The sequence below is a fragment of the Accipiter gentilis genome, chromosome 2 (assembly GCF_929443795.1).
Source record: "Accipiter gentilis chromosome 2, bAccGen1.1, whole genome shotgun sequence".
Taxonomy (NCBI): domain Eukaryota; kingdom Metazoa; phylum Chordata; class Aves; order Accipitriformes; family Accipitridae; genus Astur; species Astur gentilis.
In genome coordinates, this window is record NC_064881.1 from 6,895,843 (window position 1) to 7,023,815 (window position 127,973).

Sequence of the window (127,973 nt, forward strand, 5' to 3'; positions counted from 1 at the left end):
CACAATTCCTTTGCATATATAAATAGAAACAATCTGGTCCCACTCTTTCTACTGCAATTAGGAAAAAAGCAATCAGAGTTTGTTAAACAGACTTCAGAGAGAGTAGAGTCTTACGTCTTAGAAGACAGATGTTTTCTGATTAAGCTTTCTATTGCAGTCTCATTTAGAAATTGCAGAAGTCACAGATAACTTTAGCAAAGGTTACAGTTGGTGCAATTCCACTGCTTTGTTCAGTTCTCAATACCAGCTTTAGTTTGTGAGACAGTGTTTAAATAGTTTGAACCTTCTTAAGAGCTGAAGGAATGCTACTGTCCTCAGAAAAACTCTTTGGTGTACTGCAAACCTAAATAATAAGAGTCTAAATTTTTCCTAAATTGTCATCTTGCTGCTTTTCTGATTATGCTATGCAAAAAGGGAGTGCTAAAAGTGAATAAATGTATTTTCATGAATACAATCTCATTTACACAGAGGGTCATGTACTGACAGTTGTGTAGAGATGGTGATGCTGACCATAATTGTTGTTGCTTATACTTACCACTACAAAATCTCCATTTATTTGCTTATGATTTAAGTAACCATTAATTTGTTAAGATAAAAAAATTCTGTGAAACATGTATTTTCCTAGGTTGAACTTTTCCCAAACCTAGGAAAAAATTCTCTATGTATAAGAAAAAGAAAGCAAAAATCCTCCAAGCTCTTCACCTCTCTTGCTCCTCAAGAGAAAAACAGCAAGACCATTTGGTCATAATTTAAATTATCTATATTTTGAAAGAGAAATAGTGGCCTTTTACACCATCTGTTTGCTCAGTCATGGGCATGAACATCTTCCCAAATGTTGCTAAATAGTAAGCATTTGAAAAAATGCAGCTGATTTCTTAGAACAAGTGAAATTCTAAAGATTCTGTCCCCACTGAGCATGTGCCAACCTCTCAGAGTTTCAAGAACTGACAATAAAAGTATGTTTGCCAAAAAGATTAAAGAATATAATGGTATTGCAGTTCCTCTTTGGTGAAGTGAGACATTCTGGGAGGAAATGATACTATATATACTATACCTGATACAACAAACACCCAGTCTTTGAAGTTGTAGAAATAGTTACGAATTCCAGTGAATGTTCCAGACCCTATAAGAGTACCAAACTGGAAGGTTTGGTTTTTAAAAAAATCATATTTAGGTCTAGATTTAAAATAGATTTTGAATCACAATTCTAGCTTACCTTTGTTAGAGTTAGCTAAAACTCCTTACTTCTGTGAGTAAATTTCCTTGCAGTGTATTTCTGTGTCTGACTGCTTATAGGTTAGTGGTTATCATCTGCTGCATCATGCCACAAGACCTCCTTTCCACTCTCCAGGCCATAGCATCAGTCACAAGAAATAAGGCTAAAAAAGGCTAAAATAGCCTTTGGCATAACCTACAGGAACTTGAGACCTGATCTAGGACTGTACTACTATCTGAGGGCCTCCAAAGCTCACTACAGTTTTGGGTTTTTTTCTGCTAGTGATACACTTCCTATCCCAAAGTTAACAAAGGACAAGTATCCTACACAACTCTAAGGCAGTTCTAGGATAGCCATCTATTCCCGTTATTTATTATTGGTAAAGTAATGGTGCCTAAAAGTCCCAGTCACGAAGAGAACCCTAGGTTTGTCCTATGGTCTGTGTAAATGAAAAAATGAAAATAAACCCTACATCAGGAATTTATGTCTCTCCTACATTCAGCATCTGGTGCTTCCATTATAGGTATTTATACACACACACAGACACACACACAAATGTCTACAGCTTGCAAAAATATAAATCTTTTCATCTACTTCTCAAAGCTGGTAATTTATCTTGATCTGAAACACAATGGCAAAAATTAAGTTCATGGAGATCCGTATGCTTAGTAAGAACAACCAAAACCTGCTATGGATATCAGTCTGCAAAAAACTGATTAGATACAGTAATTGTGTATCATTGCTCAAGAGAGTTTTTCACAAGGGAAAACTTGGTAAGATTAATTTTTCCAAGTTCCCATGGCAAAAGCAGTAAGAAATACTAAATTCTTAAGAGCTGTGGTTATGAAATTATTTTTTGTGTTCTCAAATATAAACAACAATCAGGTCTTACATATATTTAAGTTTATTTAGGAATAAAGATTTTTTAAAAAACTAAAGGAAGAACAGCATCTTAGAGAAATTCTTGAATCTGAACATTTTCTGACCATCTACTTTTTTCCCCAAGGTCTTGTGGTAGAATGACATTGCAAGCATTTAAATACAAACTGGTAAGAAGAGAAAATGAAAGGATAAAAAGGAAATAGGTTCTGCATTTCAGAACACTTTTGGAGAGAATCAAACAGACCAAAAAATGGGTATGAAATTATATTTAAATTGAGGATTAGTGACATGGCACTAAATGCACATGCAATCAGATACAGGCAATCTGGAAAATGTTTTGTGATAGGGGGAGAAGGTCTTTTCATTCATAATACCTTCCACATAGGAATGTAAATGTTCTCTCTAGTTTACTTAACATCTATTTTCCATGGGTAACACTCCTCTTGGAAGAGAATTCTGAGGTGTAGTGATGGTAGGGAATAGGACTTGACAGCTTAGGAAGGCAGAGATTACCTAATTGTTACTGTGTACTATATTGAAAGACTAACATCCTTCTGTTCTGCTTTTTTTTCTATTAGACTTAGGATAATCTTTATTTGATTTATTTTTGAGTTAGCATGTTCTTTGTTTGTCATGAGGTTTTCTGCAGCTACCTGTTTCATATCACTGGGTACCTTCCCCACAGTTTTCAGCTGATTGCCTAAATAAAAGGTTCCAATTCAATTCTCCCAAGGGAAAAAAATGCAACTTTTGTGGAAAGCAAACAAAAAGTCACAGGAAAAACTTTACAGTGCAGCAACTATGCACAGAGCAACCAATAAATACTGACACAGTTACTCAACATCTACGTGGTCTTGTGGTCTGTTCAAGTTTCTACTTATTTCTTTTCCTTTTTTTTTTTTTTTTGTCCTAGTTTTGTTACTTAGGTGTTTTTCAGTGCACTTGCTGTGACATTTGTGCTTTCACTGATTGTTTTTTAATTGCCTTCCTTTCTTCTATGATCTGTTTGTGTTCTTCGTTTCTTGTTTCTTTTTCCTGTATTGTCTTCTCAGTAAATACAGAAGTTTGTTAATAAATATGTGAACAAAAGAAGCATTTGAAAATAAATAGCCCTGTAACACAAAATAAAATTAGTAATTTATAGTATTTGTGGTTCAACAGAAAATACTTTCTAGCTTTAATTTCCTGAAAATCATGTGTTCATTTTAGTTATTCCTGTATTTGGTGTGGCTTAGTTCAAAATCCTTAGCTGATGATTTTAGAGCTCCTTATGTTCAGCTAAGTCTAGAAAGAGTTTAAATGACCCAGATGCCCTAAGAGGTAACACTAAACTATCAAATTTCCAGGGCTGTTCTCATTATCCTAGATGCATAGGGGATTTGCAGAAAGGTGGAAATTAAAATATCCAGAAAATATGCTGTTTCAGTCCTGCAGGGAACTTTGTGATGTTTGTGTCCACACAGGTTTCATTGATGGATCAGGAATTAAGTAGGAAATGTATTTTTCTAAAAGTGTTGTATAAAAAACTTCCCTTTTTCAATGGATAAATTCATGCTTGCAGTTCTGATCATTGCACCTCCAAAGACTATAATTTAAAAGGGTACAAGGAGAAGTGAAAAAAGAGAAGCAGAGCTGTGGGTGACTTTCATACAGAGGAAACTAGATGAGTTGGGATACTTCAGTTTGGAATCTGACAGCTACAACAGGATAATTAGTGAATGATTATTCATTTTTTTTCATCCAAACGCAGAAACTGGGAATTCTCAAAATAAATGATTAGGCTGCAAGTTTAAAACATAAAAAAAGAAGTATATTTTCATACAATGCAAAATTAAATTTTAGAGCTCACTGCCACAGGGAGCTATAGGGAGCAAATGTTAATGTGGTTTGAGAAAAATTAGTCAAAGTCACAGGAGGTACATTTAATAATTACTGATGGACTCAATGGTTCTGTCTGAATTTCTGGTTCCAATAACCCCCAACGTGCTGACCACAGAAGCTGAGGAGTTTCTGTGTCATGGAGAAGCAAGTGTATCCACCCTCTTCCTTGATGTAGTCCTTCTGTCTGGGAAAGCACAGTGAGCTAAATGAATCCCAACCATTATGGACATTTAAAAATTTTGCAGTATGAACAATCACAGCAGGTTAATCAAGCAAATAAAGTGTTGAATTATTTTCTGCAAATACTGCATTTTGGGACATTTCCTAGACATGCATTAGCTGTTCTGACAGGAAACCAGAAATCACTTGAGACTCTCAGCTGCTGTAAAGGGTCACAGTTCCAGTAAGCCAAAAGATCAATTAGCATATTATAGAAGGCAAACAGAAATCCACTCTTTAGCAAGGGTCAATATTTGCTGTTGCCTCAGTCTATAAAAAAATAAAATGTCATAGTGTCTGAATAGAAGGGAACAGTCTTTAAAAATAAGAAGAGGGAAGGAGCGAAACTGATAATTTTTAATACAGAATGCTTCCCAGTGAGAAAGGACAAAAACTGTGCTAGAGGCAGTACACACATTAGGAAGAAAAAAGAGGAAAAAAAGGTACCGTATGGCAAAAGGAAGGTGGATTCTTAAATAGCATCATTGTGCATATACTGCTGTGGTTTCCAGCAGAGATAAATAGAGCATTTTTCTGCAAAGCATCAGGATAAATATGATATCCATCTTTCAATCTTTGTGTTCTTATATTAAAGTATTGCCTGAATAGTACATTATCAGCAAAAATATAGGAAAAAACCCCTTTGGTTACCAGAGAGCTGAAGGAGAGGAAAGCACCCAGGTCTCCAGGATGCTAAAAGCTAGAAATTATTTAGTGGTGAATAATCAATGTGAAACCAGCAGCCTGACTCCATTACCTTATGCCATGTAGGTCAACAGGAAAGACAGAGAGACAGAGACAGATATTTAAATTAAAGATTATTTTCACTCAGCTTGCATAAATGCAAATCGTACCTATGTTGTTTGCCTCGTCCATGAACAAGGCAATGAAGTTTCACATTTCTGGCTTTAGAATTCTGAAATACATAAACAGCTAACTTAGAATGAGATAAATAGCTTTCAGGAAATATTTGGGTTTTTTTCTTTCTCTGTCTTTCTACTCAGTGTAAAGCCTAGGCAACTTTTTTAAACATTAGCAATTCAATCCGATCTTCAGAGTTAAGAAATTTTACATCTGTCATTTTTAGACTTTTCTAATAGATGGCCAGGGAACATCAGACTCTTCAGAAAGACTGAGGGAAGTGTGGAAGGAAGTGTGGAAGTATCAGCCAAAATAAATTGTGTGTGTAATAGTTGAGAATGGCTGTATGTTGACTGAAATTCATTATAGGGCCATTCCTATCAATAGAATGAGGACTTTCTTTCACAATGACTTCTTCTGATCCCATCATCTTCATCGATTGCTTTCAGCTGGCCTTTCACAACTACCATACTGCATACTGCAGTACCATTTCTAAAAGTGTATTTTATTTGCCATGTATATTTTGTTGCATTTCAATTTCATGTTGCAGAGTTCCTGGGAAATAACATTGAATTCATGGTCACAGGTCACACTTCATAACCTCAAGACACTCTTTAATAGACTACAAGGTGACTAAAGCATAAAAGACACTCTAAAAGCACTTTATGGGAGTTACTTGCAGCAAGCGTTAGTTGTTAATGACCCAACACAAAATGTCATCTAGATTCCACATATTAATGATCCCTTGTAACCTAGGTAACTCTTTTTAATTACATTAGCAGGAACAGAAATGCCAGTTCTTTATGATGAACCAGAAAGGTGGTGTTCTTAGTAATAAGCTAGCCTAAAAATTAACTATAAACTCCAATAACAGACAACTGACATGAAAATTTGGAGCATCTACTTTAGTTGTATGTCAAATATTCTTCTGTTGTCTGTTCTTATTATACTCATTTTTTCCATGAAAACAAAATTCCCCGAATGAAAATTATTAACAGATAATGGATAGATACATCATCATTAAAAATTGCAGGATTTTTATTTAAATTTTTTTTTAATAAGACATATGCCTGATTTTTTCTTTAAAAATCTCAAGTACATGATTTGGAAGATTAGAGTCCTTTGAAATATTGTAGTATATTAAGACAGTAGGAGAGAAGGCCATTTGAATTGAATTGCAAAGGAATGATGTAGGTTGTCTTATAAGCTGACCGAAAAATTACCTCTGTCAACATTTATTAGAATCATGTTGCTAATCCTAACTCCACCGATCTTTATGAGACTTTTGGAACACTTAGTTTATTTGTGATTTAGATACCATTGCATTAAAATATGATTATACATCCACTCGCATGTATATTTGTTTTTAGTAAAGATCAAGTAAGTAACCGGAGATTCTGTGTAGTATCTGAGAAGTATTGCTGAGAAGTAAGCAAGTGGTTAAATTCACTAGGTTAGCCCCAAATCTGCAAGTCTGTTTATTTCTACTTTATAGTGTTAAGGAGGTAAAGGACAGATTTCTCAGGCTTATCATATTTATTACGTTATTATCAAACAGAAATTGAAATCTAATTGCAGTAGTCATTTTCACACACAATGCAGGAAATAGAATTTGCCTTGAAGAATTTTTTGTTTAATAGGAAGGACCTTGTTGCTACCTTCAAATGTAAAAAGAAAGTTAATCGAATCCCAGAGATTCTAGATGTCCCTTTTCCCTTTAAAAAAAATAAAATTAAATACTGCACTGTGTTTTCTTATGTCTGTCTTTTGATTATTTAAAAACGTCTTTCTGCACCATTCAGAGGGAGGAAAATCTCCAGAACTTTTTTCAGGGAAGTCATGTCATGAAGAAAACACAATTGTCAACAGCTGAAAAACAGACAAAGGAGTATTATTCATATTTTATAGATAGAAAAATCAGAGCAGAACTAAAAAGTATATGCAAAATTCCAAATATAGACAAAGCATAAGTTCATTCTTCTTTTTTGAAGTTTTTAAAAAAAGTGCTTTCTGCTGACAAAGTAGATTGTTCTCAATGATTATGTACAATCCCCCTTTTCAAATAAATGACTTGTGCTTCCCCCCCCCAAATAAATTGGAGGAAATTCCCAAAATACAGATAATTTTATTATCTGTTAATTTATTTCTGGATTTGATTATTCCATGTTGTGTCTGAGTTATTTAAATGTAAAATCAGTAGTATTACAAATGAATCCCATACTTTTCACATATTTGTTATATTTCTCTGAAAGATGAAACCATTTTTTCTGGAAAAGATGCTGTGTGCTTGGGTTTGACAAAGATGAGTTTATTTCAGCTACAAAGAGGACACAGGTAATCTGTTAAAGTGGATAAGCTGTATGGTCAAACATGGAAAGCATGGTGAAAAGCCACTTTCATTGGCAGGTGAATTGCAGGAAAATATTTAAAGTGTGGCATTGGGACTAGAGATGGAGGAAAGCAGTGGTTCAAGCAGCTGCAGCATTTTTTTATGGACTTTTGTCGTTAAATGAAGTTAATGAAGGGTAGTTAGGCCACAATGCTTAACCTAAGCCCCAGCACTTCTGAAACGTATAACCAAATGGGCATAATAGGGAAGACTGCAAATTGGCACATAAACTTTGATAGCCAAGTTAATGAACAGCACAAACACTGGTTATTATTTGAAAGTGGAAGATGCAATTAATGTTCCTGTGGCACAGAACAATTCTAGTAATTAAGAAAATCTTTCTGTGATTTTAAGGCATAGTGCCAAATGTACTAATATCTTTCTTGTCTAGAAAGTTAATGTGGGATTTTGTTTGTGTGTTGTCCATAACTTGGCTACTGGGCACTGAAAAGCTTCAGATTTAGACTACCTGGTTCCCCACGTTTATAGTTTTGAGTGTTGCTTGTTCTGAAAGTGGAGAGTTTGTGCGGAGCCAACAGTCCTCCAAAATGATCCAGTAAACTCCTTCAGGTTCAGGCTCCCCAGTGTTGCCCCAAACAAGAGGGTAGGTAAATTTGTGAATAGTTCAGAAGATCACTGAAGTCGTAAACCTGTTTCTCACTCAGTTAAACCAGTTATCAAGATTAACTCTGTAATGAAAATATAACACTAGCATTTCTAGCACTTCCCAGATATGAAAGGGATCAGGTAGCTTTTCTTTAACCATCCATGAAAACTCTGAGAAGACCAGCAATACCATTTCTCAATCACATGTGTTTAATTTGGTTACTCTTTCTGTAAGTTCAGGCAGAACAAAAGAATCATTCTGCCTGCTGAGAAGATTAAACGTTACTCATAAAGGACCTTGTCAGCTAGGACTTCAAAACATTTTTACAAAGGTATTGTACATAATAAAAGATACTGCATTGGTTACACAAGTGGGATATTAGGAAAATTAGGTTCTATTTAACATGCTTGCTTGAGCATATTTTCAAAACTGCTGAAATAGGCATAAAATTAGGTTCTGTAAAAAGATATATTCTTACTCTTTTCTCATTTCCAAGTGTAAATCAGCAAGAGGAACTACAGAGAAGTAATAAAAACTCCCCCCAGGTGAAGTGGATATATTTAACCTCTGCAGCAAGTCCCTAGCTGCTGACTTTGGAAAGGGAACCAGGTTCTGTTACCCTGCTTGCACAATACTGTGCCTTGCTTCTTTCTGTAACCAGTGAGCAATTAGGCCACAGACACAACGAAGTGGAAGTATTGCACAAGTTGATTGCTATATGAGCAAGCGTATGCTCATGTATTATCAAGGAAAAAATCAATTCACATCAAAGACTAATCAACTGTAGCCTTGAAATAAAACAGGAAATAATTAAAGATTTTTGTCTGGCAAAGGGTATATTACATATTTCAGGACAGTCACTCAGTGCAAGCTCTTAAAAGTAATTATATATGCACATCTGTTTATAGGGAACTGAAAACATCAGTGTCTCCTGAGCATACCATTCCCATGAACAGTCACTCAGGGACAGCATACCCCTATAGGAATCAACCTACAAAAGTAGTGTACAGGACAAAAGATTAACTTCAACTACAAATACTCGACTGGAACATGAGCCGTTCCTCAGTTTTTTTCTTTCAGAGCATAGCAGCAGTTCACTGCGTAGAAAATTTTCTATAAAAATCAATTCCAGCTAAAGAAGCTTTCTGATTTTCGGTATTTTTCTGCATCTTGCTAGGATTATACAACTTCTCTTACCATCTCAACACTGCTCCAGCAATTAAATCAGCACAGGGCACTTCTTTTAATGCAGGCAAGAGAGGCAGGCAAGAAAGAATCACTTTCTAGAAAAAGTGTGGTGTATTTGCAAATGCCCCTTTTCTCCATTAAGCTACTTCTCCTTTGTTCTCATGAGCCTTGTCCTTTTCAACTTTTTCTATTTTTTGTTGAGGAGGAAGGGGGTGGCCGGGGCTATTTTTAGAAGCACTGATTCACAGTCTTTTATGCTTCCCTATTCCCATCAGGCTGAGATGAGTGCTCGTTATTATTGGAGTACAATTTCTGGCATACACCACAACAATACAGTTACAGCATCACCTGAAATTACCTCAGGAATTTGCCAAAACAAAAAGACCCACACATTTAATTAGAATGTTGTGGTTTCTTTTTAAGGGGTTAGATTCATGATTCAGAGTTTATTTTAAATAAGTATTTAGTACATTCTTTCCTTCCAGGTTCAGGGATATTATAATTTATGTCTGAAGGGGCTCTCTTAATCATTTGCATGAAGAAGGAGATCATATCAGTTAGCTTTGTCAATAACCTCAACCAGTGTGAAACTAGCAGAAGGAGGAGAGACAGAAAGAGGCACTGAAGCAGAAGTTATTTCTTAGTCTGCAGTATTCATTAATATTTTGATTCATTTTTGTTCTCAGCCAGTCGAGTAGAATACATTTTATTTTTATATAGCTTCTTACTGCACAAATCTCTCTCTCTGAATTTCACTTACACTTAATTTATAACCTCTGGGCCAGGCTCTTCTTTCACATCCATCTTGTGCTCGGAGCTCCATTAATTTCTGTAGAATTACTCCCAATTTCAAATGAAAGAAGAATGCATCTTCCCTTCATTCCCTCTCCATTAGAGCAGAGAGGGAGCAGCAGCTGTGCTCCTGCTTATGCTCTGCAGGGAAACGTCTTCTAATTCTGTCCAACGTAGCGAGATACCAGCAATAGTGTTACTCAGTTTAAATAGGAATTACAGAACTATTAAAAACAGACAGCTGTGCAAGGTGTTGCTTATTTTAGTAATTGTACATTCCTCTTTGCCAGGGGAAGCAGGAACATCATATTCAGAACGGTTCATCCCACTTATCAAAGCAGAGGGAAGTAGCTTTATCTCCGTTACCTCTATAGTACACAAGAGAATCAATACTTCTCAGCTGAAGTTTTTTCATTTGGTCCCCATCATCAGTCAAAGGCAGTATGAAAGCTAATTCCATTATCAGATTTAAGGGAAGCCGCCAGCCCTCGTGATTGTCTTCAAGTAGCTGGCTCATGGATCTTGATTACATTTAAATGCTGCAATCTTGGACAAGGATTGCTCTTAGTCATTATATTGGAATAAAACATGTTCACTTCCCAGTCACTTTGAACCCCACTATTTTTCAATAAAACTAGTCTGACTTAAATATCAGATATGGAGAGATGAACAGTATTAATGGGGAGTGACATGTTCTCCATCTGTATTTCAGTTAAGAAATGCCACAGCGTTATACCTGGGCAGATTGAAGAACAGAAATTAAACTTCCTCTTATGCACTTGTTGTGCACCCAGGTATAACTACACTGAGAAACCCTGAATTAGTCACAGAAAACCTGTCCAAAACCACGCTTGGGCATGGCTCAAGAGCTGAAAACAAGAGGAAGCTCAGGGAGCAACTCAGTGTAGGGCCTGATTAGAGTATACCTATAGTTAATTCACAAATCTGCGTATGCTGGCTGAACTTCAGAAAGACAGATGTTTTCTAAGAAGATTCAATTCTGGTATTTTTTACTTGACATGGGAACTAGAAAGTCACATAATTGCTTCAAACTGTTTGAGGTGCTGAACATCCTGTACAGCTTAGCGTGTGATGCTTATTACAGGATTTGCTATTGCTAACTTCTGTGAAAGTTTTCAAATGGCTCCCACCTGAGTTAAGAAAATGGAAAGTCATGATTTAAGACAACTGCAGCTAGGCAGCTTGCCTGCCGGTCAAGCAGAATAGCTTTGCAGTACTGCGGTGATGTGGAACTGATCTTGTTCTCCTTTTAAAGAGATGAAAAATATGTAAATGTCTTTAATATATATGATAAGCCCAGGATATTAGCAATCTTTTACTTTAGTGTAATGTTCTTGCAATAAGCATTTTCCATGGTCAGTGAATAAAAATGGTTCAGGCCATTAATTTCCTTTCAGCGTATTAAAAAAAAAAATAATAAAAAATCTAGCAATGCAAGAAGATGAAAATATACAGTAAAACAATGCTTGACCCGAACTGCCAGAAAGTTTTCCAATAAGATATTAGATTTACCCCAGATTCTGGATAAAGGAAATAAATACTCATCATGAGCTATCTGGAGGTAACTTGGACAAACCCACTCACCCATTTGCTCTTTGTGGCAGCCAAACCCCCCTAATTTTAGCTTTATGCACCCACACAGAGAGTCTAGCTGATTTCAGCGGGGTGCTGCAGAGATCAGACACCCACCCGTTATGCCAGCTAGACTGTCAACTCAGTATTTATTAACATGAACCTTCTGGAGAGATTCTGTTCTCTCCAGATCTCAGTAACTCAGCAATTTGTGTCTGTCTGAGGAACAAACAAACAAGTAAACATAAAAGCAAAACCGGTAAATTTAGAATAATTAAGGAAAATAGCCTGTGAGGTTCTCTCCTCTAATATGAGTCACATTTCCATGTGTGCTACTAACTAGTATCTGAATTGTTTTTTAAAATATGTATTAACTGCATCATTCTTTCCTAAAGAAGGGCCCATGACTGAAATCAAGAGCCAGTTCTCTCTGGCTGCTGAAGACTTGTCAGGCTTCACAAGCTTACAGAGAGATTCACTGCTCCATCTCTATCCTTGGGTTTTTCCTCCACACCCCCACCCACCCCCCGCCTGCACCCTACCCCTCTGCGCTGCAGCATGGTGCAAGGTTGCAGCCCGGCTGCTGCTCTCGGGTAGCAGGATGTAGCAGAGCAGTGACCTCCCTGGACAATCCTGCCTCTTGCTGCCCTGTAGTAATTGGGGGATAGATGCAGCCAACGTGCTGTAGGGAAGCTTTGCACTCAGAGGGGCCTTGGCACGCTCCCCAGTGTGACCTGTCACAGGTGTTCCCTCATCTCTATTTTGATGACCTCATCACATGATTGAAATTGGGTAAAAAAGCATGCTTTACCGACAGGAGACGGCATGATGAGGCTTACGTTTTGGGAGACGAATTTGTTAAGAAATCTAGAAGTATCAGGTGGCTGGGAAGTAAAGTTTGCATGTTTACGACAGCTTCTTCATATGCTTTTGCTTATACTTCAGAAAAGGGTTCGTTAAAGAACCAGAAAACCTCATGGAATTGTTCCAGAAACAGTAACAGCATGGGACATCTTTGTCACTGCAGTTACCATAGATGGTGATTAGCCAGAGATTAATTCCTCACAAGACATTATACCGATTGCACATATTTCCAAATTTAACTTTTATTTAAAACATTTCTTACTGTAATATGGGGTGTGATACCATGTCAAATTGGTTATCAGTACAAAGCTGAGCACTGCAGTGAGCTGAAGGGCCAGCCTATCCAGCAGTTAGGTAGGTATATGAGTATAATGGCAACCTCAGCTTCAGCGTGGTGTCATTTTGCCTCTAGGTTTTCATAGTCTTACTCTACATCATTTCTTTGTGTTTTATTATCCAAACGAAACCCCCAAAGAAGCCGGCCAGTGCATGCAAATACCCAGCTGAACACGCATTTTAGAATCAGTGTAGGCAAGTTGGGCTTTTGCAGAACAAAATGTTTGGTAATTGGTGTGTTGTAAGCATTAAAAAGAGCTTTAAGAAAACTCTTGATTCCCTGTCAGTATCTGTATCATCAGGTTTTAATATCCTGTGGGAAACAGTTTCTATACCTGCTGCAATGAAGTTCAGCATTAGGTTTGCAGAACAGAAACTTATCCTGGGATTTTTTTACTGAAAATTTGAGGGCTTTTCTGCCCACACCCTTAACACAGAACACTACTTTTTCTCTGAAAGCCTGTCAGATCAGAACTATACTATCTGACACTGACATTTTCTGACCTTTTCTGTGACTGTTTGTCTTGTAAGCAATGCCCACACAAAGTGAATCAAACCAAACATAAAAATACAGACAATCCCAATATATTCCTTCCAGGCTTCCAGTTCACATCTCATTTTCTCTGTTCCTGCCTGTTCAATTGTAAATTCTTTGTCTCTCATACATTGCAGTGTTCATTGCTGTCACTTAGGAAATGAATAAGGGTGAAAAAAGTTTTGTGTGCACTGACTATGCAGAATGCCTTCTACCTGAAGCACATATTGGCTCTCCAGCCGTGCTGTATGAAAGTGTATCACGATATTGAACATATTTATCCTCAGTGTCCCTGCATTTTACAACTCCCTCTACTCTGCAGATGGGAAGTTGAGGTATAGGAAGAGTAAGGGTTACATCTGCCAAAGGAATTTAATATCAAAATGTTCTAGCAGCCATATCAGGGTGTAAACCCTCATTTAGATTCTCCGCTCACTCATTGCCTAACCTAGAAACACATAACATCCCTGGATAACTAAGTTTGCACTATGAACGTCACTAGATACCTAACCGAGTCTTCCTCAGGATGCCCCAAAGCATCCAAGCCTTTCCAGTGCCAAGTAGCTAGGATCTTGAGGCAAAATAGAAATTCAGAAACTGAATGCTTCTCCAACAATTTTATATGTCTGGGTTCCACAAAGTGTTCCTAGATAAATCTAACCAGAATGTGTCGAGCAGACAAGACAGTGATGGTAGTCATGATCACTGAGCCACCCCAGATCCGAAGCTGCAGGAATGCCAATACCAGTGCCACTGTAGTGATTGGTAACATCGCCACATGTTAAACAAATAGCAAAGAGATTAAGTGAGATTTATGATAGGACAAGAGTAATGATGCATTATCAAACGGCTTGGGAGATCCAGAGCAGAAAACATTTTACCCACTAAGATCCCAGGTGAAATCTAGATGCTAAAGACATTACCAATTTCAGGGCAAAGTACTAAATCTAAAACTTTCATAATGCCATCAGGTCACTTACATTTCAGTCTTAGCACCTGTGAAATAATCTGGTGTAGCTGTATAGTTGAGTGCTTCGAAGTCTGAGGGTTAGTATAACGTTACCTGAAATGATGATAAACTGTCTGGGGAATACAAAACCAATCCTCATAGTCTTGTAACTTCAGCATATTTTCTTACGCCTTATAAATTTATCCCCAAGACATTTTCATTATGGCACAAGTACTCTATGCATAGGTATCAGAAAATGCCACCTCCCTCACATATTCTTTTCCCTGTACTTTAATGAGCACTAAAATACTTAACAGTGATCTTTAGAGTATTGTGACTGACACTGGTTACCTCACCACTATTGTTTCAGTTCTCTACAGATTCAGGCAGATATACGTGTAATGATTACGTGTCCATTGCATTCTCACAGTTTGCTTTTAAATACTGCGATTAGAGAGTCAGCTTTTCTTTTAAAATTAAGCTGAGCATCAGGACAATAATCTTTGGATCTGTGCAGGTGTCCTATCCTATAAAGGAAGCATTCTCTTTATTTAGGAGCACTGGTCCAGTGTGTGTTCAAAGGAAAAAACATGGTTAGAAAAAATGTTGAATTTAATGAATGTACTTGCAGTTTTCAATGAGAAAAGCACAGTTCAATCTTCAGCCATATATGAAATTATATACTTAATGAAAAGAATTTGAATCTTCAATTGGATTAAAAATTACTCTTTGTCTCTAGTCTTGGAGATAGAAGTTACTTTTTATCTCTCTACCATCCCATTTGTCTCTCAAATTTCCATTCTCAAGAGCTTGTAGCTCTGTCTCCAGTATTAGGCATGGAAAATTATGTTTGCATCTTGTTAGGATTGACCAAATACAGACTTTCTGCTGTTAATGTTAAACATGCATGAGATGATACCTTATGAACTCTTTCCCTGTTGCACCCTGCTCTGTGAGCCAGTAGCATGATTATGTTGAATGGAAGAGGACTGCTAATTATCATTCAAAAGGGGGGTTTTGTGCCTCTGCCAAACTGTGTTTTCACAACATAGGTGAATTTCCATTCCTGATCAGGAACCTATTTTAAGGGACTTTTAACAACTTTTTCCCTGGATATATTCCATATAAATGAGAAATGATAGATTATTTCCTGAACAATAAATTGATGTTGAAGAGTGGGATGCAATTCTAATTTTGAATTCCCAGAGTCTCAGAAACATGAAGTATTTTGTTGCTTTTTCCCCTTACACTAATGCACGGTTTGCCTTTAACCCTGATTTAACTTGATTTTCTTTCAAGTTTTATTATCTCTGGATATGGTTTCCAGCTCTTTATATTTATGTCTTTCATTAGGGGGCAGCAAAGAAAGAATCAGAAGATTAAAGTAGTTTTTTGTTTCTATTTTTATAACTCAGCATTAGAACCTGAACTAGTCACTAGATGTCATTCTAACACACCAAATAATTTCTTTGAAATTAGGCAGTTTTCTACCATAAATGCTATCTACCTGTCTCTTGAGTTTCCATTTAAAGCTAAATGCTTACTCTACTGCAATCTCTATTCATTGCAGCTACAGATAATTCCGTGTTCCAATGTTCTGACAAAAAAAAATATTCTATAAAATTGTTGGAGCTGAGTGATTAATAGCAAAAGCAATTCATGCATAACATTGAGTTGTCTGCTGAGTCTCATTAAATAATCAGGCACTGTGAGTTCACAAAATTTCAAAGATTTCATAAATTCTAACATGTTTGTATATTGTCTGAAAATTCATACTGAAAATGTATTATTCATTATTATTTCATTATATCAGCCATCCCAGAAAAGCACAAGAGCAATATTATGCAACTTTGGTGACCATTATGCTACTTTGGTGAGTAGTCACAGGAAACAACCCTCTTACAGAATTCTTTTTGTAGAAATAGTAATTTAATCTCTCTTCAAATTATGCATGTCAGAGGAATTAAACATCATTATGTGGTGGCATCATTCTGCGGTGGAGGAGGACTGGGCACTGCCAGGGGCATAACAGCAGGAAATTCTGGAGTTTTAACTCACTAGAGGAGGATTATCTTCTCGCTGCCTCCTTTTGCTCTTTGATCCCTAAGGTTCTTCCTCTGCTTGTTGGTATTTTGATGTGAGTGTGATGGCCTAAAACATGCACTTGACATTAGTAGGTCAGCATGTACCCAGATTCAAGATTGAAGAGGATGAAGACAGGTCAGCCTGTTGTTATAAACTTTTCTTTTTTTTTTTTCTTTTTTTCTGTTTCTTCTTCCTCTTACTTTCAATCCTCATTCATTTCCCTCTGAAGTCCCCATGGAATAAGATGGGTATTCTCCAGCTAGATCTATTGAATATTGTAGTCATTAAATTCCTCAAGTTGTCCCCCTGTTGAAACATTACCTTAAGCTCCTGCGTGTGACTGGATACTCTTTCTACAGATCAGTAAATCATGTGTTTGCTGAAGAAATTCCCACCTTTATTGTTCAGGGCTCTTTACTGGAAATTATGCCCTACTCCCCATACAGTAGAAGAAAATGTGTGAATCCCTAATCCATGATGATCAAATCTGTTGCTTCAAATGATCTAATCGATGAAAGAAGTCTCAATAAACCCAGCTGGTTTTGATTGAGATAACCTAGGCAGAGCTCTTAGAAGCTCTTCAGTAGAGAGGTGGGGAGTAGCACGGGAAAGCAAAGAACAGCTGAGGGTAGTCAAGGCTCCGTCTGACATGGATCAAGAAGGAAACAGTTGCCCACAGAAAAAGTGGAGAAAAAAAGACTTTTAGGGAAAACTTTAATGCAAAAAATGTTTGTAAAATTTAATCACATCTAGAGAAAACCCAGTTTGTTACATGCACCAAAAGTGAACTGAACTAAGCACAGTGAGAAATTCACACGTTGAGAGCTTGCTTCTCTGTTCATATTTTGTTCCTGGCCAATCTTATGACAGATTAAATCTTCCTCCTGATAATCCATGGACTACTGTAGCAGGAAAAAGTGGCAGAAATATTAAACTATGGGTAGAGTCTCATAAACAATTGTGCCTGTGCAATTAATTTCTAAGGTATTATATTGCATATTGTGCTACAAGTGAACACAATTTGTACCAGCTGATGACCAAAGCAATTAAAAAGAATGCCTAATAAAGGTAATGAAGCTTATACTAGTTTATATGGAATCTCTGAATCAGTGCAACTTCAAATTTGATAATTTAGGTAGATCTATATATATACACACAAACACATTTTTATAAAACATTGCAAAACTACAGGGTGACACCTGATTTACAGCTACCTAGAAGGTCCATGAAATTAGTTTGCTGCAGAACAATATCTACACTGAAAGTTAATTTTTTTAATGGAGGACAAGGAGGCGATCTAAAACCTTTGCATCTCTATTCAGTTCTTAATTTGTGAAACCACTCCTTTCCCATGAGAATTGTGTTTTTGACAGGATATTGTTGACACATGATAAAGGAGGAGAAGGGGCAAATACTGTTGCAGTAAGGGAAGTGAACTTCTAGCCTATTCATATTTTGTGTAGAAACTCAAAACTTTAATCATTATTTTCAGAACAGAAATTAGCACAAATTTACTGTTGACAGTAGGTCACTGGTAGATATCACTGGTAGATTTGTCTCAAACCAGAGAGATGCAAATACTTTATTAATGCGGGCAGCTAATTCTTCATTTCAAGAATTTTTATTTCCAAATATTGTCAGGCATAGAGTTCTCCCAGACTACCTGCACAGTGTTAGAGGTTGCTTCTAGTAATTAAAAATGGAGTATGAGGTTTCCTCTCATCTTTGCTTCCGTGGATTTCCTCTGGTGAATGTGGAGTAGGTGCTGCATTTCCTAAACCAGCATGACAGTAATGTATGAACCTGCTGCACATCTGGAAGGTGTATTCCAAATTTTGCCTTCTTGACATGGGACCCAGCCTTTCCAGAAGGAGGCATCTCCATACCGCCTGGAACAGTCCTTTGTGTGGGTCAGACAGGGAGCAGGGGTTGATTATAAAACTGTCATTATGATTTTTGTTGTGTATGGCCGAAAACAGACTGTATGCCAGGAATAGCCCATGCCCAGTTCTGTCTGCATGAAATTTTTAGTTGAACCACTGAAATATTTCAGGGTTGTAACTAGAAGAGTTACAGAAATGAGATTCCTTTACATAAAAATGTTTCTCATGCTATTTGCAAAGAGGACAAAGGAACAGAAAGTCTGAATGCAAGAACTACAAAGAAGAAAAAGAAGTCCTTCAGATACAGTGAAATGTTTTTGTCTCCCAGCCTTTCAATGAGGCAATACAGAGCCATTGTCCTAACCTGAATGACTTGCACTAATGCAGTTTGAAACCAGCAAAGTTAACTGTCTTAAATTATTCTTTCTTAAGTCATAGCTTCTTTTTGATACAACATTCATAATCTTATTGAAAAATTCCTGGGTTTAAATTATTCTCCTAGCAGCACTTATCAGAAGCTAAACAGGAATCAGAGATGAATGACATAATTTTCAATTGAAAGATAGTAAAATTGTTGCATAGTTTCACATTTTTATTTGTCACCCCTTGTCACTTTAATGTTGGCAGCAAAATGATTATACCCTGGACACTTCGATCTCAGCAATTTATGGAAAGTATCTCAGAAATAGCATGTGTTGAATTTTAAAAAAATCCATCAGTGTGGCACTATTTAAAAAGACAATCATTATTTCAAGCAATAATCATGACTGATTGGCAGACAAAAGCTTCATTCTTTTGAGGAAGAGAAACTCTCTGTTAGTGCAATTCAGGGCTTTATCTAACAATTGTAGAAGCCTACAAAATATTTTTTTTCTTTACACCTACACATAGTTAAAGCTAACTAAGGGTTTAAATGAAATTATGACATACACATGGGATTCTTCAGCATGTCCAGATTTCACTGGTTTTAGCCATTTTTATATCCCTGTTATGGAGATGCTTCTGGTATATCTGTACCAACACAGTTGTGTTGGGGAGATGAAATATTTGCAGAAAAAAAGGTTTTTCACCCATTTAGCTCTTCTACCTCTCCAAGACCTACAAGCAGCTGAACCTTGCTATAAGCACAGTGGGCAATGGCATTATTTTGCTGGCCAGCTGATGTAAGTCTAGGATTTAGGCCAACACCACCCAGTCTGAGCAGTGTAGACAGAAGTGGTATTACTCTCCACTTCTGGTAGACATAGTCATGTCATCAGAATCCTCATACTGAGAACAGAGATTCAGGCTTTTATCATAGGCAAGAATTTCCCATGTTGTCAATGCTAGTCAGATCAAGTGAAGTTTTTTGTGTGCAAGGTGGTGTTAAGACTTGGACCAGGGCCTGAGGGAGACTTTAGAGTATAAATCAGTTTTCACTGGTTTATGTTACGTAAAGTGTATTGTGAGTGCATGTGCGTGAAAGCTTTAGGAGTTTTGATCTTCCTCCTGTGCAAGTGAGACCCAGTCAAGTCTCTTGGGCTACATGTATAATTGTCAAAATTATTATTACTTGTAATTAATGAGCACATGAAAATATGGCTGGTTCTAATAACTCACCTTGGAGTACCCTGTTCTAGTGTTAAATTACCTTGAGCCCTGTTGCCGATGATCATTATATAATTGCTGCAGCCCAAGGGATTGGGGCTCACTTGAGTATCAGGAACCTGAACTAGGCTAAGAGTACGTCTTCATTCTGTTGACTCACAGTGATAAATGTACCCTGGTTGAACATGAGGAGATTGAAAAAAATGCCATCTAAGAGGAAATTGCAAGATGGCACAAAACAGCAAGGACAGGGAGGAGGTTCAGCTCATACTTTCGCTTCACCGTTAAGATTTTTTTCATGAAGTTGCTAGCTTCCATTAAATTGCCACCTGGACAGCCATGCACTTTTTTTTTTTTTTTTTTTTTTTTTTTTTGCTTTTATAAGAAACTAAACACTGCAGTTCATTTCACTCCTTTGCATCCTACTGAAGTTGCTTATCTCCCTCTCCTCCACTCCCCTGTGTCCTCCCTCAACTTATGCCTCATGCGAGGAGCTGTGAGTGTCCCCTGTCTCTGTGTGTAATTATCCTCCATCTCCTCAGCTCCATAAGACGGATATGCTCCCATACACATACATTAGACAGTCCATATACCCCCTCTCCAGCCTTTCCTTCTTCTGCAATTCTGTGCTTTATTTGAGCTGGTTCTGGAAGGCAATCTAGAAGTTCACCTGCTCACTTTCAAGTGATTATTTGTAGCAACTCAGTGAAAGAAGGCGCAGAGTAGCTATGGAGTGGCTTTTCCTTTTCATAGAATAGCAGGAAAAAGCAATGTAAATTGTTCCTACTGGAGCTAAGATTACTGTTCAAGGTTATGGAGCCATAAAAGCTGTCAGGCTAGATCAGTTAAAAGTGTGAGCAGCTTTTCAAAAAATGGTAACTCTTTGGCTTAAGACAACAACCCAATGTGCTAGGAAGGACCTTGCCATATTACAACAGGGCTGTAGTTTGACGGTGAGGTTCACTCCAGGAGTGTGCTGGTACAGGGCCTCTGCCCTAGTACAGTCTATAGGACAAATGGAGGAAGAATTGTAGGAAAAAAAACGTAACACTTGTTAACTGGGCAAAGGAAAACTTACTTGATAGCTGGGGAAGTACCCCCAAAACCAAGTATCATACATTTGGCTTCTGTGTATGTAAAAATGATCCCTATCATAACAAAGAGAAAGGAAGAGCCTTCATAGTGCAGCTACTTTCCTTTGCAAAGCATTTGTCTTCTATTTTCCTAGAAACTTGCGTGAAAAACTGATTTGACCACTGGCAGAAAGAAAAGGAAGTGGTTTACCCAATAGTAATCTTTAGCCTGACTTCAGCTGTTATTACTCAGCACTAAATTGCCTCTGACAACAGAGGCAAAAATCAGTCCTGTTTATTTTTAAAGTGTAGCTTTCCACTGCTTCAGCTGGAGGAAAGCATTTGCTGTCTGTCGTGGCGTTGTGTTGTGCAGCTGGGCAGCCTGGTCTCACCCAGCTGAAGTGCGTGCAGCCTAACTCACAGCGTCTCCTTCCAGACAGAAGAGGCCATCAGCTACAACACGTTGCTTCAGCCTGGTGGTGCCCGCAGAGCACCGAATTGTTCAGCTGTGTAAGCCGAAAGTGCTGTAAACGCATCTCTTGGATTTTGCACTGAAATTGGCTCCGGGTACTTACACAGTTACAGCTGAAAGGCCCCTCACTGCCTTTGGCAGAGAACTACTGCTTTCCAGCTGACAAACTGGGGCCAGGCTCCGTGTGTCCAAAAAGTTGTATCTATCTTGTGCATCAAGAAGCCGTCCATAAAGGAAGTCTCAACTGTCTCCCCACATCTTGTGGAGTCTCCTTACAGTCAGGCAGAAAGGCCGTCCAAAGAAGCAAGCCTGCAGCGCCCGAGTGCAGAGGCAGTGCTTTAGGCATTGAGCCATTTGTCTTCTACTTAACTGAGAGCGGGAAGAGTGAAAATATACATTTATTCTGCAAAAACTGATTTAAATTTTTAAAAATCCAGAAAGCTGAAAACTGAAGGCTTTGGTTCATGGGTCTGTAGCTCAAAATTAATTGCTAAAACTGCTACCACAATAAGATCAGTTAATTAGGGCGCTCTGGTTCCTTGAGCGCTAGAGGACACGATCGTCTAACTTTGCTGTTTGTATACTGCAATGTACTGAAAATAGAAAATAAAAGTTACACATGACAAAGTATTGATTAATTGTCTCCAAAAAACAAAAAGACAAAACAGCATTAACCAATTATACAAATCTTTAAAAGACAAACTCATGGAAACAACATTTCCTTCTGTTGCAATTTCATTTGGAACAGCAGGCTGTGCTCCTGAATTAATTTTACAGCTGAGACACAGCTAATCCACAAATAAGCCTGTTACAGTTGGTGGGCATAACAAAAGAAATGCTTGCCAATAGGCGCACATGACATCTGGAGCTTGAAGACATTTTCACGAGGAAGAGTATGTTTGGTAATATATTAAAACTTTGGGAGTAGGTACCCACAGAAAAATGTATCCACAAAAAATCCATACCTACTATAAATCCTCATGGAAGGCACATGCTCACGGCAGATCTGCAAACATGAGAAAAACTACTTTTATGATTCCCACTGATATAAAATTGTTTATAAAGAAGTGAAAATTCATGCTTTTCTTATTCTTTAAATCAATTTCTTCTACAGAGAGAACTAAAATGATAGACTAATTTTAATTTTAATGTGCTAGTGCTCTAATCTATTTTCAATACATTAAATACTGAAGCACAGAAGTCTTTCAGTTTGAACAGGATTGTGTGTAGTACAGGTGAGATCCTGGCCCTTTTGTAGTCATTGGCCTATCTCCTACTATTTGTAAGGTGACCAGAATGTTATCCTGCATATTCAGGTCCATGTAAAACCTAAAGGTGATAGGTGTAAGAGGAATTTAGTCTGGAACACTTAAAGGTATTTAACTTTCAAGAAATTTGGAAATTTCAGGAGTTTCACATCTGAAAAAGGAAATGTAGGTTCATTCACATCCTCTCCCTGTCTGATAGATATGATGCCAACCAGGAGAGTAACCTTACTGCGTGACGGTTGGCAATTATGCCCAGGCAATGTCAGATTTTTTAAACATCCGGAGGCCAATTCAAAGCCTTGTCCTTAGTGTGGAGATGAGGACGAAAAAAGATGCTATCAGCAAGGAAAACTACATGTCACCTAGCTCCAGTATGTACTGCTCTCCTAATTAAAATGACATTCAGACACACACTTGAGCACGTGCTAATTTAGGTAATGACTTTAATAGAATGATTCTCATGCTTAAACATTATATGCATAATGAAGTGCTTTGAGAAGTAAATCTGTCACTCAAAGAAATAAGTATGAGGTGATTTTAAAAAGCCAGTGGTTAGTAGTTTCTCAAGCAAAAAAGATTTCTCTGTTGATCAAACTATAGAGAGTTACACATCGATAGAAAAGATTCATTCTTGGTATGTATGACTAAATTCAAGCCATGTGAGAACGGCTAATTATAGTCTCATTAAAACTATGAGTTCCACATCATTTAAGGAAAAATATAAAAGGATACCAGTAACGTGAAATTTAATGACAAGAAGGAAATTCCTAGGTTTTATGGGAATGAATTGCTAATAAGGTCTTTAATGTGAATAAATTAATGCTTTAATGCTAATTATTTAATTCCAATGTGTATTGTTAAACTTAACTACATGTAAAGGAGCAACTATAACCTGAAATGTACCGGCCTTTGCCTAGTGTTCTGGAAAATGCACTGCATAGTTGAAGTCATGAGACAACTGCGTAAAAGATTTTGATATTGTATCATTGGATGAACTGTATGATTGCTATTAAAAGCAGTATAAGTGGCAGGGCTCTGCATCATTTCTGCATTGCTTTGACAATGCTATCCCTACAACCCACAAAATTTCTAGTAAGCTCAAATTTTAAAAATCCAGTCCTGAATACTTATGGAGAAGTTTACATTAGGTTTGTAACTGCTCTGCCAATAGCATTTATGCAATAAAATATTGTTAATGATGCTAAAACATTTGGTCTTGGCTTAAGACATTGGCCAGTTCAATTTCAACGTATTTGACTGCTTGTTACCTTCATGGGTTTCTGATAGAGGTGATCCAACCTCTGTTTTTAGCTTCTGGAGCAGCACTGGAGTAATGTAACAGCCAGTCAAGTCTCTGACATCTCCCAGAAAAAGGGTTTGTTTATCAAGGACATGTAAAAAGAGGAGTCATAAGAAAGAGCTGCGCCAGCTCCGAAACTTCCATATGCAAAACCTGCTGTGAAAGCTTTGCAAAATACTCACACATTTTCTTTTTCTTCCTTTGGGTTTGGATGTGATATAGTGGTTTTGGATGTCAGTATTTTCTCAGGAGAACATTAATTATTCTCTGGGCTGCACTAGCTTGTTTGCAATAACCGCGCAGCAAGAGGGCGATAATTTTGGACAAACATATGCCACTGGGACAGCTCTTCAATGTCTTTAATCTCCTGAGATTTTCTTATATTTTCCTAATGCAGGAGTTGCACAGAGCAAAAAATAACCTGAATTAGTGGTGGGACTGGAAGTTGGCCCTTGCCTAGGAAGCAGCAATTGCATTTCATGTGGCCAAGCTGAGGTGAATCCACGCTGGTAACATAGTGTGAAGCAAGCACTGGACTGTTTCAGAAGAGTTAATTTCTCAATGCTGATGGAAACTTTTCTTCCACACTTACGAAGGTCACATATTCAACAGTAATGTGAGTGAATGTACATCAGTACAGAAGCTGGTTAGGGCCCATATGGTGCTAAAATCCCAAAGTAAGAGAAGCCTTGCAGCAAAAGAAACCCTTTGACCAGAGAAACCCTCTCACCCTTTGTATGCAGCTCTTCTTTTTATCCTCAAGCAGTTTCTAGGTTTAAAGTCATTTTCTCCTCTGCTGTGTCATGAATGGGAAGAACAAGATCACGATTCCCTTTGTGGACTCTCTGAGCTGTCTCCTCAGCATCAAGATGGAGAGGTCATCTGCACAATAGTCATCTGCACAATTCAGCCTCTGGTTAGAGAGAACTTCCCAGCACGGAAGCAGCCAAAATCATGTTCTTGGGCAGATTTTTAAGATAGTCTTTGTAAGCTGATTCACAGATCCAGCCTTCAGCTATGAGAAAACACAGTGCAGTGCAGTCCAGAGTGGATCTGTACAGTTACTAACTGTAAGGTACTTTTGTTGTGGTTAGATCTCCCAGCAATTCCATGACTACTCTTTGAGCCTCTTTTAATGTGCCCCAGCAGACTATGATGCCAGCAAGGATTAATATGGATTCTCCATTTTAAAAGCCAGGATAATGGGAGTTCAAATATTTATAATAGTCCATGTGTACCATAAACTAGAGTGAACTCATTCTGTTACGGCAGCAGTTGTTCAGGGCAAAGAAGCTGAAGAACAGTTTAGGATCCATACCTGGAGACTCCCATATGTAATTTTAAAAGCACATTAGGAACATCCCAGCTATCTGTTCAGTCTGAAGGCCCTAGCAAAGGCTGGCTGATATCTAAAGGCCAAATCAAAAACCAAAATGTTGCAACATAATCAGAATTGTGTCAATTTTTTTATTGAAGTTTACAGTCAGATGTCTTCTCCTTAGTATATCACTTTTACCAGCCTTCCATTGAAAGACCTCACATCTAGCTTTCCTGAGTTGAAAAACTCAGCACTGCTAAAAAAAAAAAAAAAAAAAAAAAAAAAAAAAAAAAAAAAAAGGAGACATTGCAGTATTTGATGCATCATACCAGCAGTTTGGTTTGAAATTTGTTTTTCTTTTCTGCAGAAATAGTGCTTTCCAAGGAGAAGGTGCCAGTGATGAACATCTCACAGAGTCCCAGCTATAGTACCTTCTTGTTTTTAAAACCTCTATGCTGTTGTTTGAAATCTACTTCAAGATATTTGAAATCCAGACTTGTGTGATAGTTTATGAAATAGCATTTTACAAATTCTAGAATTTTATAGACAAATCTAGTCTATTCAATTATTTTGGCAGTGGAAAACCTGGATCTGAGGAGAAAGATACTGATGTCTAGATGATTTGTCAGCATTCTCATGCACTAAACTAGAACAATCTTATCTGCTCGCTGCAAGAGGAACACTTATCTTCCCGGCAAATAAAAATCAAATTTCTGGTTAACTCACTTATTGAAGTGTGCCTTTAGTGGAAACACAGAATAACAAATTTACATATTTTTTTATATATATATTTATATATTAATAGCCATCTCTCTGTTCATCATCTACAAAGAACAGCTCTCATAGAGCACATGTAATATCCAAGTGTCTGATCATGGAAATGAAAAAATAATATTACTCATCCAAATTCATTGAAAGACATTGATTCTTGCTCCTCTGTTTTCTTTTCTTGCACAGGGTAGAATAATTTTGCTATTCTCATTTGCTGATGATCTCTTTTTCAGAGGTCATGACTATTGCCTCTTTTTGCTATCTTAGCAGCCTTAAATTGTGATGTTATCAGGACTAGTTCCATTCATTTTTCAAAGAAACTGAAAAAAAAAATCAATACCTTCACTATCAGCACCTAGCTAATAAAAAGTCTTGTCGATAGAGCATTAGCCAGTTAACTGTCAAAAGACATTGGCATGCATCTTGCAACTTTTCAGCTTTAAACAGCAAGTTGGAGCAGTCTATTAAAATACTTGCTTTCTGTCGCCAAAAGAAGCATTAAAACTTTCTGGTCATCCAAGGCACATGTGTGTAGCAGAAGGCCTCAAATTACCCCTCAGAAAGAGTGGATGTGAAAGAAAATTTGGAGAATGGGTAAAAACTTGGGAGAAAAGAACTGCACATTTGTAATACTTTATTAGATTACTAGACCCTCTGGTGGTTATCAGTTAACTCTGTGCAAAGAAGCTGTGAGATATAAAAAAGCATAAATCAAGATAAAATAAGATGTAAGAATGATAAAATAGTAGGTGGCTTCTCTTTCTTGTGGCTGGTGTCTTCTCCAAACAACTCTCAGTTTGCATAAGCAGCTTCAGCCTCAAGGACATCTGTATCTTTTTTTTTACTTTTTAAGTGAACTGTTAGAACTGCTGCTTGTAAAGAGCAGACAATATTGCTACAGGTCGTAGAGTTTCTCCCTTGAGCAAGTCAAGTGCTTCTGTTTCTCTTGCACAGGTTTCTCAAAAGAAGTGTCTTCTACCCAGGGAACCTGCTTCCTAGATGTATGTAGTGATCCCGTACACCAGACTCAGCTCCAGAGGGCAGAAGCCTGTAGGAACTGAGAAAAGCTTTCTCCTTAGAGGAGGATTTAGACTTCCAAAACTGTTCACTACAGGAAAGTTTTTCAGATTTTCAGAGCACACAGCAGACACATGCTTATCTGCTTAGCCCTATTACAAGTAAAATGCATCACAGCAACCAGAGCCTCTATCTGTAGTCATAAAATTCAATAGTATGCAAAGACTGAGGGGGGAAACAGAATGAAGGTTTTGCTCATCTGTTGCAGCAAGAGTGGCTTTTGATGTGTTTCTTTGAAGAAATGCATAGACTAAATTTCAGATGAAGAAGGTAAGTACATAAATTGTGCTTTTCAAAGTCAAAACTAAGTAGCACGTTCTTTTCAGTAAGGTAATTGTAGAATTATGAATGTCTCCAAAAACATAGATTTAATGACAGCATTCTGTCATTGTTATTCATTATGTTAATCCTTCAGTTTTCTTTATTTAAGTTCATATTCTGAATCTTACTCCTGTCTGTATGATTTGGCTGTTCACTATATAAGCAAAAAGTCAATCCATTAAAGTAATTTGCATATCAGAATAGTTGACTGAGCACAAGACGCAAATACTGAATTTTAATCTAGAGGAAAATAAAACATACCAGCAGGTACTGAGCTAAATCCAAGTTTAGCTTTGGCCACCACTGAGAAATGTTTATAATAAACAAATGTATGAATACTTGCCTGCAAGAAATTTTTCTTCCTACTAGTCAGAATGTGGCAAGTGTTCTTCAGCAAGAGTTTATTTTCATTCCAGAGCCTCGTATTTTGTTTTGTTCAGGATTATTACACAGTTTATTATTTAATTCTGTATCTTGTCACCTGTTAAAAGTAAACTGTGTAATAGGTTCAAGAAAAGATGTAAGAGCAACATTTCACTTTCTGTTCAACCGCAGTATCATTGCCTGTGTAGACACCCTCAAGAGGGATCATTCTATGGTTTCCTTGTTTTAAATTAACTTGTGGTTGTGCATCACATTAGTTTAATTAGTATAAGCGCCAGTAAGTCAAACAGCTGTAACGGGTAATTATGCAATTACACATAATTACTTCACTGAGATGAGTTATAATGCAAACATTCTTATTAAGCTTGAAAGTCAGGAGGAAAGCAGTGCGTACAAGCATTGGCCTAGTATTAGCCAGCCATAAGATGTCTCCACATTTATCTTGATTCGTGAATGGGTTGCAGCCGTATAAGGAGACAGACTCAAGTAAATGAATAGTAGTTTAATGACCTCAAGTACTCAAAGGCACACTGGAATTTTTAAGGAGTCATGGTAGTCATTTCAGTCTGTTGGAGTAGGCATTCAACTCAATGCTTAGGGCAACCAAGAACTGCCCTTCTTGGATAAAAGGAAATGTACAAGGATCTTTTCCCCATGCATTATTTCCTACTATGACATGAAAGTTGAAAAAAAATCTGAGATTATTTCCCTGGCATTTCGCTGGAAGATGCTCACGCTTGAGCTAGACAGAGACAAAATGAAAAGAACAGAAAGAATCCCCAGTTTGGTGCCTATTTGATGAAAGAATGGAAAGCGTAAAGAATTGATACCACCTTCTGTCAACAGAAAGTCGAGTAAGACTAACAGCTATTCAGCCAAATGCTGTTGAATTCCAGCATTTCTCATGTGTATAAGGGATCTGGGACTGGCATAATTGTTCTGCTCATCCTAGAAACCACTGTGGACTAAAGAGAAACAGTGAAAATCTCAGCGAGTTAAGAGAATGCATTAAGTTACACAAAACTCTGCCATGGAACTGCTGATACTAAAGAGCACTGGAAATGTCTGATTTTGTCATTTTAATAAGAAACTTAGGGTTTGCCTTCCCAGATAAGTCCAGTGACTCATTTAGGAAAACCCAAACCTCTCCCTGCATTGGAGACAGTTATGAAATACTTCTACACAGAACCTCTTTTTGCAACCAACTTAATTTTTTGAAACATGAGTTTACCACAGGAGCTCAGTTTTTTGTGTAATGGATTTAAAACAAGCCAAAGGAAATTATTTTTACCTGTAGGATTCACTACTACAGGATATTGCTTCTGCTGATGCAGTGTCCCAGAGGGACTAGACAAATTCATGGAAGAAGACTCCACCAAGAGCTGTGAAACTCTCTGATATAAATCTGAGCTCAGGCTTAGGAAGTGCCTTAGAGACAGACCACTGCAGGCAGACATGGAAAAGGAGAAGTATATATTTGCCTTGCCATGTTTTCCTCAAAGTATCTGCTCCTGAGCACTGTCAATAACATGGTACTTGGTTAAGGAGACCATTCATTCACCTGAGTTGCATTAAAGAACTTATACTTTGGCAAGGGACCATGGTGTCTCCCTGCTGTCCAAGTGCTATTTGCCTCAGTAATTTCTCTAGTTTTTCTCTTTTTCTCTAGTTAATTAAACAGTTTTCCATTCTGAACAGGTATCTGTCACATTCAATTTAGAAAGAATCCTGCCTGTCTTCTCCGTCTGCATAGACATGCGTGTCCAGCCCAACTTTACAAGGAGCACGTGCAAAATGGGGCAGTACCTCTACTTTGGTTCCATCTCCAGTCAAGAAACAATGCTATTCAAATTACTGAAAATTTGTACCAATGTAGGGAGAAGTAAAACATTTTCCTGGATTTGGGGTTTTTTTTTCAAGCTGCAGGTTGGTCTTTTCAGTTGGCTAATTGCTCAGTTCTCAGAAACTGGCTTTCCATGATAAGCTTGATCAGTGCAAGCACCAATAGCCAACCTGAAACATTATGCTGAGTTTATTTTTTGATGTGTAGAACTAACAAGATAAACCACAAACCATCTAGCCAATGCTTTCTGGAGTACAGTTGTGCTCCACTTTTCTCTTGTGTATCAGGAAAAGAAGAGTTCATGAGAAGAGGGATGCACACTGAATTCAGATTTGGCAGTTATGGTGGTGCAACAGTCTTGGCTACAATACATCAATATTGTTTTGGCTCCACGGCGTGCAATACAAGGAAGGAAGCCTAACTGGCCACTGACATCCCTGACTGAAGGAGTGCAGCAGACAGGATTTGAGGTGGTAGCTAAAGTGAAGTAAGAAGCACTGCTACCTTCCTGGTCTAACTTGATACCAATGTGCATCTCAAGGGTGGAGAGGGAATTTAAGATCTCCACAAGCTTTACGAAATATAAATGGAGGAATTGCAGTCTCCTTTCCCTGTGTGGAATTACTCCCTCTGCTTCCAAACCAGAGAAACTGGGAATGATGTGTAAACTAATATGCTGGAAGTGGGGGGCTGAGCTCTCCAATAAATGGTCTGTGCTAAAACACTAGGTTGACATTGAGGAACCGGAGCACTGGACATGCTCCCTTCTGTCTGCTCAGGTTAGAGGTGGTAACCAACTACAGAGCTGAGTGGGGAACAGTGACTTCAGTTCTTTGAAAGCATTCCAGTGAAGACTATTTATTACAGCTTGTAGCTTGCATTTCACTGTGGATATGAGAAGGCAGAAAGTTGATGGGTTTTTTCTTCACCTTCCATGCCAAATTACAATCCAATACAACATAATGCCTGTAAACTGCAGACTCCTAAAGTTCTTTAAAAATATTCTTGTGACATTACTTTGGCTTAATCTATTTTACATCCACACGGAGCTAGGATGCTTAGTAGTAAGGCTGTCATATTAAAAAGTACTTGTAAAAGTGAGAAAAGCCCACTGAAAGACACAGATTTTAAAATTCATCTCTTGCTTAATGTAATATGTCGTTCAGTAGCATAGCACAACCACTGGGTAGAGACATAAGCCACTCGGAAAATTAGAGACAAGATGCTTGCTTGGAACAGGTCCAAGACAACTCCAAGAGCCCAGCATGGAAAAACAATGAAGTCTTTCACAAGAACTATAATAAATTGAGTATAGGTCTTTGGTACTTCTCTGGGAATTTCAGCTTACCACTACAGATTGTGATTCATGGTTCGTGGAGGAACAGGAACTCATACATTCACATATCTAAATTTTATTATCACTGGATTCTGCTGCTACCTTTCTTCCTTTCCCTTTCATAACTACTTCCCTCCACCTGCTCCTTATGTAAATGAACAAGATTTCTTGCCAGACAGGCCAACAGTATTTAATGCAACTTATTAAATATGCATTGCAAATTGTAACCATCTTAAAATAAAAACAATATGCATGAAAATATATAGGAAAAAGATATTACTTAGCTAGAAATTAACATAGCTGTGCTCCAATTGGCTTTATTGTGGCCAGTGTCTGACATTTTACTGATAAAGATCTGTTAAGCTGGCAGGAAAAAGACTATTTCAGACAAGAAAGACACATAAAACTATTAGATAAATATTTCTTGGCTTTCTTTGTGTATAATCCACTTAAATCAATGTAAATATTCATACTGACCTTTGGATAAGGTCCATCTGATATCTTAATGAGTTACTTTGTTTTAATATAACAGAATTCTGGATAAAAGGCCTCTATATCTTGTTGATAACTAAACAGCAGAATCAAACTAATCCTTGGCTTTGGATGAAACTGAAAGATGTACTGATTTGTGGTTTGAGCCCTGTTCTCATTACGTATTTTACTATTGACCAAAGACAAGCATAGTTGGACAATTTTCACTGGTGTTCCTTTGGATAAGATGCAACTTCTTGATGCAGTTTGCTTTCCATCTAAGCATGTGTGCATATGTAGCACAAGGCAAAGGTCACCAGCAGAGCTATGGCTAGAGCTGGAAGCACATTTTGCAGCACAAGCAGCAAAATCATGAGGTAATTAGCCTAAATATACCCCTCTTAGGACCTGTCATATTATCTCCATCTGGCATTGCACAGTGTGGTCATTCCAGCAGATTCAAGCTCTTGGAGCTAGCTGTACAAATTTGCACTGCGCAAAGTACATCAGTGTTGCCTCCAAGCAAAACCAAAAATGTTCTTCATTAAATTGAATTAAGATTAAAAGATTTAGTAGGACATTAAATATAAGGACAAAATCTTGCATCTCTATTTCTTTGCCTTCCACCACGGCCTCCAGTTCATTTCCATATGTGTGTTGATGTAGACCATACTTTCTGCACTAAAATACTAACACAATTGCGTGTAACAATGGCAAGTACAAAAGGATACAGAAAGAAAAGAATATTTACTAGTCTATGTAATTAATGTTTAGAGAAAACAAGTGAGACAGTGGAAACAGATCTGAAAAGTGGTTGCCTGAAGCTCATTACAACTGATGGTTAAAAGTTGTTCTGCCAGAACAGAAGAGCAGCATGGAGCATTATGCATCTACATCTATTTCAGTGTGCATATGTATATATGGAGAAGAATAAGAAGTCTTACAACAGAAAATACCATTCCCTTCTTGGGGAATCATTGACAATTCAGTATCTCAGGAATTTTAATGATCATGGATAAAATTTCTAAATAAATTAATTACATGGGAAACAAGAAAGCATCTTTACTGTCTGTCGTGGTTTCAGCCCAGCCGGTAACAAAGGACCACGCAGCCGCTCGCTCACTCCTCTGCCCCGCTCCGGTGGGATGGGGAGGAGACAGAGGAAAGAAAAAAGAAAAAGAAAAAGAAAACTGGAACCTCGAGGGTTGAGATAAAGGCAGTTTACTGGGACAAACACAAAGAGGTTACAACAACAACACGGCACTAATGAAAAAGTATACAAAAAGAGTGATGCACAGTGCAACTGCTCACCACCTGGGACCCGATGCTCCGCCACTTCCCCCACCGAAAACAGAGACCACCCCCCGGCCTGCTCCCCATTTATATACTGAGCATGATGGCACATGGTATGGAATAGCTCCTGGGCTAGTCCAGGTCAGCTGCCCCGGCTATGCCCCCACCTCCCAGGTTCCTGTAAAAAAATTAACTCTATCCCAGCTGAACCCAGGACACTGTCCACCTCACCTCATTAGTTAACAAGATGATCTGCTACTAAACATTCACTAGATGTATGTACTTTCCTGTATCAGAATGCACACACAAAAAAAAGTTGTATACTCACAAATGACCTCAACCTGGAGACATTCATAGAGATTTCATGTGGCTTTTGTGCAATTTCAAAAAGTACTGGATGATGATTTGTAAACATAGAAAGTCCTGCACTTTGAAGTAACTGCTTATGGAATCCCATGCTGACTGGCAAAGGAGTGTTAATTTTATCACCTAAAATCAACCATTGCACTGCTCCCCTGGTGATGATTACATTTCTAAAACATGTCCCCATTGTAATATACATGCTTGGGACTCCTGAAGAACCATTTTCTGAAACCCCCTTTTTGAATAAGTGACTGGGAATACACATGTATACTAAGAAGTGTTAGTGAAAAACGAGTCTTGTTTCAAGATACACTACCAATTACCCCCAAAAAAGCTACAGTGGGACTGCAATGTAGAAGTAGCCATCTTGACTAAAAGGAGGCATGGAAGCAGAAACAAATCATTCAGAAAAGTAATATGGGTGTAAGGAGGGTAGGGAGTAGAATGAATATTATACATTAGATACTGGCATCTAGTAAATGAAGCTGAAGGAAAAGAGCCTAAAATTAAAAAAAAACACCCAAGCCAGGAAATGCAAACCTGTGAGTCCATTTGCATCTAAGTCAGGTAGTATAACAGTAATTTAAGACTCTATCAAAACTAATTTAAGGCTAAAAATATCATGGCTGCTAGTCAATGGGGTTTCCAGGAAGCCAGACCTTCTCAACAATCACAGAATCTGCTTGCAAGCAGATGGGCCCCCAGGTTGGCATTTTGGCCTGGCACAGTATGATACAACAATTAGCATCATAGCTATGAAGAGATAACTTCTGCTGATGGCAGTTTTCAGAAAGTGCAGATCAAAAGGGTCATAAAGGGGATGTTTCTGAAAGAAAACTTGATCTGGTGAGATGGCCACTATCCAAATATATATGTGTGTGTGTGTGTGTGTGTGTTTATATATATATATGTGTATACATGTATACACACAAACACGCACACGTATATACTAATCCAGCCATATGCAGCATAAAACATGCAGAACAAGAGCTACATTGTCAGTACACGGGACTGTTGTGCCACAAAGGGAGAGCAGAAAATACTAGCAGAAGTTTGGAGAAAATCCACAGAAATACCTCAGAAGTCTCAGAAGTGTGATCAGGTGAAGAAACTATGTTTTGATTCTCAAACAGAGAAAGTTTATTTATGCAGTAACTTCAGTCACAAAAATTACTATATGTAGAGAAAAAAATAGAAAGCAAATATCTATGTTGTAGTGATCAAAAAATCTGTTGCAATTTGGCACTCATGTTAGTAGTACTTGTCTTTGGTTATCAGCTGCCTATATAGCTTAGAATCAAACAAATGTGCTTTTTCTTGAAAGGAACAGGTTATTAAATATATGAAAAAATGTAAAACTTTAAATGAACAAATCATCTTGAATCAGCTAGCTAATTAATTGCCAAAAACCTCATTAAGACTCAACATGTGTGTAAAAAATGAGCACAGTGTTAAGGAGTGAGATGTTTTATTCTGATTGAAAAGTAATCATAGTCACTGATATATTTAGAAGAAGAATATATAACACTGGGTTATAATCTGAAACCTTTACTGACATGAATCTAGGATAAGAAAGTATTGCAGGTAATTTCAGGCAAGATTAACCTGCCAGAGAAAGGTAATTCTGGTTTAAATTTTGACCATTAAGGTCAGATACGGGGAAAGGAGGTACACAGGCTCTACAGCAAAACTTCCTAGCAAGGGCTTTCAACCATAAGGATTTTCTACACATGTATATAAAATCCATCCTTCAGGTAGTGGAGTCACACACCTGGGAAGAGGGGTTATCACAGCCAAAAATCATTCAGGAATGGTGGCCTCTGTGTAGGACAAGAACTTTCCAAAGATAGGGGCTTAATATAAAACCAATTCATCCTCCTGTCCTACTGTTTAATCCAAATTTCAAAATTCTCTGGGGCAGGTTCAACTTTTCAGTACTTATGAGACAAATATAGGCAATATTTTCTATGGTATCATCAACCAACTTGTTGGATGAAGCTCATGTGAGTCCTCTGCAGTGAAATCATTGTCATAGTAGTAAATTAACCAACTGAAGGAGGAGGGAAGTGAGATATGAAAAAAAAAAATCTAGTGAAGGGGGAAAGAAAGGAAGTATTTTCACATAGATTTTCAGTAGATCAATGAAAGCAGGGCAAGAAGAATGAAGCCTAAATGTGAGTTTAAAAAAATCCAAGCAATCTACCTATGTTTATAAACTAAAAGTGGATCTGTGCACTGAAAAGGATACCACTTACCTTCAAGGATTTATCTTCATTGCCAACCAGTGCTCTAATGCTAAAGACATCAGTGAAAGAGTTGAAAACCAAGTACTGTTGCACTGCAGAAATACAAATAGATATGTCTTCCTAAAGATGAAAAAGTGGATGGTTCAAACATACTGTGTTTAAGATTTCAAGATCAACATTACATTTATCAGCAATTTCGCTGTCATTCTGAAAGCTCTCTAGGACCAAGCATCAGGTAAGAAGCATATTCTTCACCACTTTTGGGTTGCAGAGGCTTTGAGGAATGCAAGTGTTACGTTGGTTCAGTCTATTAACATGATACACATGTGTAACTATTATAAATCAAAAAAGACTGGAAATCAAAATACAGTTTTAGTGCCTTGGATGTGTGGAGGTAAAAGTGCCAAAAATTGACATAATTCTTTAATATGATATATGAATCACAGAACACATGGGTCTGCATCCAAAACCATCTGAAGTTAACTGGTGTCTTGCCATTAATTTCACTGGATCTAGATAAGACCTATGTCTTCTGACAACAGCTAAATATTAGTTTGGCAAGTAAAAAAGGAGTCCCCATCATACTTGGCTGTCCCTGTCTACATCTCTTCCCTTGGGGGCATGTCTATACATTGCATTATTTTAGTCCATGTAAATCAGCATGCATTAGACAATGTAAATTAGGACTATGTTATTTTTGATTGATAGATTTCTGTCCTTCATCCCCAAACATGAAATAACATGATTATAAATGTATATAATTTCATTATATTTTTGTAAGTCAGCAAATTACTGTCCCCCTTTTACTTACAGACAGTTGATTCAATATAAAGTCCCAGACTGAGAGATTTTTAACCACATAACCCTCCCTGACATTGGTCATCTTAAAAATAATAAAATAAATACAAACACCAGACTTGGTTTTCCCCCCTTAAGTCCTTCATTTTCTGACCTGTGTTGGGAAAGGTGAAAGGGATTTTCATATCAATACAACCTCAATAGGTTTCTGTAACTCTTTCACAGGACAGGGAATGGGCCTCTATTTTCATTGCAGTCAACTGCTGTTGTATGTATAGAAAGTGCACATAAAGGCTCACAGGAGAATAGAAACAGTGCATAATGTTTCCATTTCCAATGTTGAAGCCAACAAGAAAAATAAAAAACTAGCAAAAATATAAACAAAAAAAAATCCTAGAGCTCCTCTTAGTGCTAATATAGTACTTCTCAAAAACAGTACTTTATTTACCTCCTTTGTGCAGTTTGTTTGCTCTGCGTTTACAAGCTGATTTGTCAGTAGTTCTGGGGTTACATGACATGCGATCCAGAGTTGTTTTAAAAGTTAAGTTATGGATGCTTTTTGTTTAAAAACAGAAAATCCTGTGAAGACTGGTTCAGACATCTTTTAAGATGAGCACCATTCTCGGGAACACACTGGATAAAGCAAAGCAACATCTCTGATGGTCTTCACCCTTTCATAACCATCATCTTTCAGGTCTACAAAGACAGTGACAGTCTTCCACTTCATATTACAGGTCACTTCCCTCCTGCTTTTGTGATCTTAATGCAGATTAAATACCAGAGTAAGATAGGATACTCTGCAGACTGGTGCTACGTATCACAGAGAATAAGGGGAACAAAACATCAAATCTTACCAGGGAAAGAGAAAAACCTCCCAGCTGTGGGGCCCAACCCCTCATCTAGATTGTAGCCGGGAAAAACACTTATATTTTTGCACAGGGAGCCTAATGCCGGAACAGCTATTAGCATTGTGAGAAGAGGAAGATTGGCTAGGAAACAGCCTCTCTCCTTGATTGAGCTGAGAGAGAATTATTCTTATACCAGCTTCAGCCCTCCTGCTTCTATGCCCTACATGAGCAGAGCACTCCATTTACTATTTTGCTGTCCAGTTCAAAATTCTGGGACATGACAGAAGCATCAAGAACGTTTTTTTCCACCCAAATTTGTTTTCCTGGGGATTAGGATGGTATTTTGCGCTCATACTGTAACAACCCATAAATAAGCTTCAATTACCAAACAATTTCTAAATGAAATTCTGCAATGCTGAAAAATGTATTTTTACATAAAAATAAGTGCGTCAGAAGGAGACAGAGGAGGAGGGAATGTGTGTAACATCAGGATCTGCAGGATATGCCCCTTCCCACTGACCTGTTGAGAATGGATGGACTGCTGAAGTCCTCTAGTCCAATCTCCTGTTTCAAACAGGACCAGCTTCAAAGTTAGAGCAGGTTGCTCACACCTTATCCAGTCTAGCTTTGAATGTCTCCAAGGGTGGAGATTCTGAGGACCTTCTGCTCAACGTCTTTCAGTGCTGAAACCCTTTCACGGTGAATAATTTTTTTCCTTACATACAACTGGAATTTCCCTTGATCCTTCCTGCAATGTGTGCTTATTGACCCTTGTCCTTTCATTGTATACTTCCGAGAAGTCTTTGCTGTAACACCTCCATAGGTCTCTGAAGACTGTGGTTAAACACACCCCTCCTTAGTCTTCTTTTCTCTAGGATGAAAAAACCCATGGTGATAGTACAGAACCCAGCTTGAGATTATAAACTTTGCATGGAGTTAGCAGCTCAGACTCAATACTAGGGTATCACAACTGCTTGCTTTGTAGATTAGAGTTGGCTTGCATCCTTGTGGTGCAGTCCGCAGGCAGAGCAGGCTTATACCAGCCTGCAGTCTCTCAGGTTGGCAAAGCTGTAAGGATACTACTGAGTTTCTAACGAATATTTAATCCGGTGGCACTCACTAGAACAGAGCACAGTAATAACTAGTTTTACCAGCTGAGCAGCATTAGCAGGGAGGTAGAGTCTAAGCTGCTGGAACTGAGCCCAGACAGTCAGCTCGGGTAACTCTGCTTCAATTTAAAAGAATCTGCCATGAGTCTTCATAACACTGGAGAAGATAAAGAATCCATTATTATTAAGGATCTGCATTCCTGTAGCAGTTGGATCCCCCCATTTTAGATAAAGACCAAACCAACACAGAACAAAAAGTTGGTCCCCAGTCAAACACCTTGCAAGTACTGCATCTTCTAAATGAGAAGGAAAAAATATTATTTAATTTTCCTGGAAGAGAAAGGTCAACACATTATAAAATACTGAAACTGATGTGCCAAGAGTACCTTGGCAACATTACAAACCAAGTTACTGATTACCAAAGAGACTAGTCAGTTTTTGTCATTGCTTAAGAAAAAGGTTATCATTGCTGCAGGAGAAAGCAGATAACATCCCTCCTGACTGTAATTTTTTCTAATACAAGCAGTTAAGCAGAATATGTAATTCATGACCTTTCATTCAATGAAGGACTAATTAGATTCCATCTAATTTTAAAACTTCAATAGCAACAAATTGTGTTACTTGATTTTCCAATTCCCTCTTTAATCATATCACTACTGTAGGCCTTTCTTGAGGTTATCAGAGGGTTTTAGGTATGATTCTAATCATACATTTTATTTCCTATTAATTTAATTCAGTGGAAATACTTCCCTACTGTGCTCTGGCATTCTTGATAGAGTTTCTGCCACTCCAAGATCTTGTATGTCAAGACTTGCTAGTTTCCTAGGTATTCGAGGTGGAATCAAACTCTGAGGAATGGAGGAAGGAAGAAGTACCAGACTGTTGGCTTTTGTAGCTACCATTTTCCATGAAGCTGTGGAATTGAGCCTGCACTGGTGTGGAAAAAAACCCACTATTTTTTCTGACCTGAATTTCATGTAGTAAAATGAAATAAGGCAGCATCATTTCTACACCTGCCAACCTTCCTGAATCAGTCACTATAGCATTTGATGAATGTGCCAGGTAGGTTTACTGCTTAAGATAGCACAGTATTACCCAGAGAAATGTCTCTCAAGATTTTTCTGTGGATCAAGCATAGGTCACTAGGATCTCTGTGTAATTACAGACACTGTACAATAGCACTATTGGGACATTCTGGCTGTACTAACTTGACTTGCTTGAAGCGTGCTTTTGCACACACTAACAATTTTGGGTAGCAGCAAAGCATTACGGATGATTCTGTCCCCTCTAACTGAAGCTAAGACTGCAGTTGTGTCTCTGCAAGTTTGAAGAGAGTATCTCAGCCTATCTATCATCTCTGCCAGCTTCCACATGAATGATTGTTGGATAGACTCTTTGTTTCAGGATGACTGACTTCATAGGAAGTCATTACGCGCATGGGTGCTTGCTCTAGGACTTTGGTTGGAGCCTTAGTCACAGTATGTTGGTTCCAGCTGGCATGATTATTAACATGAACACATCATAAAAATTGGCTTATTAGTATGATACGGTGACAAAATCATGAAACAACTATGTCACACATAGCAGCTACACACAGATCTCAAATACTTCATCCACTCTTCAGCTTCAGAGCATCAAACTCAGCATCAGCTGAGAGGTACTTCACATTGATACACGGAGATGTGGAACAAACAACACTTTCTTCCTGTGTATCTTCTCTCCCACATCTTTTTCCTTCTTCTCCTCACTGCTTTTCTGAATCAATAAATTAATTTCACTTTAAAAATACCACAATTAAAATCTTCTGACTTGATATTTCAAGTGTAAATGCACAGCAGCAATAGTGAATCTAAGTCCAAGAGCCAAGAAAGCATTTCCAGCATGCTTTCAGGTATCTGAACACCTATATGCATCTTCATTCTCAGAAATATATATTTGCTCACATGCACAAGAGCTTATGTCTGTCTCAGTCAGGGTTCCTACATTATTTTCCTATTTATTGTATTATAACTACATTATTGCACCTGTCTGTTAAGGTGACTAAAATCCTTATAAAGAAAGGCTGGGCTCAGGGCTTCACCATTTGGATTTCTTTGAGAAAACGTTCCTTCGTAAAGCTGACAGGCAGATTTCCACCCTCAGCAGACCAGTGCGTGCATTAGGCAGCTGGAGTCCATCGCTGGCCACTCTCAGGCTTCAGGCAGATGAACCAGGCCTGCAGAAATGCAATTTTCTCATGTCCCCTGTCTCAAAATAGCAATCAGAAGTGCCATTCTTAAGTGGCGCCCTTCCCTTCCTGCCAATGTTGTCTACAAAAGTAGCACCATTTGAATGTAAAACTAGCAGGAAAGAAAGACTTGAGAATTTAGTACAACTACAGTTGCCTAAATATTCCCCGGGCTAAGTACCCAGATCGGGCCAAGCTGTTAGACATTGCTAAGAGATGCAGCCAGGTTTTTAAGGCAAAAGGACCTTAGGTATTTCTTCTGGCAAGGCTGAAAAAGTGCTTACCATAATCACTGACTTCAGTGGGTTTGTCCAAGACTTCCTGCTGGAACGGATTTCAGTGCACCTTCCCCACACCTTTGCCAGAAGTTCCCTCCAGGCAGGGAGAATAACGCCTCAGAGCAGCACAGTGAAACCTGACAGTGCTCAGTACCTCAGGGCTCTTAAGCTGCTGCTAGTACTGTAAGGAAAATACCTTGTTGCCACACTCGTGATGCATTAAACATCCAAGGGACTGACTGAGATGCTGGGTTCCTGTTTCATGAAAGGACACCCCCATCCTGCCTCAGACACCAACACCTCACTTGTCTGCGCCAGCAACCCTTCCTCTCACCCCTCGGTTCCCTCAGCCCAGAGGAGCCTCCAAGGCCCTCGGGGGGATTGTTGTTATGGTAGGCGATGTCCCTGCCTCCAGGGGCAACTCTCAGGCTTGAATCCTTATGAATTTGACTGTTCAAAATGTGTTACTGTGTTTATGGGCTACAGGGCACTGGGGAAATCAGTCCTAATTACTCCATTTTGCAAATACAAACGTATTCTTTTATATTACTGTGAAGTCATATTCCAGAGGCTCCGTGAAGCCTTGTACTTGATTAGAGACTGATATTTCCCAAGTGACTCCTCAGCAGGCTCTGCCCTACAAATTCTTTTGAAAATTTTTGAACAATTTCAGGTTTTAAAGAGACAAAAAAGACCTTGCTTGTCTTCAGGGTGGATGACAGGCAACACTGACAAGTGAGGAATGGTTGGCAGTGTTTTGCTGTAACTCAGAACTCCCTGCCACTCAATATGGCGCATCGCATGATAAGTGCTATGGCAGTAAAATCAAAGAGTATGTCCCTTGCTCCCAGGCATGTGTATTCCGTCACAACACTTGCCTGTGAATGTATAACTTCCTGTAGTTTTGTCCATGTGGCTAGGTAGATTTTAAGGTTATTCCTTAAAAGATTAGCTTTTGCTATCTTCTCCAACTTGAAACTGTTGTCCAAATATTATGCTACCAGTATCCACTAAGAAATGTTTAAATGGAGGCAATTTTTGTAGAGAGTATATATGGCCAAATACTGAGAAGAGACAGAGCCATACAAATAGAGCAGTGTTCGGGTGCTGACAGAAGTCATTTGCCCTGATTTACAAATACGGCTGTCACTTATTGACATTAAGGAGGGAGGTCTGTTATTTCAAGACAGGAATATGTTTATTCTGGGGCAAAAATTATCAACCCAGTCATCAAAGAATGATGGAAAAGACAGCCTTGGAAGCTGCTACCTTAAATCTAATAAAAAAAAGGGAAGAAGAGGGTATGTGAGGAAATGGTAAATACTGCAAGATTATTGGGTGTCCTGGGTCATGGCCAGTTTAGTCATATAATGGAATGGTCACATTTTAAAACTGGAAAGTGCTATACACTGAAGTAAAGGTGAGTTTGTGCAAGTTTGACAAATCCTTCTGCATGTATACTAGAGGTTTTCTTTTATACCTGAGCTAACATACAGAATCTCTTATGCAGAATAGATCTTGAGGGGTGGTTTGGTGTGTTTTTAATTTCTTAAGGACTCTGATTGAAAAAGAGAAAGTAAAAAACAGAAGGAAAATAATCTTTCACACAAAACACCACCATCCTTTTTAATCTGTTAGTTAGATCAGAGAAACTGGAGTTTGGGAAGGTTTAGTGTGCCAAATTGGCCTTGCTCTGACCCCTCAGCCTCATAAAAATACCTGAGGAGAGAGGGAGGGGAAAGAGAGAGTGTTACACTTTTCTTGTCTTTTTTAGCTTGCTATAGTTGAATAAAATCCTACATAGCCAAGCTTTCCATGTGTAATATTCCAGCTCACTTGCAAGTATTCTGATTAGTTAGGAAAGATTCATGCAAAGAACTGTCTTTTTTTTTTTTCCAAATGCATTTCCACTAAGTCACTCATCCTCACTGTTAGGAGAATGTCAGGGTGGCTTAGTAAAATCTCTTTTCTTGTAAAATGCACTGCTTTGAATCAACCTGAACAATTTCTTCCCTCTTCAGCACTCAGGTGTTTTGACTTTGTTAATCCATGGGCAGTACATATAAAATAAAGTCTGCCTTGCCCCAGAGAATTTACTCTCTCCTATTTCCTTACACCAGCCACTGCAGTACTATGGTAGATTATGCTGCTCTTCTCACATTAAAAGTTCTGGTATAGAAGAAGAGCTAGGCAGTACCCAACCACCCCTTTTTTAAAAAATTCTCTAAAATTCTTATGGGACATGGGAAAGAAAAAATGCTCCTACATTTATTTTGATAATTCACTTGCCTGTGAAAGTCTCACTTTTACACCTGGTTTTTTGAACTTGTATCTGTGATTCTATCTGCTTATTATGCTTCTAGTAGAGTCTGCGTCCTAGATCTCCTCACCCCTGGAAAAGGGCAATGGGACTTCAAGATGAACTGATTCTCTATTTACTTCGGTTTCTACATCAGAAGTCTCAGACAAAGGCATAGTGCATCAAACCTAATGGAAATGAGGAGATTTCCTATGCTCCTTGCCAGCTACAACTCTTGAAAAATTCCGATTAGGTATTCTACAGCTGTATATTTTTTAAATCAAAGTACCTTATAGAGGACTGTCAACTTCGATTAACTTCAAGTTTAAAAGTCAGGCAGTTTACCAGTGAAAAAGTGCTTTCCAGATATCTTTCGTACTCCACCTCCTTTCCTGCCAATGTACTTGGCAGGGTAATGAATTGCTGAGAGACTGGAAGCTTTCTGACTTTTTATTTTGAGGTAAACCAACCATTTGAACTGCCTTGGACCTGAAGCCCTAATAATTTTCTAGTCCCCAACTTCAGGAAAAGTGAGCAATTTTATTTCACTGAGAATTACACAGTTATTGGGAATGCATTCTGGAAAAACACCATGAAAGGAAATTAATATCCTACTCGGTCCATCTCTCACTTTCATCTCTGCTATGACTATCTGTTCTTGAATAAGCCATATGTAGGCCCATGTATGGATTTCTGTGGCAAGGTTTTGGTAGGGGGAGGACTACAGGGATGGCTTCTGGGAGAAGCCGCTAGAAGCTTCCCCTATGTCTGACAGAGCCAATGCCAGCCGGCTCCAAGACGGGACCTGCTGCTGGCCAAGGCTGAGCCCATCAGCGATGGTGGTGGTGCCTCTGGGAGAACAGATTTAAGAAGGGAAAAAAAAGTTTCTGTGGCACAGCAGCTGCAGCCAGAGAGAGGAGTGAGAACATGTGAGAGAAACAACTCTGCAGACACCAAGGTCAGTGAAGAAGGAGGGGCAGGAGGTGCTCCAGGCACTGGAGCAGAGATTCCCCTGCAGCCCGTGGGGAAGACCATGGTGAGGCAGGCTGTCTGTCCCCCTGCAGCTCACGGACGTCCACGGTGGAGCAGATCTCCACCTGCAGCCCGGGGAGGACCCCACGCCGGAGCAGGTGGGTGCCCAAAGGAGGCTGTGACCCCGGCATGGGCTGTGGGAAGCCCATGCTGGAGCAGGCCTCTGGCAGGACCTGTGGCCCCATGGAGAGAGGAGCCCACGCTGGAGCAGGTTTTCTGGCAGGACTTGTGACCCCGTGGGGGACCCACGCTGGAGCAGTCTGTGCCTGAAGGACTGTACCCCGTGGAAGGGACCCATGTTGGAGCAGTTCGTGAAGAACTGCAGCTCATGGGAAGGACTCCTGTTGCAGAAGTTCATGAAGGACTGTCTCCCGTGGGAGGGACCCCACGCTGGAGCAGAGGAAGAGTGTTGAGGAGTCCTGCCCCTGAGGAGGATGAAGCGGCAGAAATAACGTGTGATGAACTGACCGCATTACACATTCCGTGTCCCCCTGCACTGCTGGCGGGGAGGAGGTAGAGAAAATTGGGAATGCATTTGAGCTGGGAAGAAGGGAGGGGTGGGGGGAAGGTGTTTTAAGATTTGGTTTTATTTTCTCATTATCCTACTCTGATTTGATTGGTAATAAGTGAAACTAATTTCCCCAAGTCAAGTCTGTTTTGCCTGTGATGGTAATTGGCAAATTATCTCTCCCTGTCCTTATCTCAACCCACGAGCCTTTTCTTATATTTTTTTCTCCTGTCCAGCTGAGGAGGGGAGTGATAGAGCAGCTTTGGTGGGTACCTGGCATATTAAGTATCAAACTATGAGTTGTTTCAAATTACCTTGCAGAATGCTAAAGAGGTAGTAGGCCGTTTTTATGGACTTAATAATACATTTAAAAGTGGTTAGATTAAAAAAAAAATCAGAAAACCCATATGAAATAGCTCTTCATTCGAAGAGCAGTCCACTAAAATCATACTATAAGTGAACATTGACCATAAGGAAAAAGTAGGACAGTTAGCCAAAAGCAATTAGGACAAAACTCAGTCCAAACTGATTGATGTGCAAATGTACTGGACTGGAGACTTTATTCATGGCCACTGACCTTTTGGATAAAGTAAGTTTTAGTGGATGTCAAAGAATGTCTGTTTCATTCTCTGGGGAAAAAAAAAGTACAACTTTTACTATAGAAACTAATCAGTAGCCTGTAGATTTAACTGTGATGTTTTAAAACTGTAATGCACGTATTTTATAAAGATAATGAGACAATTTAACTGGGGAAGAACATCTCCTACTGGCAGCACGATACCAATTTAGTCTTTTTTCAGACTTTAAAGGAGTCACAAGCTCAGTTAACATCTCCACTGAGCTGATAGCTTTCCCAACACCATGTCATCTGTAACTGGTATACAAGCTGGATATGAAAATACTCAAAATGTCAAAATATTTTGACAAGCCTTTCCATATTTGAAGTACCTTCCCAGTTTGACTGACATAAATTCACCATTTCTCTTTGAGAACTATATTTTTCCATACAGTGATCATAAGTTTTGGTGACTACCTTGTTTATATATATTGCCTGCTTTTAAGAATGCCTCCTTTTAAGAACATCATGGAAGACACTACCAAAAACTCTGCTAAGTCAAGTCACAGCTCATCAGCCACATTTTTCTAATTCACCAGGCCAGACACCTTGTCAGGAAATTAGACTGGTTTATTATGCCCTGTTCTCAATAAACCCATTTTATCATCTTGCAAATCAAGATTAATAACTTGAGCAGAATCCTTCCAGCGATCAAAGTTCAGCTGCTTAAAAAAACAGAAAGCTATGGACTTTCTGCCTTTTAAAAATGCATAATGTTGATCCTTTTCCAGTCTTCCAAGACATTCCCCGTCCTCTATTAATTCTCCAGATAAGTGCTAGTGGTTCACAAACTATATTGGCTGTTTCTTTTAGTTCCCTTATAAGATGCTTTTTAATATTGCTTTGCCAATAAACTGTAACACATCTCCATTAACTAAATGTACTTGATTCTGCTCTTCAGCCTCTTGTGAACTTATCTCCCCTCTATAACCATTTAGTTAAAAGTATCTGACTGCATCAAATTTTTGAGAAGGCTGAAGCGAAGAAATAATTGAATTCTTCAACATTCTTTGCTTCCTGTCTTATCTGCTCTTTTCTTTTTGCTAAGGACCAGTATTTCCTTTGCTTCTCTTTCACTTTTAACATAATTTTTTTCATTAGTTTGTCTCTTACTATCTGAGGTCTACTATGCACCTCTGCTTTCTTTACATTCTTGAATTATTCCTTCATAAACACAGCTTGTTTTCACATCTGATATGATATCTTTCTGATTTTTAGGTCTGTCAGGTACAGATTTACCCTCAAAATTCGCTCACGAGCAGTCTCATGGATGTATTGCTTTTCTGAAATCCATTCTCCTTATTCTATTGCTATTCCTCTGTAAAATTTTGTAACCCCCCCCCCCCAAAAAAAAAACCCCACCAACCAAACATTATCTTTAACCTACACTTCCTTCCACGGTGCTATTTTAATCAATTCCTGCTTATTACTTGAGACCACACAGAAAATAGCTTAACCTCATGCAATATCCTCCATAGTTTGAACAAGACTTTATGTCCAGCTTGTTTTGAATACTTTCTGTTACATTTTTTAGTAAATTTGCCTTATAAGTCTCTTTTTATCTCCCAGTAGTTATTCAACTAGTTCAAGTCCTTTAATTCACTTAGTGCTGTGGCTTTGTGGGTTCAAACCAAATCACACACTTTCCACTTCTTCCCGAATAAGTGATTTGTAGCCAATTTCTTACCACAACCTCATACCTCTTCATTTTTCCATTTACCTCCATTCAATGCCTTTCAACAAGCCTTTTCTCTCTGAGACACAAAGCAGATATTTTCAATCTTAACAAAGAGCACAAATCTCTCTTACTTTTCTGGCATTCCTTCCCCAAAGAGCATCACGTTTTTATGACGATAATCTAGTCCTGCAGATTGATTGTGCCACGTCTCTGTGATCCACTTATGTCACATCTTTCATTCTAGTTTCTTCTCATTTCCCAGTATGTGTAGAGGCATCTCAAAGGGCCAGTGCACTGCCCTGTTATTTTCCTCCTGACACTCTTACAGGAGTGAGGCGTTTATCCCATGAGGGAACCAGGGGACCTGCCTGCAATTCCCCTCTCCAACTTTGCCCCAGTGTTTTAGCCTAGATTTATATTTAGCTAACATTTACAAAACAGTCTCTGAGGATGTTCTTCTTCACTACAGGAGATCATCCAGTGTTCAATATGTTAAACAGACAAAGTAATTTGGACAGCTGTTAGCTTCTAACTTCCACATTTAACAGGGTATTGGGAAAAGTCTGCTTTGCAAAGTGCTCTGGGAATACCCATATTGCTTTTTGAGCAAGGCATAAGGGAAACCTGGATGTGTGGTTTCTCACAGAGCATGCAAAATGCTGCATGTTGGAGCATTTGCCCTTGCATTAGGGTGCATAAGTAGTGGGGTACTAGACGGTCTGGATGCTCCCAGAACCACTCAACCTCACCGCCTGCAAGCTCTGCACAGGCATTTCTGTGAGTAACCATCAAAGAAATATGGGCAGATGACAGATGGATCTGAGAGCAATGTTGTGATCCTTTGCATCCCAAGGCTGCCACTGAAGAGCAGCAGAGAGGCACTCACTAGACCACAAGCCAGAGACTGTATCTGTGCTAAGGGCAGTTTCCTTCTACAGTAGTATCAGTACACAAAGTGTTGCTGGGGCAGACATTGTTATACCAGCAAAACTGAATTTTGTACTAGTAAAATCATCCTATAATTCCCAAGAGATAATCTTCAGTACAAGGTTTAAGAGAGATCAAAGTCACCTAGCACAAGTGGTTTCCAAATTAAGGTTACAAAGAAGTAAGAGAGTGGAGCTGCACATTGTCCATGCCACAGAAGTGATTCAACAGCTGCGGTTTCAGCAGACTTAGGTACTCCACCTTTGACGGTGCATGCAGCATCCTACCGCAGCGCCTCAGGTTAGGTACATTTTTATTCCACCTTCCCCTGTTAAGTTTTCTCAGAAGATGCAAATATCTGTATGTTCTGTGAACAATTTCACACAGATAGTGAATTCCTCAATAAGAACTCTAAACTGTATTATTATTATTTTACTAATTTAATACCTGCTAGTAGAATAAAGCATGATTTCAAGCATTTTGAGAATTATGTTTGTTGTAGATAATTGTCGTTGGTTTTGTTTGCTTCAAGGACAATTAAAACCTCGTACTTCAGGGCACGCTGCAGTGGCAGAGGGAGACCACCAGCTTTCCCAAGGAGAGAATTACGCAAACATGGCTTTTCAGAGCAGCTGGGCTTCAGCTGTCCCACCTAGAGTAGTAGCCCACCTGGAGTAAATAGTCTTCCATGCTGCAGAAATTACTGGAGAATTTTTAGTCCTGCATCATGCAAGCCATACTGTGTATGGAATTATCATATTTCCTGTCTGGCATCAGGCTCAAGGGATGTGCTTGCTAGAACCTGCACTCACAGAAGAAAAAGTCTCGAGAGTTCATTTATGCAATGTCCTTTGTAAAGCTGCAAAAAAATGTCGAAGGAAAAATTTCCTAACTTCTAAAAAACCTTAAAATTTTCAAAATTATGTTTTCTTCAATATTTTACAGCAATATATACAAAGTTTTTTATTAAAATGTCTGCGTTAGAAAATACTTAAGGTTTTGATTACTGTTTTCCTTTTCCCTTTCTACACTTTTTGTCTTTCTTCTTTCCTCCTTTGGGAGGACAGGCAAAGGGAAAAGGACAGGCAACTAGAAACTGAAAACTTCCTATTTTTTAACTTTCATATTTCAATAAAAAGCATGACTGAAAACATTAAATTTTGAAGATGTGCCATATGTTTTCAAAATAATTTGGTTGCTTTAAACATTGGCCAATTCAAGCCTATTTTCAAGTGGCCAGGAGTCCTGCAAGGGGCAGAGCCAGCCAACATAATTCAGAGAAGCTGCCAAGATGCTCAAGGCTCTCTCCAAATTAAGGAGGATCAGTACAGTCAGAGGGCCAAAAAGGCAGCCCTCCCTTCCTGTGCTAAGCAGATCCTGATGCCAGAGCCTTAGACTATGCCTGTGTTCCCAACTAAAGGATTGTGATACATCGGTGAAAATGCACACCTCTGAGCCCTTTCTTCCACTCTACTTTACTGCCAGGGGAATTACAATGCCTAAAGCCAGTACAGCACAATAGAGGAAAAGCTCCTTTCTTTTACTTTGCTTCTAAAATGTCAACATACTCTTTGCAGTCCAGTGGAAATAAAAATAATTAACATTGTTAATGACTTACAATTCAGACTCTTTGGATTCCTTGCAGTATAACCCTCAATTAAAATTTGTGATAGGCAGAATGATGTGGAAAATATGGTTCTGCAGTGGTCTGAACTATGTGAGTGATTTAATCTCCAATGGGCCTATGATAACCTTCGAAATCTCCAGAGTAAATTAAGTCTTCCCACACATGACATCTATTCACATAGCTAAGAACTGCAAACCAAATCCATACTTATTTAACGTAGCAGCCTGAGATAGTTACTCCATGCAGAGACAGCCAATTCGGGAACATGTCCCAGAGGCAGGGTAAATGTACAGGTACGAAGATGCAGATAACAATACTACAGCCCTCATTTGCACTCTGTAAGACTTGGGAAGGGAGTGAGGACACGTTCCTCTTCTTTACCACTGAAATGAACTAGCCAGGTTTTCTAGTCTTCCCAACGTGCAAGCATTAGGATTTTCCAGGCACATAAAACCCCAAGGCTTTCAAGTCAGAAACACGTTGTTAAAGATTTAACAAAGACAAAAGTTGAATCAAGCTTTTGTGGCAGACCATAAAGGCAGAGGGGTTTCGCCAAGACAAAATTCCTGTTGATCTCCTTGCAGATCTCACATATTCCTTCTTTATACATGCCAGCCCACCTAACGGGATGGAGGTTTGAAATCCTCCATCCATGACAAAAGAAAAGACATTGTCTTCACTTCTCTAACACTGAATAGTGAGTCGTATTTCCAAAGGAATTCACTGGGGAAAAACACGATCTGCTACCTTTTGGTTTTTAAGATGAGATAAATAGTGAATGCATAATTAAAATAATTTTCCTTTTTTTGTCTTGTTGCAGTTTTAGTGTATTACATAGATCACTCAGCAGCTCTAAATTTTGCTTCACCTTTCTAACCAGCTGTCACCACCCTCATATATCGTAGCTTATACAGCTTTTTAAAATTAGGTGATAATTATGTTCACTATGGAAACATTCACTGGAAACATTCAGAAGATACACAGTGTTACAACAAAAGGAAATGAGTTTCGTAACAGAAGCCATAATGAGTCTGTCCTCTGTCAGACAGTACTGTCTGTACAGTGAGAACATCTTTCCTTTAATTCAGTTCTGGTTTTCTTTTTTTAGATAAATCCATTGAATAGTGATACCAGAGAGCTGGCACCAACAAATACATTTGGGCCAACATAGCAATCTGCCAGTGCAGAGTGAGTTGCAAGAGCAAGACCACAGATGTAGGTAGGGAGCCGATAATTGAAAGAAGCAGAACAAAATCAGCTCCCATTCAGCTGGGCTGGGCTGGGACCAGACTGAAAAGAAAATAGGAGCTAATGGTGTGTCTTCTGGGCAATCACTCTGTCTTATGGTTTGGTTAACACCTTGGTTTCATTGACCTGGTCAAATTTGGTTTAGCTGGGAGTGCTGTTTATTTTGATCAGCGCTCTGGTGCGGGCACCGTGGGAGAATAAAACTGCTGCAGGATTCTCTCTGCCTCTCAAAGCAGCCAGCTGGCAAGGTGGGTGAAATTGACCCAGAAAATCCAAATTCAGAGCAGGCGTTGCAATGTCAGTTCCTCAAGAAAACTGAAAAAAACTGCATGGCAAAACTGTCATGCAGTTTTGCTACCACAGATCTCCTGACTCAGGACTGTGGATTTTGTAGGAAAAAATGAAGGGAGAAAATCCACTTGCAATTGGGAATGGAACTTAAGCCAACCCAGGTAAAAACTGAAAAGAATAAAGTATTTTGGGAGGAGAAATTGGCTGAGCTATGTCACCTACATCAAGCTGTGCAGAATGCTTTCTGATGCCTTGGACCTGGACCAAACTTTCCCTCCAGAAGTATTTAAATGGTTTTTTTTTTTTGTCTCCCAGCTTTCTGGCTCTGCCTCTCTACTGGAGGTACAGCCAGGGCATATCAAAGGAACGCCCCCCCCCCCCCCCCCCCCCCCCCTCCCCCCAGGTAGTTAGACTGTTTGGGGTTGGCCTGATGTAGAAAGATGTTTAAAACCCAACTGTGGTGAGCTGCAGTGGGGGAACCGTGGACTGGATAGTGAGTGAAAAGCAAAGCGTTTTTAAGCTGTGGACTTAGCTAGTATTTTAAAACAACACAGGCATTTCTGTTGTACACTTCTGTACATCAGAGAGTAGACCACAGTCCATAGAGAAGCTGTCTGTGTTCATGCATGTAGAATTGGAAAAATTGCCTGTAGAAAAAATGTCATTTTCCCTGAACAGCAGGTAATCAGCATTCAGCAACAGCCTTGTCTCGGCATGAAGCCTGATAGGAAGCAGAGTGTCATAGCAGAGAAATAAGATAATTGAAAAGGAAAATGTTTCAGCACTCAGGATGACTTCTGCCAGTCTCTCTGAACTAAATCTCAACAACTGACTGGCAGACAGTGTCTGCCAGTGTCTCTCTGTCAATGGAATAGGTTGGCCCTGACCCTCTTCAGAAAGTGAGACACATCAAACAAAAGACAACAAGACTCATCCTCATTTCAGCTCACAGCTATTAATTTTACGGTGTGACTCCTCCAAATAACAGATGCGTAGCCAGAGCTGTTCCCAGATTCCAAGTGATGGGAGACCAATTTCCAGCACCTTGACTCCTCTAATTACACTGACAAGCCTCCTGAAATCTCTGCTGTGGTCCTTCATCTGAAACAAAAATGCAGACGATTCTCAATAGCGTCTGTTGAGCTGAGAGGAATGAGAGGATTAATTAGTTGCAGTTCATAAAACAATAAGATTAAAATCCATGAGTAACTGCGAAGTATAATTGGCAATAACGATGCAATCACCACAGTGCAAGAAGGACAGGATTGGTCCCAGATATTTTACATCTGGAACAAAATATATTGATTGCACTAAGACCATGGACCAGGGAGAAGCCCAGATCACTAGCTGACTTTTCAGCTCTGCTGGCCTGGGTAGCTGCCTGCTTCTCCCTGAGGCTGGTGCACTGGCAGAGGAGCAGTTCTTCAGCAGAGCAGCATCGCCTCTAAATCTCCAGGAGTCCAATGGTCTCCATGGGTCTTACCAAAGGGCTGCACCGGCACATCCTTCAGCTCGCTGGGGTTGGTTATGGCTAGCTCTGGTCTCAGGCCCTGTGAGATGTCCTTTGGAGGAGAGGGTGTGCAGCAGATAGATAGTGCAGTTTCAACCCTTCCCCTACCAGCCCCCCCCAAGGTGTGGTGTGGGCTGAGAGCCGCTGGATAGCAGGGCCACTGTGCATCTGCCCCCGCCGCCCTCCTAGGTGCCCTCAGCCATCAGGCATCACCCAAGGACAAAGGGTTCATCTGGTTTGACACCTTTGGAATGGTACCAAAACACCCTTATGATTCCAGACCAAGAAAATCCAAGGTTTTCACTTCAAAATTGCTGTATTGAACAGTTTTGACATTTCCAGCAGTGTTTTTCACACACCCACAAAACCATTTCAATGCTCTCACCTATCTCACAGTTGCATTCTGCAGTTCACTGAAAAACTTAGCCCACACATTATGGTCTTTTTTTTGATGGGTGAAGTGCCCTTCTGTAGTCCCCTTCAGGGATGTAATGCTTTGATTTTGTGTCTCATCGGTGCACCGCTTGCGCTGCCTGAGCACACAGAACTGGTCCAAGATGCAGATCCTGCTTGCTTATGCAGTTGATTGTCTCCAAAGAGTCTATTTCTAGCCTTCCTAGGGGCACTAAACTTGTAGCATGCCAATCATATCTTTCCTATCCGAAGAGCCTCTCTTCTTGGCTTTTCTTTCCAGATGTCCTTTACCCATGACATGACAGGAGGAACATTGCCAAGTTCTTTGTTAAAAGCCCATCTCCAGGAAAAGGCATATTTTTCTTGCAGAGGCACCACAGCGTGAGAAGCATGTACTGCAGTAATGCCTTTACTGCTTCTCTCCACAGATAGTATTTTTGTCTAAAGGGGAAAAAATAATGGAGAAATCCCAGTCTCCTTTCCAACCCCATTGCAAGAACATGTTGTCTTGACAGGTGTGCTAGAGAAAATCTTTCCTGGAACCTTGCTAAAATAAAGCCAGAGAGTCAACAGGAAAAAAAAAATGAAACACATAGTATGTGCTTCTGGCCTCCACAGACCAGCTCAATTCTGATAGTGATTGGAAAAGCAAAAGCTATCAATCACAAAGGTTTGACACTGCACACAGAAACTGGGCAGTTCACAGCTTTTTACTGCTCTGTTGGGTGTAATAAGAGTGCCAGGTGCCTACTGCAGAGCTGCCCAGAGGTACTCTGAGTGCCAGGGAACGGGGAGGAGGGGAAGAAAGATCTCCAAAAGAAATAGAAAGCTGAGGGAAGGCAGAGAGCAACTGCAGAAAGGAATGGGAGAGCACAGCAGGAAAGGACACAGTATATGGGAGGAAAATGCCACAGGAGGAGCAAGATGGTGGCAGAAAAGTTATGGAGAGCTATTTCCAGCTCTTCTGGCTGAGATGGGATGTAGCCAGCTAGTTCACTTGCTTTTTACAACCTCTGACAGACTCTCCTTCCACTGCAAGGACATCACTACCCAGCACATGAAACGGCTAAAACAGCAAAAATAATGCTCCCAAAATATATCAACTGCCTACAGCACACATTGCCGGTCCACAGTGGATACAGAGCAAAGCCAAGAGCAGCACAAACCTCTCCACACTGCCTCCAGGCAAGTTTCTCAGCCCTCCTGTGGCAGTGAGAAAAGACTCGTGTCTCCCGCCTGGTTTGAAATCCTTCATCTGCACAGCAGAAAGCATTTCCCCCCAAAAAACCTTACCATCCTCTGTAAGACAAAGCCATAAATGAATGCAAGAGGTAAATACTGGGGGTTGGGGGGGGGTGGGGGGTGTATATGTGCTGATTTTTTTGCACACTTTCAGTACTAGGTCTTTGCTAAGCTATGTGTGAATAATGAAGTCAAGTTATCTGTTAGCATGTGAGCTGTGTCTATCTGCATCGCCAGCCCTCCCACCAGGTGGGAATGACTTTCAGTCCCCTCTGGTCAGGAGCTGGCTTAGATCAGTGACCTTTCTGAGCAACTGAGTTTTAGCAAAAAAATGTTTCCCTTTCAAAAAGCACAGGAGGCAGGCAGGGCCCACTACATCTACCATGCTATGCTACACTAGCAACCTCACTGGTTTGCCTTACCATTTCTGCCATGGACACCATAAATGTTGTAGTCAGTGTACTTAAACACATTGTTAGCAACAAAAATGATAAGTTTGTCTGGTGAGAATAAGTTTTGTTGGTTTACCTTTAAAAACAAATATTTTGTTTATTTTTTTTTAAATTCCAATAATCCTTTCATTCTTTCATCAAACCTTAATGCATAATAATAAAGAGCCCCTGCAATCAATGGCATTTGATTTATGCATACACTTACTAGCAGTAACTTATGACTAACCCTGATGAACAACAGATGGGGAAAATCCAAGAACTGGCAGTTTTGAAAAGTTTTTTGGAGATTGTGGTTGCTACAGAAAAAGCTATCTGCACAAGAGGGAAAACTCCCCCCCCCCCCCCCCCCCCCCCGTGGGAACATGGTCTGAGTGCACTGTCGTTCTTAATGTCTAATATAAGGGGAATTCTCTGCAAAGGTACAATGTTCCTCCCATTGACTTATAAAAGGAGCTGGCATGGATTCTACAGTCATTTTTAAGACATTACATTTTCTACTCAAAGCTGAATGTCACCTTTTACATAAATGTTTTACTCTGTACTCAGAGCTGACAGCCAGGTTCAGACAGTCCAATGCCAATTTGAAGGAACCTAAAAAGATACAGTGGGGTTTTTTCTTCACACTAACAAAAGGACATTATGTAAATATATTTTTACATATTTTCCACTAAAAAAAAAGTAGCATCTAGTGCAAGTCAGCCTTGGCTTCTACTATAGAGAATGCTAAATTGAGAGTGATTATAAATCCAGGCACGGAGACTCCAAACTCTCTCATTTTTTTAACATCCCCATGTAGATCTCTTAGAAAAATTATATTTGTGATTTAGACTAATAGCTCATAGTATTATCTCACTATGTAGCTAACAAGCATTACAGCTCAAAGAGGAGTCACAGCACAAAGACACCCAACATTTTTCTAATCATTTTAAAGAGCTGCATGTTGCGGCTGGGATTTCAAACATCCGTATGGAAGCTGGGCATGCAGCCCCTCCACGCGATGCAGATTATAATTCTTTGTCTTTTGATAGCGTGACATTTTTAGGCTTTGCAATGATAGGCCAGTTAAAACCTCCAACCATACAGCTTTGTCAGTGAGTCCTCCAGAGATTTATTCACGTACTCAGCTTTGTGTATTGACATCAATGGGACTTCAAGCGGGAAGGACCAGATGACCTCTGAACGTAGCTTCCACTCCTGTTTTTCACTGATTCACTATCTGAAAAGTCCAGCATTGCCTAAAGGTCTTCAAAGCCTGATCCCACCTCATCTGAAGTCAGAGACAGCAGTTTCAGTAATTGCAGCCCCATAGAACTAGGTTCCCGTTTGTGCCACGCTGCTGACCCATGTGTCTTGGGAAGTGTTGGAGAAAACACGCACTGAAAGGACTTTCTGAGCATTCAAAGTCCAGCTGCCTTTTCTGGTTTCTTTTTTGGAGTTCCAGAAGAGACACAGTATTTTTTACCTTGGGGAGGGTTTCTTTTCTGTAAAGCCCTGTAAATGTTTTGTACTTTTCATTAGGTCATGTATTTTAAACATATATGCATCATGGAAATCCAATAAAAAGTATCTTAATGATTATTCACATACAAAAACATTGAGGATAAAAGGAGGCTCGGGTGGGGGGAGGTGAGGGCAGTGTATAAACATGCCAGAAAATTCTATGTCCCAAGTAAATAAGGCAAATGTACTCAATAGCAACCAAAAATCCCTTGAAGTGGCTAATTGGAGACTTTCATAGAGTTTAACACAGCTGTCCCTTTTGCAGTCAGGTACATTTTCTTCAAGTCACCACAGAAACAGCAGCAAAATTTGTTGCTGATGAATCATTGTTGCTACAAAGATACAGGTATTCCCCTGAGGTTTTGGTACTGTCTCCTGGAGAGCATAGGATGAACTGGCCCTGCAGATGGCAGAGTCCTTGGGAGGAGGACTGCCTTATTGCCCAACGTAACTCCAGCTGGAAAACAAAGCTATAATCACTTTTAATAACAAAGCTATAGTAATTTTGCTTCTAGCCTGGCCAAAATGAGAGCCTGGCACTCCCAGCGTGCCCTTGGTCTCACGGCGGCAGCAGAGGATATGGTGCTTCTTGCTGGCAAGCCGTGAAATAGAGCAGAAGTTTAACCAAATCCTCCCTAACCAGTAGAAGCAACCATTTCAAAAGACCTTTCTCCAATGCCCCTTCATTTTCTTTTCCTTCCTCTTCCATGGAGAAAAATGGAGCCCGAGGACACTGGAAAGAAGAGCTGTGCCTATTCTTACTCTGCAGAATTGTCCTTGTAAGCCAAATACAAGAATTCCTGGATGACTGGGATCTTTGCTTGGGGTAGTGTTCACAGGTTTCAGTGGTTTCAACCAGCAGCGATTCTTGCTTCTTGTGCTATTTCTGGGCCAGGTCTTCACCCTCCTAATTCCAAGGTCCTATACAGGAAACTGGGAATAATAATGTCCTAGGGCAAGTTCTGAAATTACACCAAAAGGTAAACAAAAGTTACATACTATCTTGAATTACAAGAACTATTTTGATTTCATTCATGTGGAACGAGGTCAGAACCTGCCTGTTCATCTCAAAGCAAGGAACAAAGTGACCTGTATCTCCCAGCAAATGCAACATATGCAGACATCCGGCATCACTTCTTGGAAAACAGGCATTTCAGTTAGCATCTACCTTTTCAGTTGCTATAACAATTAAACCAGCATGAGCTTGTCCTTTTAAAACTGTGCATTGAGTTATTTCCTTTGAACAGACAGAATATAAAATGTACATACTCTAGAAAGGGTAATAATGCTTTATGGAAAATCTCTCAGTGGTTAGTGTATTCTCTTGAAAACAGAGTGGAAGGACGTTACAAAAATGCACTGAGGATTTGTCTGACATAGTTCGTGATGTGAACACAGTTGGCACAATGTACTTAAGTTGGCATGGCAAGAGTTATACAGCATTTATAGCATGTCCATGCTGCAGCATGAGTCCCATCAAAGAGTATGAGAAAAAACAGGAAATAATCTAGAAAATGGAGTAGTAGAAGGACTCTTTAGAAGAAGTTACATTCACAAATCCAGTATAACAACATTAATGTCAGAGGGCTTCATGCAAGCAGCTCTAGAGGTCTGTAAATGTATGATGCACAGGTAATGCTTCCAAGGTGATTTCCAAGGTATCAATTTCAATGCTTTTTTCTCCCTGCACAACCACCTTTACTGACTTCTTACTGGCCTGTCTCACTTTTGTTTGGAGGTTGCTCTCCAAGGACACAGTTTCTTGAGGAGGGCATTCCATAGTGCTTAGCCTCTCCTGACAGCATTTTGGATAGCTTTGAAAGCATTCGAAAGTATCACTGTGCTTTTCACGGGGGAAATAAAAACGTTCTTCCACAATTGGCAGAGAATTACAGCTGGATTCATTTTTCTCCTTAAATGTTCTCAGGCTGGTGTTCAAAGTTGATCTGTAGCTCTGCGGTGCCTTGACACAAAAACAACTCCTGATGCATAACTGTTGAAGAACTGCGAAATCTTTGGTGATGGTGTTTCGGAAATTGGGCTTCAGGAGGAGATAGATAACTGGATTGTAGAGTGTGGATGACTTTGCAAAGACAGCTGGCACAGCGAAGGCTAATGGAGGAATCTTATCTACCGATCCAAAAGCCGCCCACATGGCAATGATGGCATAAGGGCTCCAGGCAGCAAAAAACCCAATGCACACAGCAACACTCAGCTTGCAGAGAAAAAGAGAAAACAGTGAGTTAAAAAATTTCATGCATGATAAAAATACCCACCAAAATAGTATATGCATAAAAATACCACCTGATTGAACCTCCTTGTTAAGTGTCCCCAAGTCTTCCATCATACCTCAACTGCTCTCCAAATGCATATTTGTCTAGCAACTTAATTCTGTCGGAAACTAAGTCGTGCCTGAAGCTTCAGAGTTAAAATGTATCCGCTCCTACATTTCTCCTCCTCTTCACTAAAGTGCTATGAAAACTCTTTTTACACCTAAAAGGAAGCCAACCTAAAGAAAAAGATGCTATTCTGGGGAAACACTTGTCTGGATTGCAAAGCCATTCCTATCTACTGTGCAATTCATAAGCAATATTGATTTTCCTGGCTAAAGTCTTCCATAGTTTTACTATTGCCGCTCAGCTGGAGCTACACACAGGCATCTGACAGCAGAAAACTAGATTAAACCTGAAGGTGAATCAAATGCATTAATTTAAGTTAACTCCTACCACATAATTGTTTCTTCTAATAAACTCTATCAAGAAAGCTTTGAAAGGTTTTATTTAAAAATAAATAAAACTGTTGGGTTTTTTGTTATAAATTATCACAGTGATACATAAAATGAAAGACTAAATATCAGATCTGCAATAAACATAAACCTCTAGAAATCTAAAGTAAACTGTAAGCATCAGCTTGTATAGGAAGACTAACCTGCTGGGCATCATTCTAAGCACTGCTTATAACTGAAGTGCATACATAAAGACAGAAACAAGAATATTCATGCTCTTGAAGAAGCTTCACAAGTCCTTTTTTTTTTTTTTTTTTCCAAAGAGTGTATTTTCAAATAAGGAAGACTGTAGAGAATCCATTCAATTTAGAGTCGTATTGGATCCAAGGGAAAAGAAGAAAATAGGTAAGGAAAGTACTTTTGTTTTCAGCTGCTAGTCGTGCCACCTGCCTGAGCTGCCCTCTGCAAGTGGTAGTACAGAACTGCTAACTAGCTCAGCTAACTGCAAATCCACCACTTCTCTCAGTGGGGCTCTGCATATAGATTCAAGGTTGCAAAAATCATGGTTTTTTTTATTAAGACAGATGACATTGTTGTGTTTAGAGTGAGAATGAAAGAGGCCCTGAGCACTAGTACCAGAGAAACACACATTAGACTTTTAAGGCATAAAGAGCTCCTCCAAATGCTATTATTTTCTCCCTAAGTTTAACAGTCTCGCAAATTTTATTTTGCAAGGAGAAATGCACGGTGATTGCCAAGAAATATGTATCACAAGTTTTATGAGGAATGTCTGTGGCATTTAACTGTTCTTTCTCTTAAGCTAAAATCTGTTTATGAATTTGTGTATGTCCCTAGAAAGCCATCCAGCTATAATAATAGTGACACAGGAGAAATTTCCCATTTATGGGTGATATGGGTGATAACCATTTAAAGCTCTAACCTGTTGGAGCTCACATAAAGTCCAAAGTTAAAGTGATTCGACAGAATTGAGGAACAAGGTATTTTGACAGAATGAGACTAGTTAAGAAAGGATGAAGAGGCAAATCCACAAGATGGGGTGAACTTAATTTTTCTCTTTGTTTCCATAGCATTCCATTTCTTTACATCAGCTTAAGGTCTGGCTCTACCTATGATTATGCTGGTGCCATATGCATGGGTTTTGTAATCCTCAGCTGTCCGCAGCCAGTATTCAAGACTGAAACTAAAAGCAGTCTCTGCGGCAAGTAATATGCCTTTGTCCTTTAGAATCACATTAAGAAGGAATGTACATTAGAATCAGTTGGTGCATTTCCCAGATGACTTATTTATGGTAGCAATTAATCTTTGGGATTGCGACAGGTTTTACACTGTTCCTCTGAAAAAAGGTTTGGCACATATTGTCAAGGAGCTCTCAGCCAGCTTCCCGAACTGCATCAATACAGTTCCTACAGCAAACAGGGGATTAATCTTGCATTACTCGAGCTATCCAAAAGTTTATATGCTAAATCTAAGCCAGACTAAGTTCTTTATAACATCAAAGGAAAGAGAGACATATCTCCTGAAAGCAATTGATATTATTCAAAGATCTATGTCTAAAATAGATGCGACGGATTGCTCTCAGATCTTTGTCACTGACAATTTTGGGGCTGTACTTAAGACAACTAACTTCTAGCGAAACACAATTAGGCAAAAGGAACCCCCTTTGAGATATCTGAGCATATCAACTGTACATACACATACATACATGTAGAAAGAGACTTTGTTATTATTATTTATATTGTCATGCCACATATTGAGAAGTCTGGAGTTTACTACAACAGAGTTTGGACAACACTTAACACTTTCTGCCCATGGTAAGAAGTTTCAAGCCAGGTGTCTGATGAAGTACCTCCACCTTCTTAAGACCAACAAAATGACCAACATGGTCCCAAGAAGACAGGTGTGAGGAGTGGGCTAAACAGTGATGCCAGCATGAGATGATTTTCATAAGCACAACAAAAGAGGGGCTTTTTAATGAGGTAGATATGGGGCAACTTTGTGAACTTTCACAAGAAATTCACCAAAGGGCCAAACCAAAGGAAACCTTTGTCTTTCTGCCAGCAAACAACAGCAGCATTGCATAAGGACAACGAATGGGGAAACATTGTATAGGCACACTATACCTTCAAAGACATGTCCTTTCGTACACATTCTTGGAGACACGGTGTATTTGTATAACCATATCTTAGCTACCTCTGAAATACTACACATGCAGGGGTCAGTTTACCTAAAATGATCAGAAAAAGATTATTGAATGTACACTGTTCCAGTGAATCTAGAGAGGAAACAAAGCATAACGAGACAGCCATAAAGAGGGATTTCAATTACCTGTATATAAACTGGTCAAAGATAATAGCAGAAAAGTTTTGAAAGCAAAATAATTTTTTCCACAAGCTCTCTCACTGTAAGGGACAGAGTACTTGTGAGTGAGCATTCCTTCTTTCCTACTCGTTCATACTTAACTTTTCCAATGACTTTTATAATATCAGTGCACAATACAGTGGTCAAAGGTTACCTAAAAATTTAACTAGCAGGATAGAAACAAAGCTACATCGGTTCTGGAATTCAGGCCTCAAAACCCAACTGGAATTCTATGAATATGTCAGAAAAAAACCCTTTACTTCTGCCTCAGGTATGTTATCTCCAATGATGAGTTCATTTTACCCCCGAAATGGTTGTTCAGAATAAGTGATCTTTACATTTGTTCTTTTATTTCATTAACTGACAAAGGCCACACATCAGCTACGTACACCAGGGAGAACTGTGCATAAGTGAATATGACTGACACTATGAGACAAGTCAGCTACCCTGTGTGATTAATCACTCTGTGATTAATTCGATAATCTTTATGCTATACTTGATGGACAGTTGTCATGACTGGCCTTGGGTTTCCCCCTGTGAAGGTGATACCACCTGAGGCAGCAGTCAGCTATGCATCACTACACAACGAGACCCAGGGAGGACAACAGGCATGTTAGACTATAGCCAAGCCTTTGCATAATTTCACTCAGGACTTGAGCCCAACTTCTCTCGTTAAAGTAAGGAAAAGTATATTGCCTAATTTTAGGCTCAGCTTATGACACATAGCTGCTAAAATTGCGGTAGAAGCAAACTGAGCCTCTATAGACCACAAGGAATTCCAGTGTGAAGTTGTGCGGCTGATTAAGGAAAAATGTGACAATGTAATTTAGAAAAATGTGTGCAGGCCTCATAGAAAGGCATAAAAAAAAAATTAGTTGTTATGGAAACTATTCCAAAAGGCGCTAAGTAATTCATTACAGTTTGTAGAAAATAGAGTCAAGGTTTACAATCCAAAATCCCTTAGTGTTAATGGGAAGATGATTTTAATGAACTATAATGGACTTTCTCTAATGTCTTTATTTTATCACAGAAATAAAGAGAAAAGCAGCTTCAGCTCTGAGTTATCTTTTCATAACTGCACGTATCTGTGGAAATTTCTAACACTTTTCCTTATCAACATGACCATCAGCAGTGCCCCATTGTTGCTTTGCAGTATTATGACTAAATGCCTTCTTCCCACATCTTGCAAGCCAGATTTTTATTTTAATTTTTTTGTATCTCCACACAAAGACCTCACTGGCCAAAAGAATCCCTACAGTCCTGTGCATCATACAGGGACATAGAGAAAAATTCCATCACAGGGTACATAGCATCCCCTATGCACTCTTTCTGACTGGGATGTTTTACATAACATGGAGTTGACCAAGTATGAATCATTTCATAAAATGTAAAAGTTCATATAAATGTAGGTATATAGCGATATAATAATTTCCCAGGGTAAGGCAAGAAGTGATTCACCCTTGCTCTGCCTGTTAGCCTAGACAGGACTCTAACGTAGCTTGTGAACAATATGATTTGGCATATAGGGATTTTCAAAAATCTTTTTAAACTCTCCCCTTGTGTGTAGGCAAATCCTATATACAAAAACCTTCTTAAAAAATATCTCCTGGAGAAGCAAATAAACACAATTACAAATGAAAAAAAATTCTTTGTGTCTGTAAATCAAGCACAAGGATATTTTTTCACATACCAAATATAACGGTAGGTGACACTGCTCAGAAATTTACAGGCAAAAGTCTCTCGGGGAATTATGATTGAGCTGGAACATGGGGAAAACATGGTTTATAAGAAGAGCTTCACAACAAAGAATACAAGTTATAGAGGATATTTTTACATTATAGATAAGTAGAAGAAGAAAATAGGTATTCTACATTTGCAGCATTAAGTCATCTTTGTAGTTAGATCTGCAGCTGGTGCATGTCAGTTCACTCACACAGACTGGAACAAGCCCTGGCTGTTGGCACAAGCTCAGGATCTGATTCAACTGTTTCAGACTAGATGTTTATTGGAGTACGTATTGAATAAGATAGGGTGAATTCAGCTTGTTAACACGTTTAAATAAATGATGCTTTATAGGACTGAACCACTGGTGAGAATATCCCTGATGCAATGACACTCAGCCAGTCACCCAGGCACAAAGAGGCAGAAGTACCTTGCTGTCATCCTACCAGAAACAAAGTCGTGTTACTTGTTCCCATGAAATAAGTGAAAACTATGCACATGTACAAATCCTTCATAGCTTCCCTCTTAGGACTACTGTAAGTTTCTTTAGTAAGAACACACAATGCTTGGAAAACATACTGGCTTAAGGTAAGTGAAAAACAGATTTTATCAAATCATGTATTTTGAAAACTAATTGAAAAACATAAACCACTTCATCACTGTGTTTTTTATTCAAAAAATTATTAGAACTGAAATATCTTATTTGAATCCTTGCTGTCTAACTTCTAGATGTCTAACTTGTGGAGCTGGTTTGCCCCATGTTTTCAATAGAAAATTACTCATTTCCACGTGCAAAAGCATATATGCATTTGTGTACATATTTACTAAAATTATGCATACATCTGCTTTAATTGTACATGCAAAATCCTTTGGAGTATCTAAACTTGTTAAAAAAAAAAACCAGCAAAATACCTTTTTCTCACACATCTCTAATCATGCTGGCAAAGGAATATGTATTTTTGCATGTCCAGTCCAGATTTCTCAATCTGTCCATCAAGTTTATAAGAATCAGAACTAGAAACACAACACACCAACCACTCTTGATACATTCAACAAATCAAATTCTGAAACTACTCACATTTTTCCACCACCACCCCCCCTCCCACCCAGGGAAAGTATTTGTCACTTCCAGTCTGCTTCCAAATAACAATGTCTCCTGGCCTACAGAGAACTACCATCATCTAGAAACAGATTTCCAGATTTCCAGATTTCCAGATCTCACTCCCCCCCACCCAGTGGGATGGGGGAGAAAATTGGGAAAAAGAAGTAAAACTCATGGGTTGAGATCAGAACGGTTTCATAGAACAGAAAAGAAGGAACTAATAATGATAATGTTAACACTAATAAAATGACAACAGTAGTAATAAAAGGATTGGAATGTACAAATGATGCGCAGGGCAATTGCTCACCAACCGCCGACCGACACCCCGCCAGTCCCCCAGCGGCGATTCCCCGCCCCCACTCTCCAGTTCCTATACTAGATGGGACGTCCCATGGTATGGAACACCCCGTTGGCCACTTTGGGTAGCAGCAGTGCTCGTCGGCGGGACTGGAGGGACCGCAGTGCCCGTTGCCAAGGTTTGGGTAGCTGCTGTGCTCGTTGCGGGAGCTGGAGGGGCTGCAGTGCCTGTTGTCGAGGTTTGGGTAGCCCGAGTTCTCCGTCGCCAGGGCTGGAGGGCTCACGGTGCCTGTCGCCAAGGTCTGGGTGGCTGCAGTGCTCGTTGCCGGGGCTGGAGAGGCTGCAGCGCCCATTGCTGGGGTTGGGGTGGCCGCGGTGCTCATTGCTTTGTTAGGTCCAGAGACTTTCTCTTCCCCTTGAGGGTATTGAGTGGTGTCAAACAGGGCTCGATAGGCACGGGCCAGGCCCCAGCACGTTGCAGTGATTTGTATCTCTCTGGAGCTGCCAGGGTGACAGCATACCTTTTCCAAATATCTTACTAGTTCTTCTGGATTCTGCACTTGTTCAGAGGTGAATTTCCAAAACGTTGGAGGTGCCCACTTTCCTAGGTACTTGCCCATACTACCCCACACACCCTGCCACTCATAATTATCCAGCCTTGGGGCAGATCTCTGGGTGATCTTCTTAAATAGTTCTTTAACCTTAAACAAGAGCTGAACCACATTCAGAAGTATGCTAATTCCTAGCAGTAGGACTAGGACCGTGCTAGTCCCAACATCCCAGGAGTATTCAAATTTTTCAAAATTCTCAAACACCATTGTAACTGGACTGAAGGAGAAAGGAGAGGGGAAGAAAGGTACCCCCCTTATAGACTGGTTTTCCATGGAGGAAAGGTAAATTGTGGATGACACTCTGCTGTCAGAGGGATTGAGAAAAACGCATTAGCAATGTCAATTGTGGCATACCACTTGGCTGCCTTTGACTCTAGCTCGTATTGAAGTTCTAGCATATCTGGAACGGCAGCACTCAACGGTGGCGTAACTTCATTCAGGCCGCGATAATCTACTGTTAGACTCCATTCCCCATTAGATTTCCGCACGGGCCATATGGGACTATTAAAGGGTGAGCGAGTTTTGCGGATCACTCCTTGGCTCTCCAGTTGGCGAATCAACTCGTGGATGGGAATCAGAGAGTCTCGGTTGGTGCGATATTGCCACCGGTGCACCGTTGTGGTAGCAATTGGCACTTGTTCTTCAACCTTCAGCAACCCCACGATCGAAGGGTCTTGAGAGAGACCAGGCAGGGTAGACAGCTGTTCAGTGCCCTCCGTCTCCAAGGCAGCTATACCGAAAGCCCATCGATACCCCTTTGGGTCCTTAAAATACCCCCTCCTGAGATAGTCTATGCCAAGGATACACGGAGCCCCTGGACCAGTCACAATGGGGTGTTTCTGCCATTCATTCCCAGTTAGGCTTACTTCAGCTTCCAATACAGTTAACTCTTGGGATCCCCCTGTCACACCAGAAATATAGATGGGTTCTGCCCCTTTGTAACTTGATGGCATTAGAGTGCACTGTGCACCGGTGTCTACTAGAGCCTTATACTCCTGTGGGTCTGACGTGCCAGGCCATCGAATCCACACAGTCCAATAGACCCAGTTATCCCTTTCCTCCACCTGGCTGGCGGCAGGGCCCCTCTAATTCTGGTCAGAGTATCCAGTATTCACTTCTCGTGATTTGCACTTACACTGTACAGGAACCAGCACAAAATGCATGAGCCTTCTCATTTTTTGCTTTCATCTTTCCCTTAACACAGTCACCAAGGTAATTTGCATTAAACTACCCATATTGTAAAGCATTACTCATTATAATTAAGAGAAAGTACATGAAGAATGATAATATATGCATTACAAAAAGTCTATTTGTCTATACATTTAATTACTGCTGTGAAGCATTATTTCAAAGTTATGTTCCAGGAAGGTTTCTAGCAACTCATTTTGGCTGAAAGGATTCTAAAAGCCTTGTAGGTAGTCCTAGTATGAATTTGTCAGCTATTTTCAAAAAGCCAAACAAATCATATGCCTCAATAGCATTTTCTAAAAGTGAACTAACATGTAAGTGTCTGGTCCTCAGTGCTGCAAGTCTGAATCATTGCCCATCTTTCCCATGGGCTGGGTCCAGTTTGTTCTGGCCAGTATAAACAGATGCAAAACATGCTTACTGCAAAAGTGGCATCAGTGAGTGTCACCCTGAGCCTCATGCATTTTTGTATCCTGAGGGATTATCTTGGCAGGCTGGACTCTTTACATTAGAAAACATGCTGTAGTGGGTTTGCATGGCAAGGTTTTGGTAGCAGGGGTGGCTTCTGTGAGAAGCTGCTGGAAGCTTCCCCCATGCCCGACGGAGCCAGTGCCAGCTGGCTACAAGATGGACCCGCTGCTGGCCAAGGATGAGCCCATCAGCGATGGTGGTAGTGCCTCTGGGATAACAGATTTAAGAAGGGAAAAAATGTTGTAGCAGGCACAGAAAGAGCAGCCAGAAAGAAGAGTGAGAACATGTGAGAGAAACAGCCCTGCAGACACCAAGGACAGTGAAGAAGGAGGGGCAGGAGGTGCTCCAGGTGCTGGAGCAGAGATTCTCCTGCAGTCCGTGATGAAGACCATGGTGAGGCAGGCTGTCCCCCTGCAGCCCAGGGAGGTCCACGGTGGAGCAGATATCCACCTGCAGCCCATGGAGGATCCCATGCCGGAGCAGGTGGGTGCCTCAAGGAGCTGTGAACCCATAGGAAGCCCATGCTGGAGCAGGCCTCTGGCAGGACCTGTGGCCCCATGGAGAGAGGAGCCCACGCTGGAGCAGGTTTGGTGGCAGGACTTGTGACCCCGTGGGGGACCCACGCTGGAGCAGTCTGTGCCTGAAGGACTGCACCCCATAGAAGGGACCCACGCTGGAGCAGTTCATAAAGGACTTCAACCAGTGGGAAGGGACCCATGTTGGAGAAGTTCATGAAGAACGGCCTCCTGTGGGAGGGACCCCATGCTGGAGCATGGGAAGAGTGTGAGAAGGAAGAAGCGGCAGAGGCGTGTGATGAACTGACCCCAACCTGCACTCCCCATCCCCCTGCACTGTTGGGGGGGAGGGAAGAAGGGAGTGGTGGGGAGAAAGTGTTTTACGATTTGGTTTTATTTTCTCATTATCCTACTCTGATTTGATCGGTAATAAATGAAACTAATTTCCCCAAGTCGAGTCTGTTTTGCCCATGACAGTATTTGCTGAGTGATCTCTCCCTGTCCTTATGTCAACACACGAGCCTTTCGTTATATTTTCTCTTTCCTGTCCAGCTGAGGAGAGGAGTGATAGAGCAGCTTTTGCTAGGCACCTGGCATTCAGTCAGGGTCAACCCACCACAACATGAAATCTAGGAATGTTGTGAATCATAGGAGTTTCCAAAATAATTTCAGCCCAAACTGCAGCCCAGTGTTCCAGATTTAGTCAGAAGCCAGAAGTCTCACTGGGCAGATTTATGTCCTTAGTAGGGCAAACAGATTTGACATCACAGACACTGAGCAGAGGAATTAAGATTGACAATCACTAAAACATGCTAAGATCCTGTTAAGCATGACACAAAAGCATCAGCATGAGAAAAGTCAATCTAATCTTTCATCGGCATTCGTTTAGTACCAGACTGCACCAGGAGGAGCATTGCAGCCCTGGGGACAGGATGGGGCACTGTCATGGTAGGGGTGGCAACAGGTCAAGATCCTGCCTGACACTGGCAGTTCTCTTGCTGTAAAAACTAAGGTGATATCACTCATTTTCCTACTTAAACTATGCAGACATAAAGCTTTCTCCTGCACAGTGCTACTCAGCCAGGCACAGCTGGTAAAGAAAAATTAACCCCCAGAACCTCTCCCCAGCACTCCAGCCATGTTAAAAAGGGGCTCCATCTAACAACTAACATGCAGTACCTGGAGATGTATCCTGGACATGAAGACTGGGTTTTATAGCCTCATTGGCTAAACTGCTAAATAAAATAAGATCAGGGACCACTGCCTGTATCTAGCACAGACTAGTACATCCACACTGCATAGCGTTGGGCCTTGGGTGTCACCAGCATTCTCTTGTAGCATCTTGGTGGGCTTAAGACATAATTATTAGGGGTTCGGTGTACATTTTTTCAGTTCAAAGTGGTTTTATGGCAGGAAAGAGAGTATTTGTTGCATGCCCTAGGAAGGTGCATTAGGATCATGTTACAGTGCAGATGCTGCTGGGATAGTACTAGCAAACTGTACAATAGGGAACTGGTACAAGACAAATGTGCCACAGCCTTGCCCACATCATCTTTCAGGAACAGTCCCTGGTCTGCGCTGTCCCCTGGCCTATGCCCGGGCATGGGTAGAAACCCCATGAGGGAGCATGCTAACAGCTATGGAACAGGGCAATCAGTGGGCCGGTGCTTGTGATCCTTGGCCTTCTTTTCTTTGACAATGCAAAAATTGCCACCATTTCCTGCTACAACTCCTTAGATTCATCTGCTTTTATCTGCTGCCTTTTGCTTCCTAATTTGATAGGAAGACATTTGGGTTCCCAGTTTTCTGGGTCTGCACTCCTACGGCATCTAACAATACCAGCTCTTTTGCATTCTAGTGACATTGGTTTCCATATCAAAATAATTTTCAAATACTCTAAAATTCAAGGAAACAGATATGTACCTTACACTTGTGATAGTAGGCTGCCCTAAGGATTCAAGACTAGTTTACATGAACCAGCGTTTCAAATAACAAGTGAAGATTTCAATATAGTTAAAAAATTATGGATATTAAGATATTAGGAGCCATTGCTGATCATTTTCTTACCTTGTCATAGCCCAGCATGGAGCTATAACTGCAAGCTTTTAATAGATGTCATGTTTAGATAACAGTATAATAATTACATAGTGGGCTTGCTTTTTAATTATAAAATATATAAATACTGAATTATCTATATATCTGTTGTAGTGTGTAATTTCAGCAAGCTTTAATGGAGACCATGTAGATGCTTTAGATCATTCAGTCCTTAGCATCTACACTTCAGCATGTATGTCAGTATTTTAGCACCTGCCTACAATTTCGACAGCTGACCATGTGTCAATTCTCTGTAAATTCCACCAAATCAGTAAGAGCTGCAGATCTTCAACCAGCCTGCAGAACTCCTGTTTAGGTGTCCAAATGTAGCTTCGATGTAACAGCCAACCTTTATATTTAAAAATTTCATCTACAGAAGAATAATATTGTCCAGAAATATGCACAGAATTTGATAATATATTATGAGAGTTGTGTAACACTTTCTTAGCTACGCTTCACCCTCAGTATAATGAACTCCCTTGGGCTTCGGATGAATGTTTGCTATACCAACAGGTTCACTATAGCAAAGAAGATTTAGCAAATTCTTCTAACTAGATAATAAACTGACTAAAAAATATTCACTTTCACCTGATCATTCTATACCTGTATGGAGACTACAACATTATGGCTTAAGGTTGTCAGGATTATCAAGAAGGAGCAATGTACAGGAGGCATGGAAAGGAGAGTTTCTGGTCGAGTTCAGGGAAGATACTTTTGAGTTAGGCCATGGACTTACAAAACCCTGTGCCCCTATGGATCTTTTAAGTAGAGAAGAACAATTGTAGCCTGTAGACACAGACGAGGTAAATCTGCATGCTGTCAGGGCCAGTCCATCCAACACGCCTGAGACCAATGCTAGGAATACGCAGGGAAGCAAACTTTCAATGGATTCAGCATCTTGCATGTCTTGACTTGAAGTATTTCTCTATACAACAGAGAACCTTGCCAGCATATGGATGTTCTGGGTACAAAAACATTAATAAAGGGTACTTCATTGTAATAATAAAGAGAGTTCAGAATAGAAAGTTAAAAGTAAATTTTCTGGGTTTTAAGAAATATATTGCAAAAAGATTTTGAATAAGAAGTCTTGAACATTAATGAATTAGAATAATCAAGTCTTCCTGAGATCATATCATTTAAATTGAGAGGACTACATGTTGTCCTTCCTGTGAATCATATGTGGTCCACCATTTGTCTCTTATGTAGAACCTTTTGATTACTTTGGCAGCCAAATTCATTCTTGTCTGCAAACAGAAAAGAATATTTGCAGCAAGTGCTTTAGTTTTTTCAATTTATTTATGTGATATGCTTATTGCAGCAGAGTCTTAAAGAATTCTCAGTTCCCAGAGGCTGCAAAGGAGAAATGGGCTCTCAGAAGGTAATTAGATAAGGCTATGACAAAGCCCATAAAATGCTTTCTTCTTTCCTTTCACTTTTAAAGGAATTGTTATGGGTGAAGCTATTCTGCTGAGAATAGAAAGGTTTTCCTACAAATTGTTTCTGACAGGGTAAATGCAACTATTTTCAAAATCTTTGAGACTTAGTCCAAATACATGCTTATAAGCAGCAAATTAATTCCACTGATTTTTTTATTCCTCAAGGGACTATTATAACCTCTACTTTGTTTTTCTGCAAAATAATAAGTCAGTGAGCCAATGCATTTCTAAAATAGAGGAAGAAGTAAAAGAAATTAGAAATTCTTTGAAAATTCATGTAATGAATTTTACTCATCCCTTCATTCAACAAAGCACAAAAAAATAAAAACAGTAAACTACTGCTACCATGGTTCAGAAAACACCACCCGATTCATATCAGTGTCTGCTCTAAAACAAGTCAATGGGCCTCTTTCCAGTGATTACTCTGCTCTGAAGACCTGGAACAGACCTTTGGCAGCATTTTTTTAAGCCATCTGGCATTATTTTGTTCACTTATTCTTTTGTACATAGAGACAGCATCTCACTGTATCCGCTCAGCTTAATGGTGCTGAGTTGTGAAAGAGAAAGTTAATTCCTTTTCAACTGTTTTGCTAAAATATGACAAAAAATATTTTTAATGCTATGTAATTGCTACTGGCCAGAATTTTTTGGTACCTGCCTATTTATTTTAAAATGAGTCCTATGATTAGTACAAAGCTTACAAAAAGTATACATAAACAGATATGCCCTCTCCTGTACTCAGGCACTACTACATATTGCCTGTATCTTAAGTAGAAACAGTGCTGTAATGTAGCATAAACAAGTACACATTATTTAAAATGCGTACTTCAGCTAGGTATCTGCAGTGCAATCCATTCTCCTTTCATCATGGACTACCTTGGTTGTCATGTAGATGGGATCATTATGTGCATCCTGATGAATTAAATACTTAAAAAATTAAACATAGTCTCTACTTGTCCTGCCCTAGGGCTACCTAAAGTGCACAGGTGAGGAAGATCTAGGCTCCCTTGGAGGAAGAATTTCAGTGATAGATTTAGGGTCAGATCTCCTCATGGGGGTTTACACCTACAGAGCATATCCAAAGCTGGATTCTGCCCTTCCTTGTCACCTCAGCACAACTTTTTCTACATCTCATGATTTGCAAAAGCAAAGTTTTGTTCACAGTCAGTATCCACAAGCATCATACACCAGGCAAAATCCCAGCGAGCCTCAATGACCATGGGAACCAGCTTGCCCCAGCACCCACTCTCATCTGCTGAAGTACAAGGGGTCTTCCTAAATTTCACTAAGGATCTTACCAGTGTATCTTAGGCCAGATGCCTGCACAAACAGCTATCATGGCTTTATTCTCAGAAACCAAGGAGCACCCAGTGCAATTATGAAAGCTGGGAACATAGCCTTCTCATTGATCTGGGTCATAGACGATAATAGGAGAACATAAACGTATAATTACTGTTCCCATTGCTTGATATTTTCCCTCTCCTATTTTGATACTATGGTTTCAGTCTCCTTTTTGAAGGTCATTTTTCATCAAAATATAGAAACCAGTACTAAAAGGCCATCATTTTTTTCTTTAGTGTCCTCCTAGGGCACCAGGGAGCTACGCACCCCGGAGCAAGGTCTAATAAACAGTGTGCCATAGAGAAACCACCGCTTCAAAGTTTCTACGTACAGTCACTACGGTAATGTCTGAACAGGATGCTACCCCTCTGAGACAACTAGCTCAGCTGACATGGAGCATGATGGACAAAATGGCTGTCATCCCTTGATCCAGCCCTTGGTCACCTAAGATCTGCTAGTTCATCCACCACCATCTGCTAAGATGCTGCCTGTCCCCCACAGTGGCTCACAAAGACGAAGACAGGTTCCTACAAATCCCTTCTGCTTACTGAATTTATGTTAGTCAGGTAACATGGACCCCAGACTCAGCCTCTGGGTCCTTGAAGACTGCAAGACTCACACACCCAATCTCATGGACCAGCCGCTGGCAATGCTCATCTAGCTCTTTCTTCAAAAGCCTGCAAGAGCAGAAGCCTCTATTAGAAAACTGCAGACTGTCTCTCTGTGCAAACTTTGCTGATCATTCAGGGCACCATAGGGAAGAGCATACCAAAGCCTGGAGGCAGAAATATGCAAGAGGCAGAAGCTAGTGGGCTAAGCACCAGGAAAAGCAAGAGTGGTTTCTGAATTTGAGTCTTGTAGCTAATTACGACTACACCCATGGCCTTAGTTTGGTAGTTTGACCTTGCTCCAGTTCTCATTGGTAAGGGAAATATTGGCCATAATTTCAATCTTGCAGGTTTTACCATACATAGAAGTCATGCAACTAGCCAGTTAAACACTCTGCAGAATGGTAGTTTACTGACCTGTAAAGTCAAGGCATATTGCAATTGCATCTTGCAAAATATTCTAAAGGAACTATGGTAAAGTCTGAAAAGCAACAGACAAGAACAACTGATGCTATTATTCCTACACCAGGAGGAAAGGAATTAAAATAGTATGCATCAGACTGTAACAGAAGCCTGATGAACTCGGGATGGCTACAGGCTATCACACACCCTTGATCTGTCCTCTTTTTTCCTCTGTGAATCTTTTCCAGATTAAAAAAAAAAAAAAAAGAAGAAGAATAAAAAAAAATTGTACTTTTGCCCAAGATGCCTGACAACTTCATAGGACGTGCATATCTGGAAAGCCTAAGGTGTAGCGGTGATTACTATAAATTAACTAGTCAAATGAGACTACACAAAAACCAAGACAACTTTACTGAAATGTCTAAAACATTATAGAAGGGTTTTTCTGAGTCATGCTCACGTAGGAATCTAAAAGCACTTCTTCCTTCACTTTTCACCATTACAAATGTTTACACTGCACAAAAGTAAAAGTCAACCATAAATGTGATCATCTGTATTAAAATAACAGAATCTTAATTTCACATTCTCCCCAGATGAAATGTCTGTTTTCTGCCATAACAAGCCCTGACAGTAAGACACATTCAACATGTTTATCGGTCAACTAGATTCTCCCATGCTTGCCCAAAAGCCGATCGCCTCCACCTCAAATCAATAAATATTATATAGACAATAGTGTAAGTAATGCAACTGTAAGTTTGACATTAAGACTGTGTCTTCATGCAGATTGTCTCCCTTCACATGCATTTAGAAACAGCACACTGACCACTAATCCCCAAATGGCTTTGAAATGCCTGCAGCAAATCGCAACGTTGCTGTGCCTTACAACTGAAGCATCTGTTTAAGGTGGAAAGAATCAAGAAAGGCATTGAACAGCTGTAATTCTTCTTTTACTTCAGGAGTAGATTTACCCATTACAATGAATTATTCAGATTTAGCATATTATATTCTACTCTGTAGGTCTTCTTTAAAGAGTAACCTTTATCCAATTTGTTTTCCATTATATTTTCTATTATGGTCATAGATATTCCCACCTGTAATTAGCCACAGCTTTCAAGATTGCTTGTACCAGTGGATATATAATACTTCCAGTTTCAGAGCAGTGTGACATCCTTGATTAATGTCGGTGGTAACTTTTCTATTAATTTAACAAAAAAATAATTTAAGGAGGATTAAAAAAAAACGAAGCACTATGTCCATGCATTGTAGAAACCCAATTTAAGACCAATTAACCTCCACAGTGTGTAGATTTGTGTTGTTTCTCTGCAAATCATTGCATTCCATAATAAGAACAAAGTCAGATACTCAGTTTCTTCAATAAAAAATACGAGGAGAGAGATGTGAACTATTCAGCCTTCTCCTATTCAGCCAAATGATACATCAGTGTTTTAAATCAGGTAATTCAGAGGTATAAAAAATTGCAGCCACAAAGAAGTACAAGTTAAGTAGCAGGAGATTAGTCCAAGGTCATACATGAAGTTTGAATCAGAACAAAAAACTGAACACAATCTCTCAGGCCAAAGGCTTACCCCTCATGATTTAAATTGAATGTAATACAGAGCATTCAGAGATGGTATTTGTGCAAATACTTGATGAGACATGAAGTTACATTTATGGTGGTTTTGCTCCTGCAACATCTAGGGGGAACTAGGATGCGCTTCTGAAATGGCTGAATCCCAAGGAACTCCTGGAGAAGAGGCAATTTCCTACATCTCTACTTGCATTCATAATATTTATCTGTCTTATCTACATGCTCAGAGCATGTTTTCTCCAGAAGCTGGCAAACCCAGGCACCTATGAAGAGATCACATGAGAACAATAGTGTCCTCTGTATGCATTACAATTGATTTTTATGGCACTGTATAACAATAAAATCAATATCAGCAGTTAGCCAACTTTGCAAATTCACAAGCACAAAAGTGCGAATTGCACTATACAGCTCCCATTACATTTTCTGAAAGTCTTGCTATTGTCATTCTAAATAGCACAGAAAAAAACCACTACTGACAGATCTTTTAACATGGGAAGTAGATTAGTGATAGTGAATGTTATCTGTATTTTGTTGCTTTTTTAAAATAAAAATATTCAATTACCAATAAACAAATAGACTAAAGTGGGCCTGAATTGAACGCTATGGCCTGGTTATGTTAATATGGTTTAGGAAAGACATAGCCACTTAGTGTGCAGAGCAGTACAGATTAAAGCAAACTGCAGGAACTTGGGAAACCTTTGCACTTGCAGAATAACCTGTGGCATTTTCCTGGAGCCTTGCAGCATAAGCAGCCATGAAGCAAGAGCTTTCATAATTCAGTTTCTGGGCTTAGCCAGACTCTTTAAGTGTCTAAGTCCCTATTTTGCTTTTCAAGACTGAAACGATGTCCAAGCGCTTCAGCTGAAGCTGGATCAGACCATGGAGGCACTGGTCAAACCTGACCAGGACTCCCAAGTTACAGTGACCTGATGTCAGAGGCAGGATGGAAAAGGCTGGAGGAAGAATGGGCTATAAATTGTCTCTAAATTGACAGGTGCTACAAGGTAATCTGTATTGTGGCTCAAAGAACCATGGTTCAACAAATAAACATTCCAAGTATAGCACAAAATTGACATATTTGGGGTGGATTGTTTTAGCAGTTTCCTAAGAAAGAAAACCCCCAAAGTGTCTCTTCTCTCCTCTCTGCTTGTATGAGTTTGACTTGAACCATCATCTTAGCAGATGTCTCCAAGAGATTATCATGCATAAGTAATTGTTGTTTGTATTATTATTATTATTGCGGGACGAGATTGTCTGCAGATAAGCAGTCTCAGAGTAACTCGAAGAGTTTACATTCTAACAGTGAAGATTAGAGCAATTTTGAGGGGAAAAAAATCAGGGAATAAAAAGAAGAAATACTCGTCAGTACATGATAAGCAGTTCTGTTAGTGTTCCAGCAGCCCAACCAATATCATCCTCTATGATACACCAGCATGACTTTTTGTGTTAATACCACAAAGGAAGTTTTGAAGGAGGTATTGTCTTCTTTTTGCCAGTGTTTATTATAAGGAATTCATAAGAATGACAAGTACCATTGAACATCCACGCACATTTCTGAGTGTTGTGAGCATACAGTGTAACCAGTATATGGTGTTCATTCTTACTGAACAGGAGTATAGAGGTTAATTAGGACAAGTTATGAAGAATCTTGAAAGTTAATTAAACAGTTACAAGATAATATCTTGTAGTCAAATGAAAGACTTAAGAAAATGAATGTCTACTGAATATCCAGAATGGGGCAGGAATATACTTAAGAGCTTTAGCTGGAATATGTTCCATCTAAGAGTTATTAAAAAGAAGGAGTTGATAAGATGTGGATGTAACTCTTCAGTTCCTAAACTGTGTGGATTGAGGAAGATATTTAGGTTACAAGACCATGCAGTAGACAGGAGGATGGCATTTCCCAGGGTCATCAAAACCAAGATACCCAGAGGGAGAGACAGGACAGATGAAGATTTCTACTGCACCTACGCTACACTTGGTAATCTGAACAGATGTCAGAGAGAGACAAAGTTTGTGAATATGAAAAAGATAAAACAGGTCATCTATACAGACACAGATCAGTGAGATATCCAATTGTATCTGGAAATGAAAGTATCCATATTCCTGAACAGACAGAGAAGGTAAGGAGCAAAGATGATTCCAAGCAGAAAGTTGAAGGTGGTGAGGAATGTACTTTGAAGGACATGTTAACAAATAACTAGAGAAACAAGAGAAAGATTGACTGAAATCAAGCAAAGACAAAGATTTTCTGCTGGAGATAATTAAGAGTCAAGAGGTAACACTCATGTCTTTCAATAGGTACATTATCTAAGAGTGAAGCACACCTAATGTCAGCTGCAAAGTTCCTTTTCTTAATTTTGGTATATTAGAAAGAAAGATGCTGATCTTCTCCTGGAAAGGGACAATTTGGCAGCAGGAAACAATTTCCACAACTCCGGTGACCACAGGTTTAATTTTACTGTATAAGCTAGTGGAACAAATCTTCAGAGGCTTTGGTTCAAAAAGTATTTAGAGACATGCACTTTTCTGTGACTTTTGTCCTTTCTTCAGTTATACACAAGAGAATTTGATCTCTACATTACTATTTAAAATCTTTAACGATATAAAGCTTAAGCCTGGACCTCCTCAATGTCCGTAGCTGAGCAAACAGAATTCACTCACTCTAAACCAGACTGGGTTTCATAAGCAATGGTTCCTGAGTATGAGACCCAAACTCACTTCTACTTAGTGCTCCAATTTTTAACCTTCCTTTTGATCAAAAGTCTGAAATCTTAATTTTCACAAGTAATGAAGGTCTGTGAGCTCAATTATCACCCTACAGACACAACACAGCTACTATTTGTATGTTTAGCAATTCATTGCCATAGAGCAAATCTGCAAAAGACAATACTGTTGTCTGCAATAAAAATGCAGTAAGGACCAATTTTCTTTTCCATCTTTATTCCCTTCTCAGGAATTTTCTTGGTCCTTAGATGGTGCTGCCCAGCTGTGCCAAAAACAGCTTGCCAAAGGCTAACTTTCAAATACCTTGACAGTAGTGGTTTGCGCGTTGCTCATCCTGGCAGGGCCGGAGATGTGCTGTTCCAGTGCTTTCCTGGATTCTTGTACAGTTACCAGAATAAGAGAGTAGGAAGTGACAATTACTCCGCAAGGGAGAATAAAACAGAAAAAAAAGACAACTACGGTGTAAGACGTGGCCACAGCATTTACATTGGTGGAACGCCAGTCAATGCAGCAGGCTGTGCCGTAGGGCTCTGCTCCATATTCTCCCCAGTGAGCTAGGGGAGAACAGGCAAATATTGCTGCGTAAGTCCAAGCACAGGCTATCAAGATTTGCCCATGTTCTCTCCTGAACCTGTTCCCTGGAAGACACAAAACAATCAATGAAGATCAGCATAGTTGCCATGTCTGCATGGAGTTTCCCATATGTAGGCAGCTGAGCAGGTTAATTAAGAAGGATAACTTTAAAATATTATAGCATATTGAAGGTTTGTAAGAATAGAGCATGGGTCGCAACAGTCTGCAAAAACATTAGGTAGCTGAATTCTCTGACACGTGTAGGATACTTAGCAAAACATAGATCTGTAGGAATAAATCTCTATCAAAATGAGGCAATAAACTCTGAAAAAATTAGTTTATTCAGGCCAGCCTTGCTTTCAGATCAGAACTCTTATTCCACGTTTCCAAATTATCACCCTGACTTAAAAGTAATCAATTGCATATAGCTAGCCCTATAGTTAATTATCAATGATCACAGAAATAAGAATTGTTTGACTGGATGTAATAGATCTCTTCTATAAAAATACTCTCCAGGATATGGAACCCAGAAATGGTGGTCTATGTTCACGTAAAAAATTTGAGTAATTTAAGACAGAAACATTAGCTTACCATAAGCTGGAAAACAAACTTTGAGGCAGCACACAGTGCTCAGTAGCGTCAGTGTTGAGAGACTGCAGATCCCAAACAGCACCCCACAAAATGCATAGAACAAGCAAATCTGTTTCCCATACAGCCACCTGGCAAACAAGCAGGAAAGTTAATTCTGAGATGCTATCCTTCTTTCTTAAATGTAATACTAAATGATAGAAATATATTTACAGTTGTAGCCTTAAAAATTCAATAAAACTCCATGATTAAATTATTTGTTGGTCAATGATCAACTGCGAAAGATATTCTCATTTGAAAAACTTACAGCCAGTTAGGTAATCATGCCCTGCTTTATTTTTATGATTCACATTTAAGCTTGTTTATTTTTTTAAAGCAAAGCAGTGTATCTTAACGACAATCATTCTGAAAAGAAAATCAAAATGCTTGTCACTAGTAGGCCTAGATCATAAAATAATAGTTTATTATTATCTGCGATCTTTATGTATATTTTCAAAACTAGTTTTCATCAAAATCAACATGTTCTCTTGTGAAGGTTCTCCAGAAGAACAAAAATTTGATCCGAATCACTCTACCTCCTCCCTTTCTATTCAGACACCAGGAGTATTCGCAGTAGCACTTATCAAAAGCCCCATTCTAGATTTTGAAGATATCATCTCCATTAGTCAATATATTTAGCAGTGTTTTAACACAGAAAGTAATGTAGCAAAAACTGAGTAATTACTGGATTTTTTTTTCTTTTATTTTTTATTTTGATGCCAAAATGAGAGAAAACTAGATGGGAGAAAGACAGAGATTTTTTTTCGCTTCAAACCAAATACATTTTTTTTCATTTTGGTTAACTGAAAAGAAAAGAATTACTCAGTGGTTATGTTGGGTGAGGTGCTCTCTGTCTCTTTTGTGAAATATATTCTGCTGAATTACATTATTAAACATGCATTCCTAGGTTTCTCAGTAAAGTATTTTGGGAAGCCAAATCAGCACTGCATATTCACATCTGTACAGTTGCAAGACATTCTGCAACAACTGGGATAGACCAAAATGTTACAAATACCATCCTATCCCAAATCCTGCAAAGCAACTCCTGACAACCTGATCTTCCTTACCTTTGCTATCTAGTTCCTTTCTTTGAAACACTTTCATACTGCCTGGCTTGCACAAATACTATCTGAGGTCTAGTAATGAGCCTCCTAAGCCTCCCAAACTTTAGAAGAAGATCACAAAAAATAGATCTTTCACAATGATATAAGGTTGAATTCATGTGGATAAAGAGAAAGAAGTGGGGAAGGAAGGAAGAAGTTCTAAATTCAGGGTGTTGGCCTAAAAGTTAATCCAGAACACTACGTTTCTATGCATCATCACTACCACTACTTTTGGAGATCATAAGTAAATTCAGGGCTTTCTTTTTATGGTACCAAATTTCACTGTCCAACTGAAAAAAAAAATGAAGTATTTCACCATCACTTGAATATTACCGACAAAGGATAAATGCAGTAGGAAGTGGATGTCTGGAATGTAAATCTTCTCTTTGATTCTACAGAAATCAAAAAGATAGTAACCTCAAACAGACACAAACACTAACTAACACTAGCAGTCCGCAAAGCTGCTGTTACAGAGCATACTTCTCTCAATCCCTATAATTAATTCCCACTTTCATGCCAAGCAAAGGGGCAAAGTAATTCGGTCTTCATCACTGACACAGACCTCCAGAGCCTGCAGAGGATGTTAAATATCACGTACATAGGGAACACACCTGTGTGAAAGGCTGGAGGTTACAGCTAGAGGGTACAATGTCAGAGTCATACCAAGGTCACTGATGGCAAGGTTGATAATGAAGTATTCTGCTGGTTTCAACAAATTCTTTTTCTTGTAGGAGACGTATAGGAGAATACTATTCCCAAGCAAGGAGCATATTCCTGCAGAGAAACAAGGAATATGAGGAAGAAGTTATTTTCAGCCATCCTTTTCTTTTTTTCTACACAAGAATAATGTGCTGCCATCACACCTAGTAACTTGTCTCTTTTTTATATTTGCAGTCTTCTCTTTGTTATATTTCAATTTATTTTTTTATTTTTTTTTTATCATTTTTCCTGGTTTCTTCCTGTTTTGTCCATCAAACCATCTACAAAGATCTAATGAATAATTTTATCCATTAAATTAACTGAGCTGCCAAAAAACATTTTTTCCTGTAGGAAGCTGGCATTAATTAAGCCAGAGGCAGTATCCAGCTAGCACTGCACACATTTTCCTGTTTCCAGGTCTAGAGCTCTCTGTTCACTAACCCTTCTTCCTTTCTCTTTGAGGCATTTTCTCAGAGGTGCCTGTTATAGTTCCTAGTAATAATAGGCAGTATAGCAAGAATGTTCAATTATGCATGAAAGAGAAAAATGTAGTTAAGTAGTGTCTCTACTGTGTGTAGATAGAACTATTTTCTCTGGGAATGCTGGTTTTACTATGAGACCTGACAAGAAACTTAAGGAGACTGCATATAGCCTAGTAGGAAACAAGCAATTTGCTCTCTATCTTTAAACTGACAGTATCAAAACCAACGATGGATACACAAAGTTAGACGGGAGTTAGGTGACAATCAGTTTAGAAGGTCAGGCAACAGTCAAAAACCAGAGTTTTAGGCAGCCTTTTATAGACACACAAGAACAACACTTTTGAACATAAAACTTCAGAGGGCCATGGAAACGAGAATGCCTAATGAATGGGAGGGTCCCTTAATTAATGCCATGTGAAATCAAGCAGTTGAAGAGAGACTAAGTGCTGTTGTAGACCTCACTACCTGTTCCTGCATACCTTTGGAAAAAGCAACACTTTACCTATAGAGTAAATATTGATATAGAAATTGAGGTTAACAAGTTGCATAGAGACTGCATTTTTCCTAAATATTCTACAGATTATGATAATTTCTCATAAGGAGACAGCAGATTAGCAAGTAATGTTAGACACTGACACTAAATTCCTTTCCAGCTCTGATCTCGTTAAGCCCATTAAGATATTTGTAATTTAAAATCTTCTGGAGAGAGAAAAGATATTTTCCTTCAATTCTGCTTCTGCAAATGTGCAACAATTTTGTTTCTAACATTTTTCTTCCAAGAGTTCAAAATTATAACAATGAAAAAAAAGAGTAAAAAGCGATTATTTTGTTTAAAATTATTATTTCCATTTTCTTTCCACATTTTAATATTTTTCAATGTTTCAATTACATTTCAATCTGATTGTCACTTGGTATCTCTAGAAGGAACATTACCTAAGCAGAATCAGGTTGGCTGAGGTCGAAGAGCACAGATCATCAGACTATCAGGTTATGCTCTTTCACTGTTCCTAGTAAGGTTAATTTTAACCAGAACATAAAAATTGTAGCCATATCAGAGCTATCAGTTATATCAAAATCCTCAGTGGTTATACTATAGAAGAGTCAATTATCACACTTTTCCTTAGCAAAACCTTCATTTTATTTTTTGCTTTTATTTCCATTGGTGTCTGTTCTTGTCTGGATTACCAGCTCAAGTCCATATACAGTTTTTCAGCATCCACCAACTGACATCCCAGCCACTTTGGGATCTGGTTGACTGTATGGTCAAAGCCATCCCTGTTCACATATCTTTTCATCGTGAAATTCCTGGTGGGAGAGATGGGAAGAGGTTTCATCTAAAACAATTTTTTTTTCCTATTTAAGTGTATAATTTTCCTCTCAAATATTTTGTGCAACTTTTACAAAACACCACTTACTGGAAACCTCTTTTCCACATTTTCCATTCCTCTTCATATTAGTAAATGCTGGAAGAAACTGCTTAGTGAGTTCATGGAAAGTTTTTCAGAAGCTTGACAAATTTTGGTCAGGAACAGTATAAGGGGTCAGCAAATGGACTATATGCTCTATCAGGATCACTCCAAGCTCCATTTTCAGTGGCTTTGTGAACATACTGATCCTGTTTTCTAAGCAGGGCTCTTCAACAGCTTTGGTACGACTGACACAGTAGATACTGAGGATACATCCTGCAAAGAGACTCAGTGATCTGAGTGTGGTTGATTATCATGGGATCCGGAATGAGAAAGTTAAAAAGAAAGTTATAAGGCAACACTATGTTGTATGACTAGCTGAACAAAGATGGGAGAGGCGAACATGGGACAGACAGGAAATTTCATTATTTTATCAGCAGTGTTGTCAGTAAAGAGGTCTGCATCTTATTTGTTGTTGATAACACATAGAAAACACCAAAACCAGAAATAAAACTACACAAGAAAATTTCAAGTCCATCTGGTGGTAGAAAAATAGCATGAGGTTTCTGATAAGAAATTACCCTACCATTAGCTGAACCAACTCTGCAAATTCAGGAGTACAAATACTGCAGGGATGTGTCTCTAAATTGACATGTACTGTCCAGCCAGGCTATAAGTCTCCTCTCAGACTCCACTATCCATATACAGCTACACTCTAAAATAAATAGGGCTTACATTCATTTAAATTTTTCAATCAAAATGTTGAGGAAAACCTGTTGAAACGCATGTTAATCTCTGAAGCCATTAGGATGCAAAAATTCATTGACAGGACTAGAGATACAGGTTCACTCTTTGTTGGTGCTGTATTTATTTTGCATTAATCCCCTACTTCAGGGCTAGCATTTGTTGCCTTAAGGAAGGAAAATTTCTCTTAGGACATTCATTTGGTTGCTATGTTTTTCTTTTTCACCCTCTTCTGAAGCACCAGGCATCACCCATGCCTACTGACTGCACCTAACGAGGGTGGCCATTGCTCTCCCAGATGTCTGGGTTGCCTTTCCTGGTCTCTGGCTCATGGTTACACTGACCATTACATTTAAGATTGGATCCAGATTTTTCTCCTCAGTCAGACCAGGACTATGGAGGATGTTTGCCTCCTCTTTAACAGCACAGCACCCTCCACAGAAACCTCATTTTCTAAGGCAGGGACTGAACGTTGGCCATAAACTTGATCTTTCCCGCACCTTTCCCAGACATGTTATAACTATAGCTTTTGGTATTTTACTTCAGGCATTAAGAGGGGTCAGAATATATTGTTCTACGGTTGTCGAGAACTGCCAGGGCCTCAAAAACCAGCGTTCCTGTCCAGCTTGATATTCCTAGTACTGAATAAATTTCTTGTACCTAACATAAATCATGTTAAAAACCTTCTAATGATTTTACTCTATGCTTTTTTTCCCCCTTTTTATGAAAATAGAGAAGTTCATCTGTGTCAGAAACAAACTACTTTTACAGTCACGTCTCCTTACCACATCAAATACCACCAAAGCTCTATACCATGAAATCATACTTACCAAATACCATATAACATATTCCAACAACAATATCAGCTGATTCTGTTATTTTGGACTGGAATGTTGAGTCACCAGAAGATGGGCCCATCTGAAAAATAAACAGGACATGAAAAACAAACAGGACACAGTATTAGAAATTCAGTATCCAAGTAGGTACCTGTGAGCTCCCTGCAAGACTGTAAGCTGTTTTGCAGGGAAAGGACAGGGAGAATTTAATCTTATGTTATTTTCTGAATTAACAATTAATTTATCTGAATGGAGGATGCAAAGAGGATGGAGCCAGGGTCTTTTCAGTGGTACCCAGTGACAGGACCAGAGGCAATGCGCAAAAAACAAAACACAGGATGTTCCCTCTGAGCATCAGGAAACACTCTTCTACTGTGAGGGTGACCAAGCACTGGCACAGGTTGCCCAGAGAGGTTGTGGAGTCTCCATCCTTAGAGATACTAAAAAACCATCTCAACACAGTCCTGGGTAACTGGCTTTAGATGGTCTTGCTTGAGGAGAGGCTTTTGACCAGAAGACCTCCACAGGTCCCTTCCAACCTCAACCATTCTGTGATTCTATGTAATTTAGAGATGAAATTGCAGCCTAGAGCTGAGGTAAACCAATTTCTACTAATTTGAGGGACTCATCCAAATACAAGAAATGTCACAACATGTCCTTGGTGAGCAAGGATGCATTAAATTTTGGAAACTTGCCTTAGCTCAAGAAGGTTTGTTCCAGAATGTTACTCATTACCACTTTACAACAACCAGAGGAACCAAGGTAGGAAATCTTAACAACAAGGGATACAGAACTGCAAATATAAACCTAAAACAACAACAAAAAAAAAACCACAACAAAAAAAAAGAGAGAGATGTATGAAGAACATCAGAATAACTAACAGATACAACAATGTATGAGATATGTGTATGTATGCACTTAATTCTAAAACTTATTTATACCATTTAAATTGTAACTTTACGTAGGGGTGAGCCAAATAAATTCTCTCTTTCCTTCTGCCTTCCACAAGAATTTCACTTTTATTTCCCATCCCTGCCCTCCACCTTTCTGAATCTCCCTCATTGAGTGTATTCGTAATCCTGTCTATAGAAACTTGTGCTTCTCCAGCCCAGAAATTAGCAAAGTATATGAGAGAGTAAAGGCCTGAAGGTAAATCAACAGTCCTTCCTTTAGTGTATAGCTCCTGCCAATTCCCTTAAACTACAACAGATTGAATTCTCTCAGGTCTCAGGAACTGGGTTATTAAATTTTAAAGAGGCTGCATTTCGGGTATCCTATGTGTTAACACTGAACATAACTACAGGTGTTAGTATAAAGTCTTCAGCAAGGAGACATACTGTGTGACAAGTCAACTCAATGGGATATTCCTCAGCTTTTCCTAGGAAAAACCTTTGTGAAGATAGTTACACTAATGAAAAAGAGCTTCTGCCAACTGTCTTCATGTTGGTCTGAGACACGTACTGGTGTAACTCAGAAAAATGCCAGTTACCGCTGTTCTCTGCTATTCATGTATTCAAGGAGCCTGCTTTGGAACCAGCACTGTGATGCAGTCCAGACCTTACTGACCATGCGGATGAGTGCAGGATCAAAGCGAGGACAGTAATGTGTGATAAAATTGCAATAAACCTGCTAGAGCCATACCCGGATACGTAGATGTTCTCACATACTGGGTTTAACACATCATACAATTTAAAGGCAAAGGCCTCAGGTGGATCTGTCTTCTACCACAGGTCTAGCAAAGGTTAATCTTTGTGTTTCTTTGTTTTTCCTCCTCTCACAGATGCTGTTGCTGTATTGTCTCAACCAGTATTAGAGAGATTATCTGGAGCTGTTCTTGGCAAATTGAAGTTACCACAAAAATATGATGACAGAAGCTCAGCAAAATCCTCCAGCTATATTCACAGCCCTTTGCCTTGGGTAATGGTAAATACATTTCCACTGCCAGTCATTTCTCACTTTCCCTTTGCTTCCATTGAGTTTCTTACTGCAAAGAGAAAGCTCCTGTCTCCTGCTTGATCACTGCGGACCACAACAGGCTCCGGCCCCATCCCCAGCACAACAGCAGCTCACAAGGAATGAAGCAGCAGCACAGACTTACACCTTTGGCTTGGTGACAACATGGGAAAAGTCAAAGAAAAAGCACCTGGAGGAATGAAGTCACCTTAGCAAACAGCTAGAGCACCCAGGTCACATAGCACTTAAACCTACTGCCTTTTAGCTAACTGGTGTGTATCCACATTAAATAATGATCTTGTAGCTGCATTTCTTTCTTTCAGGGCAATAAGGCAGAGTATCTAAATTCAGCTTGACCATCTTCCCCACAGTTTCCTGCAAGCTGCTTATTCTCCCAGTTGTCTGTCAGTTGTTTCTACATAAAACCTTCTTCCCGCAGTTGCTGTACAATCCAGGACACCTCCACTGAAACCAAAGGGGATACGTGTTTGTTCACCAGGTGTTCACTCAGGAGGAATTTTAAGCCACGTGCATAACACTAATAATATTTAGATTTAATCCTTTTACCAGTATTTGTTCCATTCATTAAGCAGAAGCAGTAACAGGAAGATTTCACATTAGAAGCCTCAGTTCTAGCATTTTCCTGGTGGCCAGTGCTGCAGCTTGTGACTGCCCTCAAGAGACTGCAACAAAAATAGTGACAGGACATTCATCTACTTTTTCCCCAAGGCAATCTATCCACAAGGAAAGGCTGAGCTCATTTCAGATGTTAGTGCTCTGCTTTCAATGCTCTCTCCTACCAAAAGCAAACTTCGTATGTTCTAAAAGTAAAGACATTCTACCCTAGAAAATGCAGTTCTTCAGCTGGTCATGAGCTGAGCTCCTGGTTTTCCAAAGCAGTCTGTTCATCTGTCAGAGATAGACTTTTTTGGGTTTTACCCATGTTGTCTTTGGAATGAGTTTTTGGAGAATGAAATCCCATGCTGAGAAAAGGGTAATTTTATTCCAAGTGCCCAGTGCTGGCTGGACTCAGGCAGAGGAGCATTTAAGCCACAACTTCCATACTTCAAAAGAGTAGTTCAGACATGACAAAACCAGGCTGATATTCCCAGTATATGGAGTGTCCCTCATCCAGAAAGCATCCAGCCCTACTCCTGATTTGGCTTTGGTAAGAGTGGCCCCCACTTTTCTGAGAAGATGAAAAAGCTCTCACTCAGAAATGTCAAGAAGATGGGGTTTTGTGCCGCTGACAATGTGGCTCTTGCTTGTCTCATTTACTTCATCCAGGTCCAGTAATACCACAGTTTTCACCCGCCACTGTAAATGAAAATCACTTCAAGGCTGTCGTAGCCTATTTCACTGTTTCTGCTATGGAAGCCATAGTCCCTAGAGCCCGCCCTACTCAGCTCCTCTCTGACACATCTCTAGCACCAGGGCTTGTGTAAAGCCACTGTACTAGCTCTGTGCTCTAACAAGAATTGTAAGAATAAGTAAGTGTTTCAGCCTGCTGTTATCAAAATAAGAAAACAAAAACAGATAAGGGAAGCAATGACCAAGTAAAAATAACTCCATTCTTCTTAATAAAAAAATAAAACAAAACAAAACAAAACAAAACAAAAAAAACCAACTAACACTATTAAACATTTTGATAATCACCTGAATAGTCCATTCCAATAGATCTTATTTGTAGTGTTTGGAAATCTACATTTTTCTGAGCACTGTAAATATTTCTTGCTGTTCTTTTACAGTAATTTTTAACTAAAATTGTGCCTTCTCAGGACACTTCCCAAGCTGCTAAGTCTCCAGAAACCGGCCACCTAAGCAGTTTCCAAGCATCTACCTTCTTGCAGACATTTGTAGTAATTTTAGAATTAACTACAGTGATTAATTTTGCACATCAGTAGTCAACAGCTCTGAGTGGGTTACATAAGGGCTATGAAAACAAACAATACTTAATCAATTTATAATTTAAAAGCAAAAGCATCACTTTTAGAAAAGATGGATAAAACGATCTTCAAAGAGGAACTGGAATAGAAAAGAACTGCATATTGATGTTTTGAAAGCCACTAAACACTCTCTAACATGCTGTGCTGGCAAATAGATACAAGTTTCAGTGGCTTTTGGAGGGGGTTCCTTGGCTGGACCATTGAACTACATAATGATATTTTTGAAAAATACATTACCTGTGTTCACCTGTAAAATATTTTATCTGAAAAATACTCTCTGTATTTTTCTCACTCCTTCCCTCAAGAGCTAGAACAAAATTTATTTAAAAAATTTAAACTTTTGATAGTATGCTAATTACCATAAATCAGGTAACAGCTAAGGTCTGGACATCTACATTCAAGGAATCAGTTTCAATAAATTGTTTTAAAAGTCACACTCTTAGTTAAACTACTGTCATTGTGAATACATGTCATAAATCTCTCATTTTCTTCCTTCAGATAGTCTTCTATTGACTTCATTTCTTCCATCTTCCCCAAATAACATTTTTCCTAAGTATTCAATGCTTTGTTATTTCCCTACATGGTATATATTAGCTTAAAAAGGTAGGTAGAAAATAGCCTAGTAGGAAAAGCATGCAGCAGATGGAGCAGCAGGGTAGGAGGCAGTAAAACCAATAAATGAATACAGTCTAATAATTCAACATTAAATGTAAAGTATTTGTGATAACTGATTGATACTATTTAATTTCAAATCAGGTTAGTGGCATCAACATATGACTAAGAAGGAACTAGAAGTAGAAAAATTTCCAAATGCACTTTCAGTAATAATTATATTTTTATACTAAAGAAGCATTATATTTAGTCCTATATAAAGCTTTTTTGAAATGTGTTCAACACTCTTTTTAATCATCAGTATCCATTAAATATAATAATAAAGCCAAACTGCTATGCCCTAGTTTAAAAAAAAAAATCTCAGAAGTCTTCCCTTTTTAAAAAAGGTTTACTCCTCAGTAACTCTGACAAAAAAAATTCAGCCAACAGAAGATACACACAGCAGCTTTGATGATTTCATAGTACATGAAAGATTCCTGAAATAAGGAGCACATAGAGGTCTACCAATAAACATGGGAACTTTTTCTTTCTCTGCAATGGCCATGCTTGTGGGGACTTTGGAAGTCATAATATTAACTACTGTAAAAATGTATTAGACCACAATTACTCATTCACATGAATGAATAAACATTTCTGTATACAGATTTCTACTCTCTCATTTTGTTCACTCCCATTGCCATTGCAGCCTGCAATCATGAAGTGAGCTGGCTCTGCATGCATGCATGGATGCACTAAGGTCCTATCATTGTTCAACCTCATGGAGAATTGTCTTGAAAATTAATTTGTTGTTCACTCTGGTTATAGAAAGCCATATTTTTGGAGCACAGGACTGAAATCATGCTCATCTCCAACATCATGTCACTCCGCCTTCAATAAATAACAATTGCTGTAAGGACTAATTAGAAGTCAAAAGCATTGTATCTTGTGTGCAGTAGCTTATCCATGAATGTACAAGGGCTAGTTCTGCAAGAAAAAACATGGATATATTTCAAAAGTTCTGATATTACAAAATAATCAATTACCTTGAATTGCTCTTTTTACTTAAAATGTTGAATGCCAGATAATATGCTTCTATTTGTCCTGCCAGCCACATTAAAGGCATCCACATGAATCAAATACATTAAGATGAGAAAAGCTGTACAGACAGAATGACAACCTATGTGCTTCTGAATGAAGTGTGACGGGGGAAATCCCTAAGCACCAGTGTAGCAGTACTGCTACTTTTACACCACACCATAGAAAGGGAGAATAGCATGCAAAAGGGGACAATTTTTAAGTAGATCTGTTAAATTTAGTAAATAAGAACAGAATAAAATAGAAAAAAAACCCTGTTGTGTACATCAGTATGACCAGAGTAATTATTTCTACATTTCCATCCCCAAAATCAAGATGAAACTCTTCCCACAAAATTCTCTATACAAAGAAGTTATCCCAGATTCACAGATATGAGAGACCTGTCATAAGAGACCTCTCATAAGAGATCATAGGAGGTCACACAACACGATCATCATCCGATACAAGCTATTGGACTTCACAAAATTAAAGCAATCATCCAGGCTTGACCTAAAACACAAGGTCCAGCACAATTCTTAGGAAGTCACTCAGAGGGTTAGTTGAGGAAGGAGGAGATGATGCTTTGGTTTTGCCATTTGTCTAGCCCCAATCTCCAATCACACCAACTCCCACATCAGCACAAAAAGACCAAAAATAAGTCACCCTTAACCTTTCCTTGACAATCCAAATGGAATGAACTCTAGAGGTTTAGGATAGAGGCTGTTTCTGCTCCAGCAAACTGATTTAACTGACCTGAGTTGAAGATCTGGCACTCCAGGATTTTGCCTTTCACCTTCTAGAGTAGACCAGTCCAATATCTAAAACTTCTCAAGATTAGCACCATCTCTTAGGAGTTTTGTGGCTACCAGACTTTGTTTTCAATATCCCATAATGCTGCCTTATTATTAATGCTACACATTAGATTTTCCTCAGGAGGAGAAATTTGATCAAATTCTTGCAAATCCAGATAACCACAGAATCCTTGATCCATTACCTCTGCCAGGGTTATTGATGGATGTGAAGTACATTGCAAAAAGCAGTCTTTTGGAAACGCAGCGCTATCTGTAGACCATTCAGGAATTGATCCCATCATGTTGGAGCATTCTGCCATTGCTTTCCAAACTCAAAATGATTTCTGCCCTTAATTTTCTTTATGTACAAACAGAATGCCAAATTGCAAAATTACTGGGCATTCACTACCTGCTTCACATCTCCAATCTTCATAATATATCAGCAGCTACTAAAGACCATGGAAGTATTTACAGATGATCAGAGCAGTGAGAGGAAGGGGCATACACGGTATTGACAGCTGCTACCTAAACTCCTTTCACATGGGGGACCTGGGTGCCAAGGCTTCAGATCACACTCTCCCCAGCCACGAATTGGGTAACGGCATGCCCAAAAGATGTCTGGCTCCCTGGTGTAGTTCCTCTTTGGCTTTGTCATTTCTGCCTTGCAATGACTTTATTGCTTTTCACACGACAGCATGTTGGGTTTGCATGGCAAGGTTTTGGTAGAAGGGGGGCTAAAGGGGTGGCTTCTGGGAGAAGCTGCTAGAAGCTTCCCCTATGTCTGACAGAGCCAATGCCAGCCGGCTCCAAGACGGACCTGCCGCTGGCCAAGGTCAAGCCCATCAGCGATGGTGGTAGCGCCTCTGGGAGAACAGATTTAAGGAGGGAAAAAAAAGTTTCTGTGGCACAGCAGCTGCAGCCAGAGAGAGGAGTGAGAACATGTGAGAGAAACAGCCCTGCAGACCCCAAGGTCAGTGCAGAAGGAGGCGCAGGAGGTGCTCCAGGCACTGGAGCAGAGATTCTCCTGCAGCCTGTGGTGAAGACCCTGGCGAGGCAGGCTGTCCCCCTGCAGCTCACGGAGGTCCACGGTGGAGCAGATCTCCACCTGCAGCCCATGGAGGACCCCATGCCGGAGCAGGTGGGTGCCCAAAGGAGGCTGTGACCCCGTGGGAAGCCCATGCTGGAGCAGGCCTCTGGCGGGACCTGTGGCCCCATGGAGAGAGGAGCCCACGCTGGAGCAGGTTTGGTGGCAGGACTTGTGACCCCGTGGGGGACCCACGCTGGAGCAGTCTGTGCCTGAAGGACTGCAGCCCATGGAAGGGACCCACGCTGGAGGAATTAGTGAAGAACTGCAACCAGTGGGAAGGGACCCACGTTGGAGAAGTTCATGGAGGACTGTCTCCTGTGGGAGGGACCCCACGCTGGAGCAGGGGAAGAGTGTGAGGAGTCCTGCCCCTGAGGAGGAAGGAGGGGCAGAGACAACGTGTGATGAACTGACCACATTACACATTCCGTGTCCCCCTGCACTGCTGGCGGGGAGGAGGTAGAGAAATCAGGAGCGGAGTTGTGCCTGGGAAGAAGGGAGGGGTGGGGGGAATTGTTTTACGATTTAGTTTTATTTCTTACTACCCTACTCTGATTGGTAATAAAATAAATTAATTTTCCCCAAGTCGAGTCTGTTTTGCCCACGATGGTAATTGGTGAGTGATCTCTCCCTGTCCTTATCTCGACCCGCAAGCCTTTCATTATATTTTCTCTCCCCTGTCCAGCTGAGGAAGGGAGTGATAGAGCAGCTTTTGCTAGGCACCTGGTGTCCAGCCAGGGTCAACCCACCACACAGCAACAGAAGGGAAGAGCTAAGCTCTAAATATGAACATGATAACTCCCTTATCAAAATGAATATTTAGAAGCAAAGCGAGACACAAAATATGCATCATGCACTCCACTGAGTTACACAGAGGTTGTGCCATGCACCTCAAAATCTTCTACTGTCTCACTGTCCAAGCTCTCAAATAATTGGAAGTAGCATAATATCATAATCTTCCATGCACATACTCCATGTTTTATAAAACAGGTAATTCCTAGCAATGCACTTCCCTAACCCAGCCTTAAAATGCCACCCATTCAGTGGCACCGCATCAAATAGTCCTTTCTGAATTGCAGTGTAATGTGACCACCACAACAGGAGAGTTCACTCCACATTTAGTACGTTGGAGATACAAACTGAAAAGCTTTCATCACCGCAGTGAGGGACAAAGGTGTCCTTCCACCAACACCTCTGGTTGAAGCACCACTGTATAGTGAATGACTTGGGCTCTTCATTCGATGCGCAAAAAAGCTTCTCTAGGGGAGAAATTAGCAGATTTTACAGCTTGATTAGGTTAAAGTGGGATCAGGTCATTAGAACCGTGAAGTTCACCTTCAGTTGCTCCTTCCCAATGCTGGGACGTCAGTCTAACTGGACTCACTCAGTTAATGCATTAAAGCTGGACAGCCCCCATGCCTTCCCTTAGCACTGTTTAGCCTGCACAGCTTAGTCACTCGTTTCTACCTCACTTACATGCATTCAGATTAAAATCCTGGTGTTTGAGGAGAGTGATGACCAACCTTTCCGCCTGAGCAGAGCACACGATTTCTACCGGCAAGGTGAGCTGCCTGCCATGATATTACTGAATTCATATTAGATCTGATGCCTCCCAAGGGGTCAAATTTAAATGCAGGTACATAATATATTCCCCCACTTTCCAGAAACTCAGGTCTTATGCATATGGGATGTGCAGCGTGCACTCTCATTTCCTAGATGTAGCCCTTTCCAGAGGATGAGATAATTCTCAGCAAAGAAAATCATTATTTGTAGCACATCATTATTCATGTTATAAATCTATTGCATATACAAAAAGCTCTTAGATTCAGCTACTGTAACTCAGTCACCTTGTAGTTAGAAAGCTGCAGTTGTTCAAAGCAAAGCATAAACAGCATTCAGTATTCAATTGTAGGACAAGGTTAGTAAAATGGAATCAAAATTTAATTATTGAAATGAGATGAAAAAGCAGAAAAGCAAGGCAAAAAAGGGAAAAAATCGTACAGATACTGTTTATATTCAGAACTTGTTTTCAGCTTTGACAACAATCAAACTACTCCCACTGAGTACCTCAGAACATTCCTGAATATCAGAAAAACACAAATATTAACTTCAAGTGCAGAATATTTACAGAGAACATAATTTGAACTGTACAGCTGGCTGAAAAAAAGTGCATGGTTTAATTCCAGTATTCCTGTAATATTGTTTCTACCTGATGAAAGGAGGATTTATTTAACCAATGAATAAAGAAAAACTTAGAAATCCATAATATTCCACCAAGCTTTATGATATACCCTGCACTAGTTACCAGGGATAGGTTTGTGAAAGCTGATCAGATCACAGTCTACAATGGTGCAGATAACAGAACAAAACAATGACAATTCAGTGAGAAGTTCCAGCAGTAACTTGTTAATTTTGTCTCTCAAGAGGCCATAAAGAAGACTGTTTACTATACTGGCATGTCTTCTGAGCTGAACCACCTTTCTAAAGTTTTAAAAATAAATTATCAGTGTATACAGCAGGAATGTTACTTCTTGCTAGAAAGAGAACTGACTAATAATGAAAAATTGAAGGAGTGAAACAGTATTGATTCAGGTCCACAGGACAAAAATTCTCATTAATCCTGATTAGGTCACCAGTATCCAAGGAACTGGGTCCAACAGAATTTAATTCATCTCCAGTTCATGAAATTGTTGTTACAATTCACACAAATATAAACTGCTACTGTTATCATTTATGTTTTGACCTAGCAAACAAGGCTATGTTGGAAGAGAAACAAGAAGCAGAAGCTGATGAGAAATGTGACCTCATTACAATGGGCACAAAATCCTATCCTCAAACCCATTAACTAGAGCTGTGTGAAATGTTTCTGATAAAATTTTATTAAACGCTCTAGTTGACCTCAACATGCTTTTTTTTTGCAAACACACATGGTTTCCCTGCTATCCCGGTTAATAAACCAAAAAAACCCCAGGATAATACTTTAATGAAATATGTTGAATTTAATAGCTCTTGATATATTGCTTCAAGATTTATGTCAATTTTTTTTTAAAGACTTGAAAACTGTATGCTTTGTTTTATTGAAATTATTGAACAACTCAAAAATTTTCAGCTGTTTTTTTTCATCACTGCAAAATTAACAGAATAACCACTTATTAACAAAGTTCTTACCTCAATGCCCGTGATTCATGCAGGTTACCCATTATACTCTATATGGCTTTATAGTCTGTGGATGACTAGATATTTGCAATTTGATTACTTGAAAAGTCTCTTCCCTCCCTTCAAGAAGGGCTTGCGGTAGCAGTGGACTGCTGTTCGTTACTGTTGTTGTCCTTGAGCAGATGGAACAGTTGCCAATATGCAAGTGGCCTGTGACTCTCAAATTCATTTCCCTATCAGACTGCCAGCATCTCAACTGATTAGCCTCTTAGCAAATTTTGGAGACTTAGAGATGTGTTTTGATTGCTCTTCTTTTCCTCCAGGTATATATAGACTAGACAGGTTAAACAAGATGAGCTGCTACTCATTCCATCAAAATAGCTAATGTGTTCAATTACCTATAGTACTGTGAAAAATTAAAGGAAATTACAGTCACTTCCATTATATTGCATAGTCATAAGGGTAGTAAAAATACCCAGAATTATTGCTAGGCTCTTTAAAAGTAAAATACAAAATAAACTTTCATTTGCCCATTCAGTGCATTAAGAAATGCTTGTTATGATAATTCAACTAATGAATTGGTCTGCTTTTGCACAAATATTTTTATTTATTTCAAGGCAGATGTTTGCATCATCCACATTTGTGACAAAAAGTAGCCTTCGTACAGAAGCTATGGCTTAAGCATCATATGATCTCTATATCGTATTATCTGATGTTAAAAGTAATAAACTGATAGGATGGGACAAAGAAGAAGGTCTGGTGTAGAAGGGTCCCATTTCCTTCCATTTTCTCTTCTTCAAGTAAGACATCCCCCTAACGTATGTTTATTTCTCCCTCACCTCATAATTTCTTCTCCTCATTACATTTTTTCTTCTTGCAATCAATTTATAACATAAAGTTTACTGAGGAAAATTCATGTTCCTACTGTGGCAGTTATCGGTTTCAAAATTGCTTTATAAGCCTTGCTTGTATATGCAGACAGAGCAGAACAGGAGGGGTTGAGAAACAAATGCTTTGTGTATTGCTCCTTTATTTATTGGAAGACAAAGCATTCTCAGACAAAAAAAAAATTTGGGGCAACATTATGGGAGAAAAAAACCTATTGACCTGTGGCAGCAATGTTCCATGCTCAACGTAAGAATACCTCTTAATACCAATTTATGTGTAGGAGGTAATTCCTCATCTGATTTACATTTGTGTAGCTCAGATACTGTAAAAAGTGAAGGGACCACCAGCCTCCAGGCTAACCTCCCAAATTACAAAGTATAAGCACATTATAATTTCTGTTTGCAGAAACTTAGAGATTAATATCCCTAGTCAACACTTTCTAAAGGTTGATTATTCTCAATACAGAATTTTTCACATCTTTCTTTTCCCATTTTTAACCTGAATTTGTCTAGCATCAACTACCAACCACTAACTTGGATTTTACCATTTTCCACTGAAAAACTCTCCAGTATCAGGAATCTACTCCCCAAACACATAGTTGCAAAACATGTCATATTCATCACTGGGGTAAAGTAAATTGAGTTTTTTAATTATCTTATGATTGAACTTTTTTTTTTTAATCACCCTTGAAGCACCCTGGCTCATTCCCAGTTGTTCAGCCTGCATTTCTCCTGCTGGGGCACAAGTCTTCTAACCCCCAAATATCTTCATGAATGCAGTATCTAACTTCTCCCACTTAATAGTCCCCAATTTAGATATGCATAGTTAGTATTTCTTCTCCATCACAGCACCGCAATAGGAACTTACTGGTCAAACATAAGTTACTGGTGCTGCTAAGCCCTTTTTTTATTTCCTAATATACTGGGCTGTTTTATGCTATGTGTATGCCTTTGTATTTGACTGACCCAGCTTTTCCTTTATAACAAAGTGAATATTTCTTCTAAATCACTGCTGAAAAATATTGAAATATGCTTAGCCAGGAGCAGACCTATGGAAAGATTCTGCTTATGATGCTTTTTTCTTTTTCCTTCTATTACTTTTCAGGTACTTCCAGATAACCATTTTAGAAACCTAATGCATTGTACATTGATTTTTTTTTTTTTTTTTAATCAAGCTAGTGTTCTTCCTAGCAAAGTCACTACACACATGCCAGATTATACTACTAAAGAACCAAGCCCCTAGTACATACTGCTATTAATGAAGCAGTGCACTGAGCAAGAAATAAATTAACTCTTGCAAAATTCTGACCAACTTCAAAATGTATTTCTGTTGGAGTGTTTTCTTTTGTTTCGCACAGACATTAGGAGAAGAAGCATATGAGCTGCTTCCTCAGATGATTTTTTCTATAACTACAGAAGATTACTTCAGTATATTCCTTTACCTGCTTGCAGTAGATCAGTGGCAGACCAGGGCAATAAATGAGTTATGCAAAGAGAATTTTGAATTGCCAGTTTAATTACTAAATTTCTATTTTATGTCATAAAATAGCTGTGCTGAATTAAGAATAGGAAAAATGCTGCATGGATTATATATTTAACCAGGACAATATGGACTGCACTTCCACTGTACATTGGCCAAGAAGTATCAAATGAAGAAATCTCCAAACTAATTTCAAGTAGAGTTTTTGTTTCAACATCTTGCAGTCTCCTAGAAAGCAGGGGGGGAAAAAGTCAAGTTTTCCTTTCTAATTATTTGTACTTTGCTGTATCACGAAATGCTAAAAATTAAGGTTAATATTGTTATTTCACTGGGATGGCATCGATTTATCATTTTAGTTGTTCATCAGAGAATTGTAATAAATTATGGAAACCATTTGTTTGATACTGAGGCCTAAAACAATTGAATTCTCTTGGGAGAATTAAATTCTCCTGCTGGTCTACAGGAAAAAGAGGAATAACAGTTAAATTGCCAAATAAATAATGCTAAATCCTACTCACTGAGCATATGAATTCTTAAAATCACTTTCTGTTCTAATCAGCAAGTGGTGGTCCACTAATGGTTGAATATTTAGTAACATTTACAGGAGATCATCAACTCTCAGAAAGGTATAGAGACATGATCGCTGAAGGAACTCTGCCTGAGGAAGACTGTTTGCCCATTTTACACACACAGACTTTACATCATACAAGAGATGTATGATAACAATATATGAGGATGTATGAATCTACAAGAACAACAGAGCAACAAGCCCTTGAACAAAAGCACTCCCTCAGAGGTCTAATGGAGCTGGAAGAAGAACGGGCACATTTCAACTGGAAGAACAGTGTATATATATAAAAGGTAAAACTGAAGCTGATTAAATCGTCTGTCATTCCTGGAAGTGAGATGAAACAATAGCAAAGCAAATAAAAGTTCAAGATTGTCTAGGAGGTGGTTCATTGTTGCTGCAGAGACATCTGCTCACTGACATAAAATTTATTCAGCAGATAAAGGAAAAAAATGTAATTACAATATTAACAGAATGGAAAACTAAAAAAAAAGAGCAGACTTTTATAATTAGTTTTTCAATTCATCAGTGTTATTCTGGAACTTCAATTCATCAGTAGTATTCTGGAAAATGCTAAACGCAGCTATGACTCCAGCTCTAGTAAAAGTTAGTAGACACACTCAGCCTTTTTACTGTTAATATAAAGGAATGCTTAAGCGCCTCTTTGTAAAGTGATGCACGGAAATAAAAGAAACCACTATTGCACCACCAGCCAGGAAGGCTTCCCTAGAGAGTGAGTGCACACTCAAGGACATCAGTCTGGTAGTCTACGTATAAATGAAAGGAATGGAAAGCCATAGCTGAAGACAGCTGGAAAGCAGCCAGGAGTTGCCTCATCTTGTTGAGCAGTTGTTGAAAGGGCAGGCTCAGACTTTGGAAAGAGGACGTCTATCCTCCAGCTGTGTGCAGTGCTCTGCATGCACACCTTGCAAATAAACAGGGTCATGGATACAGCATACCCCCAATCCTATTCTCCCTTTCCTTAATCCCAGTGAAAAAAATCTGGCCAGATGTCCAAAGCCAGCCAACCATTTGGCCCCAAGGCAAGAAAAGGTTGGAAGTTAGGACATGACAGTGAAACATGACAGGAAAAAACAGTGAGGGAATACAAGGCAGTTCCCCAGTGCTCTGCCGTGCCTGCTGTGGCTCAGGCCCCCATCCACCAAAACCTGTAGGCATGACATAGGTGCAGCCCTGAAACTTGATTCAAATTCTCTTCTGCAACCTGTTTATCATTATATTGTGCGTCCTGTTTGACCTGTGTGGATTCCTAAAGATATACTAATGATAATTAAAAACAAAACCAAGTTCCAACTTCTGTCACACAAAAATTGTTGGGTTTGTTAAAGTGATTTGAGATCAAAGACACTTTAGGTTAGGGAATGCTAGACGTGTTGTCACCCCTTCCCTGCCTGGCATCTGCCTGGGTTATCAAGGTGACTTAATAGGTCGACACAGATTTGTCTGGCCTTCCACATAGGTTTCTCCTGTCAAAAAACAGCCCAACCTATTTAGCAGTAACTGCCTTCCAGGTGGCTTCGTGTGTGTATGACTGGGAATGTGAACACAAACAGCAGTGAATTTCACTGACCTTCATGAGGAAAGGGATGGAGGTGAGGGAAGCACAAGAGGCCTATCTTCAGTTGAGTATGAAAGACTGGTTTCTAACTCCCTGGGACTCCAATAGTATAATACAAAAAAGGTGCTGAGAAGGGATGGACTGAGAATCCCCACTCTAGGACAGACTTACTGAAAATGGTGGCACTTTGGTAAATTGTGCTTACATTCATACTTAACACAGAATCAAGTTGCTGATAGACTTCCAGGAGATTCCGCCCTACAAGCAGGGATGGGGAGAGCTAACGCTGGCCCTCATTTCAGCTGGTTGAGGGACACTCTAAAACTACAACAAAAAAGGCTCCATGTAACAGTGACCTAGGAACCAAAGCACCTTCTTGTTTTCCTTTGACACTTTCTAAATTTTGAAGTCCTGCACTTCCTGTTATCTACGTTGTGAGAGCAACTTTTTATTCAGAAAATTTCAGAAAATCAGAAAAATGTTTCAGAAAACATCAGAAAAATATGATCAAAAGAACAACTTTTTCATCTCTGTTCATTGTTAAGACAGAGTCCCATCTTCCTGAAATTGCTGTTCTTTACAGTAGCAAACAGTACTTTAGCAGCTGCTCACAGAAACCACCCTGTAACCGCCCCGCTACCAAAACCTTGCCACACAAACCCAATGCAGTGATGAAACATGAACAAATTTCAAATCAGGTTTCATTTTGAGTGGACGCAATCCTAAACAGTGAAACTTTATTTAAAGTTTCCAAATATACTAACTTCATTGTCATTAAAATTAAAGTTTTCCTGCAAAAATATATTTTCCAGCTCCATAGAAAATTTCCAATCAGCTCTATTTTTAAAAGTGTTATTTATTGTCAGATGAAGTCAGCAGACTGAGCAGTCTAAAACACAAGGTTACAAACACAGGAAGCTGAACATACAAAAAACATCTCAGATCCACTACAAAGAATGCAGATATATCTATATGCAGATGTATCTATATTCAAAGGTAAAACCACACAAACATACGTTACTAAATTAAATGCCTCGCTAATCTCTAACGCTTTGAGCTCCAATTTCACCATCCATACAGACCCACCAACTTCATCCATTCATTAATACTGAACTGATTAATAGGGAAAACATTGAATCCTACTCCTACCTTTTCTTTTCTCACATAGTAGGCAGGTAAACAGAGAGTTTATGAGGAACAAAACACAATCCTCTTCTGCTCCTCTGAAGGATAAAAATCACCTTTTTTTCCTCACAGTAGGGGTCTGCGTACCTATCAGAAAGGTGTCCAACTCTGATTATATTGCAAGATGCTTGCTTCAGTCTAAGCCAGAATGTTTTCCTGTAACCATCCACCCATGCCTTCAATATGCACAGAGGACATGCTCTTACAACTGTTTTTATGTTTCAGCTTGTAATTAGAATCTCAGTTTATGTTGCAGCAAAGAAAAGAACTGGAACAAATAACAACCTGCTCCTCTGCTCTACAAGGTATGAGCCAGGAGAATAAAACCAAGATAAAGTTTGCAGTACAAGCCTTTGATACATAAATGCTTATTTCAAAACTAATGAATACTGATATAATTATACAGCAGTCATTAGACTAAGTAAACCCTCTTAACAAGCACAGTTCAAAATACAAGATTTAAACCTGCCATGAACAAAATTATTGCCAAATTATCTTTAGCCTAATGGGATGCTTGCACATAGTTCTCTATTTTCCAGTTTGCTTATGAATTTTTAAAAGTTGAGTAACTTCGGCCTTAAAAGTAGATTGCTCAATGAACAGAGGTTCCTATAGTAGTAGTTGTCGAATGGAAATAACTGATTAAGAATCTCTGCTAAAGAATGAAAATAGGCACAAGGTTTCAATCAATCTGGAAGGAAAGGGAACACAATACTGCCTTGTGGATGTCTGACTTGAGTGAAAATCCTGGTTAGGAGACCTTGGTCAGCTCTGTTGAGGTCCAAGACTCCCTCTGTGAGTTGACTGCACTTTCTGTGATGAAGCACTTGAGTCCATTGCATCCAGCCCTGTAAGAAACTTGTGAAAACTCTTCATATGCTTCAAAACAGAGAAACTGTAATACAGTCTCAATCAAGCAGTGCTCAAGAGTTTCTATAATTTATTTTGTGAATTGATTTATGCTGTAATCAGACTTTCCAGTTTTTGTCAGCATAAAGGGGGTTGGCAGTGCATCATGTGTGTTCACAGACACACAGAGACATTAGGAAATAAAGAGTGAACCATTTACAGTTTGTGCATTTAAGGAGCAAGGCTGCATAATATGCACAATATTTGAAAATACAAGCAAACAGTAACATTTTCATTTCCAAAGTGGTTAAGATATAGATCTTTCTGAAGAACACTCAGGCAGCAAGAATATCATTCAACCCTAAACCACTAAATGGCAGACATCTTGCATCAAAGAAAGAGGTAAAATACCTAAAAAGGTGGAAAGCTCCATGGGTCAGCCAGCAGTCCAAAGCTGTGAGCCCATTAGGTTACATTACTAAAAAATTTAAAAGGAAATTAAATTGATTTAGAGGTTGTATCAACCTCAAAATTAATAAAAAAGAGAAACAAAGATGCCTTGAGCAAGGGAATAGTACTGCATAAAAGATAACATGCACCATCACCATTGCTTCATGTGAATTGCAAAAAAAAGGTTTATTTCATTTATCCCTTGAATTAAATGGAGATATTCTTTTTTCTGCCTGTTAAAGACTCTCTGGATTGAAATCCTGTCTCTCAGCAAGGAAGTCAGGAATTTCATCATCCACAAGACAGTGTTACCTGCTTACTAAGTATGCTGATCCTCTTCATGAAACATGAAACTTGGACCCTACGCAGATTTAGAGGGCTGGCAAGGGAATGCTTTGTATGAATTTACTGCCTGGAAAAACACAAGCATAAACTAAATAGTATTGGGCCAGGTTTTAGAAGAGAAAATATTGCCTCCCTCTATTTGTAGATACTAACTGAATTAGGGCTGTCAGCTCTAAATCGTTGCTCCTGCCTGTAAGAGACTCTAAAAATGGTGCTTTGTGGGCCCACACTTAGAGATGAAGAGAAGAGTGACACTCTAGAATGCTATTTATATCTCTATAAAATCAAAGAAAACTGAATGTAAAACCTGTCATCATACTAGAATTCTGTATCTGCTTTTTAAAAGGTTTAAAAAGTTGAAAGGCTCTACAAAGTGTACAGAATAAAATTTCAAAGTGGCACTTTCAGACATTACAAGAAGGGTACCATGCTCGCTCTGACAGCAGTGCTGGCAGCAAGCAAGATGCAAAAGATGTTGTTGGAAAGGTCCCTAGGTACCCTGAGAACACCTCATCACAATTCTATCCATAATTTCCAATATCTCCTCAAAAAGGCATTCTTCACCTTTATTTCCCTTGTTCTACTTTGTTTTGCCTATTAACATTATATAACATTGCAGTATGGCACACGAGACTTAATAAAAAGAGTTCCAACCCCAAAGAATTTACAGTAGGTCATACAGTGGAACAGTGAGGTCACCTAAAACATTTACAGATTACAAGAAAAAAAATAACATTTTGACAAATTTCTTGCAGTCACTAAAATCAGACTTTAGAATACTTGGAAAAACATTTCATATGTGACTAAATGATAGAGAAAGCAAATGTGCTTATTAGGAAGTCCTATAATAATTTTGCATAGCTAGAACAAGACCAAATTATTTATGCTTGGGAAATAAATCCATTGTTGATCTTGCAAAGCCCCAGCAAGAATAAACTCAGCCTTTTCCTGAGCACAGACAATGCATGGTTTTCTTCAGACACATTAAAACATACTACAGTCCAAAGCCATAGCTACTGGGAGCTGTATTACTTGCTAATAATAGGTGCCCTTGGAACAAGGAAGATGTTAGAAAGTGATTACATAATTGACTGTTACTTTTTCCCTGCCAAAATAACCAAAGGAAAACTTGACCTATGGATTCAGATAATCTAGGTACACTATAAAGAAGCTTGTTACTATATTGTTGAATAAATGAAGTAAATAACCAGCTGTGATTGTAACTTTATCATTTGCAAGCCACCAGCAAAGTAAACTGAATGTGCAAAAACTCGGGATAACGTAACAACACAAAATACCGTGAATTGCTGCAGAAATTTTATTCTGCAAGCAGTGTTCCTCCAGGAGAGCTCAAATCAAAATGAAGTAAGGGGAAAGACAGTAGCTACATGTTTAGAGCTGAGATGATCAAGGCACTGAAGAAGGTGGCTGACAAAGATGCTTTCTACAGAGACAGCAGAAATATCATTAGAACATAATGTCACAGAAATCTATTAACGGGTTAACAAGGAAAATATTTTCAGGGGTTCCTCTACTGACCTTTATGTTTGCAACAGTATCAAATCCATACAGTCTCAATGCCCACCAAAAACTCCAATACCAGAGTAGAAAGTGTTATCTTCAGAGAAACACATTACATAACAAAAACTAAGTCAAATGTTTAACTAAATTAAATGAAGAGGGACACCACTCCTGAAAACCATGGTTAGGGCACTCACTATGACCAGAAGACATGGTTCCTGAACTATTTCTACATCACACATCACATTACCTATGTTTCCAATGGCAATCCTCTCAATAGCTCTAAAAACAAAAGCAAAACGCAAGAACAGAGACCAGTGTAGGCCCCACGGTACGGAGCAGACTGTGGCAGGTCAACGTGATGGATAGCTCTCAGAACAGCTGAAGTTCCCCTGTTTTGGCTGGTTATAACTGCCAGTCTTATTCATTGGCTTTATACTGCAGTTTTGCCCAAGAGGAGAGGGGAAAAGAGGCCTTCAGCAAATGAGAGAGCATCTTCATCACACAGGTCTGGTTTAATTAGTTAACTGACTATTCTTGCCATGGCTTTCAATTTATCCCATGTAATTGCTAGAGCATTTGTGCTTTTGTTCTGCTTGTTTCAATAACTGAACCAGTAACAAGACTCCTTATTTTATATAAATCTCCATATGTTCTCAAGTACTCTATTTCCAATCTTATTTGTAAGGTGGAAAAGGACAGTCAGATTTTCTATTATCCATTTAATTATTTGCTACAATGCCTTTGGGAAGTAGCTATTTTCTTCATTTTGGTTTAAATAAGATCCCTATTTATGAGCCCTTATTTGTTTTTGAGAAACCTTGCCAAAACCAAACCCAATAATGACTGACTTGAAATACAATTCACTTCCACAGTGTAAATTCAATGGAACCCTACATCGAAGTAAGAATAGAGTTTGTGGCCTGTAGGAGAGGCTGATAGAAGGCGGTTTTCCCCTTCAATAAGAATTTAGTAATAAAGTCTAGCTTCAGGTCCAGGTGCTGCCATAGGAACCTCCTGGAGGCCACGAAGTTCAGTGAGAGGAACTTAGTTCTGAAAAAAGGACTAAATGCCAGAAGTGACAATAAGAAATAGGTGGAAATAAGTTGCCTTGTTGCCCTTGTGGGAACTTGCTGCTTCGATTTCCTTTCTTGTTGTAGGTAGGATAAATACACCAGAAAATTCTCATTCTCCCCCTTTGCTGCAGGCTCTTCTGAAGTTATTCTGCTGCTGTCACACCACCCTCTAAGAAACACAAAAGGCACTTTAAAAGACCTGTCAATTACTAATGGAACATCCTCTAATAAGATTTCTATAGAAATATAGCTCATATTGGCTGTTAATTGCCAAAAGAAAAAAAAGATACCTAGTCTGAAAATGTCCTACAAGCAACCAGTTAATAACACAAGTGCTGCTTTCTTCATGAAAATGTTACATTACTTGTACTTCACAGCTTACAATACCCAGTTACACCTCATTCTGATATGCACATGACCACGTACATCCTCACAGGATGTGACAAACCATTTCTTCGAAACTAAGAGCTTAAACAGATGAGGAAATCTGTTCTCTGACTTCATACTGCTGGTCCCTCTCTCATGAGAAGAAAGTTGCACCACTTCAAACCTACACCCGAGGATGCCAAAGCAAGACAGAAGGTCCGTGACCTGGTCTGCCAGATCAGCTAGCTAACTAGCAAGGAGAGGGGCTGATGGCTGAAGTGAAAAACATACTGCCAAACAGGAAAGGTGACAGTGGAACAACGGTCTCCAGAATGGGCCACACTTGCCAGCTGTGAGCCAAAAAGCCCCTACCTGTGACACTGCAGTGTGAGCGTCTGCTCTGATACTGCCACCACAAAGACCACCACCTCATGTGTTAGCCATCTCTTTGCACGCTGATGCTACAGGATATTACATTTGTCTAAGACCGTGGGGATAAACCCGGTTAAGGTATTGATTACCCTGATTGAGATACCCCCCACACACCTCTGATACCGAGGCTATCTATGTAACTGTTTCAGACTAGATGCTGAAGTGTTAGTTAGCTAAACCAAATATGAATTCACTCCTAACCACACAGTCTACTACTAAGACAGTTGGTATCATCCAGACCTATCCCCATCATTTTTGTGGTCTATGAGCTTACCAACCATGCCATGTTTATAAACTACAGTTCCTTAGCAGCTCTTCTACAATATTCTGCTGCAGGATATGTAGATGCTCCACCAGTATGTCCAGTTATTACATGCCCTTTCTTAGACTGAAAACCTGCCATGGAAAATCGGCTTCTAAAAAAAGACAGAGTGAGGAAAGCAATCAACCGAATTACTACACCATGAAGACTGTGCATATTACTCAGCAATATTTCTACTCAAGGCCAAAAGAAAATAATCCACTCTGCAGTAGTGCTGCTACAACATTTTTATAGTAGGAGTCAAAGTCAGAAGTATATGCAAGTATCTTTTTCTCTGAACATTAAGAGAGAAAGTAGTTGTGTGAGGTGCCACTGACTTAAAAGAAGAGGATCCTTTAAAAGGGGAGCAATGGAGGAGAAATCTGGGAATTATTCCCAGAGAACATGCATTGATTACTTGTATCAGTAGTCATCCATAGAGACACTCCACTCTGGTAGCAGAATGCCTAAATTTTTTGATGTCACAAGAGCACTTTCTTATCAGATTGTTGTTTAATGCACCAACAAAATCCCAAGAAGAAAAACATTATGCAAGCACAGCAGAAAATCCAAAGAGGGTATTTAAGAGTCTCCAACATATTCCCTGCAGCTGCTGCTGTAGGCCTTTTCTGAACAGTGATTTAAAGAGCCAAAACTAGGATCTGAAGTGCTGGAGAGTGATCCACAAACACCAAGAGGCCAGAAAGCATAGGCCTGGCTGTGAATTTTACCTTCTCTCCAGACTTTGGTGCCTGTCTCAAGGCTGTGTTTTGCTCCCGTGGAGCTCAGAGCCCAGATGTCTCTCCTGGGTAGGCAATGCAGCTGAACGGACTGCACAGGAAAAGAGTGAGGGTACTGAAAAAGCCTGCCTTCTGCACCCCTGCCACATGGCTACAGGCAGCCCTTTTCCCACCTAATTCTTCTTCCCATACCCTGATATCCATGCTATCTTCTTTATTTTTTGTTTCTATTTAGTTTATATTTTTCTAATTAAATCCAACACGACTCTGGGGTCTGTATAGCTGAAAGATATTGCATCGGATGGTCCTGACCCTAAGAACAAACTAAATAAATAAACATGACAAGCACACTGGATACAACAAACACCGCATGGCTCCCATATACAGAAGGGTATCACTATAAACCCAGTATTATTATTGTCAGTAATGATAACAGAAAGAGGTATCTTTGCTTGCAAAAATCCACCTCTCCTCCACTTACCGAGACAAGGTTGTAAAGGGTCCTGAGATACCACGGAGGAGGAAAACAGAGAAAGGGCTTGTGACAGACAGGTGCTTGTCTCCTTGCAAACCCTGATCTTGTGAAAAAGGGCCAGTGGGCAAGTTCTCCATTACTGAACGAACAAGCCTTCCTCACCTACGTGATGCAATACTAACTCTGTTACAAGAAACAGTTGGCAAAGTCTCTGGTCTTAATCCAAAGCTTGACTGATGTCTGGAGTGAGCACCGTGGCAACTCAAGCTACACACCACAGCCCAGCGCAAATGGACTAGAAAATGTGCAAAGCCACACAACTTTCATGGCCAGTGTTCTCCAGTGATGGATAGCTGTAAAACTGCCTGTAGAGAATAAGTACTTCAAATGAGAAACCACAGCCAAGGCACCCTCAGGCTTTCAGGGACAGCAGGAAGGACCAATTCAGGTCATTTTCTTTGATAAATCTCAGGACTGATGAATCCCAGATAAGCCACATTTCTATAGAAACGAAGAACTTTGAAGTAGAAAAAGGACCTATTCAAACACATCCACATGCCCTGAAAGGGCTTCAAGATATTTCCTTTCACACAGTCCAGCCTTTAGACAGATGAACTTTCCACAGACATATGGAAGGATTTTAGTCCTTTAAAATTAGAAGTAGCTGAGAATGGATCACAAGTATTTCTTCAGAAGCACTCTTTATCTCCCTAATGATCCCAGCTGCCAGCAATAAACAGACAATGAAAAATGAGTGGGAAATATCTCCATGCTATCATTTCAACCTCTTCCCTTGAAAAATGAAAGTGGACTGGGGCAGCCTTGTAGCTGCTGTTTTTCTAAGTTGGCAGAGGTGAGATTTACCTATCTACAAACATTGTCATTTTGGAAGTATTTTACATTAGAAATTATGACAGAATTTTTCCAGCAGCTAGGAAAAGCTGCATGTTTCTCAGACTAAGACCCTGAGTGTGGGTCAAAAGAAGAATTCAAAGTCATTATCTACGTACAGCCTTCAAGAAATATCAGTATTCCTAACTAACCTACTGGTCAAGCGTGAAGGAAAGGGGGAAGCTTTCCCAGGAATATGAATCAGCAAAAATACTTTTGGAGGAATTATTACTTCAGCACACAAGAAAGTGGATAGAAATCAAGACTTGCAGAGCTACATGCTGGGACTAGACATGATTTAGTGACTCATGCCAAAGAGATTCTAAAATTATTTTAATACCACAGTTCTGTTCCAAAAGTTTACAAAGTTGTTGGGTTTTTCCAAACATTAAAGGACAAAACCTAAAATATTTTCCAGGAATTTTTATGGCTCCAGATTATTGCTAATGTTTGGAATGACTCCTTGGAGGAAAGAAACTAAACAGAAAAGAGGAGGAAACAACCATTAACCAAAGAAAGAGAATGCTCAGCAATGTGTAGAGGGGGTCCTACGGGTGAAAAGGATTCCTCGTTCCTGAAGGAATTGGTACCATATCTTGATACTCCCAAATCATTCTTGTCAAAGAGAACTTCAATTGCCTTCACCTCAGGGACCAGGCATGATCTTCCATCTTGGCTAGAATGCCAACCAAGGAGCTGTATCACTTCTGCTATGAAAACAAGACAAAGCAAATTGTAACTTAGAATCACCTGGTCTGTGGTTTCCCCCAGGCTCAACAGGTGATAAGCAGATTTCTTCAGTCCTGAGCTGTTCAAATGGAACAGGATGAGAAGGAAAAAGCCTATGGTCCTCCCCCTCCATCCAGCTGAAATGGAGGCAGACCGGACCATGCGATGCTTGTTCCCCCCCCTTCCCCAGCACTACCCTTTCACAGAACTCTGGGCCAAGAAAGTATAAGACTCTCAGGATCAACACCAAACAGTAACCTTAATAATATGTCTATGTATTTCATTACTAATTATGTTTCACAATAGACTTCCATATTTGCACCACCTGCATTTGTTCACGGTTAACTACATGCTTCAGTGCTAAGCTTCCTGGATGTTGCTGTGCTGTTTCACACACCACCGTGGCCTGCTTCATGCTGCACACTACTTCTTGCTCCTATCAAACAGTTTTTTTAACTAAAGCTGAAAAAAAAATGGCAGCTTCTTGTCAAGGGCCAAGTGATGATGTGAAAAAATATCTTCCCACCCTGAAAGAGTAGCAACCTACCTGCATGTCAGGTCTTGCTATTATGGCCTTTTAAATATATTTAGCTATTTTTTTCTTAATTAATATTTATTTATTCCACCTTTTTTTTTTTCACATTTACACTTAGAATAGATTTCCTTCATAAGATTTTATTTAACAGCAGCCTTTGCTCCACTGTCAGTTCTTGCCCATTGCATGTATATCTGTGCTTAACAACACTCCTCGTTCAAAACCTCAGGAAATCTTCTGTCAACTACAGCTGAACTAGCAAGTCTAACATCTCTCTTGCTGTTGCTGCTATGGCTTAGGCAGAAGGTCATGTCAAGGTAGTAAAAAACTACTTTACCTTCTTTTCATTTACAAGATGGGAGCGGGTAATTCATCCAGTGTAGTCATTTTCCTCGTTCATCAGTCCCTCTGGTCTGACACAATGCATGCCCTAGAGTTACAAAGCATCTGAGTTTTTATTTATATCTTTACATTTGATCTTTTAGCCTAATCCTTTGATGTCATGAATTACGTTAACATCCTGAATAAGGTTACTTTACATCAATACTTTCACCCTCCTGCACTGTGAATCAAGCCAGGCTTACATTTCTTATGGGAGTGATAAGTTTTTACTTACCACTGGAGTTTCTAAAGTACTCTCACAGGGCTCTACTCCCTGTTTTGTAAGTCTTGGTCACTGAAACCTGATACCCAGTTAGGGGGGAAAAAATAACCATTTGAATGAAACCACATTTCAGCTTAAATTTAACTTTATTATTTTTTAATTTTGGTTGAGGTATTGTGCAATCCCATTCTGTTTCACTGCAATTCAGTTTTGGAAGGTGAGGGCAATAAAGAGTCCTTCAGACTCGCAATGCTTAACCATTTTTCCAAGCATATGAAGACAACATTAAGTAAGTTTGGCGAATCTATACCAAACTTGGATTCAAATAATTCACGTTCAAAGCCTGTAAAAGGAACTATTTATTGAGCAATATTTTCTTTCAAAATCAACTACAATTAAACACATTTCAGATCAACACAAACAGACAGCACCAATTCCAGTCAGGTTTTACTGTTTATCCTCTGAAACAATACACAGAGAAAAAAGGTGCAGAGGGGTTTACCTGAAACTCTTACTTTTGCCACACTTCAGGCACTGCAATAAGGATGTGGGGGAGACAGGATGTTCATAAGGAGGATTTCAAACTTGTGTCATCAGACTGTATTAGCCTGGATTTTCAAAGATTTTGTGTTCCTTTGCCTCCACCAGTTACTGTAATGAATCAAATATAATAATAAAAAAACCTATTATTGTCCTATTCTATGAATAAACAAATACAAAATTCAAAGAATATTTTATACTAATAACAGTAAATATTCCTTCTTTTAAATATCCCTGTCTGAGGTGTGTAATTCATGCTATCATTATGATTAATGGAGCTTTGCTGATTTGTGTGCGTGCGTGTGTGTGTGTGTGTGTGAATTATTCAGTTCCTTTAAGTAGAGGTTTTGGGGTCTTTTTTGTAGAGTCCAGCAGTGACTATCACGTTTACAAAAACTGCTGCATATTCTTGACCATCATCTACCATCACATATCCTGCTTCACATTTTCTTAAACATAGAGATCTCAAGAAGTTTTCTTCCCTTTTATTTAATGCCTTAAGAACAAAGATATAAGTAAAAGCAGCACCTTTGTTCTAAAGAACCAGAAAAACACACACCAAGAAAAACAAGAAGAATCAGAGCAAAGGTTGGTCATAGCTCCAGTGTTGGGGAGCATCTGAATCTCCCAAAGTCTGAAAGAGCATGTTCAAACTCAAAGGGTGAGATTCAGCCCTTTTTATCTCTTAGCAGAGTAAGCCCTCTTACCAGCACTCTTACGGGAGTAAGAGCTAAAGAGCTGGTGTTTCAGCTCCCACTACACTCAGTGGAGATTTAGTGAATACAGTTGCTAGAGCCTTGAAAGCTTGTCATTTCACCCTAAACCAGGTGGATCAGTAGAATAATTTTCTACATGCCACTGACTTCAATTATTAGATCTCCACTGCCTGCCAGAGGAGCTTATGTACCTAGCATGCATGTAGGCATTATAAGTGTTTTCATCTGGAGCTGCATCCCACCCTTGAGCATAAGCCCTCCTCTTCTGCTAGACCTGGAGAAGATTTAATACTTATCAGAACTGGTGGAGAGGATCTGTTTTCACCTGCAGCTGAATCCTACCACCGTTTCAGTTCTTGAGGCAAATCCTATAGCAGAATGCTAAATCCCATCAGGAAGCAACAGCAGGCATTGTCTTGTTCTTCACACAGGTCAATAACCAAGTTTTATGTGCAACTAGCTGGGGAAGTCCACAGGCCCACAGCTTCACAAGTTCCTGTAAAGGAACTTGAGCACTTCAATCACTGTTTAATCAGAAGACATGAATAGGGATCATACAAACTGTGCCTTAAGTAAAAAGATTAAGCCAGTAGCCCAGTAATAGTATATTCAAATAATTCTTTACAAGACATTTGGAAGAAGCAAGAGCTCTCCTAGCTTTTCCACACTATTGGTCTTCAAAATTATTATTAGAGAAAAGCTGTTGCAAAGTTGAAATATTCTGGGATCTCTTTAGGAATCTCTGGAGCTAAAAGCATAGTCACAGTTTAAACTGATAGCAAGCAGGCTGTCAGACTCAGAAGTATACCAGACACATAGCTTCTGTGGCTCTTCTGCATAAACACAATGAAAGGTGGATTGCGCTGTCATACCTGTAAAATGATTGCTTATAAATTCCTGTTATAATAAGGATGTGCAAATAAGCAGTATCAATTTTAGGCAAGTTACATATCTATTACCTTTTGGAAACAGAGTCTCTACTACAGCTGAATATTGCATGCAGCACTGGACTCACTAAAATTTCTGTGATCTTCTAGCTACTTTAAGCAGGTTCAGACTCAAAGCTAAAAGCAGATAATGTTAGAAGCCTCTGCACTGTCTCTGTTTTACCAGAGAATCCCTGTGCTCAGAAGCAACTTTTCTAGGCCGGAAACATAGGGAAAAATCTTGGTCCCACTGCAGTGAATATTACACTGACATTGGCAAGTCCAGAACATTCACCTCCCATTTAGCTGATGGAAAACATCACAAAGTAATTTTTCTTCCTACGACAGTCAGGATCACAACATGCAGTTGCTCGGCAAATCTCAAGCAATTATGTCAAGGTTCTATCTCTGACAGAAGGCTGGATTTTTGAAGGAAAATAGCATATTTTAGACATGAAGTGTCTTGGTTATCAGCAAGAATTTGCTGTTGGGATTTGGAGGATGCCAAAAAGCATATATGCCATAAATGAATCCTGATCATTACAGACAAGAACTGTTCCTGAGAACCCTAATACTTATTTACTGAATTCATATATTCAGATCTGATAGGCAAAAAGCAAAGCCTGACCCTTCAGCTTCAGATAACAGAAAATGCCAGCATCATTCAGCTATGAGCAATCATAGGAAAGAGAAATACTGCCAGACTTGGTTTTGTTGTTATCCAATGCCAAGGGATGCCACACACACAATATCACCCCAGCACGACATGTATTGATGATCCCTCCATTCATTCCAACATTCCTCTCTAAACAGCAAAACCTTTCAGTTTGGGAAGGTATATATTAAAGGCTGGCCAAACACTTCCCAATGCCATAGTTGCCCTTGCATGTAACTCTTCTGAGTTACAAGTCCAGTCACATAATATCTTCTGATAAGCTCCATTACATTCTAACACAGTAACCCTCATCCACATCAAGTTCAGTATGACTTTTTGCATAATATCTGGTCAGAACATTATCTTTTTACTGAAAAATGTCATTTTTTTCTGTTTTAAAAAGTGTTTCTCATTTAATTGAAAAGGAACCTATCTCTTTGGTCAGCTCTGACAGCAATCCTTCTTATGCAAGCTAGAAGCACCTCTAAACTGGAGAAGCACCTCAAGCAAAGAGACAAAAGCTCTTAGCATGAAATTCTTTCATTCTGCCACCCCCACACCCCCCACACCCTCCACCCCAGTCTCTTACACCCCTTCTTAGTATATCTCACACATTTATAGCATCTTGACTTCTCTGGACAGGAAGATGTGCTCCAGCACTGTGCTGCAGCTGAGACTGTGTGTCTCTGAACATATCCCCAGATCAATAATTTGGTAGTTGAGACAGCAGAGTGGGGGGGGGGGGGGGGGGGGAAGAAGTTTGATTTCCACCTTTCAGTCCTTTCAAAAAGGTTGAATGTTGCAGTTTCTCAGGTCTCACCTGCTGTTCCTCTGTGTCTGATTAGAGGCATGTCATCTGCCCCGCAGCCCTATTGCCAGGGCAGCTAGGCTGTCTCTATTCATCAGTGTCCCAGAGGAGACGTGATCCAACACATCACAGATTTCTTTCGAAGAGCTAACATACGGAGCCCAAGCTGGTCAGCCCAAACTAGCTTCCAGCTTGCATGCAGCAAGTTTTGAGACTGCAGCCCACTCTTCCTTCTCAAAGGCTCTGCTGTGCTTGTTCCAGCACGTGACACATTCACACGTGCAATTAGGGGCAGGAAGAGGTGGGTGAAGGGAAAAGGGAAAGAAGGCAGCCAAAAGCATGCTTCCTCTGCCAGGCCAACTCTTCGGCTCCATTCCCACCCACTCCTGTGCATGCCTGAGAGGCACTTGGGAAAGACAGGGTTGTGAAGTGAGTCACAGAATTAGGGTCAGAGGGTAGACCGATGTAGGCTGTTGTGGTGAGCGTCTGCTACAGACTGCCTGATTAGGAAGAAGAAGTAGATGAGACCTTCTTCAGATAACTGCAAGGAGTCTCACATTTGCAGGACCTGGTCCTCGTGGAGGACTTTAACCATCCCAGATTCTGCTGGAGGGCCAGTACAGCAGGGCACATGCAATCCAGGAGGTTTCTGACATGAATTGATGGTAACCCCCTGACAAAGGGGATCAAGGCACCAACAAGAAGAGATTGTCTGCTAGACCTCACACTTACAAACAAGGAGGAACTGATCAGGGGTGTGAAGGTCTGTACAACTTCGGCATCAGTGACTACGAGGTGGTGGAGCTCAGGTTTCTGAGAGAAGGGCACAAGGCAAATAGCAAGGCAAACAGCAAAATCACAACCTTGAACTTCAATGGTATACAGACCTGGAGAGAAGAGGGGTCCAGAAGAGCTGGTTGATTTTCAAGGATCACCTCACTCAAACTAATTTCCTGAGTAGCAGGAAATGAAGCGTGAATGAACAAGGAGTTCCTGAGTAAACTAAAATCATAGGCACGCAGTAGGTGGAAGCAGGGACTGGTGACCCAGAAGCAATATAGAAACACTGTCTGAGGATGCAGGAATGGTGTTAGGCAAGCCAAGACACATCTGGAGTTGAATCTGACACAGGACCTGAAAGGCAACAAGAAAGGCTTCTGCAAGTACATCAGCAGCAAAAGGAAGACCAGGAAAACTGTGGCCCCACTGCTGAATAGCGCAGAGATCCAGAGACAAAGAACATGGAAAAGGCCAAGGTACTCAATGTCTTCTTTGCCTCACTCTTTACTGGTAAGACCTGCCTTCAGCAATCCCAGGTCCCTGGGAGACCAGAGGAAGAGTGTGGAGCCAGGAAAACTTGCCCTCCATGGAAGAGGATCAGGTTAAGGAACTTTTACACAAATTGGACATACACAAACCTATGGGCCCCGATCAGACACAGCCATGAGTGCTGAGGGAGCTCGCAGATGTTACTGAGAGGTCACTCTGTATCTTTGAAAGGTCATGGTGATCAGGGAAGGTTCCTGAGGGCTGGAAGAAAGCAAATGTCACTCCCATCTTCAAGAAGAGCAAGAAGGAGGATCTGGAGAACCACACCTTGATCCCTAGGAAGGTTAAGGAGCAAACAATCCTGGAAACCGTTTCCAAACATAGTAACTACAAGAAGATAATGGGGACCAGTCAACACGGATTTACAAAGAGGAAATAATACCTGACCAACCTGATATAGTCTTCTACAATGGAATTACAAGCTTGGTGAACAAGGGGAAAGCAGTGGATATTGTTTACTTTGACTTTAGCAAGGCTTTCAACACTCTGCTATAACAACCTCATGGACAAACTGAGGTGTACAGGCTGGAAAAGTGGGCTGTAAGGTAGACTGAACACTGGCTGAACTAATGGACTGAAAGGGTCGTGATCAACAGCACAACATCCAGCTGGAGACCAGTCACTAGCGGAGTAGCCCGTGGATTAATACTGGGGCCAATACTGTTTAATTACTGACCTGGGCACTGGGACAGCATGGACCCTCGGTAAGTCTGCAGAGTTTGCAAAACCGAGAGGGGTGGTTGATACATCAGAGGGTCATGCTGCCATTTAGAGGGACCTCAGCAGGCTGGAGAAATGGCCTGACAGGAACCGTATGAAGTTCAGCAAAGGGAAATGCCACGTCCTGCCCCTGGGATAGATCACAAAGTAAGTTGAACATGAGTCAGCAATGCAGCCTTGTGGCAATGAAGGCCAACAGCCTCCTGGGCTGCATTTGGCAGAGGGTCATCAGCAGGTCGAGGGAGGTGATCCTTCCCCACTACTCAGCACTGGTGAGGCCACAGCTGGAGTGCTGAGTCCAGTTCTGGGCTCCCCAGGACACAAGAGACATGGACATACTGGAACAAGGCCCATGAAAGACCAGAAAGGTGATTAAAGTGTTGGAGCATGTGGCACGTGGGGAGAGACTGAGCAACTCGGCACTGCTCAGCATGGAGAAGAGAAGGCTCAGGGGGGTCTTACCAAAGTGTACAAATACATTAGGGTGGGAAGTTAACGAGGAGGGAGACAGGCTTTTCTCAGTGGTGCCCAGTGACAGGAAGAGAGGCGAAGCCCACTAGCTGAAATGCAGGAAACCTTGTTTAAACAGAGAAAAAAACTTTTTATGGTAAGGATGTTCAAATACTTCAGAGATCTTATGGAGTCACCGTTCTTGGAGATGTTCAAAACCCGACTAGACACAGCCTTGGGCAACCTGCTCTAGGTGATCCTACTTTGAGAGGGGGTTTGAACCAGATGATCCCCAGATGTCCCTTCCCACCTCAGCCATCCTGTGATTCAGGGAATTGTTTGCCAGAAGCAGGCAACTTGCAGCAAATCTTTTCCCAGAGAGAACAGTAAAATCCCTTTCCTTGCTCGTCTTCTGTATACAAATGCATAAAGAGACCAATACTTGGAGAAAGATCAGGCATGTAAAAAAGCTGCAAAATTACTTAATGTGCTCTCCAAGTACAACTACATGGCAAGAAGGACATAAAGCATACTATTCTCACTTGTGAAAAGAGACATTCGGATTCTGATTTTGGCTCCAAACTTCAGATAAACTGGGTGCTAGTAACTTAGTAATTGAACTATGGCAAGCTGTTCACAGAACATGAGTTTTCTTTTGCTCCATGCTACAAAATCTTCCACAGCAGCCTAAGCAAGTTCCTTAATACAAATTAGGCAAAGGCCCTCTTAGGTCAACCTGAGTCTTATTCCATCCAGGAAAGTACCTCAAGCAAGAAGCTGAAGACTGTGCTGGGGAGGAGGAGGAGGAATGACAGCATTTTCTCCATTTTCTCCCATCATTGTGAAATCCCAGGCTTGAGGAAAATCTCCAGTTAAATAAAAATAGTACAGTTCCACTAAAAAAATCTGGGTTTGAGACTTTCTAGGAAAAAAAGGCTTATTAACAATTTTTTCTTCAGAACTAAGTACTTCAGCTAACAAGCGGGGAAAACCAGTGTTGAATCAGTCCCAGTGTTTTTCCTTTACTTCTTTGATACATTTACCTCACTAAGCAGAATGTTTAGCTCAGATTTGTTTTGTTTGGGGATATCTACAACTTACAAAATTAGGCCCATAAAAATGATTCTAGCTCATTAGTTGCAGATAAACATTAGGCATTCTTTTGTGGGAACAAGAATCAGAATGCCTATACTTGGAAAAAAGTCCCACTAAAACTAGATGGTAAAAAATTGCCTTCCAGTATCGAGCTAACATGCCAAGTTCCCAAAACTTTGCTTTTGGTATTTATATAGTCTTATGCAAATCTTAGGCAGCAAAGAGCTTTCATCTGATCTTATGGTTGTACCTGAAAACACACTGCACTATCCTATCTATAAGAGTGCATACACTAAGTTTTGTAGCATTGCCTTTCAGTAAGTATATTCCCTTGTAACTGCAACAACCTAAGACCACTACCTAGGCAAATCTTATAGTCATCAGGAATAAGAACAGGAATAAATGTCTTCCAAAAATGTTTCTAAACAATTTTTGCACAAATTAAGAAAAATTCAACTATTTAGCAGTCTCTGGCTAGACTTGACTAACAAATTCAGAAAGGGTTAGATATAGTTAGAAATTTTTTATATAAGAAGAACGAACATTAGACAAAAACTAAGATCTGCAAAAAAACCCAAACAACCACCAGATTTGTTTTCAATTAATTCTTTTTCTTTAATTCCCCTTTCCAAAAGGATTAAAATGATATACTCGAAAGACTTTTTGTGGAAAAAAGTCCTGTTGTTAACTGTGTCATATTTAGCATGGGTATGAGAAAGTCTTTTATTTCCCACCAAAAACATCTTTGCAAAAAATAAATAATTTGAAACTTAAAAAAAACCAAACACCACAAACAAGGAAAAGGAGCAGGTTGTTTAATTCTTCTTTCATTTGGAGCATAGGGAAAGGTAGGCTAGAGCATATATACTCTAGTATATACCACTAGTTTACTGCTGTGACACACTGCCACTGTAAAAAGGGATTCAGGAGACCTGGTTAGCCCTTCTGAAGTATCCTGCTACCAGATAAGTTTCATCCTCTGTTAAAAGAAACTGAACTGTCCCTATCCACTGGAGTGGCCAGACGGAGCGGTCAGGCATTTACACACCCAAAGTATCTATCAGCAAGGCTGTCTAGGAAAGCATCGGTTTCAGGGGAAACATAGTTTTTTAGGTTTTTCTTCCCCTCAGAACGTGCCATCTTGACTAAACTGAGACGCTGGAAGGTGGTGGAAGCTTCAGTGGGAAAAGTAGCTATGCTTCAGATAGCAGGTTTTGGTCAGAGTGAAGGAAGGATTTGTTGGTTCCAGAAGAACAAACAGCCTCCTGGTGGGTAGCACGTCTGAGCTCACCCTGCCACATACACACCAAGCAGCAGACCACAGTGCCATTTTGCCAATGACTAGGGACTCTTATAAAGGATTTTTGAAGGGTTTTTAAATCTTTTAAGACTGTTATGATCCCTTCCAGAGTGTTTCCTTTGACTTCAGTCTTTTCTTCTCATTTAATCTTTCTGAGCACTGACGGCAAACACTGTAAGCCACTTTAATGTTAATGTTCATTGTCTTTACTTCATCAGATGCCTTCCCCACAAGCCCTGGCATCTGTTGCCTAATACCTCCGAACAGAACAGGAGGAGACTGGCACTGCATTCCAGTGAAAAATGGGTAGGCTGGAAATAAACCTTTGTCACTTTTACTACTAGCTGATTGTTAGTTAAAAATAATGTACAAGTAGAAGAGTTGCTCACTTATTTTAAAGCAAATTCAGTTTTCATAGCCAGAATCATGATGCTTCACGCATCATGAGCAGCTTCATCAGATCATTTGTAAAACAAAGAATGTAATAGGAAGAGATGACAGAACAGTGTAATTGATTCAATCTGTATCACTCATTTGAGTTTCTGGAGCTGTACTTTTCCATGTCCTTAAAGCAAAGATTGGGGTTTTCCCTATGCATTTGGACTTTTCCTATTTCTTACATATTACTAGGAAAGACAGTAATAAAACTAACTGCAAAAGGTATCCCTAGCACAAAGTATGACTTCATGAGAAGTTCTTGCCGTTAAGTCCAGCTTCATTCTCAGAGTTAACACTCCCAGCACAGAACCAGGAAACTCAAACTGCTTTTCCACTTTTCTTCATTTATTTTTGAAGTGTTCTAAAATAAATCTAAAATAAATCTATTATTTCACAAGAGAGAATACAGCTTTATCATGTGTTTATATATATATATATACACACACACACATAAATATCACAAACACACACACACACACACACACATATATATATATATCCTAGTCAGAATATCATCACCTGACACACATCTTTAAGCACCCATTCCACTCTTCCCTGACTTCGGTGTAAGAAAGTCTTTCAAAAGAGCCAGAAGGGCTCTGATCACATACTCTAAGGTAGTCTTGAATCCTTGAAGCATTGGCACTGATCAGAAACAAAGATAAGGAGCTTTCACATTACAGAAAACAGATAAATAGAAAAGTATGATACAAGACCAATGTTTGCTCAGCCAACTAAGTTCTTTCACACATACTCAATCCTAAAACCTATGTGCAATGCAGTGATCACTTATTCTAGTTGGAAGATCACCACTCACCCCATTCCACGCACAAAAAAAAAAAAAAATACGGTTTGGGTTTGTTTTTGTAGAAACAATCCTAACTTCTGTTTGTTCAGTGTGGATCTCATCCACAGGATGACAAAGCATAATCGGCTCTAGTTTTGGCCCTTCCTGCTAGATGTTTTTGTGACCCATTTTTAAAAGTGTCTGGTAAGGGAGACTCCACAGTCTCCCATGGCAGAGTTTGTGTTCTACCAGGCTCATAAATATGTTACTGTTAGAAAGCTTTTCCTGAAGTCTTCCTGACTTGTCTCAGATGGCTCCCCAAAATGAATTATCCCCTTCCTCTTTGCAACAGCCTTGAAATAATAGATAAAATGCTGTTATATCCCCCTCCTACTTCTACCTCCGAGCTAAAGAACTCCTTTTTCGATATTTTTCATTCCTTCTTTTTAGGTGGTATTTTCTCTAGGCCCCCAAGCCTTCACTTTTCTGCATCTGGACTATGTCTTTCAGTCAGTCTTCTCAAAGTTGTGGCCACGACCTCTGCAGCCTACGGGCACAGATCTGTGGCTTCTCCCTCTCTGCTCATCCAGCTGGACCCCTCAAGTGGCCAGGGCAGCATTCGGGGTCCTGACCTCAACAAGGAGCCTGCTGGGCCACAAACACACAAACCTCTGGTATCAGTCAGCTATGGTCTCACCACAAGATACAGAATGTAGTTTCTATCAATCTTTAGTATTTCTCTAACCCACCTCTAATTTCAGTGTGGCAGCTTGAAGACTCCCATTTATTGCTACATTTATTGCACTTCTATAACCCACCACACCAGAATGATTTGAGCTTTCAGGAGATGTACACAAATTGCTCTGCAGGTACTTGCATATAATTCACCTTTGAGCCATCACAATATTGCATGGAGAAGTGGTGTGCTAGACTTCAAGTCATTCTTTCTGAACCACTCTCCCAGTGAGATCTTCTTTCAAGAGAAATTTCACATTGTACTTAACAGTTTGCTCTCAAATATGCTTGACAAAGCTGTGAACTTTACCACTTCAAGAAGATCTCTCAATTTTCCAGGACTTCCTCAAAAACCAAGTTAGTCTTTATCCACTGACTTCTTTGTGTTCTTCCTGGGGAAAAAAAAAAAAAAAAATTATGAAAGGTATCATGGGGAACAAAATGAATTTTCATAGGTCTCACACCAGCCAGGCACGCAGAATCACACAGATAGACAGAAGAAAGAATTTCAATCCATAATGAAATCTCTTTCAGAATGTTTTTAAAAAACACCACTGCACATGGGGAAAAGTGTGTGTTTTTACCAATTACTTCACAAACACTGCTTAGGTTTCTGAAGCATGTAGTCATACTTTTCCTGACCTGAACCACTAACAAAAGCAAAGTCACAATGTAGGACATGCTACACCTTCTTGTTGTCATCCATTTAAGAAATAACCAGGCATACACAAAGCTTTTGAAGATGCCAGGGAGCAGGAGCTGCCACCTTTACAGATGCAAAATTTTAGTTTTGGAGTTAGTCAACCTTCAGTCAATTGCTCTTTTCATTTTACATTTTTCACAATACATCCATTTAGTCTCCTTATGCACTATACAATCCTTGTTACACCGGTGCTGCTCCTTAACCAGGCACGAATCCCGAAAAAGTTCTGCTTGCTTTTTTATTCTGCTTATAAAAACTGGAATCTCTCTGCAGTCACTGGTGGCTTTGGAAACAGATACTTTTATAGATTTTCCTCTCTTTCATCAAAAGCTTTTTTCCCCATGTTTAACAGACAGCATTAAAAGAGACAGTGGCTTATAAATGTTACTACCTCATGCACTGATCAAATTGCCGTGCCTCCCAGCAGTTACACTGCTGACAGATAAATGCTGTGCAGTGCTCAGAAAACAGGCAGAACAGGTGCCTATGGCGCCGCCAAACAAGGCCATTTTCTCTGAACAGCAAGGCATTTTAAAACTTTTCTTTTTCTAAATCCCTGGCTAAACGAGCAGTTAACTCACAGGCCCCGTTGGGCTGCTTTTTCCTTCTGTATCAATCATGTCTCAAGAGCTACTCTGTGCCAATACTGTCAGTGAGACAACTCAACTCTGCAGTCAGCAGTGTCTTCTATTCTTTACCCAAATGAGATACGAAGGGCATGCCAACATCCAAATCACCCCGTTTACCAACTATGCACACAATTCAGCCTAGCTGCCTCTGCGTACTGCCTTTATGCCAGGGCTGGGGAAGCTCCTGAAGTGTGGGAGATGGGAAGCGCCACAAGAAAACCTGACCATTCTCAGCAGGGATCTGGTACAGTCTCTGTACAATCGCAAAAGGCATCATTTGAAGATGCTTGCACAAAGGACAAATTAATTGTAAAGCAGGCCCAGCTCAGCGGTCCACAACCTCAAGCCAGCAACTCAGTTCATAAATTACAATTCTCTCTAGAAGCTTCATTGTTCTGGCATTTTGCCCGCAGAAAGTAATGGTGGACATAAAGTACCAAGAAACAGGGAAGAGGCTGGGAGTGGAGTTACAAGCAACTTCTTTCTTCTTGTAGGGAATTTTTTCTATACCTTTAATCTTTACTGTGCCTTTTCTAGTTCTGCTGCATAGTTCTGGGGATGCGGAGACCAGAACCACAAATAGTACCAACACATTGTGGAACCGCACAGTGAAATAATTAATTCTCTATTTCATTTTTTTCTTTTTGATTGCTGCTAAACACGAACAGAGGAGTGACCATTAGGACTACCAAACCCCTTTCTTGAGCCGTGATAGCTAGCTAGGTGGTCCTCAATGTGCTTGTATAATTGCTTACTCCTTATTCCACACTCAAAGTCAAATTTGTCTTCCAGTACCATGATACCCATTCACACCTCTTCAGAGCCAGTTTTATTCTCACCATTTACCATTTCCAAATAAAATGACAAAAGATTTATTTTGTCTGTCTCTTCTCTCCGAGTCCCCTCCCAGGTTTAACCTATTTATGAAGGGTGTGGAAATATCCTGTCCTCCTTGCCTACCAGTCAAAATTCCACTCCCTTGAAACCATCCTGCACTTCACTGGTTAGCTCAGTACCGGCATTTTACCAGATATGTCTGTCGCAGTCTAGGGTCACATCTACCTCCTTCGTACCACTATTAGAAACACATTATGAATCCTCTTCCACAGAGGGAAAGATGTGGATTTATTCCCAAGAAGTGAGGTCCCAGCTGCCACCCATGCACTGCCATCACCAGGCTGGTAGCAATACCTGCCATAGCTTTCTTACTTTCTCTACATTAAACTGCAGGCTGGTTTTAGACGGTTAAAATTTACTAAGGCCGCTGTCCATAATGACATGTCTCTCTAAATCAAACTTGAAAACTTACAACAAACACTCATTAGTTCAACCCCAGCAAAGTCTCTCCTCTAAAACCATCCTTTCCTGCTCGGCTAAATGATTTTTCACCAAATAACGTATGTTTTATCCTTGTGATTTTTCCTCATTTCTTTGGAGCTTATAGCTGTTTTCTTAGAAGAAGTGTTCTTCACTCACGCTTCACATCTGTCTTTGCTGACCAGGAAATATCCTTCCCCATCTGTAGCTGAGTCACAACTGCTCTCACACCAAGTCCATCAGCCCTTCAAAAGACTTTACACCAAGGCTTAAGACATTCAGTTTTCTCCCTCAAGCTCTTCACTTAAATAATCAAGGGTTTCTGTTGTCTCATTTACTTTGTCCAGCTTCTTAAAAGGACAGGTACGATCCTTTCACCTAACTGCATCATTTTTGTGTCTGTCATTGTCCTCAAGTGTTTCTCTTAGCTGTTCCTTATTCTATCTTCTTGTCCACTTGACATATTTTGCTTTTTTTTTTTTTTCACTTGGCACCTTTTTGTACTTTAAAGCCAGGTATGAAAAATACACATCTCCTCAGCCTTCTCCCTCACATTCCTTTGTTAAAACTTTTTATTGGCTGTAGTATCTTAACATTGTAGGACTTGCATCAAGCCACAGGAAAAAACTATAAAGAACCCTCCTTCCATGACCTTCCTCCAGGGCAGCTCTGACAGAGCTCCCAGATCTTCTTCATGGCATCAGGCTTAGAGGCGTTTGCTGCCTGAAGACTCCTTACTATATGGAGTCTAATTCCCTGTGATTTAAGGGAGCATTTCTTACGTCTCATGATATTTTTGTTAGCCCTGAGATCTTGCAGGATGCTTGGAAAGCTGCTTCAAGGTTTTTCTCATAAGTGGCGGTTTCTGGAGCTCTAAGAAGTTCTTGATACTTCAGGGATTCCAGGCACAGTGCCATAGGGAAACACTACAGGGCACTAAAGGGAACCTGCCACAGACCTACATTAAACCATGTAATACTTTTTCAGCAAAACTAATCCCATCTGAATTATATCTCCTCCCAGGTATTTCCATATCTGTTCTTGAAGAATTTACTTACTCAGTTTTGGGGGGAGAGGAGGATGGTGAGGCAAAATAGAGAATAGCTTAACACTGGGTTTTGTCTCCTCGACATATGTCTTTAGCCACCTCAGCTAATTCTCCTTTACATAGTGGCCTCATTCCATACTCTGGTTTCTCTGCCAGAGTAAATTATTTGCAATTCCCCAACCTAAAGGAAAATTCTGCTCACAGAACTTCCTTGTTGCATCCTGAACCTGGCTGAGGCCATGCACATCCGACACGTGGCAGACAAGGCTTTGCATCCCACCGCCTGGTGGTTACACACTTTGAACTAAGTCCCTGTCTACAAAACTTTTTAGAGCTCTGAGAAAGTCTGCCCAAATGTGCGAGTAGTTGTGCACAACTGCCACATTTCTCTCTATCACCCAACATATCTTGCTTCTCTGTGTAGAAAAAGCTTAGTACCTATCGCTCTGAAAAGTGACATTATCCCTTTACCGTATGACAGGTTGAAGCAAAAGCCAAGGTCAACACAATTGCCAGCACTCACACTTTGCTGGTCGTTATCTTTATCAGATAGTTTAAAAAATGTATGCATTACTGGCCCCTACAGATCTCGCCTCGTCCCAGGATTGTAAACACTGTGATGACACCAAGCTTAGTTAACTAAAAATGGTTGGATTTGCAATATTCCCGCAGCACCTCATAACTTCTGAAATATATGGGAATCAAACTAGCTCAGAATCACTTAGCAATATCACTGTTAAGCAGTCTTGGTGTACAGTGGATGTCCAAATCCTTCTGGTTGTTTACAGGGCAGCAACCACTTGTTCCAAAGCAAAGATAAAAGAGATACCTCCATAAGCCACTAATACTTGCAAAGGCTGTATCTCACAGTGCTACACAGCATCCGTATTCAAAAACTTATGTATTTTCTGACTACCGGTGAAGAACTGAAGCTGGACTGCAGGCAAATATCAAAAGCAGTTACCTATTGCTATATGAGAATACAACCATACTTCTTGGTGTTTAACTTCCTTTCCTGAAACTACCTTTCTAACTAAATTCGTTGTTTGAACTGAAATTAGATATGCTGTTCACAAAAAGCAAGTTGGAAACTCACAGCTGAGATGTGTTTAATAGCTAAGAAACAGTTTTTGTTTCAGGTCAAAGTATAAGCAGCTTATGAGGTGGTGAAGAAATGAGGAACAAATCCATCTCCTCTACCTTCACTAATCAAATCTCAACTTTGCCAGCAAATAGTCAAAGACTCAAAGAAACCGTTTTCTAAGCTGTCACAAGCAGCAAGACATTAAATATATATATATATACGTATATATTCAAAGACACTGCAAAAATAACCAATTAAACTGGCCCTTCTACTGACCTCAGGAGCACTAAACACACGCAGTTCAGCCCCCGGGGAATCATTTAACTTTTTGTAGATTGTGAGATTTTAAAAGAGCAAACTCCAGGTTTTCATTCTTTGCCTAATGCTTTGAGAGACTGAGAAATGATGCACTCAAGCTTCTGGCGTGAGCTCAATGGACAGCAGCCTACCTAAATTCAGTCGACGGTTTTCCTGTAACTCCCTGAACCCCGGAACCGACATTCCAATCGCGGCGATGCCGCAACGCGCGACAAACAATTCGCCAGCGTAGAGGATAACGCAAGACGCACAGCTGTTCCGAAGCTCCGTCGCTTCCAAGTCCCCATCGCAGATCCAACGCATCTGATGGTGGGGCGCTGGATGTCCCCTGGCCCCTCCGCAGCAGGAGCACCTGCAGAGCGGCCGCCCCGGCCCGGCGGCAGCGGACCCGGAGCCGGCGGGGCGAGCGAGAGCGGTCCCGGCCGGGGACACCCCGCCGGCTCGGGGCTCCCCTCCGTCAGGTGCGTACGCCCGGTGAGGGCTCCGACAGCCAGAGCCCCGTCCCGAAGCGTTCGGCGTTGGACCATCCCATCCCTCCCACGAGCCGGTTAGCGGGACGCGCCGCCGCTCGACCCGAGTAACGGGCGCTCCCCCGCAGGCTTGCGGGGCGGCGGCGGCAGAGGAGGAGAAGGGGGGGGGAGCTCCTCGGGGAGGGCCGGTCCCGGCGCCGCGGAGCCCCTCGCAAGCCCCTGAACCCTGCCAGCCCCGGCGCCCGGTTCCCTCCCGGCCCCCGCAATCCGGGCCGGGGAGCCGGGCAGCCCCCGCCCGCGCCCCCCCCCCGCCCCGCCGAGGGGCTCCCCGCGGCCGCCCCCGGGCCCCCTCCTGGCCCCGCCGGGTCCCCTCCGGACCCCCCCCCCCCCCCGGGTCCCCCCCCACGCGTCCTCTGACCTCAGCCCGGGTGCGGCGCGGCCAGGCGGCACGCCGAGTCCTGCGAAGTGCGGCGGGAGAGGGAGACGGCAGCGTCCCGCGGCAGCGGCCCCCAGCAAGGGCTGGCCGGCTAGAGCCGCCTGAGGTCCCAGCTCTTCCCAAACTGCCGGGGTGTTTTGCCCCTAGACCCACGCCATGCGGCACACGCAGCAGAGAGCTGTCGCCGTCCCTCTCTCACTGGGAAAAATCTCGACCCCGGACTCCACAGCACTGGGGTAAAAAAAAAAAAAAAAACCCAAAAAAACCAAAACACAAACAACAAACAAAACAAAACCCGTTATCTTCACCGTACAAACTGGTGAGTTTTCAGTACTTCTTAAAAGCCCATCCCTAAAAACCTTCTTCCGCATACAGAGAGGCGAAGAGGCAGCCTATCTGACTATAAGAACCGAGGCGGATCTAAAGCACGCTTGATTCAGGCTTTGTTGCCACAAAGGGCTCTGGGGCTCCCCGCACCTCAAGCCTGTTGCAGTGGAACCAGGGCTGCTCCACAGCCTCTGCAGGGACCCAGGTCTCCACAGGCACCTGAGCAGAAGTACCCTGGGGTCTGCTGGAGCCAACCTCTTCTAGCCTTCCCAGGCTCCACAGGAGGCCACCAGGTCAAATACAAGAAAGCTGTAGAAATAGTAGTGCACACGCATCCGCACCCACATCTGGCACCAAGCAGGGTGGATTTGTCACACTTTCAGCTCAAGCCAAACCCAAAATGTCTCTGCAGATAGAAACTGCCCCCGAAACAGCAATCACGGGCACTGAGGCCGAGGACGGTGGAGGGTGGCATGTCAGCAATGCCACCATCCACACAACATCATTTCTGAGCATCCTCTAAGCCATAATTTGCAAGCACCGAGCTGAAATTCTTGGTCCTAATTAGCCATATAGTTCCAAGAAATTTAAAAAAATTCCATTTAAAAAAAGCCCTTCTACCTAAAACCATTCTTATGCAGATTTTTGTACAAAAAAATGCAACTATTTTCTTTAGAGTTCACATTTTTTTCCCATCAAAATATGATAGTGAAACAGAGGAGGATGCAAATCAAAGCCTTCTCTCCATTCTTTATTTTTCCTCCGTTGAGATATGCGTTTATGTTAATTCATTCCCATTCCTACAAAGCAAGAAGTCACATAGACCGTTGATGTTACAAGCGTAATTACGGGGTAGTATACAAGTCCCATATACAAGCACATCTCCCAGAAAACTTAAAGCTATTCTTCCAAGTTAATACATACCTGGAAACTGTTCTGACTTGACCAACTCTATCAACTGGCCTCCAAAACATCACCAGTGTCTCAACTTCAGCTTGCAGATATGCAAGCACTCTTTAGCTGCTGTTCATAGAATACAAGCATGCTAAACATTTCATTTCTGTACCTCCACACTGCTTGTTACCAGAGCCTTTCCAGATTCCCTGATCTCCAAGACTACTTCTCCTTACCCCAGTAACTCTTTGTACTTGCTCCTGCCACAGAGGGGCATGTAGCTTCCTCCTCAACCACTGCAGCTGCAGCAATCACTACTTGCCTCTCCATATTAACCTTCAGCAGGCAGAAGGTGAAATTCGTCTGCGCAGGTTGTATTTGAATAGCTGTTCCTCATCCCTTCATGAAATGAAGGGGGACCGGATGGAAATACCTGTATGGCAATAGGCCATCCTTGCTATCCGTAACGAGTTTATCAGTGGTTACTGAACACTGGCCTGCGCAGCATTAAGAGGAGGCAATGGAGACCCTGATGCCACGGGTGTTTTTCTCAGCATTGGGTTCCACATGAGTGTAAAGCTGTTGCAAAGCAGTACAGCTGCAGAGCTGCCCCATCTCTTGGGGAAGCGAGCCGATTCAGAGACTTCAGGCCATTGAAAAACCTGTAAGAGCAACTAGATCATCTCCCTGGAAGAGCTCATTGAGAGCAGGACCACAGCAGCCTTGGCTCTGCTTGGGGTTGCTGTACAACCACGTCCTTTCTAGTGAAACTGCTGCAGGTGGTCCCTGTTCATTGCACAACAGAAAAAAAGGCAGAGCCCTTTTAACCTTGCTGAATTAATGCTGTGATTTATCACAGGGATCCCAAAAAGTTATCTTGTACAACCAGAAAAAGAAGCCAATGGCTTCAGGAGTGTACAGACGCTTTAAGCCAGCTTTGCCAGTATCCAAGGCGTT

At 40.0% G+C, this 127,973-nt stretch overlaps 1 protein-coding gene and 1 long non-coding RNA gene across 2 annotated transcripts; both read right to left on the reverse strand.

Annotated features, from left to right (window-relative positions):
• Positions 1 to 57,610: 57,610 nt before the first annotated feature.
• On the reverse strand, positions 57,611 to 83,765 carry LOC126048818 (opsin-5-like). Its single transcript, XM_049824258.1, has 5 exons — positions 83,678 to 83,765; positions 80,128 to 80,290; positions 78,378 to 78,505; positions 77,517 to 77,851; positions 57,611 to 58,222 (listed from the first exon to the last, which is right to left on the reverse strand). Exons 1-5 carry the CDS (start codon positions 83,763 to 83,765, stop codon positions 57,611 to 57,613), a joined length of 1,326 nt encoding a protein of 441 aa, XP_049680215.1.
• Positions 83,766 to 84,379: 614 nt separating this feature from the next.
• Positions 84,380 to 109,923, reverse strand: LOC126050706 (uncharacterized). Its single transcript, XR_007509623.1, has 3 exons — positions 109,794 to 109,923; positions 109,025 to 109,117; positions 84,380 to 84,490 (listed from the first exon to the last, which is right to left on the reverse strand). It is a non-coding gene; the product is annotated as an uncharacterized LOC126050706 (long non-coding RNA).
• Positions 109,924 to 127,973: the final 18,050 nt, after the last annotated feature.

Excerpts from the sequence above, each read along its gene's own strand:
- LOC126048818 (XM_049824258.1), bottom strand. The coding sequence starts at position 83,765 with ATGGGCCCATCTTCTGGTGACTCAACATTCCAGTCCAAAATAACAGAA. Across the intron at positions 77,852-78,377 it reads AGTTTGTTTTCCAGCTTATG|GGAACAGGTTCAGGAGAGAA; the intron begins GTAAGCTAATGT and ends TGTGTCTTCCAG. Across the intron at positions 58,223-77,516 it reads CGCAAACCACTACTGTCAAG|CTGAGTGTTGCTGTGTGCAT; the intron begins GTATTTGAAAGT and ends TTTCTCTGCAAG.